This window comes from Ovis aries, chromosome 5 (genome assembly GCF_016772045.2).
Source record: "Ovis aries strain OAR_USU_Benz2616 breed Rambouillet chromosome 5, ARS-UI_Ramb_v3.0, whole genome shotgun sequence".
Classification (NCBI taxonomy): Eukaryota; Metazoa; Chordata; class Mammalia; order Artiodactyla; family Bovidae; genus Ovis; species Ovis aries.
The window spans coordinates 23,529,169-23,673,347 of NC_056058.1; the positions used below are offsets into that span (position 1 = coordinate 23,529,169).

Genomic DNA, 144,179 nt, shown 5'->3' on the forward strand with positions numbered 1-144,179 from the left:
GCTCCCAGCTAGGCTTTTGCCACTTCCTTTCCCAGTTCAGTCTGCCATAACAAAACGCCATGGGCTGGGTGGCTTAAACACAAAAATTTATTTCTCATGGTTCTAGAAGTTGGGAAGTCAAAGAGAAAAGCTTCGACAGACAGGATTCAGTTCCAAGCAAGGACTCTCTCCCTAACTTACAGATGGTCACTTCCTTCCAGGGTCCTCCCATGGCCTTTCCTTGGTGTGTGCATATGTTGGGGGTTTGGAGAAGAACACATTCTGATGTCTCTTCCTCTTCTCATAAGGACTCCAATCCTACAAGATTTGAGGTCCATCTCCTTTAAACTTAGTTACATTCCAAAAGGCCCAATCTCCAAACACATTAGAAGTTAGCACTTCATCATATGAAATTTGGGGGAGGCATAGGCATCCAGTCCATAAAAACTCCTTTTTTAAGCGCAGGTGAAAAGCACACTTTTTCCCCAAGGGGTTAGCAAACCCTATGGCTGCCTATCCTTGGCCCAATTTCAACCATAAGCTTGTTTTTGTAACTAACACTTTGATTAGGTAGGCCAGAGTCAGGCGTCCAACCCAAAAGCCTCAGGTGGGTTAGTCCCACCAAAACAAGATAAGAAGGAAATTATAAACTTTTATCAAAGAAAAGGGGCAGAGTGAGGCCAAATGCTAATGCCTACTCCACAGTGCAAGGCTACAAGCCAGGGAGCCTGCATGCCAGGCTTGGGTGGTGCAGAGACCACTTGTGTGAGCAAGAGTAAATCATTAAACCCCTCTATGGCCTTAACATCACCAGACCAGAGCACTGAAGACAAGGGGAGACAAGACATGAAAGCCCTTAATGATCAGAACCTTCAGAACTGGAGGGCTAGGAGGGAACTTGGTGATCCTCTTATTTGATACACTAAAAAAGAAAAAAAAAAAAAGATCTACTCTAAAAGAAGACAGCCTGCTATGAGAACCAAAATGACTTTCACATCACTAGACTTGAGAAAGAAATTTATTTGCTAATTGTAATAACTTTAAGCATACCACTTCATCTTCCTCAGTCTCATTTTATAAGTTAACTCTCAGTAATACTAATACTATTAATAACAGATGTATTAGTTAACTATGGGCTTCCTTGTTGGCTCAGATGGTAAAGAATACACCTGCAAGCGGGAGACCTGGGTTTGATCCCTGAGTTGAGAATATGCCCTGGAGGAGGGCACGGCAACTCACTCCAGTATTCTTGCCTGGAGACTCCTCATGGACAGAGGAGCCTGGTGGGCTACAGTCCACGGGGTTGCAAAGAGTGGGACATGACTGAGTGAGTAAGCACAGACAGCACAGCACAATTAACTAGTCAGGGAGAATTCCTTCACAGTGTTTATTATATCATCACAATCTAGTACACTTGAAATATCTTGCAATTTTAGTTGTCAATTATACATCAGTAAAACAAATTTTAAAAAATTTGATAACTATTCTTGAGACTAAATGTGCAAATGTAGCACACTTTACAAAAGCCAAAAGTGACATACTCAGATGTGAAGTTATTGGATTTGAAACATAAGGAAATTTCTGTGGAATGTAACATCTCTAGGGAGAGGAAATTGAATATAAAATTTTATCTTTTTGTAGGTGGTCTCATTACTGCAAAGCTCTGGACTTAGCTCTGGACAAAGTTCTTGGACAAACCCCCCGCCTCCCCCATTATACCAGTTTGAGACCCTGGACCTCTAATAACTTGTTTCCTCTTCTATAAAAAAGGGATGACAGTGCTAACATTGGTAGCACATATACTAAAACTGGACCAAAGCAGAGGTTAGCATGGCCCCTGTGCAAGGATGTCAGGAAAACACATTCTTTTATTTGGAAAATAGATAAGCAACAAGGATATATTGTACAGCACAGGGAATTGTAGCCATTATCTTGGAATAACTTTTAATGGGAGTATAATCTGTAAAAATACTTAATTACAACGCTGTACACCTGAAACTAAAATTGTAAATCAACTATACTTCAATTATAAAAGTGGGAATGGTAATTCCTACTTGAGATACTCTAAGATTAACTAAGGACATAAAATGCCTTAAATCTAGTGGGTATTTAGATGTCTCGGCGACTCCTTTCTCTCATCTATGTGACAAGAGCAGCGTTGGAGTATCCTGCAATAACTCTACCCCAAATTGTTTCCCAGGCAGTTCAATTACTCCGCCAGAGTCCACGTTAGTCTAAGAAAAACAAAGTTTTCTATTCTGAGGGAGAAAAAAATGTGCTTTAAAAATTAAAAAAAAAAAAAAAAAAAAAAGAGCATCATCTCCGCTCCTGAGGGCAAGATCCAAGACTTCTTCCCTTCTCTAAAGAGAATGAAGTAAACATTTAAGTCACAGCCGTCATTGTCGGCAGGAGCCACACGAGGGAGCCTCTGTCAGGGAAAACACATTCTACAGTTTCACACACCCTCTAGCGGGCAAGGCACGCACCGCTCAAATATAACTTCCGCCTTGGGGATAGGTGCTCGCTGCCTTGTGAGACAGGGTCTCCAAGTGAGACGAGTTAGGCACCAATTGCCCAGGGGGGCGGGGTCTCCACGTGAGGGAGAGGCGCGCGTTGCCTTCTGGGGCGGGGTCTCCACGTGAGGGAGAGGCGCGCGTTGCCTTCTGGGGCGGGGTCTCCACGTGAGGGAGAGGCGCGCGTTGCCTTCTGGGGCGGGGTCTCCACGTGAGGGAGAGGTGCGCGTTGCCTGGTGGGAGGGGGTTGCTTCGCGGCTAGGGGTGATCCACCTTGCTTCGCCCCTGAACACCAGAGAGCTGACGAGATCCTAGCCAGTTTTCGGTTCTCTCTAATTGGAGTTTGATAACACTGAAGTCAAAATAAGGATGGAAGATCTTTTTAAAACTATTAATAGAAAATACGTTCAAGTTACATTATTTTTTTTCCCAAGACACTCCCCACCAAATAATGGTGAAGTTGGAGCGCTGCCAAAAGGTAAGACCTGTCACGATGACAGTTGTATTGCCTGGACCAGAGGGGACCAGAAGAGAGGAAGGATGGAACAAGGAGAGGAAGGCAGGCGGGCAGAGTCAAGGTTTCTTCAGTTGGTTTGCACCTGAGTTTGGTGTGACCCAGGTTAAGCAGAAAAATCCCCTTCATTTAGGATCCTGGGATTATGTCAGCCCTCTGTTTTACGTCTTAGAAAAGAACCTCTGGAAAGACTACAGGTTTAACAACAAATGAGGATCTGCTTCCATTTGTGTATTTTGGGACACAGTTTTCTCAAAACAGCGGGCACCTGTGGGACCGAAATGTTCAGTAATCCTCAAAGAACAAAAGCCACCGGGAAACGTTTAAAGGGCAGTTAAGATAACAGCCGGTGTCTGGGCTTGGCCAAGGAGGTGACCGATTTCTTAAGCAAATACTTTGGCACCTAACTAAACACTGGCACCTTTTGCTTCTCAACTTGAGCTTTTCACCCCAACCCTATCACCCTCAATCAGGGTGGGCTGGAGCCCAGGGCTGCCCCTACCACGCTGACCCCCAAACTGGCTTCTCACACAGAGTTTGGGAGTTATATCACCTGGGATTGACATTTTAAAAATACTTTTAAGGAGGGTGCCTTTGCCCAGCTCCCCAGCCACAAGCATCCTCCCTTGCTGTTCTCTGCTTCCTCCCCTTGTTCATGAGTCTTCTTATTTATATTTGTTGTTGTTTAGTTGTTAAGTCATGTCCAACTCTTTTGTGCACCATGGACTGTAGCCTTCCAGGCTTCTCTGTCCTTGGGATTTCCCAGGTAAGAATACTGCAGTGGGTTCCCATTTCCTTCTCCAAGGGTACATTCCTGACTCAGGGATGGAACCTATGTCTGCTGCATTGCAGGTGAGTTCTTTACTGCTGAGCCATCAGGGAAGCCAAAGTATTATAGATATAATAACCAATAACCACTTATTAAATGACCCCTTCTTCAAATAATTATATCCTAGTGATTAGCATGAAGGAGACCAAGTTACTGACATGAAAGAGTGGTTATTGTAGGTTTGGCCTCAAGAATTTAAACATATAAGAAACATCTTATGCATATCATTACTATGTAGTTGTTACCAGTAGTTGTAGTTGTTACTGCTAAACCAAATCACCATTTCAGAAAGCTCTGGTCCTAACAAAGTTCTGTGCCTATAACTTCATCCATTCTCCTGTTGTCAGCAGACTTCCCCTTTATATAATTTTTTCATTAATTATTTCGTTCAAAAATCCTGTATTAAAACCTTCTATCTGCTCACAACTAAGATAAGCCACTGGAGATAACAAACTGATTACATCAGGTACTCAATCTAATTGAGAAATCAAATATATAACAATGCCATGGGCCAAGAAAAAAGATGGAATGGCTGCAGTGGTTTGGCAATGGGATGTCAGAGGAGTTTCACAAAGAAGCTGTCTTTTAAGCTGTGTTATAAAGGGCAAAATTTTTCCAGTTGGGAAGAATCATCTGTAATGTTTACATAATGTTTTCTCATTCATAAAGTTTGTATAAGAGCATGGGTTTGGGAGATACTTGGTCTTTAGATACTTGACAAGATAAGGCATTGATGGCAGATGCTTTTTCACAATGATGAACAAATTTGTTAATTTTTTAAATATTTCAGCACTCTCATTTAGTTCCAAAATGTACTGATACCATAGTATCAGTGCATAAGTCAGAATGAAGTAAAGTGGGAGAGAGAAAGGATGTGAAAATCCCTAAAACTTAGAATACCCACCATATATTCCTAATAGTACTTCACCTATCAGTCAAGGTTAAATGGAAAACAAATTACATGGTCCATAGGGTTCATAAGATAAAAAACAAATCAGTTCTCTTGCTCATCATTCACTTCATTTAATCAGACATTCAGCATCTTCAGTTCAGTTCAGTCGCTCAGTTGTCTCCGACTCTTTGTGACCCCATGAATCGCAGCATGCCAGGCCTCCCTGTCCATCACCAACTCCCGGAGTTCACTCAAACTCATGTCCATCGAGTCGGTGATGCCATCTAGCCATCTCATCCTCTGTCGTCCCCTTCTCCTCCTTCCCCTAATCCCTCCCAGCATCAGAGTCTTTTCCAATGAGTCAGCTCTTCGCATGAGGTGGCCACAGTATTGGAGTTTCAGCTTCAGCATCAGTCCCTCCAGTGAACACCCAGGACTGATCTCCTTTAGGATTGACTGGTTGCATCTCCTTGCAGTCCAAGGGACTCTCAAGAGTCTTCTCCAACACCACAGTTCAAAAGCATCAATCCTCTGGCGTTCAGCTTTCTTCACAGTCCAACTCTCACATCCATACATGACCACTGGAAAAACCATAGCCTTGACTATATGGACCTTAAGTGCCCATTAAATTGTAAGCCCTGCATAAGGTCACTGCAGTCAGGGCACTTCCACACTGGTGTGAAAAACACAGAGCAAAGAAAGCAACTCCAGTGCAGGCAATGAGGCTATGGCAGGGGCAAGTGGATTAGCATAGAGGGGCAGAGCAGAGGAGGGACCTCTAATGCAGCCTTATGGAATCAGAAAACTTCCCATAGCAGATGATTCTGAGCTTCATGTTGAGTAAGGTCAAGGACTGACCAGGCAGTTAAATTGGAATGTTCCAACTGCAATGAAACAAAAGCCCTGTGCAGATGGGTTAGTCTGGTGGGAATAGATAGCTCCCACTGGACAGATCCTAAAGAGAGGTTCATTTTCAGAATGATGTAATTAATATGGGAGGCAAAGAGACAAGTGAGAACTATATGATCTTTTTATATGATCTTTTTGGTCAGTCCACAAAGTTTGGGTCTAAATTAGAGGACTAGAAGAGAATAAAGATTTGGACTTAGTTTTAAGTGGGCTTTGCTTGGGTTTGCTGAAGAATTAGCACAGAAACAGTGCAAAAGATACAGAGTCAATGAATGCAGCTCTAAGGTGGCCCCTTAGTTCCTCAGGAATGTATCCCACATGTTCAGAGGATATGGAGGAAGAGAACCTTCAGTAGAGAGGAGCCCCCAAACTTGGCCCACATCAATATCCAAGGAAGTACACCTCCACCAGGTGTGGGAATTACTTCTCTGCCCTGGCTTTATAATCTTAAATGGTTTCTTCTCATCATGTTAGCGTTAGAACAAGCTTAACATTGTCTGGCTCCCAGTGTTGGAAAGCAGAACCGAAGTCAGAGCAAATCTATTGGTTGAACAGAGATAGAGATTTGAGTTGTTTAGAAAGAAAACATCAATAAGATCAGGTGATGGATTGTGCTAGGGGATGAGCAAGAAATAGTCACTTATGGTGCTGTGATTAACTGAGAATCATTTTATTTCTAATTTAGGAGAAATGAGGGAGAAAGAGCTTATATCAACTGAACACTGTTCATACGCCACCTGTTTACATAATTTATTTAAATCTCATAACCCCTCTCTGAAGTGGACAGTATTATCCTCATAGTAGAGTTAAAGAGCAAGACTTTAGAGGGGCTGTGATCACAGTAAATAACAGAGTCAGGACATGAATGGGGGTCAGGGTCAGTTTCTCTGGAAAGCCACGTCTACATTTTGATTTCTTCTCAAACGACAACCTTCCAGTATATCTATACTCAACTTCCCTGAAAAAAAAAATATGGCCTCTTGTAGTGACCAGAAAATAATGTTCCTTTCACTGTACTATACTGGTGACTGTATTTATTTTTTTAAGTTCAAGAGATAGCTCTTGTTTATCAGCTATTCCAGTATAACAAGTTCATCCAACAGAACATGTCAGCTCTCTCTCTGTGTAGCCTGAGCTAATGTGGAGCTTTCTGCCAAGGAGCTAGTTCTGTGCCATGGTTTTAGAAATAGAAGAGTATCTTTGATGTTTTGAAATAGTTAAGCATGTTGGAGATAGGAGTGTGGCTTTTCCTTTATCTCCATATTGCTATTTGCAAGATAGTGATACCTTTTGGAAAGTAATGAATATTTCCATAGATTTATATCTTAGAGTGTACTTTTCTGGGATTAAGAGAAAAAAAGACCTCATATTCCATGTGATTTAGGAAGGAGAGAATTAAATGTAGAGAGCATTGTTTCTCTTTTTGTTTCTTCAGCCATGACACCTGTGAAAATTAATGAAGGTGATAAGTAAGTCCAAGTGCGTTTCTTCTAAGGATCAGAAACAAATCCAATCAACACTTGAGAAAATATATAAAAAGGAAAGGAATATATAAAGTGAATAGAGTTTGAAATTATAAAATCATGCTCCAATTGCTAATAAATTTCAATACAAAGGAATTAACATTTAATGAAGGATTATTAAAATTGACACAGCAAGAAATAGAAAACCTAAGCAAACTGTAACTGTGAAACAAAACCAACATAATTTACCTGTTGCTTCTAAAGGTTCTAGTCTCAGTGATTTTTTTGGTTAATTATTTCAGTGGATAAATACCTAATTGTCATGTTGGGTTCCAGAGCCTGAATCTTATCTTTAACTCATGTTCTAAACAACCCCTTTATTCTCCTGCCACATGCATACCTTTCCCCAAACTTGCTCAGCTTCCTGTTTCAATATCAGATCCACCCAAGCCAGATGTCTTCGTCATCTCATCCCCCAGTCTCTCCACCTAACCTCATTACAATCCTATTGCCTTTAATTCTTTCTCGATATGGTTTCTGAATCTAAACTCTTTTAAATTCTTCCTGCTACTCAACTTGATTCAATCCCCCTTCATCCCTGACATCTCTCTTTAGAACTATTTGAACGACCTTCCATCTGATACTACCAGTGCCCAATGGCTCCCCTACTGTAGCCCAGAGGTAATGGATGTCTTCTAGAGAAGTTAATTCTGCGTTACACTTTTTAAAACTTTGGGGGGCTTACCATTGTCTGGGCATGGTTCAAGGGTAACAGAGTGATCTGCTGAGAATTTAGTGCAACATAGTTGGAAAAATCAACCAAACTTATTTCGATTAGAAAAAGTATAGTACTCCGTTTTGGTGAGGGAAGATTCTATTACCATTCTAAATGCATTTCTAAATGGCTATTCTATTTCTTGATATTGTGGGAAAAGCAGACTCTTCTGTGATGTGGACCCTACTAAAACAGGTTTTCTGCATTTTCCCACAAGCCACGAGGACCCATTGTCAGGGAAAGGGGAAGGGAAAGAAAGACTTGTTCTTGTTCTGGGTTGGGGGATTTTGCCCCCTGGAGTGGGCAGGGACTGGGGTTCTGGAGATACTAGCCTGAGGAGTAAGGACAAGAGGGGTGTGCAAATAGAGTTGTTGCAAACTAGGGAATCAGAAATCCTCTGCCAAATACCCTGTGAACAGAAAGTTTGAGGCTGGGATGGCTGTGGGACTGCTGGGCTAGGGTAGAAGGTGGGGAGTGGATGGATCAGGGATGAGGGTGGAAGGTAGGGGTGGGAGTGGAACGTGGGGAGCAGGGTGGAAAGCAAGGAATGGAGTGGATATTGAGCATTTGGCTGCAAAGCTTGAGGGCCTAGTCAAGGTGTCAGTGGCTTGGGTTTGGCCTACAGAGCTGTTCACCTCTGGAACTTGGGCAGACTAGCACCTGAAGTAGCCAGTCATCAGTGTAGATCAAAGAGCTGAAGCAGCCCTTCCTTAATTTTCTGAGCAACTGCATAAACCCAAGAAACCAAGGGCACTAGCTGCCAACACAGCAACCCCCCTGCCTTTTTTTTTTTTTTTTTTACTACAGTCATTGAACTACTGAGATTGATTCCCCCCCACCGCCCTCCCCCACTGCCCAGAAGCCATAGAGCACAATATGCCCTGACAGTCTTACCTGAAGAATCAAGTCAAGCCTAGAGAGGCAAACCAGAGAGAAGAAAAGGTAGACAGAATTCTGATGACACTGTTCTGAGTCCCTGATTACACAAACTTGAGTCCAGGGACTCATCTCAGTTGTCTTCCTGGGCTGCTTTTTCTGTTAGTATGTTTTGGGTTCTATTCCTACCACTAAAGATGATGATAAAACAGATAGAAAACACTCAGCAATGTGGAAGAATGGTCATTATCTGAATTCACAGCTGAGGGGAGATGGAAATAAGTGTACTCTCTAAGAAACTCGATAGGCATGGGTAAAGGATAAAGGGAACCATAAAGAAGGGAGGGTTATACTGAAAAGCTGTGTTTGTGAAGGGGAGGAATTTCACTCAGAACAGAGACTGGCAGGAACAATTATATTTTAACAAACGCTCAAGGTGATTCCAATACACACTGAAGTTTGATAACCACTGTTCTCAATACAATAATACACCTGTTATTCCCTACTGTCAAATCTCTGAAAAACATCGTGTGACGTTTACGTCAACAGCGTTAAGCTCACAGGTGCATAGACAGTAAACAAAGGATTATCTTTATTGATGGAACAGCCATAGAAAAAGACTTCCTGAAAGAGATAGGTCATACTTCTGAATTTAGCGGGGCTTCCCTGGTGGCTCAGGCTGTAAAGCATCTGCTTGGAATGCAGGAGACCCGGGTTCGATCCCTGGGTCAGGAAGATCCCCTGGAGAAGGAAATGGCAACCCACTCCAGTATTCTTGCCTGGAAAATCTCATGGATGGAGCCACGTAGGCTACAGTCCATGGGGTTGCAAAGAGTCGGACACGACTGAGCGACTTCACTTCACTTCTGAATTTAGTACCATGTAACTAATAGGAGATGCTTATTAACACATGTACACCCGTGGTGGATTCATGTCAATGTATGGCAAAACCAATACAGTATTGTAAAGTAAAATAAAGTAAAAAATAAATAAATAAATAAAAAGACAAAAAAAAAAACCCACCAGATTTTAAAATTCAGAAAAAAAAACCAAAAAACCACCCAACTTCCATTCTTCACAGTTCACTGTTTCCCAGAAGGAAGAGTGAATGCAAGACTTTCAGCCATAAAAGCAGTCTTTCACAATCCATGAACCTTTCTTGGAGGGTAACTTTCCATCCTACCTCTCTCCACCCCAATTCCCAAATAGTCATTGCCATCTTTTAAACGTCTTGACTAGTAACACTCCTAGGAAACTCAAAGGAGTTTTCATGTCTTAAGCAAAAATGTGTGCTTGAAATAAAAGTAACCTGTGTTATATTGGTCATACAGACAAATGCCTAAAACTTGCTCCCTTTCAAATTGTGAAGACCTCCTTTCAAAATGGCTTACTTGGGACTTAATTTTATTTAGAATGTAAAAGAGCAAATACAATCATACCTTATAGCAGTAGTTGTTATATGCCTTATGTGTACTATATATAAATCAAAATATGCTGCCTGCTTACTTTTAAAGTTTGTCTGTTATTAGATAGGAACTGGATATGAAATTATCTAGAAACTCAATTAACGTTTCTAGAATTAAACCTCCACAATTCTTGACCTTCAAAGCTTATTTAGCAGTATTCTAATGAAATTCTGACAAGTATTGAGTCTGAGGTGTCTGTTTTTGCATTTCACATGGATCAGAAAAGTAAATTTCTTTTTTATTTTTAGTTTTGGATGGAATATCTTGCTAACTGGCATTCATATGATAGAAAAGAGGAACAAAGAATATGTGTAAACTATTATTTGGGGGAATGAGCTCCTGATCTGAGGACCACAGCCACAAGTTAAGGCTGCAGAAGACAAAAAATTCAGACATATTCACATTTTCCTCTGAAATAGTAGTAACCTTGCCCAACACAAAATTCAGTGATAGTTCCAACAGGGAAAAAATGGGTTGCAGTTCTCCTTAATGCTGCCATTTAACAGCCTACCTTAAACTCCTATGCCATGGGTAAAATAGGTCTATGACCATTGCTTCCCTATAAAAAGCAATGAGACTGAGCTCTTCAGGTATTTTAGTAGTCCCCCTCAAAAAAGTATGTCTGATTGGTTAATCCACGAACACCTTTTATGTATGTATTATCTGAACTAGCTAAACAGTACTTTCTGATGAGTGTATTCTAAGACTTATGCTGTTTAAACCATTATTTTGATGTTTTAACTACTTGTTTACCCAAACAGTTAAACATCAAACTATCATCTATTTCCTCTAATCCTATAAACATCCTGTTGATACATACATATGCATCCTGCTGATGCATATCAAAGCATTTATCTTTTATTCCCCAAATAAAAACAAAAAACTCTGCTGGCTCAAAGACTTAATTACATTCCTGTTTTGAAAACCACTGGATGCTCTGATAGTAAATGTCACAATCATAGCTGCCTTTTAATTCTCTCTTAACCCTCCCTCCTATTCCACGAAGAAGTGAGTAAACTTGAATAGCAGCTTTATGAGGAATAAGCAAAAAGCAAAGATCATACAATGGACACTTATATTTGTTTCAGATCTATTAGGTAGCCTGTGGCCAGTATACACTTGTAACTGTAATTTGTATTACCTGAGCACAAACTTCCTGGGCAGGTAAGTATGAGTAGTTTGGAAATGACCATTCTAAACCAGTAACTAAGTTATGGATCAGGCAGCAGTGACTGCATAATGGTGATATGCGTGAAGATGAAAGAACTGTGTTCTAGACCAGTATCCTTTGTTGATTTATCACATGATCTTGGGAAACTCGCTACAATTCTCCAAGCTACTTTCTCAAGAGTAGAAGAGAAAGAAACGGCTGTCCTGCACATATAATACACCTACTGTAATGTTCAAATGGTAAACGGAAAATGCTTTGTAAAACTGTAAATTAGCTTTGCCAAAAATCTTAGCAAGAAATGAATCAGATTAAACTCAGGGACTGTGAATCCATTTCTACTTTCTTCACTCATAAACACATGATTTAACCAAAAGACAAATAAAGCAGAATTAGAAAAGTTAAATGATTTACAAAATATCAAAATGAGCTGTGTCTGATATAGCTCAATCTGTCAAGAAAATTAGTGATTACTCCAAAGGTTTAAGGATAGTGAACAACTTCAAACAACTTTTCCAAACAATGAATATTAGGGTAAAAGCCATTTTAAAAAACTCAAGACATCCATGAAATAAGTTGTATAAATGAGGTAAAAATCACAGAGTTGATATAGATTTATAAAATGGATAAAATAAATAGACATTAAATTGTTTTAATGAATCCACTTCCTTTATTGCAGTAACCTCTGTACAAAGCAGCAACTGCAATACTCAACGTTAAAACATTAGAAAAGCATTTGTGTGACAGTTATAGTACAGTATTATCAAAATATTACATTTTCAAACTAGTAAACATCCACCAGAGCTCAAATCTTTAAATTATTTTTCCATAGTCTTTAAAAATATGTAATGTCAGAAAGCATAAAAAAAGAATGTAAAAGGAAACCTAAAATACAAATGAAGTAATGTGACAAATAAATATGTGATTTAATTAACTGTTAATAATCAGCTTAACACCACCATTCTTTAAACCCACTGAATTTTTACCTAGAGAAATAATGAACGGTCATATGCCATTGCATAACTGTTTATTTCCATGTTATCACCAATGATTAGAACTTAAAATTTTTGGCATTAAAATAATCAAATTCAGCATAAATGAAATAGAGTAGAATAGCTTCAACATTAGCTAACATTTCTAGGAATTAATTGTTACAATTTATCAGAGCACAAAAACAACCTTGAAAAATTTGACCTGGTATCTAGTGTTAAGTAAAAGTAATGCATTTCCTTTTAAGTGAAAAGCTTCTTACGTTATTTCACAGACAATATTACCCTCCCCCATTATGTATATTTAGATATATTTAATGTACTTTATACACATATGTATGATGCATGACATTTGGTTCCTGCAGTACAGATCACAACGAGGTTTTCCTGAATGGGAAAAACTTAAAAAAAGAAAAAGTAAGTGTACCTGTGCACATTTCAAGATAGCAGCACTCAGTTATGCCCTATTATCCATTTAAAAAGTTGAGACATGACATTGTTTACTGAATCTGACATTTTCACTGTCTTTCCTCTTAAACAGTACAAAACCTCCAAAAAATGGTACAATGGTGTGAGTTATAACATAGGAAAAAGTTTTTAGGAAAACAATTACCTCATTCTCTTAGCATTCTGAATTTAAAATTACTATCAGATCTCTGTTATGATATTAACTTAGTTCATACTCATGCAGCAAAGATATTGCACTACTGAACAACAGTAGTAATTTTATAGATTTTTATCGAGATTCATGAACACCTACATAAATTCTTCACCAGTGAAACCTATACCAGTGAATACACTGAAGAGTACTTTAGGTGAAACATTCTCCATTTCCTAATCGAATGATAACTGTGTGAAGTTACATGCCCTTCCAGTGATCACATTTGTTCTCCATGAAACCTGTCTTTCAATCTGTGAACTCATAAACAAAAAATTTAATATGATAAATCTTAACACTTTAAAATACAAAAAACCATTGTGTCATTATAAATACACATATGCATATGTGTATGCATAAACATATATACACACACACATACAGATATGTAGACATACAATCCCTTGAAATGTTTCTAGGAAATCCTTCCTTGAATAAAAAACAAAAAACTTCACATTAATAATTGCATATAAAGCTTTTAGTAACAGTACATATGCACTGTCCAAATTGTACTAGTAGACTATGATGTCAAAACAGACTTTTCAAAAGCACAAACTGGCAGTTTTTCTTAACACAGAAGTTTTAAAGTATTAAGAATGGATTAAATTTAAATGTCCAGAATAATCTGTTCAAACCTGAGTATATTAATTAAGACTATTTACTTGACAGTTGAATGAATTAAGCCTAAAAACATTTCACTAAGAAACCAGTGGTCCATTTAACCATTTGATGAAACATTAAATATTTTAATGATTTAAAAAAGGATGATATAGTGATATTCCATATATTTATTGAAATATTCTATTAAATGACAATGCTTTGTCTAATTTTAACCAGGAAAATCTTTTAGCATTTTGTAAAAGTCCCTCAGATTTGAGGAAAACTCTAAATTAGGACAGATCTTTCTTCTAATAAATATAAATGGTCTTAAAGATTTTCTTTAAAGAATGACAATATGTGATTTTTCAGGATGGTGTATAGAAGTACTGGATAAATCTTCAACCTCCCCTAAGGATTCAAATAATAATAATCAAAAAAGATATAAATAACAGCCAATTAGAGGTTTTTAAAAAAAGGTTTATTGGGCTTTTTTCCCCCTAGATCTACATTTATACATCCTAATGCAAACCTAACCTTGGGGTCACTTTTCGATTCTCAGTTTTACCCTTGCATTTTCACTAACTAGCCCTAATTCTCGCCTTTAATAGCTAACAAACACATTTACAAAAGTAATAGAAAACATACAGTACTCAACACTAATTGGTCAATGGAAAAAGAAAAGCGGTGTCCATTTTAAGGTGGGAAAGATTAGAAATAAAAATAGTGGAAGGCAAAGTTTGACATTCTACAAATTTATAAAAGAGGATATATGGATGAAATTTGGTTAATTTCAGAAGGCACCTCAAGGCTAAAGGCTTTTTGTACTCCTTTCATCAATCAAAAAATAACATACTTTTATTGCTATTCAAGTAGCAAAGGAAAAACTTTACTTTCACAAGCTTCAGTCCAACAAGGAATCATCATTCACTAAGACTGAAATACGGAATTGACTAAAACTGAAGTCTCCACACATATATCAATGGAGCAACTTCCCTGTGTGCTTTCAAATCAATGAAATAGTGAAAAAAAGTCACAGTTCGCCATTGTGATGTTGAAGATTTCAGTGATAGTTACTTCACTAGGCACTGAAGTACCGTCTGGAGGGCTGTCCACTGTGCAGATAAAACACTTAAGAATAGAAGGTAAGGACACTCTGATGATTCCCACGGACTAGGAGAATTGGTGGCAGGTCCTTGGATAGAGCTTCTAACCATGCCATGTAGAGAGCACTAGACACAGCACCTTTTCTTGCAACTGGGAGACTCCTGGTATTAAAAAACAACAGGAAATTAAACAATGTATTTAAGCTAAGAATAAAATAATAAAAACAATAAGTCACAGTAATAGTAACTAAAAATTACTATAATTACAGTATATACTGTAACAACTATACTATACCATATATTCCTATTTTTTTTTTCAAGTTTGAACAAAGTATTTCTTACAGTATATCTTAAGAACAGCAAATTTTTGTTGTCCAGTCACTCAGTCGTGTCTGACTCCTTGTGACCCCATGTACTGCTTCCTTGTCCTTCACCAACTCCCGGAGCTTGCTCAAACTTGTATCCATTGAATCAAGGGATGCCATCCAACCATCTCATCCTGTCATCCCCTTCTCCTCCCACCTTCAATCTTTCCCAGTACCAAGGTCTTTTCTAATGAGTCAGTTCTTTGCATCAGGTGGCCAAAGTATCAGAGTTTCAGCTTCAACATCAGGCCTTCCAATGAATATTCCAGATTGATTTCCTTTAGGATGGACTGATTTGATCTTCTTGCAGTCCAAAGGACTCTCAAGAGTCTTCTCCAACACCACAGTTCAAAAGCATCAATTCTTCAGTGCTCAGCCTTCTTTATGGTCCAAACTCACATCCATACATGACTACTGGAAAAACCATAGCTTTGACTATATGGACCTTTGCCGGCAAAGTAATGTCTGCTTTTTAATATGCTGTGTAGGTTAGTCATAGCTTTTCTTCCAAAGAGCAAGCATCTTTTAATTTCATGGCTGCAGCCACCGTCTGCAGTGATTTTGGAGCCCAAGAAAATGATATCTGTCACGGTTACCATTGTTTCTCCATCTATTTCTCATGCAGTGATGGGATTGGATGCCATGATCTTAGTTTTTTGAATGTTGAGTTTTAAGCCAACTTTTTCACTCTCCTTTTCACTTTCATCAAGAGGCTCTTTAGTTCCTCTTCACTTTCTGCCATAAGGGTGGTATCATCTGCATATCTGATGTTATTGATATTTCTCCCAGCAATCTTGACTCCAGCTTGTGCTTCGTCCAGCCTGGCATTTCGCATGATGTATTCTGCATACAAGTTAAAACAGCAGGGTAACAGTATACAGCCTTGATGCACTCCTTTCCCAATTTGGAACCAGTCCGTTGTTCCATGTCTGGTTCTAACTGTTGATACTCAACCTGCATACAGGTTTCTCAGGAGGTAGATAAGGTGGTCTGGTATTCCCATCTCTTCAAAAATTTTCCAGTTTGTTGTGATCCACACAGTCAAATGCTTTAGCACAGTCCATGAAGCAGATGTTTCTCTGGAATTTTCTTGCTTTTTTATCATCCAGTAGATGCAGGCAATTTGATCTCTGGTTCCTCTGCCTTTTCTAAATCCAGCTTGAACACCTGGAAGTTTTTGGTTCACATACTGTTGAAGCCTAGCTTGGAGAATTTTGAGCATTCCTTTGCTAGCATGTGAAATGAGTGCAATTGTGTGGTAGTTTGAACATTGTTTGGCACTGCCTTTCTCTGGGATTGGCATGAAAACTGACCTCTTCCAGTCCTGTGGCCACTGCTGAGTTAGTATCTAAAATTAAACCTCAAATCTCCCCTTAAAATTGTTTTAGGAGAAAGGGATATTTCTATCTGAACTTTGGTAGTGGTAACTACATACAGATGAGTGAAATTCAAACATAATTGATTCTACATATTAATGTTCAATTTCTTGTACCTATCTCTGAGCTTTCATTTTCATTTATAGGTAGTGGAAGTATGTCCAGTTGCTCCCTAGAGTGTTTTTCTCTAGATTTCTATGTTTTAGTGACTTTCATTACAGATACTTGATTGCCATCAACAAAATTTGAAATTTCCTGGTGTAGTCAAATTTCCTGGCTGTTAGTCAAAAATAGCAATCTTTTGGTATTACTTAGTTTCATAATTTGACATGTTTTCAGAGATCTGAGCCTTTTTTACCTATATAAGGACCAGGCTCCAGGACTTAGAAAATTTGGGTTCAAGAAAGATCTAGGTAACCTGGTTTAGTGAAAGAAAAGCCAGAGTGAGCACAAGTATCTATATTCAATGCAAAGTCATTGTGTCTATATGACATTTTGTATGTGGGAACTTGGGAGTGGAAATTCAGATAGGAACCATGTTCTAAATTTAATTCTCAACCTAACTTGATATAATTATTTCTATGAAGAAACTGTCTAGGAACCAAATTTTAACTTGCAGCCCTGTTACCTGACAAATGTTGATGGTTACGCTGTGGTATTTCCAAAGTTAAGGAATTTTTTAAAAGTGGGAAAAAGCATAAAGAAAAAAATCCCAGAATATGCTATTATGATAAGGAATTATTTAGATTTATACAAGCTTAAGGTTAATATTTTTGTTTATCTTTCCTATCTTAAATGATTTCTTCATATGCTTAAAGCAAAGTGTATTAGAAAAGTTTGTTTTTCTCTCATAACCACTAAGTTATTATGGTTATAGATATATTTTTGGTAGAAGAAATGAATCCTAATTGAATTATCATAAAATGAATACCCAAGAAAATCTTAGTATAGGTATTACTTACATGACAATGATATTAGCTGTGTTTGAATGTTCCTTTAATAATTCATTTAACCTGATCTGCCGGTATGTCTGAAATGAAACATAACAGTCATTCTTAGTCCTTTCGAAAACTGGAATTTCCCCTGGCACATAAAACTATAGATAAAAAGAAACCAAAAGCAATTTTGGTATAATAAAAATATCCGTTCCCAAACTTAAAAAAAAAAAAAAAAGCAGTACTTGGCACTATCCAAACATAAGTACAACTTAAAGTACATTTAGTTTACACAACTAGTTCTTTTCATAACCAACTGTAGTTCTTGATATTTATTTTTAAGTATTTTCTAAAAAAAAAACACAAAGAAGATTAATGAAAAGGAAGCAGGAGAGAAAGAATACCTTGGTCTTATAAAGTTCAAGCTCATTATCTGTTATTCGCCATGGTTCATCTTCTTTCATTTTATCTGCAATATCTTGTTCTTTATCATCTTCATGAAGTCTGTATGGCTCAATCATTTCATCAAAAGCTACAATACTTAAATAAAAGAATACAGACAGTTAACCTATGTTGAATTACTTAACAGTAAGATCTTAAACATTAAATTATAACTTGAAAAGTTAATGTAATTATAACTTCAGAAGTTAGTGTTTTCCAGCTGTTGTGCTCCCTTCTGTAACCTAATTCTGGCGATTTATTTTGAAAATAGCAATCACAGTTTCTCTAACTGATGAGAAACTTAGAACCATAGTCATAATAAGAGAATTGAAATTTTAACTGCTAATGCAGATTTCCCTGTATCAGTATCTGTTCCTATGCCCACTTCCCTCAACCTAAATAAATTTCATCACATTAGCCAAAATGATACCCATGAAAGATAAGTCAAATTGTGTTACTCCTTTATTCAAAACACTCAATCACTTTCCCAGTTCCATTATCCCTGAATAGAAGCAGTGTAAGAAAAGGTACTAGAACATTTTGAAGGGAGGAAAAGGCAGATATTAAATATTTAAGAAGATGCAGAATTAAAGCTCTAGATCCGAAGATACTTAATAGGACAAAAGATGGTAAGAGAGCATGAACAGCATTCTAACCCCCTATGAATGTGAAAATGGTATTTTTCAATATCAGTCTCATACAAAGCTCCTAGTATATATAATTCTATAAGAGAAAAAACAGTCTCCATGACTACAACCTTACAAGGTATGTCTTACTGTTTTCTACTTAAAATGAATTCTTTTTTCCGACTTCATCATATACTCAACATAAAACTGAGAGTAACTGAAATTATGTACAGTAATATAAATACATATAATTATAACAACTTCCATATACCATTTTCAGTAGAATAGTCCATGAAATCTACTTTTGCTTAACTCTTGTAAATTCTGAATGCAGTATTTATAAGCAGATTCTTAGATTTTTCTTTCTCATTTTGGTAATAAAATAGTGGAAAGTAACACATGTGGAATAGGGACTGAGTGGTCATAATGAAAAACAATGGAAATTTAAAGAACCACTTCGAATTTCTGTGGCACTAACGATTTTCAGAAATTACTTGTAAATCAGTAATTGAATTTTTCTCTAATTATTGAAAACCCTTTGGACTTACTTCAATATCGGCAATGTCAGTCAGTTATCTGCTAGCTTAAGAAAAAGTTGACTTCACATGTAACTAAAATCAGGCAAAACCCCAGGTAATTAAGTTAAATAATCTATAACAGTGTCTGAGTAGGTCATCCATAAAAGAATCAGAAATTTATACAAGATAATTTATCTAATAACTTACTTTTCCTTCTTTGGTTTAGTGTTAATATCTCCTAAGACCATGATATCAGAGAAGTCTATCCGGAACTTGCTAAGCAAAGTAGCCATCCTAGAACAAAAGTGAACAGCACTGATATACATGAAGGCTGTATATAGAAATATTTTTATTCTAGTTAGGGCTGACTCCATATGATTTATAGGAAAGAATGATTTACAGGAAAAGTATGTCAGGTGCTGAGCAAAATCCATCGAATTAATTTATACTACTCATTCACAAAGTAGATGTCTAAATTCTCTAGAAACTTGTATTCTCTTACATTCTCTGAATTTTTCCCTAGTATCCAATGGACAGAGGAAGACAATAATTAAATTTGAATGGCACCTGGTTTTTTAAATTTTAATTTGTATTAGTAAGTACGTGGATTTCAATAAAAACTGGTAAACAGTTATTTGTAACAACTAGAGAACAGGGAAGGCTTATGAGGAAGGTGACAATAAGTACTAGGTTTTAAAGAATGGAGTTATTTTAACACAGAAGGGAGGCTAGTGAAGAACTATTTGTAGTAGAGAGACGAGAGCAGGCAAAGAAGTAAAAGTCTGAAACCATATGTATGTTTGGGGTGGTGCAGAAATGTAAACTGAAGTAGAAGGCATATTTGGGGGAACAGGAGATAAAGACAGAAAGGAAACAAGACTATAAAGGGCCCTGACTGCCACACAGGCTTTCTATGGTATGTAACAGAGAAGAAGGTAAAATTCCTTGGAGCAGAGGCATCACATGACCGAAACTTTTCTTTCCAAACGTGAAATTGGGAGCAATATGTACAATATATTATGAAATAGTCAGAAATGAGAGAGAGGGTACTTAGAGAAGCACTGAAACCAGAACTAGAACTGTGTGACAGGACAGACAGAAATGAGAATGGACAGTGCTAATGTCAACATATTAAAAATATTACATGTGAGTAAAACCAAGAATCTAAACTTGAACATTAAGACTAAATTAAAGAGAATGAAGTTTTATTTTAGACTCTTCAGCTTCACTACAGAACAGAGCAACATTACTGACATTTTCTGTACTGTCTAATTGTTACCCTACCAAACCGATATTGAAATAATGAAGTACTATTAGATAAAAGCTCATCAGTTTAAAACAGACTTACGCTCTTCGGTCATGGTCTATTCTATTTATTTTTCCACCAATGAATACTCTGATCTTACAATCTTTCCACTTTTTCTTGGTAGTCAGAAGATAAGGTATCAATAAAGTCAAACCTAAGTCATAAAAATATAACAGATCATTTACATTTAACATTGATTTCTCAATTAAAAACTTTTAATTCAAGCTAGCTGCTAAAAACTCCTTTACCACACTTCAATATACAACAAACATTTTCTTTCTGTCCTGCCTGTAATGATTCAGTCAAAAATCCACTTGGCAGACCTGAATAAGGAGGGAGGTCCAGTGAAGACAAGGCCCATGTCATGAAAGCAAAAAATGAGGTACTGGCCGTGTAGGGTAGGGAGATTTGTTATATCAGGACCGAGAAAAAGAATGTTCACTGAAGCTAATGGGAGTCATGTTTCAAAACATGAAAAGGGAGAAGCTGGAGCAAACCCTAAAGTGTTGGCAATGGAAGTGGTTTCAATCTACACATATACATACAAATAAGTGCTGTGTGTTTCCTACATCTGTCCACTGAGAGGGCATGGGAGCAGTGACACCCTAGTAGAAATGGGCATATCTAATGCTCTGACCTATGTTTCTAAATACTGTTCTTCACTGAAAGGAATCAAGGCTCTTTGGATAAAGGGTCATTCAAGTGCTGTTGCAGGTGAAGTACAAAATTGAGCCTGGAACATCATATTTTATCATAAAATAAAGAATGATCAGGACATAACAAATGGACACAGACGTTAGCCTAAAGAGGATACTGCTGGTCAAATCTGGAACATCAAAATAAATTATAAAAATGAAAAATGCTAACCCATTGAATAAAATTGGAGACTGTTAAGTCTACACACATAGAAGTGAAGAGAAAGCTCTTCTTTACAGTTAAACACCAGATAAAACTAATAAGGAAGAAATGATGGGATTGGAAAAATCATCATTTGGAAACCACATACACACCACAATAACAGCAAAAATAAATTCAGGCGGAAATATCAATGGATTCTCAAGATGGTGGCAAAAATCACAGCAACAACAGAATATTTACATGGTCTCAAAGAAATTGCCCATGCCCCAAATACCTGTAATTATAAAAGGTGGCAATAATAGCTTTTCAGTATATAAACATAGTGAAAGCCACCTTACTCAAAGGTCAAAGCTACTTTCACCAGTGATGAGACTAATCAACATCATGAGCCACCTGATGAGACGCAGACAGAAGGCACAGCATCACTCTTGTGATATTTCTACCCAAAATACGTAACTTGAAACTAATTATTATGAATCATTAAATAGCACTTCAAATCGAGTGACATTCTACAAAATGGTCTAATTTTTTTTTAAATTTTTAAAGTCATGAAGCTCAAAGAAGGGCTGAGCAACTTTCAAACCAAAGGATACTGAAAAGAGATGACAACTAAGTGCGACGCCTGATTCTGGAACTAATCCTAATGCTTTGGGGGATGTTGGCCTAATGGGAATGGGTCAGTGAGTAAAGAGTACATGCTATTTCCTAATACCGCCCTCACAACTTCAAAAAATTTAAACTTGTTAAAAAAAAAAGTAGGTTATCAACCTTACCTCCATCATCAAAAAGCCACCAGACGTCAATAGTATTCTTTCCCTGTTTTTTCTGAAATTGTGTACTAGCTTCAAGAAGCTTTTGGTCAGCTACGTTTAAAGGCACAGCAGGGCCTTTGGACTCTGAAGGATTAAGCAGAAAAATAAGATATAAGAGAGGTAAACGTTAAAGTATATCTTGCTAAATTTCCATAGTTTCCTAACTTTTGTATATTCAGATGTTTATAATGTAGACAATTGTATACATGGCATTTTTCACAACACAATTAATTGCTTGTAATTTAAACATACTTTTAAATGGTTATAGATAAATATATCTATACTCATCCAAACTACCTTGCCTAATTTCTAATATTTTGAAGCATTCTGAATGAAAGAGAATCACAAAACCAGTAAATAAAATTATAACTGCTAGATTTTGACTTTTGAAAAGCTGTTTTAGGCTGACTGGGCAAAGTAAATTTATGCCTGTTCCATGAACATATTTCTTTTGTAATTGGGTTTCTCAATAATTTAAAGCTCAAAAATATTTAAATGTTTATATCTGTAATATAAAAGACAGAAGGAAGTGGGAGACATATCAATACAATCATGCAGTTATCACAGTAAAACCTCTCACTGTCTCACTGAAGAAGGAAAAACTCCCTCATCTTTACCTAACTCTTGTCCCCTCAATATGTGAGGCCCAATTCTAAAGCCATATAAGCACAACATCTTTCTGTGAACCACAAAAAGAATATGGGAACTCCCAGGAAGAGCACCCATTTGCTGCAGGTCTAAACAACAATTTGTCAATGGAATTCTCATTTATATCGCTAGGAATTAAAAAGAAAGAAAAAAAATCAGCACTGACTGTGAGCAAGCAAATGACTACAATGAAATCCCTATGCCAGATTTTCAAAGCATAAATCCACAGAAAGAAATCTGGTCACTTCTGAAGAATGGCTTATCATCCACGTTTCATGCTGCCATGAGGTATGGAAACATGACGAAGGACTTTGCATGATGAAATAGCATGGCTACCAAACCACACTGCTCCATAACTCTCACCTCTATCTCCTTCTCATAAAATTCATGTACGTTGACATGACTGTATCTCCCAAACGCAGCAGGACTGTGAGAAATCTTGTGATTTTTGAAATGAGAAATATATTAGTATCAAAATTAAGGACTTGGCTGGGTACAACTGATGGTAAAGACTGCAAGTGACACTGTAAATAAACCTACTTCAGTGTCTCTACTTATCATCTAAACCATGCAGTTTAAATTATAAAATTAAAATACTGACTTTCAGGATTTGAATATTCCTGAAATGCTACTGTGATTTAAAAGAATTTGTTTTTGATATATCACCTTTTGCTGGGACGATTTAATGCTTTATTTGGACCAGTCATTATTTTTCTAATCTGCATTTAATAAATAACTGTAACATCACCTCACCATGAAAATAAAAACCAAGGTAAAGAAAGAAAATAATAAAATTGGAGTTAAAGAATTAACAGTATGAGAAAAGAGATTAAAATAAAATGATGAAAAATGCCTGCCTTTTTTCAACAGTGGTTGAGTTGGAGTCTTGCCATCCTCTTCCTCATCTAGATTATGTTTAAGAAACACAAAATATAAGTTAATTGCCTTTTTATTAATAAAATAATGAATATGTAACTAGAACACATTTATAAGCAAACACAGTATGAAGAAACAGTGTGAAAAATAATTAAGACTGAGGATATTTTCTAGACTGAGTGTTCAGGATTGAAAAAGCAAACATGTTAGATTCCTCCAACAAGGCTACTGAGTAACACCCACCCTGAAATTTTATTCCTGTAAAACTGGCAAAAACTTTAAACTGGCAAACTTGAAATCCGTTGTTATGGCTTATAGAGTAGAAACATGATATCAAAAAATTGATGTTGCAGTCAAATATGCCATCATATTTGCAAATGGCTGCCAAGTAATTTTAGGAGCAGATATTTTGTTTCTATAAAAATTAATTACCACTTGAAATATTAAGGAATTTGATCAAAGACAAGAGTCTTATGGTTTATATAAAATGCCAGGTTATACAGGAGTGATTTTTCAAATACATAAATTTGTATATACATATATGTGTGTGTGAGTATATGCATATATGTAGCATATACAGTCCATTTATATTTATATATCTATAAATATTTCGCAGGATTAATACTTTTCTTAACCTATATTTTTTTTCTTAATATAAGCTGTACTATTTGTTTAAGGCACATAAAACTCCCAATTTGGACAGGAAAGAGTACACTACAGTGACGGGCTCTTGAGTCAGACTCCCAGCATTTCAAGAGTACCTCTAAACCTTTTTCTAGTGGTGTCACCTTGAGCTAATTACTTAACGCCTCACTTTCCTCATTTGTTAAAAGGTTGAACAATACCTACCCTCTTAAGGTTTTTATAGTGCAAGCATTAATGCACTGAGCCCAGTGCCTATCATAAAACATGTATTTAAAGGGTACTCTTTTTGTCCCTCTGCATACTGCAGGCCTCAGTAAGATAGACATACGAGATATAAAAACAGTAACAGAATGTTTATAATTCTGCAGGCTTTTTCTATAAACTTTTCTATATTTTCTATAATTCTGAAAATCAGCTAAACAGAAAGCTAACAAAATGCATGCTATTTTTGAATGCTACTTTTTATGCATATTATGGAATAAGAAATTTAAATTATTACATCTGATTTTATACTATTAAATAAACTGTTCTTATAAAGCAGATGTTTGATATTATCTACCTTTAATAGTAATAAAAAACATAACTATGGACATTCTGTATTCGTTTCAAAGAGCTCAGAAATGTGAAGAAAATATGACACTTAAAAGTGATTTAAACTAATTTTAAGGGCATTTACATTTTTAAAAGAAAAAGATGAGTAGAAATATACTGACCTAGTTCCCTACTCTATGAAAATAATGCCTTGATAAGATTGTGACACACATAAGCTAATGTAAGGGTAACATCTACTACAGTGTGAGAGGAGCAGTAGATGACTGATAAACATTACTTCTCCTGTCATAGCTTTACCTATTAATTCCTAACGGATTCCTGTAAAGAAAAGATCTGTTTTGAGGCAAGAGAAAAGGGGAACAGTAACAAAAAAAGTAAGAGTAAATGAAAGAATGTATACCATAAACTAAAAGTAAATGCAGGGACGTTTAAGTGTTAGCAGAATCAGTTTATAGAATTTTGAGGTGAAATAGAAAAAAAAAAAAAAAGCCAGCAAAGAACTGATATGGAAAATGGGTCGCAACTGAACTTTCAACTGTCACTACTCTAAGCAAACAAATAAGGAGGAAAGAAAAAGCAGCATTAATGCTTCTAAATGATCTAGAAAAGATTTCAGAGTTAAGTTATCAAATTTCCATGATAATTTCAGAAAAAGAATGGTAATTATTTTATATGAATCAAAAGTATGACATGGTTTGATGATTTACAGTGCAGATTCTTCTCGTCGCATGTCAGCTGGGAGTAGGACAGACGGAGATACTGGACTGAACAGAGGTAGGAGAGTGAGGGTGGGAGAGTAAGATTTGGAAGTCATTCCTTTTTCCTTCTCATAGACATGACAGGGATTTATGGATGAAATTATTCTGAAGTCTCAGGAGGTTTGGAAGGTTTTTTGGTGGCTTAAATCCTGGCTTAGCCACCAGGGGTATTTATGTCTATAGTTATGACTCAAAGAGTTCAGCAACTAAACATAAATAGCTCATTTCTTGGGAGGAGATTAAGTTGATTTTTTATTACACTGTTTTACCTGAACAATACTAGGTACAGTAGATATATAAATATTCTGGGTATTTCAGTACATAAAACCTCTGGTATTAAAATATCTTGATTAACCAAAAAAATCAGATAAACTAATCTTATAAACCTCATTCCTTTCAGTGTTATCATATGCTATATACACATTACTCCAAAACTACCAAGTTTCTTTGCAAACTCAGCTTTAACCTATGTTTCTAATTAAAATTATGTATAAACAAAAACATACAAGAGCATATTAGTATTTAATTAACTAGCATGGTTTCTATTCTATGAGCTATTCAATACCTTAAAAATAATTGATTATTTGGAGCCATTTTTGAAAGGCATAACTTTGACCTGAGCAAGTAGAAATGAACAGTACATATTTGAAAACTAGTTACTTTGTAAGACATGCCATATAATAAAACCATTTCTTCTAAAACCATTAATAAAATTTCTTGTTTAATAAAAATTACCTTTATGTGTAATGGATTTCTCACTGGATGGTTTAGAAGTATCTAAATCTGATTTTTTACTATATTCCACACTTAGTACCACATCCTTTACACCAGGAGATTTCTCTTGTGATGACAGTAATTCTTCTGTAGACATAAAAGTATTCAAAATATTTTCTAAATCTTTCAATCAAAGAGGGCATCATGGTGTAACATCAATTTAATGACAATTTTAAGCACAGTTTATTATGAGATAATGGTGAGTTCATAATAAATTATTTCTTATATAAAGGAATGTGATAATCCATTTTGAAATGACCATTCAACTAAATTATATTCGGCCACAACTGTCAGACATTTTAATTAGGTGATGAGGGAGAAATCAGTAATGACTGAGTTTTACAGAACATAATATGGTAGACAAAAGAATGATGTATAAAATGTGAATCAACTCTAATTTCAAAGTCATTTACACATGTAAAAAAATATAGAATGTGACAAATGTTGATATACATATAGGATGATAGACAACAGTGAAAAAGTATACCCATGACTGTTGAACTAAATGGGATAGAGGGTTTTCCTTAGCTCATGGTAAATGTGTTACCTCCTTATTTTTAAAGTACTTTCTTCATTTTCTGCTTTTTAGGAAAGGTTTAGCAAACATTTAGCTTCCACGATGAAAGTATTTATCATAAAGACAAACAGGGTATGAAACTGATCCTCTATCCATAGTCCTTGTCACTGATATGTATGCATTAAGAGCAATAAACATAGGAAGTACATAAGCCTAGGTGCCAGCACTGTGCGAAGACGGTATCAGTCAGCATCTCCTATTTAATCTTCACAATAATCCTCTGAATAAAGATGAGAAAACTGAGGCTCAGAAGGCAGCACATTTGGCCTGGCTACAAAACTACTAAGAGAAAAGGCTGGAAATTACTAAAGCATATCTGACTCCACAGCCTGTGCTCTTAAGCCACGTGCTAAAGCAAATTCCTGTTTCCAGATCTTAATGATGAATAACAAGGGTTTCAAAACAATCCTCATAATGATTATTAACACTTGAATATATAATTTATTAGCCAAACTGATATTTTTGAGAGTGAAAGGGAACACTAGTAATAACTATGCAGAGTTAACAGGTATCCTAAACCAAAATTACTGTGAGAGCAAGAGGGAACGAAAATAGTATTTTGCAAGGCCTACTCCAGAGTAAGAAAATGCATTTTCAGCAGGCCATACTTTTGTGTTACATGGATAAAGACCTCAAAGCATTCCTTTCAGAACTGCACAATACCCTTAAAATGGTGGGGGGAGTGGGAGGATTAAAACAGTTTAAATACATAAACAGATGACAAAAGTTCATTACATGGCTCTCAGCTATTTAGGCTTAGCTAATTTTGATGACCTCATCAACTAATTGATAAGGGTAAATATTAGGTATGCAAATTTTCTTAAGCTTATAGTATTTTTTAAACTACCCAGGAAAGCATTAGAGGGTATGGAATTTACCCTAGTTTTTATAAAGTTGGTAAAAATGCTAAGTATACTTTAACAGGTTTTAAGTTTAATGAAAAAAATTTTTAATGCTTGAAAAATTATACAGCTTGAGAGGAGATTAGGATGTCAGGGGTTAAAGACTAGGGAAAGAATATGATAGAAGGTATAAAGCAGCTGTACAAGAGAGATCTTTCTGGTGATGGAACAGCTCTGTATCTTACATGAAACAAATGTGACAAGTGAGTGAAACCAGAACTACACATGTGCTCGTGTGCACACACATGTATGTAAAAATGGTGAAATCTGAGTAAGGTATGCAAATTGTCCCAATGTCAATATCCCGGTTTTGATGTTGAACTGAAGATAAAATGGAATATATAAGATGTTACCATTAGAGGAAAGTGGATGAAGTATACACACATTTTTGTGAATCTATAATTATTTCAAAATGAGAAAGTTTAAAAAATATTTATAGGGTCTTCTCTGAAGAAAGAGTCTTTCATTAATAATATGCCTCTATGTACAAAGTACACTTTTCATAAACATGAAAATGTCTAAAATGTTTTCCTCTGATTATTTTATTTATCATGTATTTTTATAAATCTGGCCAAACTACAATCATAGCTAACATTTGTTTCTCTTAAACTTACAATTTGAATTGTATTATATATTAATAATTACTAGCTTTTATCCAGATTGGTGCAATGAGAAAATACAAACTCCGATGGTGCCAAACAGATCTTTAAATGACATACAATAAGTATATGACACAGATTAGATGGTAAATATTAAAAGTATTGAAGGACATTTTTCTAACAAAGTAATTTATATTCTTAAGATATACTTAAGAATATATTAAGGTATACATATATCTTATCTCAAACAAGATTTACCTTGTCCTTGAAGATGAGATATATCCAGACCTTCTTGTAGGCGGATAACTACTACTCCATATTGTATATCAAAAGCATCACTGTAACATGAAAAAAATAGCAATTTTTTAAACCACAAAAAATTTCAGTCTCCTTCTCTATAAAATGAAGGCAATAGTTGACAATCTCTAAAATTACTTTCAGGTTTAAATATCTGATTTTTTCAAATATGCTTTGAAAATTATGGTGATATCATATGTTACTTTCAAAACCTATACCATTTCCCATCCCCTTTTTCTGTAATACCTCTAAAATCTACTTAAGTATAGTTCTTTATAGTATTGACATTTTACCTACAGTGGTGGTTTAAAGCAGTAACTATAGTTTTATCTATCAGAAACAAACTAAAATTATGGGGGAAAAAAAAAACCTTTCAGTAATCCCATCATATATAATTTAGGCTTATACATTTAAAGCCAAGAGAAATATGTGAAGGCAAAGAAGACAGGTTCTGAGAATGAGACCCGGTTGTATAGTATGAAGGGATCCCTTATCACTTATGAAAGGAGAAGAGTATTTTTCAAGTAATTTAAAAATTTTTACAAAACTGGTTAAAAAGTTAAATCTTGGTCCTAAGATTATATATTCATTTGCAGAAATGTATTGATATGCCCTTTTAATTTTTTTAAAAACAAAAACAGGAGCATCTTATATATAGGTAAAATACATTAAAACCTCGAAGACAACTCTAAAACCAGACTTAAATTCTGAAAACTTTGTTAACATCATAAATCATGCAGACCTAAGCTGTTAAAGCCAGCTTTAATAATTGCAAAATTGTTTCCAATTGCAATTAACAGTTTCCAATTGCAAAACTTATTGTTCCCTGGTAAAAGTCACTCAGTTGTGTCCGACTCTTTACGATTCTTTGCATGGAGTGGGTAGCCTTTGCGTGGAGTGGGTAGCCTTTCCCTTCTCCAGGGGATCTTCCCAACCCAGTGATCGAACCTAGGTCTCCCACATTGCGGGCGGATTTTTTTACCAGCAAGCTACAAGGGAAGCCCAAGAATTCTGGAGTGGGTAGCCTATCCATTCTCCAGGGCATCTTCCCAACCCAGGAATCAAACCGGGGTCTCCTGCATTGCAGGTAGATTCTTTACCAACTGAACTATGAGGGAAGCTCAATGGCAGCAGGCTTTTCTCTAGTTATTATCTTTAATTACACAAATGATATGGTAACCTATAGCTAGACATAACAAAAAGGAAACTAATAAATGATCAAATTTTTGTTCTTATTGATAAATATGCCATTGTAAAAGGTCTCTTGTCATTGTTTTAAATCACAGGGAGACAATTTCAACCTCATTTCTCCTTGGTTGAATTTTAAACAAGGTCAAAAGAGATTCACTGGAGAAAACATGAATAGACAATCTCAGCTCTACTGTCAAAGATCTAATTAATTATTAGAAAAGAAATAACTACAAGTATTTTTTTAAATAGTTAATAAAGTAATTGAGCCAAAATCAATGTCCTTTAAGAAAATTCAGGGAATATAGCTCTAAGTTTACTTCAGATTAAAACAGCTAAATATTTTTGCTATAACATATAGAAATTCCTATAATCTATATAATTATTTTAAGCTATAGAAATTGATTTGCAGTTTCAAACCCTCCATACTGTTAATACATACATAGTAAATAAAGTATACCTTAACTGTTCCAGGTATTTCAAATCACAGCCAAAACATAAGTGTCACAAGATAAAAGAGTAAGCAGTATCACTGCTTTCAAACAGCCATCAACTCCTATAGTTTCAGAAACCAGAGAGCAATATTTGACCTATTTTTAAACTGCTGCCTGACACACAATACTGGACTTTCAGAGCAAACATTCACTTCAGTTCCTGCAAGATCAGTGTCAGATAAGACTCCCTTCTTTCAGTGCTCCCATTATTACAAGCACAGCAAAAAACGAATGATTATTTGCAAAAATGTCCCTTTTTCTGTCTTCTAGGATAACTACTCCACCTCACTGGTCTTACATCTTCAAAGGAAAAAAGCATACTCCCTGGCTCAAGGCCCTCTTGATGCATTCTTTCTTTCATACTGTCCTCCTTTCCCTGATCCACATGTATACAAAGTACAGACCACAGAATAAGAAAGGGAGAATGAAATGCTGTTTATAAACAAGTAACAAACCCAAAGAGCAGTCACAACCTCTGACAAACCCAGCAGAGCTTGAATTTTACTAAAACCACTTAACAATTCCTTGGGAAATCTTATCTATGGCATGTTTTACTAATCAATACAAGGAGATTTATAAAAATAAAGTATAAGATCTGGGTACTTCCACAAAAATGTTTCAAGGCAGCTACAAAAACAAAAATATTACATGTGACACAGGCAAATAATTATATGGTTCTATCAATAGACACAATAGGGGCTCTGGGAAGGGAAACAGCTCCAGTTAGTTAAGGATAAACAGACAAAAATTCACAGAGAAATAGGATGTGAATCTGGTCTTAAAGAGTTATTTTGCTAGATATAAATTTTTCTTTAAAATGAAATTTTTTATGAAGAAATTATAAAGAGTGAACTGTTCTATTTCATCAGTAGCTATGACAAGAAGAAGCTACTCTTCAATCAGCTATGATGTAGGGAGAGGGAATCCTTATGCTCATGTGGACTAAACAAAGAGATTTGCTAAATAAATACCAGGAATACTGTTATAGAAAGAGAAAGTACTTTTCAAGCTTAAAAACAAAATCTGACAAAAAGAAATTTTATCTTTTATTAAAAAGTTCCGTTCCAAAACATATTTATATTAAACAGATATATATGCAAAAATTAATAACATGGATACAGTAATATCAGAAAAACAAAGTAACAAAAGCATAAGAACTCATTAGACAACCTGTAAATTGATGTAAATCAAAACTAAGCTATCTTATAAACTTCATTGGCAATACCACTGAAAAGTGAACAGTTAACTCAAAGGTGCAGAAAAGCAAACATATTAAGTGCATTTAAAAAAGGAAATGCAAATAATTTCCAAGTGATTATTTTCATTCTTATCCTTTTACTAGAAAAGACTATTTAAGAACAGACTTCAAAAACCAGTGCAAGCTTTCAAAATCAGTACTTTCTCAATCAACTAAATTACTGAATTAAAAGGATACTCACTGAAATAAGTTTATATACATATCTACATCCCTCATATCTGCTTGCAACCAGTCTTTCTTAAATCCAAGGACGAGTGTGTTTGGTTTCATACGCCCAAGACCAGCAGCCTAAAACACAGAAAAAATACAACTTTAAAGATACGCTATTCACAAAATGGTTTTTAAATGACAATATCCTAATGGACAGACTCCAGACATTTCAAAATTGTGTACTCTTATCAGTAAAAATTCTTCAGCAATACATGCATACTTATAATAAATTACATATACTATATAAATCATATTACTTATGATTAAACATAAAAATAGAAGATAAACAGCTGAAAAGTTCTAAATTTTTGTACTTTCATGACTTATTAAAATTTTTGACTGTAGTAAGAGAAAGATGATGGAATATACTTAACCCTTCATAAAAATCATAACAATACAGTGATACTCTCAATTATATATATATTTTGATAACAGCCATTAAAACCTGATCAGAAGTCCAAACTGAATGCATTGCTGGCCACAGTTTAAAATTCCATCAACTGTTCTCACAACTTTGTGCAGAGTTGCAATTCAATGTGCTTAACAAATATGCCCCCAAATCCAATTAATTTCTTTTATAATATTTTAAAAAAACACTGAAAATCCTATTCCCAAGGCTGGATACATATAAAAGATAAAATAGTTTGCCATTTTAAAATGCACAATTCAATGGCATTAATCACATTCACAGTGTTGTACAGCCAACCCCACTATCTATTTCGAAAAAACTTTCCTATCACCCTAAACAGAAATTCTCTAAACACGAATTCTTTCCTCCCTCCGGGCCCTGGCTTATTTCATTTAGTGTACTGTCTTCTAGGTTCATCCACGTTACAGCATCTATTAGAACTACTCTCCTTTTTATGGCTGAATAATAGTCCATTCTATGTATTTATAATATTTTGTTTATCCATTCATCTTTTGATACATAATTAGGTTGTTTCTACCTTTTGGCTACTGTAATGCTGAAACAAACACTGGCCTAAAAACATCTCTTTGACTCCTGGCTTTTAATTTCTTTGGGTATATGACTAGGAGTAATAAATTGTTGGATATACAGTAATTCCTTGTTTAACCTTTTGAAGAACCAAACTGTTTCCCACAGCAGCTGCATCATTTCACATTCTCACCAGCAATGCAAACGCTCCAGTTTCTCTACATCCTCAGCAACACTTGTTATTTCTTGTTTACCTAATTACATACAAGCTAGTAGTATAAAATGGTATCTCACACTATAGCTTTGATTTTGCATTGCCCAAATGAAGAACTAAAGAGCCTCTTGATGAAAGTGAAAGAGGAGAGTGAAAAAGTTGGCTTAAAGCTCAACATTCAGAAAACTAAGATTATGGCATCCAGTCCCATCACTTCATGGCAAATAGACAGGGAAACAATGGAAACAGTGGCAGACTTTATTTTCTTGGGCTCCAAAATCACTGCAGATGATGACTGCAGCCATGAAACTAAAAGATGCTTACTCCTTGGAAGAAAAGTTATGACCAATCTAGACAGCATATTAAAAAGCAGAGACATTACTCTGCCAACTAAGGTCTGTCTAGTGAAGGCTATGGTTTTTCCAGTGGTCATGTATGGACATGAGAGTTGAGTGCCGAAGAACTGATGCTTTGAACTGCGGTGTTGGAGAAGACTCTTTTGAGTCCCTTGGACTGCAAGGAGGTCAGTCCTGAGTGTTCACTGGAAGGACTGATGTCAAAGCCGAAACTTCAATACTTTGGCCACCTGATGCAAAGAACTGACTTATTTGAAAAGACCCTGATGCTGGGAAAGATTGAGGGCAGGAGGAGAAGGGGACACCAGAGGATGAGATGGTCAGATGGCATCACCGACTCAATGAACATGAGTTTTGGTAAACTCTAGGAGTTGGTGATGGACAGGGAGCCCTGGTGTGCTGCAGTCCATGGGGTCGCAAAGAGTTGGACACGACTGAGTGACTGAACTGAACTGAATGACTAATGATACTAAGCATTTTTTAATGTGCTCATTAGTTATCTTTATATCTTCTTTGGAGAAATGTTTATTCAAGTTCTTTGCCCCTTTTTAAATAGACTTGTCTTTTTGTTTCTTTGGAATTTTATATACATTTTGGATATTAGGACTTATCACATACATGATGTGAAAAGGTTTTCTTCCATCCTGTAGGTTGTCTTTCTACTTTCTTGATAATATCCTTGGATGTACAAAAGTTTTCAGCTGTGATGAGGTCAAACCTGTCTACTCTTTGGTTTTGCTGCTTGTGTCTCTGGTGCCATATCTAAGAATATGTTGTCAAATTCAAGATCATGAAGATTTACCTCTATGTTCTCCTCAGAGAGCTTTATGGTTTTACCCTTATCTGTGGATCTTAGATCCATTTTGAATTAAGTTTTTATGTGCTGTGAGGTCACACTTAAGTTTTTATAGGTGATATACGTAAAAAATTTTTGGTTAAAGATTAATTCAGGTACTTTTCAAGAGCTGACCATGTGCCACTGTCCTAAAGACTGGATAACTTGGGAACAAAAGCAATAAGCCTACCCATGTAAAGTTCACAGTCATTTCCAAAGTGTTCTATTCCTGCACAAATTTCAAAAAAGATTTTTTTAAACTCAGAATTATAAACAACCATTTACCTTTAGGAAACAGACAAAATTACTTATTTTTGTTTTGTAAAACTAAGTGTTAGGTAGCAAGGTGGCTACTAACTACAGAGCATAATTTTGTTTCACTTTTCTGGTAAGCAAAAACCAAGAAATATCTTCAAGTTTTACAGTTGTTTTTCTTTTAAAGAACTAAGCTACAAGATGACTGGTAACTTCTTGATAATACAAAATACTGTCAGAGTTATTCCTTTTCTTATCACAAACTTTTGCACAATCTTATTATAATTAAAAGGTTCTATTTGTATAACATTAAACATCCTGAGGTATTCTGTGCACTTCTGCTTTCAACTTCATTATCATAATAACTTTCTCTTGAATGACTGAGTAAAGGAATTTCACATCAGTCATCCTAAATCCTTTATAAATTATAATCAAAGTAGCTATTTAATTACGAGTAATATTTTATGTTTCTATAAAACATCCTGTATTTTAAAGAAATAACATTACTGAAAATGTCTTCTCTAGAACATATTTCTTTTGGCTCAGAGAAAATAAGTTTTTTGTGAACTTCCATAATTGAAACTGATTTAGCAAAGTGCAATCATCTGAGGCTTATTCCAAATATCTTTAGTTTCAATCAAGACATTCTCCCTGTCATTTGTTTGAATTGTTAGCAATGTTTTTTGCCTATCTTCCACCAGAATTTGCTGATAAGAAATGCTTTTAGTTTTTTATAATATTTTTCTTTGTATCATTGTAACTTTTTATTTATTTATGTTTTGGTAACTGTTTTTAGTGTGGCAGAAAGAATAGCTATTTCCTCAATAGTATGTCTTTGGCTATTAAGTGAAAACATTTCCAAATATCATGGTTATCCAGTTAAATACTGCCATGAGATTTGTATTAAGAATCACTGATAAAAATTATAGTTTTGGCTTCATGTTTTAGATGCTTTGTTTTTTAAAGGTTCAGTTAATAGTGATGGTTTTAAATTATGATTTAATTAATATTATGGCATTTTATGTATATAGAAAGGAGCTACAGGACATGGGTATAATTTAGTTTTAAATATTCTTATTGGCATTATTAAGTTATTTTGACCTACTTATTTTAGAAAAATTTTTTTTAAATTGCTTCTTACCTCAAAATGTAGCTGATGAAGAAGAGAAAAGGTTTCTGAAACACTCAGTATATATTATAGGATAATTCTAGGCTAGTTTTGCCCAGGAAAAAAGGTAATTATAGCTATACTAAGACTGGATGAGATCCATGTGGTTTAAAGATCATCATGATGTAATATGAATTTTCAGTAAAAACAAGAATTTTCTACTAATTTAAAATGACTATTTAAAATTCAGTTCACAATCAAGTGTCTCCTGCCTTTAAAGAAAAGTGGGGGAGGAAGAAAGAAGTTAGCACTGTTAATGTCTTACTGCCAAAGGGCCCCATAAGGAAGCTATTGGCAAGACTACCTCTTAAAATGATCCAGAGATGTTGGCAATTTGATCTCTGGGTCCTCTGCCTTTTCTAAAACCAGCTTGAACATCTGGAAGTTCATGGTTCACATATTGCTGAAGCCTGGCTTGGAGAATTTTGAGCATTACTTTACTAGCATGTGAGATGAGCATCTTTACTAGATGCTCAAACTGTGTAGTAGTTTGAGCATTCTTTGGCATTGCCTGTCTTTGGGATTGGAATGAAAACTGATCTTTTCCAGTCCTGTGGCTACTGCTGAGTTTTCCAGATTTGCTGGCATATTGAGTGAAGCACTTCCACAGCATCACCTTTTAGGATTTAAAATAGCTCAACTGGAATTCCATCACCTCCACTAGCTTTGTTCGTAGTGATGCTTTCTAAGGCCCACTTGACTTCACATTCCAGGATGTCTGGCTCTAAGTGAGTGATCACACCATCGTGATTATCTGGGTCATGAAGCTCTTGTTTGTACAGTTCTTCTGTATATTCTTGCGACCTCTTCTTAATATTTTCTGCTTTTCTTAGGTCCATACCATTTCTGTCCTTTATCAAGCCCATCTTTGCATGAAATGTTCCCTTGGTATCTCTAATTTTCTTGAAGAGGTATCTAGTCTTCCCCATTCTGTTGTTTTCCTCTATTTCTTTGCACTGATTGCTGAAGAAGGCTTTCTTATCTTTTCTTGCTATTAGTTGGAACTCTGCATTCAGATGCTTATATCTTTCCTTTTCTCCATTGCTTTTCGCTTCTCTTCTTTTCACAGCTATTTGTAAGGCCTCCCCAAACAGCCATTTTGCTTTTTTGCATTTCTTTTCATGGAAAAAGCAAGAGAGTTCCAGAAAAACATATATTTCTGCTTTATTGATGATGACAAAGCCTTTGAGTGTGTGGATCACAATAAACTGTGGAAAATTCTGAAAGAGATGGCAATACCAGACCACCTGACCTGCCTCTTGAGAAACCTATATGCAGTTAGAACTGGACACGGAACAACAGACTGGTTCCAAATAGGAAAAGGAGTACGTCAAGGCTGTTTATTGTCACCGTGCTTATTTAACTTATATGCAGAGTACATCATGAGAAACACTGGGCTGGAAGAAGCACAAGCTGGAATCAAGATTGCCGGGAGAAATATCAATAACCTCAGATATGCAGATGACACCACACTTATGGCAGAAAGTGAAGAGGAACTAAAAGCCTCTTGATGAAAGTGAAAGAGGAGTTGGCTTAAAGCTCAACATCAGAAAACTAAGATCATGGTCCCATCACTTCATAGGAAATAGATGGGGAGACAGTGGCAGACTTTATTTTGGGGGGCTCCAAAATCACTGCAGATGGTGATTGCAGCCATGAAATTAAAAGACGCTTACTCCTTGGAAGAAAAGTTATGACCAACCTAGACATCATATTAAAAAGCAGAGACATTACTTTGCCAACAAAAGTCTGTCTAGTCAAGGCTATGGTTTTTCCAGTGGTCATGTATGGATTTGAGAGTTCGACTGTGAAGAAAGCTGAGCACCGAAGAATTGATGCTTTTGAACTGTGGTGTTGGAGAAGACTCTTGAGAGTCCCTTGGACTGCAAGGAGATCCAATCAGTCCATTCTAAAGGAGATCAGCCCTGGGTGTTCTTTGGAAGGAATGATGCTAAAGCTGAAAATCCAGTACTTTGGCCACCTCATGCGAAGAGTTGACTCATTGGAAAAGACTCTGATGCTGGGAGGGATTGGGGGCAGGAGGAGAAGGGGACGACAGAGGATGAGATGGCTGCATGGCATCACCAACTCGATCAACGTGAGTTTGAGTGAACTCCGGGAATTGGTGATGGACAGGGAGGCCTGGCATGCTGCAATTCATGGGGTCGAAAAGAGTCGGACACGACTGAGCAACTGAACTGAACTGAACCTCTTAAAATAGTGAGTCTCTAAATAAATGCTTATGATTATAATTAGTACCCTGATAAATGAAGTGACAAAGAAATTAAAAAGATCAGAATGTGTAATAAAACAAACCCGTATAAAACAGCATCTCTAGAACTATAAGTTACTGTATAAAGAAATCAATGCACAAACTCCTTTGACAAAGATTATAAACCTCCAACAGACATGAAGGCATTTGCCACTTTATGTAATGGGTTTTGAGAAGGTATGAAGTAAAGAGAAATACTCAGTGGCAACTCATATTTCAGTGATTAGTTCTAAAGAGGCAATTTGTAAGGGTATTTTAAAACAGTTCCTCAGATACTCTGCCACTGCAATAAACCATCTCCTGAGCATCTTTGTAAGGGGAGCAGCATTTGTCAGGTTTATAAGGCAGTCTCAGAATGATACTGATGCTCCCTTTGCCCACACTGGTGAAACTGTCATGACCTGCGGGGATGAGCATGTTAGGTGGAAGAGAATGCTAAGCAGGATAGTTCCTCACTCTTGGCAAATTTACAATACTGTCATATATACTACAAAAACCCGAGGGTATGGTGCTCAAAGCATAGTACCTGGACTGGAATGGCAGCAGCATCACCAGAAAAGTTGTTAGAAATGCCAATTATTGGGCCTCACCCTAGACCTACTGAATCACTATAAAGACAGGGCCCAGAAGGCTGTGTTTTAGGAAGTCCAATAGGTAATTCTGATGCAGGCTAAAGTTAAGAAACATTGCTCTAAGTAAGTATTTTCCTTCATTTCCTTTATGCTGCTGCTGCTGCTGCTAAGTCGCATCAGTCGTGTCCGACTCTGTTCGACCGCATAGATGGAAGCCCACCAGATTCCCCCGTCCCTGGGATTCTCCAGGCAAGAACACTGGAGTGGGTTGCCATTTCCTTCTCCAATGCATGAAAGTGAAAAGTGAAAGGGAAGTCGCTCAGTCGTGTCCGACTCCTCGCAACCCCATGGACTGTAGCCCACCAGGCTCCTCCGTCCATGGAATTTTCCAGGCAACAGTACTGGAGTGGGGTGCCATTGCCTTCTCCGTCATTTCCTTTATAACACTTATTAAATATATAAAGTAATTATCAAAGTGTTCATATAAATTATACAAAAGTAACCAAGATTTAAGCACTAGAAACAACCTTATGATAGGGGTAGCATTCCGTTTAAAATATTTACATATTTCACATACAAAAAGTGAATAAAGTAATAATCACCACTCACTTTAATAAGCTTGATGCTTATTAAAAAGAAAATGCTTATTAAAGAAGAAAGCAGAGTGCCGAAGAATTGATGTTTTTGAACTGTGGTGTTGGAGAAGACTCTTGAGAGTCCCTTGGACTGCAAGGAGATCTAACCAGCACATCCTAAAAGAAATCAGTCCTGAATATTCACTGGAAGGACTGATGCTAAAGCTGAAACTCCAATACATTGGCCACCTGATGCGAAGAACTGACTCATTTGAAAAGACCCTTATGGCGGGAAAGATTGAAGGTGGGAGGAGAAGGCGATGACAGAGGATAAGATGGTTGGATGGCATCACCGACTCAATGCACGTGAGTTTGAATAAACTCTGGGAGATGGTGATGGACAGGGAGGCCTGGTGTCCATGGGGTCGCAAAGAGTTGGACACGACTGAGCGACTGAACTGAACTGAGCGAGACCACATACCTTTAGGCCCAGATAGTCAGATTTCTTCAGAAGTCTTTCTGTTTTCTTTAGATTTGGGAACTAGCTCCCCACAACTAAGTATCTGCATTTCAGCAAGTGGTTTGCTAGCTGCATCTGTTCTCTGGTTTTCTCTCTCACAACCTTTTGACCATAAATCACTTGCCTAAAAACAACATGATACCCATCTAAATGAGTTTATTTTGTTGTTATGAAGAACTGTGGGGCGTTTGTATCCTTCCCGTGGTTACACTGAAGGGAAATTCTTTATTGTGTTTAACAGCAAAACACTCATCTTCAAAAAATGCTCCTTAAATGGATACCCCCTCCTTGTCCATTTCCTTCACTGAAGTCACCACCTCGAACCATAAAATCTTTGACAACTCGGTGAAAGAGACAACTTTTATAATATAATAGCATCTGAGTTGACTTCCCAGTCCCCTTTTCACCTGTACAAAGACAACGAAAGTTCTTGCATGTTTTGGGGCACATATCAGAAAATAATTCAAAGACAACTCTTCCAGCAGGTTGCTTATTAGTGCGATGTCAAAGAAATCTTCCCATGGTGTCAATACTTTGATCTCTGAGTAAAATACAGTTTCAGGTGAATGCACTTTAAATAGGGAAAAATCAAGGACAAATTAATCCAATCATTTTGCTCCTGATTATCTTGTATCTTCTTAATAACTTGTGCAGGCCTTCTTAAATTCTTCCCAGGGTCTGGTCCTTTAAAGTGCTTCAAATCTACCGCCACTAGAAAAGGCGCTAAAGACTGTACTCTGGTTTTAGTTTCTACTTCTGTCATTTAGGTTTCCTCTTCTTTTATGTCTTTTACTTCTTTAAAAGAAAAATCTCTTATTGATTTACAGTATTTCTTTATATATTGTGGACCATATTCTTTTGCTAATAACATTTTCTCCCTTAGGTCTGTGGCTTCATTTTTCATTTTCATGCTTTCTTTAAGAAGCAGTTTTATATGTTAACTAAAAAAAAATTGGTTTCTTCTTCATAGTTTAACTTTTTGTGTCTCATTTAAAAACTTCTTCCCTAGTCCAAGATCAAAAATTTATTTTCTGTTTTCTTTTAAAAGCTTAAAAAATTTTCTGTTCTTGTGCAGGTCTTTCAACTCACCTGGAAATATTTTTCATCTTTATAAAGACCTGTTATTTTTTTCACATAATCAGTTTTCCCAGTTCATCCTTTCAATGTCACCTCTGTCATGTATTTAATTTCCTATATCAAAGATTCAGTTTCTACTCAGTTGAAATGTCTGTCCCTACTTCAACACCACGATTTCTTAATCACTAGTTTTATGATAAGGCTTTATGTCTGTCAAAGCAATCCTACTTCCACCTCTTATTATTCCAGAGGACTGCCTAGACTATTCTTAACCACATGCTTGTCAAGTTTTAAAAGACACAAAATAGAAAAAGGCCAGTGACAGTATTCTGAATCTCCCACTCTATTTTAACAAAGCAGCTCAAACAAAGCAAAGCAAAACAAGGGGCTTTTGCTTGAAGTTTTCTTTTGAAGAAAGAGGTTCCTATAAAAATAAGTTGGCCAACACTGTCTTCCTACAGCCATAAGAGGTGAGGAAACTGAGTTTCAGAGAAGGTAAATAATTTTTTTGTTTGGTCCAAAATCTATAATAAGGAAGTGGCAGTGCTAGCTAGCATTTAAACCTAGGATTGATTCCAAATCCCACATTCTGGTTACTATGCCAAACACAAAACCTATGACAAGTCTAAGTTTAGAACCAGTAAAATAATAGAAATACGGAATTAAAATTTCTTTAAAAATTCAATAAGGACTGCCATTACTTAACACTCTCTCCAAAAACCCCAGTGAATCTCAGCAGTGAGTGAATGGGAAATACCTTAGGAAAAGGACAGAAATAGGCTAAGATAATTCACAAAAAGGTTCTCTACTGTCAACTAACAGCATAGTATTTCTATAGTCCTTTTAACTCTCAAATTAAATAAACTGTAGTGGTATACGGTAATAAAGATATGTTGAAGGTTTATAATTTTTATTAATGTGAATATGAAACCTGGAATAAAAAAATTTTTGAACACTTAACACAGAATTAAAATGTTATCATTCAAAAGAGGTAAGAAATTTACCTGCATCAAATATTGTGCACCCTCTCTCAAATCATCTGCATGTACTGGAGCATAAAAAGCCTTCATTTTGTTTTTAATAAGCCACCGCTGATATTTAGCTTGATCAATGGACATCTCTTTCATAGCTTGTCTTCGAGGGCCCTTTAAGGTAAAAATATTAATAAGTCTTTAACTGAAAGGTAATCTATTCCATTTTCATAAAAAAGCTTCCTGTTATCTTGGCTTAAACAAGGCATCCACACATGGCAATGGGGGCAGAAGGGAAGTACAATATAATGCTAGCATTTTACTCTCAAACTGGTGAATTACATCCAATAAAGATTATGAAAAGACAGTGTTGATGGAACAGAGGCACAGAGAGAGAAAAGGAAACACAGACTTTGAAAAATAAATAAACATTGGTAGTAGTAAATAAGAGAAATTATAAATTACTGAAAATGAAGAATAGATTACACAGAGAAAAATAACAGCCTTCTATTTTTCTATGGAAAAGTTTCCCATCTTTTCATTTGTCTCAAATGTCTGAGTTATTAATTCTCAGAAACCTAGAAATATCATTAAAAGTCAAAGTTAGCTATATAAATTCATTTTTTCCTTTGTCCTTCTGTTGAACAATGACATAACATATGAAAGGAAATGAGTTTTTTCAAGTTGCAATTCTATTTTGATCCTTGTAAGCAACACATAAAATGTATTATATGTTTTACCTAAAATGTATTAAGAAAAAAATAATCTAAAAATAAGATTAAAAGTTCACTTTAATTATACATGAATAAGACAAGGAACTGGAAGGAACTGGCAACCTACTCCAGTATTCTTGTCTAGAAAATCCCATGGACAGAGGAGCCTGGTGGGCTACAGTCCATGGGGTCATATAGAGTCAGACATGACTTAGCAACTAAACAAGAAAAGGAGTAGTATAATTTATCATTATTAGTAGAAAAATTGCCTCTGTGCAATTTCTTATGCTCAAGACTCCAACCTGAATTGATCTACTTGGAGACAAACTGAAACTCCACAGGTCCCAAGTGGAGTCAGTGTCCCAGGGTGTTCTTCCACTACCCTACACACACATTTTACTACTATACAAGTAGAAGATTAACTCTAGCAGGGGCTGGGACATAGGGCATATAACATGCATTTCTAGCACCAAAATAAAATAAGCAATAGACCCTGGGAGGTAAGTTAATCTAGTAAATAATTTTTACCAAACTCCAATTTCTTATGCAGAAAAGATCCATCATCTAGTGATTTTAGCCAAGAGGCCAAAAATAAAACTACTTTTAGATTAACATTTACCCCTATTTTTAGTAATTTCCTTACTCATGAATAAAACTAAAATGAACAGGCAAGAATTCAGCTTTCACCCTACTCTTTACATACCAGATACTAAATATTTATCAGTACCATATTTGACAAGTAAATGTTCCTAGTGTTCTCAGGACTTTATTAGATTTATCAGTAAGAAAAAAACACATACCAAATTCCATTCAGGTTCCTTAGTTGTTTTTAGCTCCTTAGTAGGCTATTTTTCTTAGCTAAAGCAATATTGCTTCCTAAAAGCTACTCAAATTATTTCAAATCTAGAAAGATTCACAAATTACAAATGATATACACAGAGTGTAAAATGTTTTAATATAGAAGACAAAACTAGGACTTACCATATGCACATGACCACAGATCATCAAGCCAACATTTTTTGTGAAATCGTGAACAAGATGAAGTAAAGCTGGGCGTGAGTTTGGCGCACCTGTCATAACAAGACACTGAGGCCTAATTTAAGATTGAAAGGAGAAATGTAATTAGAGAAATTTAAGGTTTGATAACATGGACATGATTTCAAGTTGCTACTCTAACACTACATTGTACACTAGACTCTCCTTTACACAACTGTCCTCAAGACACAGGCTACACGATTCTCATAGAAGAGACATAACCAGGGTTCCTTGGTACATGAGAAATGCGGAAACAAAATCTTCTTTGAGCAAATATACCAAATATCCTAAATTAATAGGTAATATACATCAAGATCCTGGGAGATACTACAGAAAAAAAATGACCATAACCGATGTAACATGTAACAACTTTTCATCTTCTAAAGGTAATAAACATTACAATTCTTTCACAGAGTTCAGAAAACTTCATGAGAACATGGCCGTGTCTTCATGTAAAGAACAGCTCCCTTTCTTTCTTAGCCTGATCAAATCATACTCCTTTCTGCTTAGTAATATCAGTCTTCCCTAATCTAGCTTAATTTCAGTGAATGTTGTTCTATGAGTAAAATCACCTATGGTGAAGAAAGGTTTCTATTTGAACTAAAAGTTTTAATTCTAATTCATTACAATGAAAGCCAAAATTAATTCAACTGCCTTTCAAAAAATAAGACAGTCACATGATTTTTCATGTATTTTTAACTCTTGATTTTCACTGACTAGAAGTAAAAGTCAATCTTGTTTGAGGAAAAAATATTCACATATCCATTTTATAAATTCAAACAGATTCACATAAACTCATTAAAACAACAATGTGTATAGTTAAACTTTAACAAAAAGCAAATAGACTAAGAATTCTGACTTACCTACTAAATTAGTTAGTAGCTCCTAACTATACTCATAAAATAAGCAGGAAAAGCCGAATAAAGACTACAAACTAATTCAGAATTTTAGCAAGCCATCTGAAAATCCAGTTCTGTCTGGAGGAATAGATTTGAGGCAACCAAACATGAAGTCTTCTTTAGCAGCCCAGAGACTGCTAGTAGTCCAGTCTCTCCATCTGAGTGTTAGCAGGTTACATGGCTCCCCAGCTGCCTTTCTTAGCCTTCCTAAAAGTGGCCCTATGACTGATTTCCAGCCCGTATGATGTTCCTAATTCCTCATCCTATCCTTTAAAAGAAACCTGGGTCACCCCCCCATACTTTCTTTACCTTTTCTGTAATCTAGACTGTGGAGTTGGTGATGTCTTTGGCCACATGGACATAAAAACATATTCTAGGGAATGGCAGGCTGATGAGGTAAAAGGAAGAAATGTGGGACTTGAGTGACCAAGTGCAGCCAATCTATGTAGCAGCCATAAACTGTCCATCTACCTTTGGACCATCACAGAACACTGATATCCATCTTGTTCAGCCACTTTGTTTTTTCAGCTTTTTGTTATGGTAGTTTAACTTATCACTAATATAACCTAGTACTGTGGGAAATGAACTTATAGTCCCCATCTTTACTAAATAGTTAACATGTTAGTAAACATACCACAAAGGCATAATTTGGGTATAATATTATACCAAAAAAAGGTAAAGAACAAAATATATTAGGGATGTCTTCTAGTAACGAGAGAGTGTAAATATCTGTCTTCATCTTTACTCCCTCTTTTAAAATCTCCATAGTATGATAGGATTTTTTTAAGGCACCAAAATATAGAGAAGAGGATAGGACACAATTGCACTGAAATTTTGAAAGCCAGAGAGCAGATGCAAGAATAAAGGATTTGACAAATCAGGAAAAGGTTAAATTATAAATGAGCATTAAGAGAAAACTGTGAAGCCACCTGATTTTACACCTGCTGCTGCTGCTGCTAAGTCACTTCAGTCGTGTCCGACTCTGTGCGACCCCACAGATGGCAGCCCACCAGGCTCCCCCGTCCCTGGGATTCTCCAGGCAAGAATACTGGAGTGGGTTGCCATTTCCTTCTCCAATGCATGAAAGTGAAAAGTGAAAGTGAAGTCACTCAGCGACCCCATGGACTGCGGCCTACCAGGCTCCTCCGCCCATGGGATTTTCCAGGTAATAGTACTGGAGTGGGGTGCCACTGCCTTCTCCGGATTTCACACCTAAGAATCATCAAAATGCCTAGGACTAACAGGCAGTAGATGCCTCTGGAAGTGGCAGGGGCAATGTGTTAAAAAAAAACAAAAGTAAGGAGAACTAATTTAAAGTTTGCATAAGAAGCATCTAGATGAACCCAAGTCATTTCCATCACTATGGTGGGCAACTGTCCCTGCCTTTCTCCAACCCTATTAGGCTAGAGCTTATTTGCTAGAGAGGCCTGTGGTCTGGGAGCAATAGCTGAGGGCATAAGCAGCTACTTTAAGCAGGGAGTTAGGAGAACATTCGCTATATGCTGGAAACTGAAATCTCCAAGTTGCCTTCTCACTTAGCTCTCAGAACTGTGGCAGCCAGAACGTTATCAGTAAGGAAAGATTAAAAGATTCTTTTCTGATAAATCTAATCAAATTAAAAAAGAAAACTTTTAAGATGACTTAAACTTCTCAAAGAACCATCACATTAATCTCCATTAAGGGCTTGACTGAGAGCCCCACCCCCAGTGCAGAACTTCCCAAGCCCTAGATCACAGACATTTCAGACAAGGCTAAATCTAAGAACCCAAATTAAAGAGGAAGGAAATGATGAGAAAGACACTTCAAGGAAATAGAAACTATAAAGTGAAGAAAACAAAATCTTTCGGCAAATTTGGTGAAGGCTGAGATAGTGATAAATAGAAACTTAAATAGGAAAAACAATTTATTGGCTACATAGAAAACATAAAACCTGTACAGGAAAAGAAAGCAATCATAATTTACAAGGCTAAGCTCTGAATTATGCTTTAAAAGTCATAAAAATATAAACATCAAGTCTAACCTAATCAAAATAATGACATAAAAATATACTGGGAGGATAGGGTAAAGAGAAGGGTGTGTGTGTGTAGTGGGCATGCATGGATGAAAGAAATCAAGAGAGAATGCCTAAAATTTAAAATCAAACAATACAATAAGACAAACATGCTTTTGGGGACTATGAAGTAAATACTACACAATTCAGCTAAGAGTGGAAATTGGCTGCTGGTGGCATAAAAGAAACAGGGATTTGAGAAGTAGGATAACTAATTTTCACAACAAATGTAAGCTTTTCCTCTTTTAAATATGTTCATGTATAATTCTGATAAAAATTTAAAAATACTTGTTAAACTTTTTTTTTAAAGTTTTTAAGAAATTCCCATTTCTATTAATAAGCCAAAGATCAGTTTTTTATTGATGGCAAGTTAATTCTGATTGTTGATCACACTCTCACTTCTGGGACACAGCTTTTTATGCAAAGGAAGTATTTCTATTTTCTGCCATACTTTGCATTAACTATTAAAACATTAAAAATGTGCTGAAATTAGAGTTTTCCTCCCAGGGCTCTCACTTCTTTTCCCTATTTCTTTCTACTCCAAAACTGAAGATCTGTGGTCTATGGGAATCTTTCATTTGACAAAACAAATTGGTGGTAGTGGTGGTTGGTGGTGGGGGGAGGATATTCAAAGAGTGACAAAAAGAATATATTAATACTTGGTAGAGCACTTCTTTTCTGGCACTTATCCACTCTTGAAATTTTCTTTTAAAAAGATTCTGTCTTTTGTTTTACTGAAAACAGGAATTTATTCCTGTGATTACTGTGCAGAAGCCAATGAGAAGCAATTACTCATGACTGAAGAGTTGCCTGTTCAGAGCCAGGCTTACGTGAACAGTATGAGAATGACTGTCTAATGGTCTATTTTTTAAAAAATGACAAGCCTATTTTTAGCTACACTTAACAATAATCTATAATTTCTAAGAATCTATATAAATAAATTAATACTTTTGGATTTACAACAGTGCTTTAATAACTGAATCTCATCGACTATTAGAAACATGTTAAATTACGGAATAGCTTTTAAATTGATGACTGATAAACTATTTTAAGATAAAATAAAAAGGAAGGAAATAGTAAGAAATGCTCTTTACTCTGACATTGATTCTTTATCACAAAAACTGATTGCCAGTTCCACAGTGAGAGCAAAGCCACTAACATGAAAATATTTACCGCCTTAGTAAAATTATAATACAAGTATTTTTATGAATTTCATCCTTAATAGTTAGAAACTTGAGTGGCCACAGAGGGGGGAAAAGTTTACTTTAATGATATCTATTTAAAAGCCTTCAAAGAGAGACCTCCAAAACTTCTGTAACATTGTTATAAGGTAGATGATAATTTTTCTCTTTGTAAATTTTTGAGAACAAGCCTCAACCTTGTTTTTGAATAAACTGCTCAAATCAAACAAGAAACAACATTCTATGCTTTTAGATAATTTTTCATGAAATATCACCAAATGAAAATATTACTAAACAATAAATGAAGAACTGATTGCCATCTAAGACAAAATGTTTCTGTGTTACCTGATCACTTACCTGAAGTTTTTCACGTGGTCTTCCACTCCAGAAAGACGAATCGAATGCTGCAGTGCATTCAGATAAGTCAGAGCTTGTGTGGAGGATCCCCAGTTCACATCTGTAAGAGGACAGTGTTCATGCACCGTAATACTGGTGATCACAAATCATCAATAACCAATGCTTGCACATTTAAAAAGTCAGCTGCTAAAACAAACTGTTGTGCTCAGGAATTTCAATAGTTTACATCCACAGCATGAAATTAAGACAATGCTACTCTGAGCTATTAACATTTAAAAAAATGTACAACTTGGAAAAGACTCAGATGAAAGGGCTGCAGACATGCTGTGCATTCAACTCAAAATGAGTCTTGCAAACAAAGAAAACATTTAAAAATCATTGTTTATACAGCCAAAGGTCAAAAAGGAAAAAGGCAGATCTATGATTGTTATAAAGTACTATTTATAGTACTTCACCGTTTAAGTTATTTGAACATCAAGGCAAATTTTACTTCTTATTGAATAAACAGTCTAAACACAAATGATGATTTTAGACATTTGTTACTTTAGAGACTTAATAGGCGTATTAGAGAAATAATTGTTTCTAAAATATTTAAAACAATATCTTCTTTGTCCATTTCATTTCTAAAGCCACCATTCTAATCCAAAACCTCATTCTCTCATACTTGGATTACAAAATGTTTCCTCACTGTTTAAAATAACTACACTGCAACTACTTTGTCGTCTCTTTCTAATCTACTCAATTGGGCTGAAACTTTTCAAGTCTTTTTCAATAGATTTCCTTGTTCCAGGTTATCACACTAAATAACTGGACTAATCCTAACCTATCCCAGCATCTGCTTATGTGGAGATATACCCGGCAGTTATCAATGCTACACATTCTAGATAATCTTTAACTATTTCCCTCTTTATTTCCCAGTTAAGTATATCTGTCTAATTTTCCTTGCTATACAGTAAGCTAGAGGGAAGATACTATGTGTTCTAGTATTTTGTGATTCTGTGGTACAAAGTATAGTAGGTACTAAACCACATTAGGTAATACATATAATGCTTATCAGGCTAATAGAAACTACTGTACTGTAATAAAATCCTTTCAAAGATTAATTTTAAAACATATTGAGTGAAACAATGTTTATTACATGAATTTGTTATTTTTCTACAAATAGGATTAATTAAATTTAACTCATGGGTAAGAATGAAATTCCACAGAATAAAAAGTCTTATAGTAACTTTTTCATTAAAACTACATATATTTAGAAATAAAGCATTTTAGGTTTCATGCAAAGGGCCTTTCCAAAATACAAAAGTGGATGTTTAGATATGAAAAGGTACAAAGAACATATAAATATTTTTTAGCTTGAAATACTAAATATTAAGAGAGAAGACTGACCTGGTTTTTTGTAGGTAACATAAATGTAAAGTCCAAGAACTATCACATATGTTAGCAATGCAGCCCACCAGTTAATGACAAACATCACTATGCAACAGAGAATTGCTCCAAGAAGTGATATCCACATATTGTAGTATTTGAATGCAGGACGCCACCCTAACAGAAACAAGTAATATAGATAAATGAAAGTCACTCAGCTACCTCATCTGCTTTAGACAGTGGTACACATGCATGCACAAAATAAACTTCTCTGTTGCTGCTACACTGAGAAGTCTTCAAATGTGAACTGTAAAGCTAATTAAACATAAAGTCATAGACCATTACTGACCATAATGTCATGATTCTCGGTAGCCATGAAGTGGGCACATCTATTTACATCAACATTATCTTACTAGTTCCCAATTCAAAAAGTCCTTACTAAACAAATACAAATCAACCTAAACTCAGTGAATGCTAAAAACAGGAGAAGATGAAAAGATTAGGTTTCAAACTGAGTCCTTAATAGTGAGATTTTATTTTCTGGTTTTTAGCACAAGACACATCCATATGTTAATGAATATAGAAAACAATTCAAATAAATTGTTGTTTAGAATTGTTAAAAAAACATATCATTTGGGGAAGTATTTCAATAAAATTTATATTCTTTTTTAAAAATTAAGCTTTTAATTTTGAGATAACTACAGATTCACACAAAGTTTTAAGAAATAATATAGAGATTCTGGGGGCACTTTACCTAATTTCTCCCAGTGATAACATCTTGCAAAATGACACCAAAGTATCACAGCTAAAATATTGATATTAAAATAGTCAAGATAAAAGTTCAACACAAGAATCCCTTGTGTTGCCCTTTTATATAGCTATACCCACATCCATCTCTAAACTTTATATTCTTAAAAACTGAAGCTAAGATGTTTGTGTCCTAAGTTCCGATGTTTTATCTTTCTTGTTCTGAGAAACTTCTAGGCCCATAGAATCAATAGTGTTTTTGTTACTTCATTTCCTTCTCTGATGCCCAACTGTTGTCATGGTTTATAACAAAATACCCATAAAAACTGTATATGGAGTAATTTTTCAGTTGATAAAGACCCCTTATATTAGAATTCCACAGAACTCATTGTGTTAAAAATATTCCTGGATAGGGTACTATATCATAACAATGTTCTTAGAACTGATAAATACAGAAAAAAACAATTCTTTCATAGTTAGCCAGAATTTGAGATTAATGCTATTTTAAAGTATTTGAAGGAAGAAACAGACATTGTTTACCAATAAACTGCATGATAGAAGATCTCTGAAGACTCAATTTGACTCAACTATAAAGGCAGAATGAAGCATTAGTGAACTAATTCCACACATGCCATCTTTTGAAATGTATTAAAGTTTTATTTTCTCTAAAATCAAACATTGCCACATTTATGAAACTTTTAAAGAAAATGTAAAATCACCTGGAGATTTTGCAAGTGATGCATGAAATACTGAAAAATTGATCAGTGCATATGATGCAAGGAAGAAGTTAGAGATAATTGGAGCAATAACATTCAATTCAGCTGCAAAAAAAACATGACATATTAGACATTTTTTAACTTTTCAAAACTATGAATCATTTCAAAGCTTTAGATAATGCATAATGCTCCTAAATCCATAACCCAGATTTAATGAACTTTGCTATACATACTTCATATACTTTAAATCATATCCTACATACACAGTAGAAACCTCCTTTATGACTCACTCTCTCCAAGTTGAAATATTCTTTCCAGTGACGTTATACTGTTTTCCTACATACATATATGGTTCACAAGGATTATGGAGCACTGTTTTGGATGTTTTAAAAGTTACATAAATTACATCATACAATATTATCATTCAGTAATTTGATTTTTTTACATTCATTATTTTTGAGATTCATCCATATTAACATATGAAAACCAAGTTTATTCACATTTTTACTGCTAAATATTCTGCTGTTTCACTCAGGTTGTTTCCATTTTTCACTATTATAATTAATGACACTAAAAATATTCTTATATAAAAATGCAAGTTTCTGCAGGGTACAAAGCTCTAAGAACTGGTGGATCATAGGAAACTTTATTAAATATTGCCAACCTGTTCTCAAAAAGTAGCTATACCAGATACATTTTTAAGCATCAGATAAGAAAGTTTGTTTCCATGGTATAATCAAAAGTCCAAACGTTCTTTAAGACCCATTAGCTTCCTAATCAGAGGCAAAGGAACCAAAAAGATCAGCAGAGGTTCTAGCTTCATGGAAGACACCGTAATCCTTTACCCTATGCTATTATCATATTTGTTTTAAGGATAAGAACCTAGGAGCTCCCTTTAGCCTAAAAGGGAGTTAGTGAGGGTATGAGTTTGAGCAAATATTTAATGAATGCTATTATCTGCAGTATTTTCTAAACTTTTCCTTTGATCAAAAAGAAACTTAGTATAGCAGGCAAAGTAACATTTTATGACTTAATGACTCAATGTTGACAGTTAATACTATAAATACACCAAAATCTACATCAGCACACATGTATAGACTAACCAATTAAGATGAATCCAAGTGCAATTAAGAATGTTAAGATGTAGCCACGAAGAGGTTCATTATTTTTCCCATAACCTTTAGCAAACATCTGGAAAGCTGGGTAGATATTGTCCTTACATAGAGCCTAATAAAGAAATGTAAACATTAAAATGGAATACATCAAAATAAGACATACAGATCTGCTTACAGTTACAACAGGTTAATCAGGAAACGAACCCAAGTTTCTAATTCTTGGTCCTCTTTTTTTTCTTCTCATACTGCTTTATCAACAAATTGTAAAGAAGAGTCAAACATTTCCAGTATCAGAAAGGCAGGAGATTTAGAATACACTGTAGTGTTTATCTATTTTACCCCACACCAGGTTGACAGTCTTACACGAATAAAGAGTCAAAGAAGCAGGCATATATATAGAAGTGTGGAAGCTTGAGAAGTATGATAGACGTGTGACCTATTTTAAGAAAACCAAGTCTGAATCTAAGACTTAAAGCAAATAGAAATCCTAATTATAAAACTTAATCACTTTTCTTAAAACAATACTGAAAATAGTTTTAGGAAATACTCTATACCTCTACTGTATTAATTATAACAAGAAATTAAGAACAAAGCTGCAGAATCAATACTTCATTTCTTTTAGTAATAAAAAGTACTTTCTATGCAGTATCAGTTGTTTGTTTATTTGATGCTCACTAAAGGGAGATAATGTTTTATTTATCATTATATCCTGAGCACCTAACATAATGTATGGCACATACTAGACATTCAAAAATTCATAAAAATAAAACACTTATTTTGGCATTATGCTAACAGGAACAAGATAAAGTATCTTCTTTTGATTTATGGTACTTTTTATACTTGGTAAGACATGAAAATTTATGCTAACAGAGAATGTCAAAAAAGCAAAAATTCATTACCACTTCCAGAAAGACAACTCAAAAACTATACCCTGTGAGTGAATAAATGCACAACTGTTTATATACATATCCACATTCCTGTGCATAAAATTAAATATGCCACTCTTGATATATGTGTTGGCATGTATCATATAAATACACAGGGTTGACAGAAGTAAATAAATCATTTAAAAAATTAAAACCCCATTTGAAATATATTACCTTGCCTACCTCTATAATAAAATTTGCAATGTGAAATACTCACCTGAAATATTTTGGGTGCACTCACAAGAGATGCTAATGCAGAAGAAAGAGTGGCTGAGAAGATACCTGCAGAAATTAATGGTGCAAAGCCTGACACCATGCTCATTACCTTAAAAAGTGACAATGGAAAAGTAAGTCATACAACTCAAAAAAATCCACAACACTATACATCTTTACTATTCCTATGAAGAACACTGATAGTAATACTGGGGAGAATATGATAACAAAAGCAATAGTCCACAGTAATAATGGTTCTTACATGCATTACAAACTTCTGAAAATGATGTATCACCATCCCTTAATTAATGTAAAAAAAAAAAAAACCTTTTATTTTGTGCAACATCAAAGGCAAACACAATGGCAATGAGAAGAGCATGCTGAACTACAAAATATGTATCAGTTTCAACAGGCCAATATTTGCATTATTATAAGTCATTTCACACATAAATGTTCCAGATATCATTTCATGCATAAATGTTTCAGTGCGTACCTCTAATGGGTAAGAACTTTTAAAAACTGTAACTACAGTCACTGTCACATCTTAAAAACTGCTTAATTCTTTAACAGCATCAAATACTCAATTGCATCCACAATTCCCAAATTCTTTCTTTTCTTGTTTTTTAAAATAGTTCGTTCAAATCAGGATCCACAAAAGGATTACACTTTATATTTGGTGGTTTTGTTTCAATCCACAGATTCATCCTTTCTTTAAATTTTATTATTTTTATATTATTTCTCCTAGAGAAACCCTATGCTCTGGATTTTGCTGACAGTCTCCACTGCCTTGTTTAATTTGTTCCTCTCACCTCTATTTCTAGTCAACTGGTAGGTAGACCTAGACTGTTAATCAGACTAAGGAGCACAATAATACTCCAAACTGGTATGATACATTTCTGTTAGGAAGGTTGTTTCTTTTTCTTTTTTTTTTACATTAAGATAGTAGATTGGTATTGTGGTCATGTCTTTTGTTTGTTTTTAAATAATCCTTATTTTTTTTTAAGATAAAAGTTGAAATATCCAGTCAAAAAGATTTAAGTCTAGGAATTGCCTCTAAGTAATCTGTGACTTGGGGGTCATAAACAAAACACCACTAGCCATGCTTTAGTAACTGATGAAGCTAGAAAATGTGTATGTCAGGTACATTAGATTGCTTTCTCTCTCTTTGAACATGTTCAAATATTTCTCTATAAGGAGTTTAAAAAAAAGATCACTAACTTAGATGATGAGAAGGCAATAAAATAAACAAACTGAGGAGCATAATGCAAAGTGATTTGCCTTACCCCTTCAAAATGCCAACATTTTGAAAGGTTAAAAACAAGCAAGCTGTGAACTCCTCTAGGCTAAAGCATTTTAAAATAACACAACTAAAGGCCACGTGTGACAACAGACTGAATCCTGGATCAGGAAAAAATGATCTGGGGCATTACTGGAAGAAGTGAGAACTATGAATACGGAATATATATTTAGACAACAGTATTTCATCAACACTGGGATTACTTGGGTGGGATAATTCAACCACACTTGTAAAGAATGTTCTAAATACTTTAATTTGTCATGTTGTAATGTCTATAATTCATTCTCATTGGTTTGAAAAGAAAAATACTATACCTATAAAGATAAACAACTAATAAATACAAATGAAGGGTAAGTAGGTAGGGTAGGTTTTCATAGCACTGTTCCTTGTGTACCTTTAAAATCTGTCAAAATATAAAGTCGATTTGCAAGAACTGTTTAATGGATTTAGGTACTGTTAATTTGATCTATCCACTATAAATTTTACTAGTAGTGAATGATCATCACTTTGTTTATTAAACAATGGTGAGTGAAAGGTTTCTGAGGGCATTAAAATATAGAAATATAATAAACATAAAACTAAATAAAATTAAACATTTAAGATAAGGTGACTCAACTATATGTACATATATTTATCAGTTATATGCAAAATAGCATTATATAGTTGTGCCTTTGTATAGATTTCATGATGGAGTCTCCATTTATATGCTCCTCAGTAATGTTCTATTCACCATTCTTCATTCTCCAAGTGACAAGCAATTAATAATTTGACAGAATTTTCTTTCCATTCTCTATCACTTTACAAAGTACTTTTAAAAATTTTACTTAAATTAGAAAAGCAGATTTACATATACCAAACTCCTACACTTTGATTGAGTAAGTCCATACTTTCCATACTTAGACTTAATAAAGACAACATACTTTTGTAGTTTAAGGCAGCAACACAGAAATCTGATTGGCATTTTCAGTCACTGGGCAGAGACCAACATTTGTGTCTTTCATACACAATATCAATGTCAGAATTGGCCTGAATAATTAGCTGGACATGAATACTTTCTTTCATTCTACGATTTTGCCTAGTCTTGTGACTAGAAAAAAACAAAACATCTATTACATAATTGAGTCCAATATTTTTAACCACTGAAAGTGCAGCCAATTGTTTGAAACTATACAAAAGAAAATATACATAATGCCATTAAAAATCTTCATGTAAACCACACAGATTCTACATAAAATGTCTACATAATATTTCTATATAATGTTCTGAAATACATTAAATCCTCAACTATTCTGTTTATTAGGTTTGTCTTACTAGAAAAACATGAGGAAGCAGAATTTTCATTTTCCACTTTGAATTTGTAGACCTATAACTTTACCACAAAATATCTTGTTTTAATCTCCCGAATCTATCTATACCTTTGAGTTTTTTCTTTCTAGCATCCTGAGAATTATCAAGCAACTCTCAAAATATCCTCCATATTTTAGTAGTTCCTCTTCATCTTATAAATCTTATCTAAAACTCATCAATTTTACAAAAATAGAATAAATAAAAAGCAGGACTGATAGTCTGCAAATACTAGAGCAGTAGTACTAATCTTTATTGGGGCTTCCTTTGTAGATCAGTTGGTAAAGAATCTGCCTGCAATGCAGGAAACTCAGGTTCGATTCCTAGGTCAGGAAGATCCCCTGGAGAAGGAAATGGCAACCCACTCCAGTATTCTTGCCTGGAGAATCCCATGGACAGAGAAGACTAGCAAGCTACAGTCTATGGGGTCACAAGAGTCGGACATGACTTAGCGACTAAACTACTACTACTACTAATCTTTACAGAGTTCATATGTTTACTAGTTCACAAACTTTTAAGCATTCATTAATAATTTAATTCTGCTGTTCAATGGTGGTTAACACAGCATCACTATATTAGCCATATTTAATTAAATAAGACTGCTGATACTGATCAATACTTAAAAGGGCATTTATATATAGAGGAATTAGGGAGAAATCTCAAATCAGAAAGCTGAATTCATTTCAGTTAGTATGGATTTAAATTGCTCAAAAATAAAAACAAAATACTTAGGTGTAAATCTAACAAAAAATATACAGGACTGATATTCTGAAAACTACCTAATAATGATGAAGGAAGTCAAAGAAGATCTAAATAAAGGGTAGAATTTATGTGTTCATGGACTGGAACAGTGTAAAGCTATCAGTTCTCCCCAAATTGATGTACAAGTTTAATGCATTTCCTACCAAAATTCCAGCAAGACTTTTTTGTAGATTAACATAGATTATTCTAAAATGTATCTGAAAAAGCAAAAGAACTAAAATAGCTAAAATAATTTAGAAAAAAGAATAAAGCAGGAGGAATCAAGCTACCTGATTTTAATACTGACAGTCTAATTACAGTACTCAAGAAACTATGGCATTGTTGGGAGGATAGACACAAAGATCAATGGAACACAACAGAGAAGCCAGAAATAGGCCCAGCACATATGACTATGTGTGAGATGCTTGCTTACTTTCTCAAACAGTATACTATATATAATAACTATTTATTATACCTTATTATAGAAGTGTTACCCTCTGGGGCCCTTTTGCCCCTGAACAGGCTCAGGTTTCATTTATATTTTTGTTTGCCCAATTATTTACATGGGGCTTCCCAGATGGCACAGTGGTAAAGAATCCACCTATCAATGCAGCAGACACTGGTTCAATCCCTGGGTGGGGAAGGTGTCCTGGAGGGGGAAATGGCAACCCACTCGAGTATTCTTTCCTGGAAAATGCCATGGACAGGCAAGTGTGGCAGGCTGAAATCCATAGGGTTGCATAGAGTTGGACGTGCCTGAGTGACTGAGCATGCACTATTAGCTGCATACTGTCTTCACTGATATCTGAGTATAAAGCAATAGCAAAAACTTTTTGCTATACTCTGAATGGTAGAATTGACAGCAGTTTGACCTCTAGATGAACACAGAATGCTTGTATAATATAAATTTGATGCTCACCTGGAAGTTGTTCATTAGGCCATAGGAACAAGGATTGGTTTCACAAGATGAAAAATCAAAGTTTAATTTGCAGGCTGCAGAAGTACAGTTTGTTAGCTCTGTTACAATGGTGTCATTAACGTTCCCAGTAGCATCCCGAACAACACACGAACCTGAAGCACAAGTGACAATGAGGACAAATAATCAAGCCAACATTTACCTTCATTTCAAAATTATATATACCCATAAAGAAATTTATGGTACTGACTGTATGTACTTGCTTATAATAGTAATAGAATACAGTGTATTACAGTTAAGAAATTCTTTACCTGGGACAGAATCTGGAAAGCATCATGGTCCCCAGTACTGAGTCAGTGAAATGAAACCTTATAAAGTATGTATATGTATATACTTAAAAATCTTCTAAACATCACTGTGAAAATGATATATTAGCAAAATCATTTCCTGTACTACTTGATTAAAATGTCCTAAAGCAAATACAGAAACACTATGTTGAAAGAGTTCCAAATGGCAGAAACAGTTTCACATACTCTGAATACTTTATATTTAAAATGTGCCAAAGATCAGACTTGAGTTAACATCAATCTTCTGTGAGGAAAAGTAATTTAAACATGAATGAATTATATAATTCTATTTAAACCTTTGTATCAAGTAAGTCCACCCTGATAATACGAAAATATAAGGTGGGAGGAGTTGGGGAGGGATAGTCTGGGACTCTGGGGTAAGCAGATGTAAGCTATTACACATAGAATGAATAAAAAACAAAGTTCTACTATATAGCACAGGGAACTATATTCAATATCCTAGTAAAACTATAATGGAAAAGATTAGTAAAAATAATGTATATCCACATATAACTGAGTCACTTTGCTGTAAAGCACGAATTAACACAACACTGTAAATCAACTCTACTGCAATAAAAAATAAATGAAAAAATTTAAAAAAGAAAACATATAGTATCTGAGATTTGCAGCAGACTAAATAATCAAATACTATGAAAATATATTCTATAGTTAATTAATTTGGAGTTTGTGATTCTTTTGATTAGTACTAGACTATGATTTATTCTTCTAGTATGCTTAAAATTTTTAACTGTAAAACCTGAATTTTAGAATTTAGACATTAAACACAGTGCTTATACTTTAGGAATATGATTTCTGGATGAAGTATTTAATTTCATGAATGTATAATAAATTCAAGACAACAGCATCTATAGTCAGTGTATGCAAATTATATGTAAAATCAGTAGTTATTAAATTTTTCCTAGACTAGAATGTTTCAGTTATAGAACCTATCTTAAATTAGTCTTTCAAAATTATTTACTTACTTACTTATAAATAAAAACACCAAAACCCTCTTTGTCATGAAAATAATTTTTAAAGGCAGTGCTATTATCTTATTTTTGGCAGCAAAACTGGCTTCCTCACACATAAAAGATTTAGAGACTGGCTGACCTCTTAAGTCCTTTCTTCAAGTACTATGATTACATCAATGTATTAAAATAGCTTAAAATCATTTTCATTAATTTAGTAATACTTTTCATTCAATGTAGTATCTCTTATTAATTGAAATCAAATTTTTATGGTAAAAAATGTCAGGTTCTGTATAATGGCCTTGAAACAATATTAACAGAGTAAGATTACATAAAAATATAAAAAGTAACCACCATAAACAAAAATATGCTAAAATTCGTGAAGATCAGAAAGTAAAATTCATTTACTTCTACACATGAATTATATTTTCTGTAAATATGTCTCAGTGAAATTTAAGAATCTGCAGATGAGACTTTACATAACTTTCTAACTTACTATATAATTAAATAAAAACCCCAGACAAGAAACAATAGAGTATTTGGTGGCTTAGACAACATGTATTAAGCCACCACTAGCTTTTGCCTGGAGAATCCCAGGGACGGGGAGCCTGCTGGGCTGCCATCCATGGAGTTGCACAGAGTCGGACATGACTGAAGCGATTTAGCAGCAGCAGCCTACTTAAGTACTTTTGAAGTAAAATACTATAAACTCCATGTCTTTTTATTGAAATAGTTATTAATTTAAAAGTTAGAAATATCATGAAAATGAATACTTATAGTATATACATCATTAAATGACTGAAACACATAGAGAAATGTAAGGTTATTTACCTACAGATACTGCAATTCCTATGTAAACCAGCGTAGTAATTAAAATGGCTAAGAGTGTTCCTTTGGGTATGGCTGACTGAGGATCCTAGAAGACAAAAACATTTTTTAAAGTCTACCTTTAAAAATAAATATATGTATATCATTTTTATATGAAATCAGTAAAGTACTTTATAATACTTACTGCAAGATCACCTGAGATATTTGCTCCGGCCAGAATGCCAGTTGCAGCAGGAAAAAAGATGGCAAATACAGAAAAAAAGGTCTCTTCATCTCGAAAATCTGGCCCAAAGTTCTCATTAAATATTTCGGCTATAGAGAATAAAATAGTTTTGGCAATTAATGGATAGCAGATTAGGCCATAAAATTTTAGGTTAAGAGTAAGTGGTGATTTATGATCCCTAACTTTTCTTCAGTTCCAGTAACTGGTAAATTCTTGAATATTTTCTAATTCAAGTATAGGTGTTCCCCTTTTCTTATATGAGGAAAACAGTTTACAGCCAAAATGGTGGTTTGATCTGGTTCATGCACTATTATTTTGTATACCTTACTAATTATGTTTGAAATACCTCTAACTTGACTCTTAAGACAGGCCAAGAGGTTAAAGAAACAAGAAAGCAGGAAGAACAAAAAAAATGACATCACACTAACCTGGAACTGTTTGTTTCCCTTACATACAACTTATCCATACTGTCTTCTCTATTTCCTAGGGGTGAACTGTTTGAATTTTGAGGCCATCCATCAGGCATCTAGATAATTTTTAGCTAAGACAAACTAGGTAAAGGTCCTTTCCATTTCAATAATAATGAAAGTGTCAACGAGTTCCTACTATTTCCATCTATTCTAATAGGTCCTCAAATTGAAACAAACAATAAACTGTCATCCATCCATCCATCCGGTATCTGAGTATACATCATGTGCCAATACTGGAGCCATCTGGTATCTCAAGGTACTGAGGAAGTCCAATAGCAACAAGCTACCTTCATGGAACTTAAAAGTATCAATAACAGTAGTAGTTGTAGTTTAGTCACTAAGTTGTGTCCAACTCTTGCGAGCCCATAGCCCGCCACGAATCTGTCCATGGGATTCTCCAGGCGAGAATACTGGAGTGGGTTGCCATTTCCTTCTCCAGGGGATATTCCTGACCCAGGCATCGAACCCAAGTCTCCTGCATCGCAGGTAGATTCTTTACCAACTGAACTACAAGGGAAGCCCTCGTGGTATCAATAGGGTGCTACCAAATAAGTAAAAAAAAACAAAAGGCTACTGCAAACAGCAGTAAAAGTACTCAATGGAAACAGGGTGTTGTGACAAATAATCAGAGAGAGATAATCTAATTCAATGTGTTTATTACACAAAGCTAAAGTGATGCTTTAGAGAGACTAGAGATCACTTCAAGAAAATTAGAGATACCAAGGGAACATTTCATGCAAAGATGGGCTTGATAAAGGACAGAAATGGTATGGACCTAACAGAAGCAGAAGATATTAAGAAGAGGTGGCAAGAATACACAGAAGAACTGTACAAAAAAGATCTTCATGACGCAGATAATCACAATGGTGTGATCACTCACCTAGAGCCAGACATCCTGGAATGTGAAGTCAAGTGGGCCTTAGAAAGCATCACTACGAACAAAGCTAGTAGAGGTGATGGAATTCCAATTGAGCTATTTCAAATGCTGAAAGATGATGCTGTGAAAGTGCTGCACTCAATATGCCAGAAAATTGGGAAAACTCAGCAGTGGCCACAGGACTGGAAAAGGTCAGCTTTCATTCCAATCCCAAAGAAAGGCAATGTCAAAGAATGCTCAAACTACTGCACAATTGCACTCATCTCACACACTAGTAAAGTAATGCTCAAAATTCTCCAAGCCAGGCTTTAGCAATACATGAACCGTGAACTTCCAGATGTTCAAGCTGGTTTTAGAAAAGGCAGAGGAACCAGAGATCAAATTGCCAACATCCACTTGATCATCGAAAAAGCAAGAGAGTTTCAGAAAAACATGTATTTCTGCTTTATTGACTATGCCAAAACCTTTGACTGTGTGGATCACAATAAACGATGGAAAATTCTGAAAGAGATGGGAATACCAGACCACCTGATCTGCCTCTTGAGAAATCCGTATGCAGGTCAGGAAGTAACAGTTAGAACTGGACATGGAACAACAGACTGGTTCCAAATAGGAAAAGGAGTATGTCAAGGCTGAATATTGTCACCCTGCTTATTTAACTTCTGTGCAGAGTACATCATGAGAAACGCTGGGCTGGAAGAAGCACAAGCTGAAATCAAGATTGCCGGGAGAAATATCAATAACCTCAGATATGCAGACGACAACACCCTTAAGGCAGAAAGTGAAGAGGAACTAATTAATAAGCCTCTTGATGAACGTGAAAGTGGAGAGTGAAAAAGTTGGCTTAAAGCTCAACATTCAGAAAACGAAGATCATGGCATCTGGTCCCATCACTTCATGGCAAATAGATGGGGAAATAGTGGAAACAGTGTCAGACTTTATTTCTGGGGACTCCAAAATCACTGCAGATGGTGACTGCAGCCATGAAATTAAAAAACGCTTACTCCTTGGAAGAAAAGTTATGACCAACCTAGATAGCATATAGCATATTCAAAAGCAGAGACATTACTTTGGCAACAAAGGTCCATCTAGTCAAGGCTATGGTTTTTCCAGTGGTCATGTATGGGTGTGAGAGTTGGACTGTGAAGAAGGCTGAGCGCCAAAGAATTGATGCTGTTGAACTGTGGTGTTGGAGGAGACTCTTGAGAGTCCCTTGGACTGCAAGGAGATCCAACCAGTCCATTCTGAAGGAGATCAGCCCTGGGATTTCTTTGGAAGGAATGATGCTGAAACTGAAACTCCAGTACTTTGGCCACCTCATGCGAAGAGTTGACTTATTGGAAAAGACTCTGATGCTGGGAGGGATTGGGGGCAGGAGGAGAAGGGGACGACCGAGGATGAGATGGCTGGATGGCATCACGGACTCGATGGACGTGAGTCTGAGTGAACTCTGGGAGTTGGTGATGGACAGGGAGGCCTGGCGTGCTGCGATTCATGGGGTCACAAAGAGTCGGACACGACTGAGTGACTGAACTGAACTGAACTGAAAGTGATGCAACTAAGGAGTTAACACTTAAGTTGAGACTTTACGGAGCAGGAATCACCATGTGATGTTCCAGGGAAAGAGTACACCAGGAATAACCAACAACATATAGAAAGGCCCTGAGGCAGGAAGAAGGTTTAGCTCTTTTGAAGAACTAAAAGAAGGCAAAGCTCTCACAGTTCGGGTGAGATGAAATGAAATAGAAGGGATCAGCAGGGGTGAGATCATGCAAAATTTTATTCTATAAGAGTGTAGGTTTTGTCCTCAATAGAATGAAAAGCCGAGGTGGGCACAGAGTCATGGAAATGACATGGGATGATCAATGCTTATGTGGATGCTGCAGAGACAATGGACTGAAGGATCAGCATCTGAAGCAGGGAACCAATTAGAAGGTGACTGTAGTGGTTCAATCTACTGATAGGAGAATAATGTACTGATGAGAGAAGGATTAGAAAGAGAGCAAGTAGAAAACACTGAGATCCTGATTTCTTTCATGTATCAGGATGGAGAAGTTCAAGAAGGGTTAGTTAGGAGGGACATCAAATAAGCAGTTGAATATATACTTATATCTGGAGTTTAAAGGAGAGACCCAGGAGTAGAAATATGTCAGTCTCTTGAAAGTATTTTGAGCCATGAGAATAGATATTGCCAAAGGAAAGAATACAGTTAGAAAGCCCAGGACAACACTGTACAACTCTGACATTTAGAGCATGAAGGACGAGAAGGGGAAACAGGAGTAAAAGACATAGCGACCAGAGAATTAGGTAGGAAAGAACTCACTAGAATACAGTGTCTGACATCAAAGGAGAATGGGACAGCTAAACAGAATGTTGCCGAGAGTCAGGAGACTAAAAAAACAAGGAGTTTTTGTCAGTTTAACACAGGCAGACCCTTTACCCTAAGGGAAAGCAACTCTGATGCTACTGCAACTCTTCTATCTGGCTTTCATTCTGCCTTGAAGAGACAGGTGCACGGCAGCTCAGTGGAGGGAGCGGGGCAGAGATACAGAAAGATACTTTATAAAACAATAAATGACACGTAAATTACACCTGTAGTGAAAGTTAAGAGGCAGAATGAAAAGGGTTATGGAAGATGAAAACTGGAAAATTCTCACACAATTAATAATGTAAACTGTAGAATTACATCAAGAAACTATTTCTAGTTGCTTTCACAGTCTCAGGCACTTTTAGACTATTGTGTTTAAATACAAGTAAAAGAATGGAAAAGCAACATTAGAACAGAAGTTACAATTTCAGTAACAAATTCCCCAAATGAGAACAAAAGTACTTTTCCTCAGTAGCACTGATTTCTCTATGTTTTATCACCTTTCATTTTGCTAATGATGAAAAATGAAAATTATAAATAAAAGTGATTTTTTTTACTCCAATTATACAAAAAAGAAACCAAACTAAACTGGACTGTCAATTACTGTTAGTCACTACACCAAACTCAATTAGATTACAAAATATGAAAAATGTACTAAATTTATTTAACACTAGAATGATATAATGTACACCTTAAAAAAAACATTCTTTCTTACTTACACTTATAACCAAAGAAACCTTTGGGCTTCTTGCTCTCCAATGGGATAAATGTTCCTATGACGAAATCAGCTATTGCAAGTAGTAGAATCACCAAAAGAACAATCTGAGCCTGAAATTTTAAATGTTAAAAATCAAAATCAAACATACTGTGTTGATATACCAATTCAGTGCCACTGGAATATCACTCCCGTTAAGGGAAAAGATTTCTGTCTTGTTTTCCCAGAACCTCACACAGTGCTAAGCACAAAGCAGGTGCTTAATAAATTTTTGTTAAAGGAACAATCTCAGAATATTCAACACATTGGGGGAAAATGGAGAGCAAAAGTAGGGTCATGCCAACTATTTCCATAGTGAGTTAAAGATGTGCATGTTAGATGCACTAACAACACAAATGTTAAAATATAGAAAAAAATTATAGTACTGGTACTACCTTTAGTAACTCCCTCTGACATACCCCATAATTCATTTTTTCTTACATACTCTTTGATTACCTCTTTAAATGACTATTATTTCCAAATACTCCCACCTTGCCAAATAGAAATGACCTTATATGTAAACGTCTTTGAAAATGGCCACTTAGGAACCCTCAAAATCTACAGGTATCACCGCACCTTAGAAAATACCTAAAATATAAGCTCTAAAAGTTTGCACATTCAACGCTTACAGAGGCCCCAATGATACCATTACTTACTTTTGCCTCCCACTCCATTCCAGCTACTGAGATACCTAGGAGGATCACTACTGTAATGGCTCCAATAATCCGGATATCGTTGATTTCATCTATCATAAGTATGGAATGTTCCTACAAAAAGAAAACAATAGAATGAACAATATTATTTACTTCAGCTACATTCTTCCATTCTTTTTGAAGCATTTTAGAGATATCACAGTTCTTCACAGATAGAAGTTGAATACATTCCTATTTAAGGAATGAACAGGGAGATCTAGCAAAAAAAGAATGAATTACTGTTTACTATTGAGATGTCACTCAAACATCTGAAGACATCAAAAATATGATCAAATATTAATACTGCTATATTTGTAAAGACTCAAATTTAAAAAATGGATTGCTAACAAGCAAAAAAAAAGTCATAATATGACTAAGTAGTACTAATAGGATTTTTTTAAAGTTACAAAGCAGAAATATATTTTGTATTCATTGTGGTTAGTGAATTCAGCTTTCAACAGTCTCTTCTGTTGTATAAGGAAAAGAGATGAACACACTTTCATGCAGCTGTCCAAAGTCACACTGTTCCATTCTAAGAACAAAATTATTTGTGGCTAAAATAATGATATTAAAAACATATACTAAATTAAACAATGAAAGACTATGAATTCTTAATGATTATACTGTTTGCTTACTTCCTTTCCTCTGTCCCTTTGGCCTAGGCAGCTAAGGTCAATGCCAATGCAAGTATCAGTCCTTTTCAGATGTTACACTTCCTAATATACCATATACCACCTCTATAAGAAGTTACAACCTAACATGAACAACTACAGCTGTCATTCAAGATTCTTCTCAGTTAATAAAATTGAATCCTATTTCTACTGCTTTAACTACACACATACTAATTACTCTTTTCAACTAAGTTCTCTTCTCAACTCCAGGGCAGTATCATCAACCACTTCCTGGCCAGCTTGACTTACATATGCCAAATCAGACATCCCAAACTGAAATGCTCTGTGTTCTCTATCTCATAGTAAATGGCATTACCATCCATCTAAATCAGTCCTCTTTTCTTGTTCTCTAATTTCCCACATCCCATCAATCAAGTCTACTTACTCAACCTATTAAAAACCACTCAAATACATCTCTCCAGCTCCACTCGTCACTGGTTTAATACTCACCAACATCTCTTCTCCCAGGATAGCTACAACCTTTTAAATTGTCTCCATGTCCAACTGTGACTCCTCACAATTCTCTACACTATAATCATGTATTTCTTGAGGCACCTAATCTGATCATCATGGATCTCAATTCCAGAGAAGATACAATCCAGGTTTAACAGCAAACAAGACCCTTCTTGACTTGATCCTTCTTTCTTCCCTCTTATCTTGAACCTCGTGCCACTTTGTGCTTCAGCCATACTGAAATATTTCCAGTTTTGTGGTTTTTTTTTTTTAATAACACACCACACTCTACCCCTTCTAGGTCTTTCTTTTCTTTCCTATTTCCCTCATACCATATCTCACCTCTCCTATCTGGGTGCTAATGTCTTGACTCCCTTCCTTTGAAAATCCTGTCTTGACACTTCTCTGCCACCCTACTCCTGGATGGTAAATTAAGTGATCCTCCTAGTTTGTCAAGACCTCCTGCAGTTACCCATTTCTGACATTTGTTTGTCTATGTCCCACACTAAACTTCTTGAAGGACGAGTTTTATGTTCCTTGCTGCTTTCCTGGCATCTTACATGGTGAATGGCACGTAAATCCTCAGTAAAGATCCAGAAAACAAATGACTGGAAAAAGGTGAATTACCTTCAGCAACTCCACCACAGTTTCTGCAAATCCAACCACATACATGGCGACTGCGACAGCATTGGCAAAAGCGAAGATCAGGCCAATTGCACCACCAAATTCTGGCCCTAGACTTCTAGATATTAAATAATATGCTCCTCCTAAAGAAAAGGAAAAAACACAAGTACTAATGTTAGAATTTTAAATGTCAAATAACCCTTTCAATTACACAAGAGTTCACAAACACATGCCACCAGTGAACATAGCAGTTAAAGTAATAGGCGAGTGGGTGAGCATATTTTTAGGAAGAAACACCCAGAAAGAATTCTTTACAACCCACTTCATTCATAACAGTTCTGAACATGCAGAAAATTTTCCTCACATTAAATATAAAAAATCATCCTGCTATTTAAATCCCTACTTTCTTTTCTAAAGCTTAGATTAAAATGGCAACAGCCTCCTCCTCATATTCGGAGACATCAAGATCACTTCCCAATGATTTCCTAAGTAACATTTTTAATCTTAAATAACATTTAAAATGATAATTGACATGATTTCAGTTACTTAGTGTGGTAGTTCGCTCAATGTGAATACCAAAGAAAACTGAAGGTAGCACAAGAAATTTAATGAACAGCACATACTGACATCCTGAAGAGACATAGTTTTATTATGTGAGTGAGTGAAAGTCACTCAGTCGTGTCCGACTCTTTGTGACCCCATGTACTATACAGTTCACGGAATTCTCCAGGCTAGAATACTGGAGTGGGTAGCCTTTCCCTTCTTCAAGGGATCTTCCCAACCCAGGAATCGAACCCAGGTCTCCCCCATTGCAGGTGGATTCTTTACCAGCTGAGCCACAAGGGAAGCCCAGTTTTATTATAATACAACTTAATTTAAATTTATTAATAAATTTATATATTTAACATTGTTTATATTATAAATTTATATATTATAAATCCTGCCTAAATGGCAGAGCAGACAAAGACATTAAATGAGCTGTTATCATGAAGCAAGTATTTTTCTAACTTAAATCAGTATTTTGATTCTGAGTCAGAGTAATACTTATCTAAAGTCTCTAAAAGCTCCCCTAAATTTCTAATTTATTTTTGGTTTCTAGGTCATAATCAACTTAGTTTTAACAGTACTGAAGTTACATTAAGTTATATACATTTTTCTAGACACTGATGAAATATTCTGTTCTTTTTGTTGATCGGTCGCTCAGTTGTATCTGACTCTTTGCGACCCCGTGGACTGCAGCACATCAGGCTTCCCTGTCTTTTAGAATCTTCTGGAACTTCCTCAAACTCATGTCCACTGAGTCAGTGAGGCCATCCAACCATCTCATTCTGTGTTGTCCCCTTCTCCTCCTGCCTTCAACCTTTCCCAGCATCAGGGTCTTTTCTAATGAGTCAGCTCTTCACATCAGGTGGTCAAAGTATTGGAGCTTCAGCATAGTCCTTCCAATGAATATTCAAAATCGACTTCCTTTAGGATTGACTGGTTTGATCTCCTTGTTGTCCAAGGGATTTTCAAGAGTCTTCTCCAACACCACAGTTCAAAAGCATCAATTCTTTGGCGCTTAGCCTTCTTTATGGTCCAACTCTCACATCTATACATGACTACTGGAAAAACCATAGCTTTGACTAGATGGACCTTTGTAGGCAAAGTAAAGTCTCTGCTCTTTAATATGCTGTCTAGCTTTGTCATAGCTTTTCTTCCAAGGAGCAAGCGTCTTTTAATTTTATGGCTGCAGTCACTATCTGCAGTGATTTTGGAACCCAAGAAAATAAAGTCTGTCATTGCTTCCATTGTTTCCCCATCTATTTGCCATGAAGTGATGGGACCAGATGCCATGATCTTAGTTTTCTGAATGTTGAGTTTTAAGCCAGCTTTTTCACTCTCTCACTTTCAATAAAGAGGCTCTTTAGTTTCTCTTCACTTTCTGCCTTAAGGAAGTCTTAAAACAACATAATGAGGAAGTCTTAAAATCATATAATGAAGACAAATGCAACAACAGATTCTACAATTTAATAAATTACTAAATATGCAAACTTTATTTTCAAAATACCTGTAACAGGTTTTAGGGTTAATTTTATCAAGTTTCTCAAAATATTCTATACTTTAAACCTACCCACCAAAACTTCCTCATTACAGTACAGTAGGCACAGATACAACACTGTAAAATAACTATGCTGCTGCTGCTGCTAAGTCCCTTCAGTCGTGTCCGACTTGGTGCAACCCCACAGACAGCAGCTCACCAGGCTCCCCCGTCCCTGGGATTCTTCAGGCAAGAACACTGGAGTGGGTTGCCATTTCCTTCTCTAATGCATGAGAGTGAAAAGTGAAAGTGAAGTTGCTCAGTCAACCCCATGGACTTCAGCCTACTAGGCCAATTAAAAAAAAAACTTTCTTAGTAATTCACTTTACCAATTAATAATTTTTATCATCTTTAAAATTCTGAAGAAAAAGAATTTGAAATGACAAAAATTTTCCCCCAATACTTTTGAACACTAAAAATTCTAATGGACTTACATATAATGACAATTTTTATGTCAAAGAGCTAAAGTTAAAGATATTAAATCACATAATTAATCACACAGAAAATCCCTAGAATATCATTGAGTGAACTCCGGGAGTTGGTGATGGACAGGGAGGCCTGGTGTGCTGTGATTCATGGGGTCGCAAAGAGTCAGACATGACTGAGCGACTGAACTGAACTGAACTGAAAGTTTATGAACATGTCATTTAATCTCAATATCAATAATGAATTAAGACAAGTATTATTTACCCTGGCTTAACAGATAGGACAATTAAGTCACAATAAAAGGTTAACTGAAATCAGTCAGCCACTCATGTATTTCAATAGTTGATAATATTCTTTAGAAGGAGAAATACACCAAGAGAACCTATAAAAGCATAGAATTCAGTTGTTATGTGTTTAAACTTTTGATTTTCTGAAATTTCAAGGCTTTGTATTACTAATAAGAAAAAATATATATCTTAAGATGTATTTAACATTGGTAAAGATAACTGGAAGGTAAATAATGAATGTAAGTAACAAATTCTGACATTTCAGAACTATTTAAAAACCTTCCACTAATTGGGATACCTAAACTTAAAACCTAGGACCTACCTAGTTTCACTACTTTTTAAAATATTTTATTTTTAGTGAAAATAAAAAGTTACACACGAAGAATATTTTAAAATCATCTGCTCATCTTCCTATAAATTCCTGATGAAAAGCAACAGTACTCCACACTATTTATTCTCATTTCTATTCCTGTGTCCTTGAGGCAACCAGTTTTAAGAGCTTTCTCCCCTCCCTTTTTTCCCTTAGCAACAAATAGTATAAAAGATCTACTGCTCTGAAAGGCTGGTCTATTTACTAATCAACACAGAGTGATACATACCTTAAAATAAAATGTTTATTTTGTAATTAAGTAAAATTACACATTTTTTTTAATTCTAGCAAGTACAATTGACTTTTGAACAACACAGGTGTGAAATGCACAGGTCCACTTATATGTGGATTTTTTTCAATAAATACATTGAAAATTTTTTTGGAGATTTGTGATAATTTGAAAAAACTCACAGATGAATCACATGGTATAGAAATACAGAAAAAAATTAAGAACAAGTTAGGTATGTCATGAACACATAAAAAGTATGTGGATACTAGTCTATCTTTACATAGGCTTAAGGTAAATGATACCTAATACGAAATTAATGTTAATTTTCTTTCTAATACATTAACTTTGCTCAGAGAATTAACATACAAAACAAGCTGTGCTCCGTCCCTCCCTCTCTGGTAATTAGAGAAACTGCGCATCATTGCAGGTAAGTGGTTTTTAAAAAACGTAACAGTGTTTATAATACTATACTATGAATATGACTATAATACTGTATGACATAAAAACTGTACAAGGATTCATTCATTAGTGTAGAGGCTAGGCTACCATGATACAATCATATTATACTAGGCTACAATAAAGCAATCATATTGCTGCCTCTTTGTTTTCAAGTGTGAATTGCTATACCTGTAAAGAAATATAAATTCCATTTTTCACATTCTCTTTTCATTTGTTAAATGTTTTTTTTAATTTCTCACATTTTAAAAAAACTTCCGTTGGAACATAGTTGATTTGCATGATGTCTTACTTTCAGGTGTACAACAAAGTGACTCTTTTCATTTTATCTCTAGTGTTAGTAATACATGTAACATATATAGTGTTTTGTAGCATATAAGACAATATTAATGCAGGTATTAACAAATGATTCAGCTTGTAAAAAGATGATGTAAAACTTATGGCATCAGTATAGCATAGTACTATAAATGTACTTTTTCCTCACTAGAATTTTCTTGATAACATTTTATTCTCTCTGGCTTACTTTACTGTAAGAATACATATATGTATGTATATATATAATACATATACACAAAATATGTGTTAATTGATGGTTTATGTTACCTACAAGGCTTCTGGTCAACAGTAATCTATAGTTAAGTTTCGGGGAACTCAAAAGTTATACAAGGATTTTCAACTGCATAGGGGTCATCAGCATCTCTAACCTATGTGTTATTCAAGGGACAACTGTACGATTATCATTCCCATTTTACATATGTGAAAATTCAGGCTTACAGAGGTCAAGTAACTTGACCACAGTCACACATATAGTAAAGGAAGAAATGGGCTTAAACTCAAGTCTCTCTGAGTGCTTATTCAGTACAGTATGTGAAATTAAACAACTTTTTATTATCATTGAATAAGCTGAAGAGTATAAAAATTATGATGCATTAGAAGGCAGCAACAGAAAACATAACTATTTATTTACAAAAAAAATCTGTTGTTCAAGCAAACACAGAAAGTCGATAAGAAAAGATCCTCATGAACTCTCAAAATTTGGCAGTAAAATGCCGTGTCTTCTGAGTGTAGAAGATACCAATGAAGCCCACACGAGAGATGTTAAGTAATGACAATACTATATACTGGGTTCCATTATTACTATATATTGATTTGGGGATACATGTCCCTGCAGCTCTCAGTAGATTTCACATCAATAAACAAAACTCTGACTAGGTTAATCAACAGCTATATGATTACTGGCCATAAACAAGTCACTATATATTTCGAAGAACTGAAATGACATAGCATTACTGACAGTAGTGCTGAATTGAATGTATGGACTTCCCCTAAATATGTTTTAAATTATGCAACATATTTTAAAGTAACCCACTAGTAACAGAACAAATCACAAGGGAAATTAAAAAGTATTTTAAACTGAACAATAATGAAAAGAGAACCTGTCAAAATCAGTGGGATAAACCTTAAGCAGGAATTACAGCTTTAAGTGCTAATATTAAAAAAAAAAAAAATGACACTTCTATTGAAAGTAAATAATATGAAATCAATGAGCTAAGCTTCTACCTTAAGAAAACAGAAAAAAAGGAAAGCCTAATGTAGAAAAAAAAAGTTGAAACCACAGGTGCAGAAAACAATAAAGAAAAATCAATTAAGGTGAAAATTGGCAAACGCTTTGAAAAAGTTGCCAGAACTATGACAAGAACAGTAAATTGAAATACTCCTAAGAAATTAAATTTGTAATACACACACACACATATACAAAACCACAGGCCCAGGAAGAAATAAGATCAATTTTACAAAAACTCTTAGAAAATTGAGGAAGAACCAATACTAACCAACACCCCTTATGAGTTGAGCTTAATCCTAATACCAAAACCTGACACAGATTATTACAAAAAAAGAAAAATTTAGACAAATATTTCTCATGATCATAGATTCAAAAGTCATTAACAAAATGTTAGCAAGTAAAAAGTAACAGAAACCATAATATTTTTTGACCAAATATATCTTTGATCTTTGTGGGGTTTATGCCACGAATGCTAGGTTACTGAGATTCAAAATACCATATAATTTTGATAATAACAGAATAAGAGAAAAAACCATATAACCACTTCAACAGATACAGAAAAAGTGTAACAAAATCCAACATTCATTCATGATAAATACTACCAGCAATCTAGAAATAGAACTGTCTCAACCTGACAAATTACATCTTCCAGAACTACTCAGTTAACATCTTAATAGTGATAAATTCAACTCAGTCCCCGTAAAACTGGCAACACTACAAGGATGTTTATTCTCACCGCTTCTTCACCATGGTACTGAAGGTCCTATCTATTTCAACAGATTGACAAAACAGAAGGAGAGGGAAAAAGAGAGGGAGAGAAGAAAACACTAAAGACTGAAGAGAGTATAAACCATGTCTGTTCACAGATGATGACTCTATGTTTTGCAAAGTCACAGAACTAAGACACACAAGTCTACTGCATTTCTACACACAGTCATTAAAAAACTTGGAAAATGAAATTTACAATTACCATTTACCAGATGAAAAACATGACTGAGGGATAAATTGAACAAAACATGCAAGATCTCTATACTGAAAAATATACAACAGTGCTGACAGAAACAAGATCTAAATAAACAGGAAGACACCCGATGTTTAGAGACTGGAAGATTCAGTATTGTTAACATGACCATTCTTCCCCCACCAAAAAATTTGAAGAGTGAAATCCCAAAGTCCCAGCGAGGTTTTCTGTGTTTAGAGAAATTGAACTGCCAATTCAAAAATTTTATATGGCAATACAAAGAACCTAGAAGAGTCAAAACAATTTTGAAAAAGAACAGAGTTTAAAGACTTAGAACTTATAAAGCTAAGCACTCAAAACAGGGTAGTCTTGGAATAACTGGTATCAGAATAAACTAATCAATGGAACAGGATACAATAAAGACAATACACAGAAAATTCGGTTTTCAATGACAGCACCAAAACTAATTCAATATGGATTAGATAGTTTGTTGACAAATGGTGCTAGACAAGTGGCTATCTATGGCGGGGTGGACGGGAGTGACAGTAGCAGGGAGAAACACAATCTCTGTCTCACATAATGTGAGCCTGTTCATAGTTAAAAATCTAAAACCCATATTCAACAATTATCTGTTGATGAACTGAAATACAAGGAATATAAAAATTTGATCTTAGTCACATAGGTAGGTTTCTACTGATTTTAGATTCTCAAAACTACCTATTAGAAATTTGATGTAGTGTGGGCTTTTATTTGAAAGTGTACAGACCTCTGTTTTCAATGCTCCAAACCATAAAGTGGTTGAAGAACTGTTCCCTTCTATTGCTCAGTTCATATAATACACTATAAATCAAAAATCAGAATTTATATCTCCATATTATAAAAGGCTGCCTGTGGTTGTCCTCTATTTCATAAATGAGTTGATATTCAGCGATTAATGGTTTGTGAACAGAAGAAACTCTGGCCTGTGAAATCTAGGAAACATAGATCTGAGTGACAGTGGAAGCTGGCCAGCACCATCTGAGTTGCAGAACCTGTAAATTCTATAAAACAGGAGCTTTCAAGAACACTGGCAGGATTTGCAGGACGGGAAACAGTTCTGGGCTGCATGTGTATATGGCTAGGGCAGGGAGGATGCCAGAGGAGAAGGAAGAGGGGACTCCATCAGCTAGCTGGCGGTGCTAGTTCTACTCCGTGGAAATAGAGGACTGAGGCAATGGTTCTCTAACTTGCCACTAATAGCTTCAAATAGTAGCCTATCCAATTAAGACTGAAACTAAAAACCTTGCGTTTTCTAAGTTTTAACTCTTTTTCTTTCCCTGAATGTTTCCGTATTATTTTTATCCTAGACTTCATAATCAGACACCGTTATACCTCTTTACAGGGCTTCCCTGGTACCTCAGCTGGTAAAGAATTCCTGGGTCGAGAAGATGCCCTAGAGAAGGGATAGGCTATACACTCCAGTATTCTTGGGCTTCCCTGGTGGGTCACTCGGTAAAGAATCTGCCTGCAATGCGGGAGACCTGGGTTGGATCCCTAGGTTGAGAAGATGCCCTGGTGGAGGGCATGGCAACCCACTCCAGTATTCTTGCCCAGAGAATTCCCACGGACAAGAAGAGCCTGGCTGTCTGCAGTCCATGGGGTCACAAAGAGTTGAACACAACTGAGTGACTAAGCAACAGAACAGCACATTTCTTTACAAGTTGACAGTTAATTTCTATTTTTTAGAAAACTATACTTCTCTAGATTCTACCTGTTTAAATCTCTAAAAGGTACTGTTAAAGTCAATGTAAAGGCTACTCAGTAACATGAAATCTTTCCTATGGCATAAAGAACACATTTCACACACTTCCATGGAGTTGGAAGCACACACCTTATAAAATGAGAATAAAATATTATTCAGTATTAATGCAGAAAAATATATAATTCAGTTAAGAATCAAGATAAAACAAATTAAACTGTCAAACACTACCTCAAAATAGTTTATATTAATTACTACATGCTTAAGTTTAAAAGAGGACTCTTGAAAATGAAATTCTTAAGCAGAACAACCACAATCAGCAATATTTTGAGTAAAATATTTTCTTGTTAATTCCCTTAATAGTCAACTTTCAATCCTCAGTGACTGGGCTAGAGGGCATCCCATGCAGATATTGCTATTCCCATTGCATCTCTACCTAACTCTTTGCACCCTGACCTTCTAGATAATTCCAACTCTCCTGATCTCCTCTTATGCAGCCCTTTCAAGGAAGAAGTCAAAATTAAGTCCTCAGTGATTGGGAGAGAGGGCATTCAATGTAGGCACCCCTGGTCCCACAATACTGAAAGATAACTCCATCTATACATGAACCAAGTCTGAAAGTTTGTTCTAAACCATAACCCCCTCTCTATCTTTTTGCTCCCTGCAAAATGATATTGAACAAGGATTCCTTGTTCCAGAGAGATTCCCAGTCTGGCATTTGCTGCTGTCATCCTCTAGTCTCATTTGTAAGTTCCTCTTTTCCCTGCCTATTCTCTGCTTCCTGGAACTATAGGCACAAGGTGATTCACATTCAGTACTTCACAGGTGCTCTTATTAAGTAAAGCGTTTACAGAATTGGGATACTCCAATTTCTTTTTCTTCTTTACTTATCTTGTAGAATAATTACCGAAAGGATAAATCTCTTATTAATTTCTTTCTTATACTGAGTTGAGGTAAGGAAATTTTCATCCAGAAAACTTGATTCACACTAGATTCTTTACCAGTTTTCAAAATAAGTTAGTTCTCTAGCATTCTACAAAGGTAAAAATGAGGTTTTATGCATCTGTGTAATGTCTGTGAAGCTAGGTATTTTATCTTGTATTATGCTTTCATTTAAATCAGTTATAATTAGTAGTAGTACTCCTGTTCAAACTATCCGAAGTGTGAGCTTTTTCACGTTGGCTCCTCAGTCCTTTTAACATGAAACAATAGCCTTTGTTATCTTATTTACTTACTGATGAGAAAAGATGTCTAGACTTGTCTAGTACATTTCCTACCCGGATATGGAATCAATAATTTCTCCAAGGTCCCCCGGTTCCTTTGAATGAAAATACACAACGTGGCCACTAGGGGTGCTCACTGGTACTGGGCTGACCATCTGTGACAGGTGATTTTTGTGGAGAGAGCTAAGAAATACATTCTTTGGGATATGACTCATACTGGTGTTTTTAATTTAGAATCATGAATACAGAATAAAATGTAATCTCACCAGTTTTATACCTATATCTACTTTTTCCCATGTGGAAATACTGTTTTACTAAGAAACCAAAATAAATGCTTTTAGGGATCTCAAAGTCTATGAAGTATATATAAAGGAGACAGGAATTTACATTCATTGCAAGAATCTATAGGAACTTTCACTGTAGATAATGCAGCTCACTTATATTCTATAAAAGATCAGCTAGGTTTCTAACATCACTGACTGATCTAAATGAAAAATGAATGCCTTCTAGCAAAGCTTCAAAGTATTTGGTCATTTCTTTAAATTAATGGCTTCTCTTTTCCTATAGGTTTCATTATCTCTGCAAACATATTTACTTTGTCATTTAAGAATAAGTGGTAACATACGAACTTCAGATTATATAATTCCATATATTTATGTTTGTGTGTGTGTATATATATATATATATATATATATTTTTTTTTTTTTCCCTATAGTTAGTTTACTGTGTAAATTGACTTGACATTTTGAGGGAACTCAGACAAAACTGCAACATGGTACTTTGTTGGGACACAGCTTCACGCATTCCACATTCTCATACTTTGTCCGTGTCCCAGGACAGAAGATTAGATACAAGTCTCTGAAGTATTTGTAAAAATATATGAAAACTACGGGCCTGGAGCGCTGCGATTCATGGGGTCGCAAAGAGTCAGACACGACTGAGCGACTGAACTGAACTGAACTGGTAGTAGTGCATGAAGTGGCTTTTCAGTCACAATGCAGGAAAATCTATACTTTCCAGAAGTTTGAACTCACAGAGAGAACAGCCTGGGGTTTGTGCTGACCGTGGGTCCATGCCTCACTCCCCTTGAGGCTCACAACCTAGATTTGAAGGGCTGAAGACAAGGAGAAAGTCGACGATGGTTTGCTGATCCTCTCAAATAACTAATACTGCACCAATTTCTCCTTCTACTTCCATTCCCTAATAGTAGCAGAATGAAATGAAGCATGGGGCACCTAGTACACAAGCAACCAAGAATCTCTCAGCATTGCCTGATTAACTCTTGGGCATACCCACATCTTAGACCCCAACTTCATGTACACAGAAAACAGCCAACACATAGTCGTAACTGTACTGATATGAGCTACCAGCCTCCCCTAGAGCCACAGTGGTCTGAATCCTGTGGTACATAAGATATATGAAGACGACTGGGGAAAAATGAGAAGCTGAATCTGGTTCTTTCTCCAAGTACTAATACAGATAAAGCAGAAATTGTATGTATTTAACGTTAAATACACATCTGCAAAATAGTTGAGGCAGATGGAACAGGCAGATGCCTTCCTCAGTTGATCTGCTATGATGAATTTATAGGAGCTGGTACACATCTTCTCTCCTTTCTCTCAGCATCTTCCCCTCCAGCTGAATGACGAGTTCTGCTTTGGAAAATGGATTTCTTTTTTTCTTGTTCTCAGGGGTCCCAAAGCCATTCTCCTGCTGTCTTGGGTATTCTTCCTGCGAAGAGTAAAACCTCACAAGGCAGATCTTGTGGGCTCCAATATAACAGGCCTCAGGGTACCCTCAGGAGAGAGCTGGAGTTGAGGGTATGGATTCAGAGCCCCAGGTTTAACTTACACAAGCTGTTAAGACCATGAGGAAAGAACTCTGTCTACATTTCCTTCAGTGGGGAGGAACGAGGTGACACCTGTATAATACTGACCAAATGCAGGCTGCAGAACACTAATCCAAGGGCGAAATCCTGGGAGGAGGTAACAAATGGTGCCTCAGTGGAGAAGAAACCCAGTTAGAAGCTACCAGACACCTGAACACCTGAACAATTTGAAGCATACATGTTTATGTACAGATCAATTTAAAATTTATATTCAGAATCTACTTCAGAAGTGCTCAACAGCAACTTTCCTGCCTATATAGAACCTAAAATGTTGTTTTTAAGGTAAAAAAATAGAAACATTTTAAAATCTGTTTATTTAGTGCCAGTAATCCAATGATGATGATGTGAAAAGACTGAATTTACCTCCTCGTACAAACCCATTAGTAGCTATTGCTGATGTAGACAATCCTGTGATAGTTGTCACAACAGTGGCCATTGCTATTACAATGACTGACAGACCTTTAGGGAAAAAGAAAAGAAAACCTGAGAATACTTTTAGTCTCATTTAAATCTGCCACATCTACAACTGATGAGTCTAAGTATACTGAATTAACATTAAAACTTACAAATTATCTTATTTTTAACCCATTTTAGATCAAATCTAGAATTAGAAAAAGGGACATGAAGACAACTGTCTGACACAAAGGAGAACGTAGCTTAGAATGATTCCAATGGATTGAATTTCATGAATTTTAGAGCCTACAGATGCACTCAGTTACTTTGCCTACTCATTCTCAAATGAATCAACAGTATGTAACTTGACTCACCTATTCCAGCTTGACCCACAATCCATGACAATCTAATAAAGAGCATCACTCCCCAAATGTTTAACATACAACGTACCTAGAAGAGGAAGAGCCAAGTCACAGATGAAAAGTAATTAAATACAATACACAGTAAATGCTCAACTAGCCAATAGCTGGATAACATACTTTTAAAACTACAGAAAGTCATTTCAAATCTCTTATCTGAAGATTTTCTTTAACAGATTTTTTTAAAAAGAGCTTTAGTGAGAGCTTCAATGTGAGCTAACTAAAGTATAAGTATGAGGTAATATATGAGTGTGCATATATTTTACACACACACACACAAATTATCTGAAGCAGCAGAAGCAAATGAACAAGAAAGATACAAGGAATATTTTAAGATTTCAGCCCTAAAGAAGAGCAGTGTATGTTCCCCCCTTTTCAATCCAAGTAAGTTTAATTTTTAACTTACTCCTTAATAACATCCTCATTTCATAATTTCTAAGTAGCCTTAAATATTCTGTAATATTTGTCAACTCAAATGCTAACTATTCACACGTTTCAGAAACCAAAACTCTTCGTAAAGACAGTATCCCCAATTTATTTTTACTTTTATTTATTATGCTCATACATAGTATATAGCCTTCTGAAATGCTAAAATCTAAGACTAGGTAAACAATACAACCCAGAGCATAAAATGCATTCTACCAATTAGGCAATAAAACTATGTCTAGACCTGGAACTTTCCCTCTACTCCCCTAAATGTCACTACAACTCTAATTTAGCGCTTCCAAAGTCTCAATCAGCCTGTCTACCTACTCTAGTTAGATCCTCAGAGCCTATTCAAACACAGGGAAAAAAAAAAACAAAGTAAATCTGAACTCTAGTTACCTAAACCTGTCTACTGATGTGATCTCAACATAAACATTTCTCCTATATTCTGCTGCTTAACTTCTACACTTTTCTCTTCAAAAGACAATCTGGTAGCAGGAAAGGAAGCAGGCACATTTCAGCTATGCTGCCTGCCCGGCTTCCTTGATCCTGCTGCTCCCATCAATGTAATAGCTTCATACTTAATTTCTGAGAAGTGACAACATGTGAGATTCATAAGAGGTTATAAAATATAATTCAGAGGTAACCAAGTATAGTTCAATTAAATGAATAAGCGTATTTCCTTTGCCCAATTTAATACCTAGAAGAAAAGGAGGTATAAGTTATTAATTTGGTTCTCCTTAAAAAACAGAACAGTTTTAGGAAGAGAAAACATTATTTGAGAATTAATGATAATACTAGGAAGACTTTCTAATAAACAGAAATATGTGACTCTAAAATTAAGTCTACAGGTACATACTAGTACACCCTTAATCCAGCCAAACTTCACGACTCCTTTACTTTCCGCAGTGTATGTGACCACAGCCTCTCTGGTTGGCGTGCTTTCTTCTCCATTTGCAAAGCCATCCTCAAAAGGTTCCTGGTCATAAGAGGAAATGTGAATTATGCTTAAGAATTATTTAACATTTAAAACCACTTGATAAACATCACTAAATACACTTAACCATGTTTAAGGAGGGCACAGTACAGAATTCCAAGAATCAAGTTTCTAAATATTTTACCTGAAAGTCACTCAGTTGTGTCCGACTCTTTGTGACCCCATGGACTATACAGTCCATGAATTCTCCAGGTCAGAATACTGGAGTGGGTAGCCTTTCCCTTCTCCAGGGGAATCTTCCCAACCCAGGGATCAAAAATGTAAATCAATAAAGTGGAAGAAAACCTTAATCACTGAGTTTTAAATCTGTGAATCTTATTGTGACAGCAAATCCATTTTAATAATTTCAAATTTTAATTGCATTTTGGTGTTATCCAGAGAACACAAAGAATACTATTTGCTAAGTACAGGCTAGCCAGGTGGATCAATTCAGACCTTGTCTCTCTAGCCACAACTTCATATTGCCTGGATGCATCCAACCCATATCTGAAATGTCAGTGTTAACACTGTCAAACTCCTCTTTGGAACCAATGAACAGTTTTCTCTGTACAGCTGCTGATAGAATGACTCTGTTGACCCCAACGTTCACTCCTAACTCCTGTCTTTACTCAGTACTTCATTCAGTGCTCTTCACTCTTTCCTAACTTTTCTCAGATTCACACATGAACTGGTTGACAAGTGCATTTTCACAAGTGTTCCCCTCTAAGGCTTTCATGTATGCTTCATGTCTGATCCTATAATTCTGAGTTTCTGTTCTTTACATTCTCTTTTCCTGTCCATAGTCCCTTTTAAACAATCATTTTCAGTGGTTACACCCTCTACTGAATTCTGAATATAATTTTTCTCACAAAAATGAGCTGAAGCAAGTTTTGTGTTACAACAGAGTGAAATGTATGTAATAAAACAAACTTCCTTTTTTTCTTTGACTTCTGTTAGCCAAGTAGGTTCAAATGCATTGTTGCTGATGGTTTTTCAAAGTGCTGTCAACAAAGACCTGCTGTTGTTTAGTCGCTAAGTTCTGTCCAACTCTTTTGCGACCCCGTGGACTATAGCCTGCCAGGCTTCTCTGTGCACGGGATTTCCCCGGCAGAGACACTGGAGTGGGTTGCCGTTTCCTTCTCCAGGGGATCTTCCCGACTAAGGGGTTGAACCTGCATCTCTTACGCTGGCAGGCAGATTCTTAACTACTGAGCTACATGTGTTTTTCATCTATCCTGGGTATACACACAGGAGAATTGCTGGGCCATGCAGTACCTGTTGCAGTGACTACATCTTTTCATCTTTCTCATCTCTTCTCTATCAGACTGCAGACTGTCACTCCTCATTTCAGTCAATGTATCTACCTATTTTTAGTCCTCTTTCTCACATAGAATTTGACATAAACCAGTAACAGATAAACATGTTAGAAACATGTACAAACAGGGAAAATATCATCAGGGACCTGGTAGCTCAGCACCCCGCTTTGGCTTTACCTCCACTGTCGTTTACGTCCTAGACAGTAGGACACAACTGGCGAGTTCCCCAAGCCTGGCCCCCAAAAGAGAACTGACGACTCAACTGTTCCATTACCCAAGTAAAGCTGCCTCTTAACTCAATTAATTTCAAAATAGTCAGAAGTTCCTTAGATTTCACTCTAGAATATTTAATGCTCTTCAGTTACAAAATAACACTTTAAATTATTATATAACCTGCAAGTATTACAAAGAAAATTCAATATCTATAATAATAAAGAGAGACTTTCTATTCCCATTTCTATTAGAAGAAAACTAAAGATGTGTGTACCTAATAGGCTACTTTCTCCAAGGCTAAGTACTAATGTGGGTGTCTTTAATAATTCAGAAGCAAGATGGCATCTCAAAATTTTTGCTGTGGGTGTTTATTAGAATTCCACCTCAAAGTTGAAGATCTAGCAATAATTACACTACTTTCCACTATGAACTATATTTAAAACACAAAATAAGGTTTTTCTGCATGAATGTATTTTAAAACAAAGATGAATCCAAATAAACTTTTAACTTCCTTATCATGTTACAACACTTTAAAAAGTGTTATTAATCTTTAAAATATAATTCAAAAATTAAAATCAATTATGTCATTTATATTTAAATCAATAGATTTAAGTTAATGAAATTGGGTTTATAATTATATTAATTTCCAAAATAATAAGAAACCAACGTACAATACATATTTTGTTTCTATAAATACATTAGTTTCAGAGAAATACGGAAACTGTTGAGTATGGCATTTTATCTACACACACACACAGACTATTATATACAAATCTTATTACCAGAAGAATTTCACATGTACGATTATGGACTATATATTATACTGACAGAAGGTACATAAATAAAATCTTTTATCTACCATTTTTAGACAAAAGATTTTTTTGTTTTTTACTGTTTTTCATATAATTAATACAATGTCAAAAATAAATGATTTTTTGGATAATACCATATTGAATGAGATGGACCAAATTAATTTAAATATATTTGGGGAAATAATCTTTCAAAATGTAGCACTGTGAACCTGAACCTACAAAGCAGGGATTGAGACTGGGAGCAAGAACGGGGTGGGGAAGAGAGGAAGAGGCAAGGGAAACAATGGAAGACCCTCTCTGGAAGGCCCTCGGTGACAGGAAGGATTTCTCAATGAAACACAGAGAGATACTGATCAATTCCGTCAGTCTGAAAAGAAAATGATTAATTCAATTGGACATACTGAATTTGAGGAGCCACGAAACAAAGAGTTCTACCAGGCTATTAAAAAATTCATGACTGAAACTTAGGAGAGGGGCCAGGGATAAAGAGCTAGTGGGAGAAGCCATGGGGAAAAAATGCAAAGAGAAACTTTGGGAGAGAAGACCTGAGTAACTGACCGTGTCTCTGGGACTACAAAAAACATAAGAATGAAAGGGAACTCTGATTTCCATGGTCAACATTTCTTTGCAGGGACCAGAGAAAAGTAGAATTTTTACACTATGGATACTCTCCCTTGTATATTCAAATTTCTACCTCAACTTGATCATTCTTTTCTCCTCTAATCATGGTTATCTTTTTGCTATACACTGCACATCCCACCTCCACATGCCCAGCCAAACTTGCTGAAATACTATACAGTATATTCATCAGTGCTCACCGATCTGGCTTCACCATGCTACAACACTGAAATGTTTCAAGACATTCAAAGACTTCTCTGCTGCCAAATATAATAAGTCTAATGTACATTTTTTAGTCTGTGTCTCAAAGGTCTTTTGAAGTAGCTCATGATACTGTTGACAAACCCCTCTTTCTTCAAACATTTTTTGAAATACCATACTCTCTCAGCCTCTTTCCCCCAGCATTTAAATGGTAGAAGTCAATTCAACACTTGGTCTTAGCCCCATCTCTTTTTTTCACCCTATTTCTTCCCTGTGGTCATCTCACCAGACCTGTAGCTTTAACCACCATCTATATGTGACGAGTAATAAGTGATGGCTCCCATACATTTCCAGATCAGGTCTCCCCTCTGAATTTCAGCCCGCTATGTGAATACTGATGTTGTCACTTGAACAGTTCATTATGTTTACTACTCCAGCTCTTACCATATAAGAAAAAAAGAAACTGTCAATGTATCACAAACAACAGCTTTTTTCCAAATGAAAAGGAGAGGAAAGTAGTTTCTCTGTTTTGGAATAGTTTTTAACTGTTAAAGGTTTCAGTGAACACTTAAATATCAAAAAAGGTATTTGATCAGAAAGACAGTAAGTTCTTAATAATTAACATTGTTTATAATATAAATTAATTTAGATTTATTCTGCAATGCATGTCTTTAAGAATTTACAGTTCTTCAGTTTCTAATATCCAAAAGTTAACGTGTCTTTTAATTCACTGGTTTAAAGTATCTTTTACATACCAGAATTCATAGTTCATATTCTGCATGACCTAAGAGAAAATACTACTTCAATACAAGGGGTTGGTTTAATGATGATTCCTCAGTTAAAAAAAAAAAAAAAAAATTCTTGCCAAATTTACCTGTTGTTTCTTCCCTAACGTTTAAGAATTTTCCTGAGTATTTTAGAGACAACCTAGGATGAAGCCAGGTTTCTTTTTACAATAATGGACAAAAACAAAGCTTTAGGAAAAAATACTTATCCAAGGATTTTTTAATTACAGTTAAAAACGTCTCACTGGCTCTGTAACCTAGAGTGGAGTAATATCTTCTGTGTATATCCTCACCATGGGAACGCCAATGAACTTTTCATTGACAAATGCTTTAAGTACATATTACATTAAAAATGTCACAGTTGTTCTCTTTCTTTGGACATCCCAGTTATTTAAGTCCACAAAATTTTCATCTCAAGTGTACAAAGTAGTATAGATGGTGTTTGTGACATCACTAGACAAGGATGTGAATACCCATGAAAGATGATTGTACAGGGATCAGAATGATTTATGACCACATGCTTTCTCCAAAGTTGAATAAAGGGGCTTATTATTGTGCAAAGGAAAATCAAGACTGTCTAGACAGTGCAACTTCTGAATACAGTTAAAAAATACTAATAACACATTTGGGCAAAGCCTATTCGCTATCTATTCATTTTTATACAAATTCATTCTGTTTTTACCATTAAACTGGTAAAAGCTTGGTAAAAAGTATCTCAGCTCAGCTATTTTAGATCATAGCAGGCAAAAGACAGTAAGCTACACACTTTTTTTAAAATTTGGGAGGAGGGGAAAATGTTCGGGTTTTTATTGTTTTACTGATATTTTAAAGAACTGAGCAAAGCTGTATCAAACTATCTCTTGAGGTCTATGGCTACTAAAATATTGTTTCCAGACAGACTTAAGGCTGCTGAAATATGGACACCCTTTGAAGAGGGAAATGTTCCAATCCCTTAAGATAGCTCCTGATAATTCTTTTATTTGAAGATTCTACAGTTGCAAAAAGCAGTTTCTGGGCATAAACTACAACCACATCTTTCTATTCATTCATTAAACAAATATTTGCTAATTGATTTTATTAAGAACCATGCTAGGGACTTTCCAGCCCTCCCAGAATTTGTATTTTTATAGTAGAGACTAAAAATGAAAGGTAGGTTTTCTATCTTTTATCCAGGGCATTTTCTACTATACCAATAAGTCTCAGCCAATCAAAGAAACGGTTGGGTGCTTCTTTTCAAGTCACAGCCTCTTTAAGTTTGTCTCCTATGTAAAATGGGATAATAATCCCTGCCTATGTGTACCATCTCCTTGGAGTCTCAAAACTATAAATAAAGATCAATGTGTTATAGCCACAAATAGCAGTAGGGCCTTCTTAGAGCTTGACTATCAAGTCAGCTGATATGACTTGATTGTAGTACAGCAATTTAACTTTGAGTGCCATGTGAGAAATGTGAGCGTGTGACTCACAGTTAATACATTTCAAAAGGATTAGCAGAAAACTTATTCCTAGGTGGCCTGGCTTTTCAATGCCTGGCCATTTCTCAACAAGGACAAGATTACACACTCAGTTGACCCCATCAGAGTAAAGGCAGCAGTTTCCCTGGGGCTGCACATGTCTCAGCGCCCACACAATGCTGCTCTCAACGGCACCTGCCGGGAAGCTCAAACCCACCATGTTACGTGGAGGACCCAAGTGCATGCCAGTGAGCATTCCTTAACTCTCTTACAACTAGGGACCCTTCTCCTTCTGTCCCCACACTGTATCTCTCATATATATGTTGCATTACTCAATCATGCTTTATAGTCTCATGAAGGCAAGAGGACGACAGAAGACGAGATGGTTGGATGGCATCACCGACTCAATGGACATGGGTTTGGGTGGACTCCAGGAGTTGGTGATGGACAGGGAGGCCTGGCGTGCTGTGGTTCATGGGTTCACAAAGAGTCAGACACGACTGAGCGACTGAACTGAACTGAATGCATGCTTCTGTGTAAACGTCCACTTATTCAGAGGAAAAAAATTTTCTATTAGTGTTACCTCGGCAACTAGAAAGTAGTTATTAAACTAATACACCAACTTACAGAGTTAATGTGAGGGTTGTATAAGATAGGGTATTCATTTACATAGAAACACAAAGTTAAAATTATTGAAGATGAAAATTACAAAAAAAACCACCACAACAACAGGAAACAATATTAGATAGCTTTAGTTTTTCAACATGACAAAATTATATGTACTGGCTAATCACTTTCTGGCTGCCACAAAATATGGGTTAATGAATCATTTACCCTGCCAAATGAAGACTAGGGAACTACACTGCATTACAGCACTTTGCACTATGAAGTAACATTTGGATTCTAAACACAACTGATGTGACTTTTTAGACAGTAAATCAACCTTACCAAATCATCTTAAGCCACAGGGCAAAAAAAAACATGAACAGGAATACAATGTTGGGGGCAGATATAAAGCTATAAAGTTCAAATGCATTTAACAACTACTTATTTAGAAGATTGAAGAAGGAAATGGTAACCCACTCCAGTATTCTTATCTGGAAAATTCCATGAACAGAGAAGCCTGGCAGGCTACAGTCCATTGCTGGTCACAAAGAGTCACACACGACTGAGCATGACCAACCTAGATACCATATTCAAAAGCAGACACATTACTTTGCCGACTAAGGTCCGTCTAGTCAAGGCTATGGTTTTTCCTGTGGTCATGTATGGATGTGAGAGTTGGACTGTGAAGAAGGCTGAGCACCGAAGAATTGATGCTTTTAAACTGTGGTGTTGGAGAAGACTCTTGAGAGTCCCTTGGACTGCAAGGAGATCCAACCAGTCCATTCTGAAGGAGATCAGCCCTGGGATTTCTTTGGAAGAAATGATGCTAAAGCTGAAACTCCAGTACTTTGGCCTCCTCATGAGAAGAGTTGACTCATTGGAAAAGACTCTGATGCTGGGAGGGATTGGGGGCAGGAGGAGAAGGGGACGACAGAGAATGAGATGGCTGGATGGCATCACTGACTTGATGGACGTGAGTCTGAGTGAACTCCGGGAATTGGTGATGGACAAGGAGGCCTGGCATGCTGCGATTCATGGGGTCGCAAAGAGTCGGACACGACTGAGCGACTGAACTGAACTGATGCATAGGGTGGTAGCTACTCTCTACCAGAGAACAGAGAAATTTTTAAATATACAAAAATGCTTATCCTTATTCAGGTTATCAAGTTATCTATTCATTGATGTGTCTGTGGCTGCTGCTGCTGCTGCTGCTAAGTCACTTCAGTCGTGTCCGACTCTGTGCAACTCCATAGACGGCAGCCCACCAGGCTCCCCCATTCCTGGGATTTTCCAGGCAAGATACTAGAGTGGGTTGCCATTTCCTTCTCCAATGCATGAAAGTGAAAAGTGAAAGTGAAGTTGCTCAGTCTTGTCCAACTCTTAGCGACCCCAGGGACTGCAGCCCACCAGGCTCCTCCGTCCACAGGATTTTCCAGGCAAGAGTACTGGGGTGGGGTGCCATTACCTTCTCCAGTGGTTGTAGCAGACAATGCTAAAAGTTTCTGTTAACTACAACCACCAAAAAGGTCAAAAGTCCAGCATAAGGGTGATCACATATAAGTAGAACTGAAACATTAATCCATTCCAGAAGTTTCAAATTATTCCAAATTAATATTTGTAGTAAATGAAAAACAAGTAGGAAAAGCCTATTTAACAGTGCAACAATCTGCCTGAGGTGTTAAATACACAGTAGTTTCATCTGTTTCTGAGCAATTATCTTATTATTTCCTATAACTACATACACACATGGAAAATATCACAGAGAAAAGGATGATTTTTTTTCCCCCATGACTCTCAAAGAGTTTGACTCTGGATATGAATTGTTTTGTAGGTTAGGCAATAATTTGGTTTTATATATTTGGACTCCTATTATCTGTCTGGCTTCCTTTCATAACAGCCAGCATTTACTGAAAGCCTACTGTGTGCCAGACACTTCTCTAAACGTTTACACATACTCTTTCCCTGAACTGCAACATCTTTGAGAGATAGATATAATCTCCACCTAACAAAGGTGGTAACAGTCTTTTGATAGGCTAACTTACCCAAGCCATGCAGCTGTTAACGTGGCAATGCAGAGAATCTTCTAAACGGGAGAATTCCACACATTACAGTGAGTGAGCCAAAGTGAATTATTTTAAGCTGTCTATTTTGAGTAAGAGGACTATAGACAAATTGCCCAACTTAAGAAACTGTCCTGCTTCTACTTCCCAATTCCTCAGCTATTTTCACTCTTACCTTGCTTCATCCTTCCTTCCTCTGCTTTCCAATCTAGAGAAGCTAAGGGTCTCTGACATAATCCTCGTAAAAAATGACAGAAGTAGTTCTGCACTGCATGACAGCAGAGGGGATATTTTAAAAATCTCTTTGCGCTTTGCAGAAACTCCCCCAGGGTCTACAGTGTATACGAGACTGCCGCAGACAGCTGCATGAGACCACCTATGAGAAAGAAGTGCTAGTGTACAGACAGAACCCACCTGGAAGGCATGTCAAATGGTTAAACATGAAATTGTCCAAGATAGTTACATTAGTTATTTAACTTTGGAAGCTTTTTTGGATGCTGTGGTGGTAGACAGGGTAGTTAAGGCAGACCAATCAATCATTTGGTTTCTATGTTACCTAGGATATTCTTTTTCCAATTACAAACCATGTTAGCTGCTCAAGTTAGCAACCTCTTTTGATCAAATGCTCTAGGTCAGGGCTTCCCTGGAGGCCCTGTGATAAAGAATCCACCTGTCAATGCAGAAGACATGGGTTCAATCCCTGATCCAGGAAGATCCTACTTGCCTCGGAACAGCTAAGCCTGTGCACCACAACTGTTAAGCCTGTGCTCTAGAGCTTGGGAGCCGCAAACACTGAAGCCCACTCACCCTGGAGCCCGTTCTCCACAACTACAGAAGCCACTGCAATGAGCAGCTCGAGCACTGCTAGCAGACCAGCCCCCACTCACCACAACTAAAGAAAACCCTGCACACAGCAATAAAGACCCAAAGCAGCCAAAAATAAGCAAAACAATTACAAAGTATTTTTTTAAATGCTATTTAGAAAAGGCAGAGGAACCAGAGATCAAACTGCCAACATCCACTGGATCGCTGAAAAAGCAAGAGAGCTCCAGAAAAACATCTACTTTTGCTTTATTGACTATGCCAAAACCTTTGACTGTGTGTAGATCACAACAAACTGTGGAAAATTCTTCAAGAGATGGGACTACCAGATCACCTGACATGCCTCCTGAGAAATCTGCATAGAGGTCAGGAAGCAACAGTTAGAACTGGACATGGAACAACACACTGGTTCCAAATCGGGAAAGGAGTACGTCAAGACTGTATATTGTCACCCTGCTATTTAACTTCTATGCAGAGTACATCATGCAAAATGCCAGGCTGGATGAAGCACAAACTGGAATCAAGATTGCCGGGAGAAATATCAATAACCTCAGATATGCAGAAGACACCACCCTTATGGCAGAAAGCGAAGAAGAATTAAAGAGCCTCTTGATGAAAGTGAAAGAGAAGAGTGAAAGAGTTGGCTTAAAACTCAGCATTCAGAAAACTAAGATCATGGGATCTGGTCCCATCACTTCATGGCAAATAGATGGGGAAGCAATGGAAACGGTGACAGACTTCATTTTTTGAGGCTACAAAATCACTGCAGATGGTGACTGCAGCCATGAAATTAAACGATGCTTATTCCTTGGAAGAAAAGTTATGACCAACATAGACAGCATATTAAAAAGCAGAGACATTACTTTATCAACAAGGGTCCCTCTAGTTAAAGCTATGGTTTTTCCAGTGGTCATGTATGGATGTGAGAGTTGGACTATAAAGAAAGCTGAGCGCTGAAGAATTGATGCTTTTGAAATGTGGTGTTGAAGAAGACTCTTTTAGAGTCCTTTGGACTGCAAGGAGATCCAACCTGTCAGTCCTAGAGGAAATCAGTCCTGAATATTCATTGGAAGGACTGATGCTAAAGCTGAAACTTCAATACTTTGGCCACATGATGCAACAAACCGACTCACTGGACAAAACCCTGATGCTGGAAAAGACTGAAGCCAGGAGGAGAAAGGGACGACAGAGGATGAGATGGTTGGATGGCATCACAGACATGATGGACATGATTTGAGTAGGCCCCAGGAGTTGGTGATGGACAGGGAAGCCTGGCGTGCTGAAGTCCATGGGGTGGCAAAGAGTCGGACACGACTGAGTGACTGAACTGAACTAAGGTGATTCTAGATTCTCTCCTCCCATATATAGTTTATCATTGCAACCTCTTGACCCCTGGGAATCCACCTATACATCCATGCCCTTTCTGGAAGGCTTGAAAAATAAAATTACCCACACAGAATTCTTGAAGTTTATCATTAGCGGTTTGTGTCCACGCATAGCAAGATTTGACATAATTGAAGAAAAAGTAATTATTAGTCTGTTTTAGAAGTAAAGTTTCTGGGGAGGAAGGTGGGAAGGGGGTTCAGGATGGGGAACACGTGTACACCCATGGCAGATTCATGTTCACGTATGGCAAAACCAATACAATACTGTAAAGTAGCCTCCAATTTAAATAAATTTATTTTTAAAAATAGAAGTTAAGTTTCTGTATTTTTACAATTATAGACTTTACTATTCCTAATAATTTTTCTTTAACTTTTTTGTACATCCTCAAAATCCTATCCTTTAAAGTTAGGAAATTACTGAAAGACTTCTAACTAAAATATTTAATTTGATATAACACTGCTTTATTGCAGAAATGTTGGTTTTAAAGTATTTCCTCCTGGGGAACTTTTTGCTTGCTATTCCCTCTGTTTTTAACACACTTTGAAAATGGCTGGCTCCTTCTCAACCTTTAGGTCCTCGCTCAAATGCAGCCTCCTTCCCAGATCACCCAACATATAGTTTCTTCTCAACGGTGCCCCTTTTATTTCCTTCATAGCATATATCACACTTGGTAATTTATTTATTCAGCTCTTGTTATCTAAGCATCTACCTCTACTCCTTCAAAACAAATTAAAATGGCCTTCCCTGACATTTTTAATCAAAGACACAGAGAATAAATATTGAGCCTCTATGGGCTTTTATGAGCAATCCCTGTTTTCCAAATAATGTCCTGAAATAGTAACAAGTAAAATTGTATGTCCTGAGTCAGATCCAGGTTCAAAACCCAGCTCTGCTACTCACTAGCTATGTGAAACTCTGGCAAGCTAACACCTCTGGCTCTCAGTTTCCCCATCTGTAAAATGGAGACTGTATTACCAATCCCACAATGTTTGAGAAGATAAAGTGAGAAAACGTGACTGTACAGAACACAAAAAACTCTCACATACTGCTAGTGGGAATATAAAGTGGTACACAACTTTGGAAACAGTTTGGGCATTACCTTTGTAAGCTGAAAAAAATGCACACCTTTTTATCCAGCAAATCTACTCCTAGAAACATCCGTATAGATAAACAACACTTAAATGAAGCAGGACACATATTAAAATGTTCATGTCAGCATTGTTAACAAGTGCCAAGGACCAGAAACAATCTCAAACATCCACAGCTACAGAACAGCAGCATGTCATATAACGAGGGATCATCAGGAGTACAAGCGAATGAATTATAAATACACACAGTGAGCAAAAGAGGACAGATAGAAAAGAACCATAGGATTCCACATAGAGTTTTAAAGCAGGCAAAGCTAGACTAATGGTCTCCAGGAATACATAAAGGTGACAAAAGACATAAAAAAAAAAAAAAAAAAGACCCAGACCCAGACCCAAAGAAATAATCACCGTTAAGTTAGGACAGTGATTACTTTTGGCACAGGAAGATTAGAGCGGGGTACACAGAGGGTTTCTGGGGTGCTAGCAATGGTCTATCCTTTGATTAAATTACATACAAGCTTTATGTTTTTTCTTTGCTATATTTCATAATTTTTAAAAGACCTTTAAAAGGTTAAAAAAGAAAATATATTAATTACTTGGTACATTGTCTGACATTAAAAGTAAGCAGTTAATAAATTTTGGCTATTATTATGGACAACAAACAAGCGATATATTATTGCAACTGCCCATGGGTGAGTTTAAATAACTAGATGTTGAACAAATACATAAAAATAAATGCTGCAAAACATTATTAATCTAGACTCCACTACATTGCTTCTTATAATATTGACAGTTTAAGATTACCTTTGGAAGAATAAACAAAAACATGACCTATACGTACAAGTATGGCACCTCCATGCTGAATCGTGCTAAAGGATGATAGCCTCTACCATCAGCACGTCGACAGGGTAGAGCGTGAAGAACCGGCTCTGAAGTGACCCAGCTACTAGAAATGCTTTGTATTGTCCCTGCTGTTTAAAATGCCTTTAATAAATGAGGACTTCCTCCCTGTGTTGCTTTCTTTAGTGGCAACTGATAAGCACTTTAGAGCAGGGCTGCTGCCGCTGCTGCTAAGTCGCTTCAGTCGTGACCGACTCTGTGCGACCCCACAGATGGCAGCCCACCAGGCTCCACAATCCCTGGGATTCTTCAGGCAAGAACACTGGAGTGGGTTGCCATTTCCTTCTCCAATTCATGAAAGTGAAAAGTGAAAGTGAAGTCACTCATAAGTGTCCGACTTTTCGTGACCCCATGGACTACAGCCTACCAGGCTCCTCCATCCATGGGATTTTCCAGGCAAGAGTACTGGAGTAGGTTGCCACTGCCTTCTCCGTTAGAGCAGGGCTAGCAAGGGTTAATATTACACTGCACAGTAAGAGAACAGAAACAAGACTTCTGGGCCCAGCTTTATTTAAGCAAATTAAATCATTGTTAATGACAGAAAGAGGAGTGGGAAATCTTCATTTCAGGGTACAGTTAGTATAAGAGAATTCACTACTTTCTTTACAAGCAGCTTATTACTGATTTAAAAAATTATACTTCAAGAAAGTTAAAATTCACAAAAAGAATGCTATTTAAATTGTAAAAACAAACTTTTGAACTAAAGCATTCATAAAGATACTTTAGATTAAAATTTCTCATACACTTCAATAGCATCTGCTTAATACTAATGTAAGCTAAAGTGTTAATAGCATGAACCAAAGCCAAATCAGTATCTATAAATGGATGCATACATATGCAAATACAGATGTCAAAGTGGCTGGGCTTATTCTAACCATTTCTTCATCAAGCACTAGCCAATGATATCATCCCAAAGCTACCAACATTTCCTATCCGTGCTGTCGGTGATTGGTGTATTCAGTGTAATGCCCCCCATACAGACTATGCTCTCAAAACAAAGTATTGTTTTACAGGAATCCAATCTGCTCTGGCTAACAATGGTCTATTAATATCCAGCGGCATTAATGCAGAGCTCAAAACTCAAGTGCCACAGATAAAAGTGGATGCTGTGACCATGTGACTTTACAATGAACCAAGTCAGAACTGCTGATTACAGTCAAAGAATTCAGTCCTCCACCTAGCCCATCTTGTTCAAGACTGAGTTACAACAAAATGCATTAAGAATACTTTAATTTATATATCATTTCAAATTCCATACAACCTGCTAATGTCAACAAACTATAGCTTAAAAGAACATTTTAATTGACGGTACCAGAAAACTTACTGAGTGATACTGGAAGATATAACTGTATCATTTACATTTCAAATTGTTCTATTTTTAAAATAAGGAGAACCAGAAGTTGTCAAGGATATAAACATGCGACTTAGCGACATTCTAAATACGTAGTATTAGAAATGCAATAAACATGGAGAAACACGTGGTAGCAAGACTTCATTTGGTGCACAGTATGCACTTAGTAGCTCACATATTTCTTACATGAATATACGCTATTTCTCACTATGAATTAACGTCTTTCCCATTTTCTAGAGAAGAAAATTGAGGACCTGAGGTGGCAAGTACTCTTTCTAAAGATCATCCAAGTATTAAATGGAAAAGGCAGGATTTAAATCCCTGACTGACAGTCAACTAACTACGTATGGAAAAAAAACTAGGAGAAATTGAAAACAAGATCAGATGACAGAAAGAGAAGAGGAACTAAAGAGCATCTTGATGAAGGTGAAAGGGGAGAGTGAAAAAGCTGGCTTAAAACTCAACATTCAAAAAACTAAGATCATGGCATCCAGTCCCATCATTTCATGGCAAACAGATGGGGGAAGAAATGGAAACAGTGACAAGCTTTACTTCCTTGGACTCCAAAGTCACTGCAGATGGTGACTGCAGCCATGGAATTAAAAGATGCTTGCTCCTTGGAAGAAAAGCCATGACCAACCTAGACAGCGCATTAAAAAGCAGAGACATCACTTTGCCTACAAAGGTCTGTACAGTCAAAGCTATTTTTCCAGTAGTCATGTACGGATATGAGAGTTGGGACCATAAAGAAGGCTGAGCACTGACGAACTGATGCTTTTGAACTGTGGTGTTGGAGAAGATTCTTGAGAGTCCCTTGGAGAGCAAGGATATCAAACCAGTCAATCCTAAAGGAAATCAATCCTGAACATTCATTGGAAGGACTGATGCTGAAGCTCCAGTACTTTGGCCACCTGATGTGAAGGGCTGACTCACTGGAAAGACCCTGATGCTAGAAAAGATTGAGGGCAGGAGGAGAAGGGGCAACAGAGGATGAAATGGTTGGATGGCATCACCAACTCAATGGACATGACTTTGAGCAAGCTCTGGGAGATGGGAAGGACAGGGAAGCCTGGCATGCTGCAATCTATGGGGTCACAGAGTCGGACACAACTAAGCAACTGAAAAACAATACACCTATCTAAGAGTTTAATCCAGATCTTTGATAGTTAGATTTCTATATTAGGATGTTTCAAAATTGACACTCAGCATATCAATTAAAAAAAAAAAAAAAACCACAACAATGTACTACTGTCACAATGATAACCAAAATCTGTCTAAGACATATTCTTTGGGAGGGAGGAGTAATTTTTTTCCAGGTAAGTCTTTTAAAATTTGGGAATCATTGGTCCAAACAAAAGGAAAGGGAGATAGAAAGCTAGTTTCAAGAGATGCAGCCTCACCAAATGTTAGTTAAGTGCTTAGGAAAACCACAACCTTGCAAAATATAACTGCTACTCCAAGACCTTCTGAAAACCCACCTCCTCCAAAGACAGACTGGAAGACCAAATGCAGAAATGTGAGTTAAAAAGTGCTTTGGAAATGTAACACTTTATACAATATTAACAGATTCTTCACAGACTTTCCAATATTAAAGATGAGGAACTCATCTTTAACAACAAATATTTCATTGAGGGCCTGATATGTTTAGACAACTTTATTTAAGGAAGGATCTCACGCAAAATCAGAAAATAAAAAAGTGACTGTTTAACAATTTTAAACTAGTGGTGACTATTTGAGTGGAAGCACAGGCTAATAGGTTCTCTGTGATGAGGGAAACGCTCTATATCTTCACTGTCCAGTATGGTAGCCACCAGCCAACATGTGGGTACTGAGCACTCAAAATATGGCTCAAGTAAGCATATTTTTAACTTTAGTTTAAACTCAGCTTAACAGCCAAATGTGACTAGTGGTTATAGTATTGAAAAGTGAAAGCCCAGATCATAAAAATTACATCCCACTTTTGGGGAATACAGAGAAGAAAGGCAGAAGAAATGGGAAAAAACAACAACAACTTACTGAGTCCTTTTATAAGAAACTTTCTTTAAATTTTTTGAAAAGAATTTTCTATTGGGAAAAGATCTATCCACACTGTGAAACTGAGGAGTCCAAACCTTTTCTACTTTATTTTCAATGAACTAAAAAACAACTGCCATGGGTATTTTAAAAAGAAACAAACCACCGAAATAGCAAGACTTGTATAGTATTAAACTGTGGGACACTGGAATTAACTGGTAGTTAAAACGGTTGTGGCAAGTTCCAGCCTTGTCTCTGCCAGTTATGGGTCTTATGATTTTGGACAGGTAGGTCACCTAGCTCTTTCATGTGCCAACTGGGGCCACATGGCTGTCAAATGTCCTTTAGAAATTCTAGATGACAATATAAGGAACATGAAAGTTTAAGATTCTTCTGCAACATTAATTTATTAAAAAAAAAAACAGTTCTATTATTCAACACGTATTAACAGGATCTGCTATGTAGTAGGGACATAATGATAAACAGCCACAGACATAGTCTGCTTCTCATGGAGCTTGAAGTCAACTCAAGTTGACTCAAATAACCATCTTAACACACGCACACTCCCTCTAATTGAAGTCAGTGCTCCAAGAGAAAAGAGATTTGTCCTAGACTGGAGGTTAAAGGCTTCCTCTCCCAGGAAATAAGGACTGAAGTGAAACTTTAAGACTGAAAAGGTTTATCAGTATGGCATGGAGGAGAAAGGAGGAAGATTTCCTGGGCCCTATTACATACTACAAAGGCCCAATGGCCAAAGAAAATACTGTGCTGTTAAGAACTGAAACATCTAAGGATGTAGCCCAGAGCTAGACAATGCAGGGCTAGTTTTAAGCCAAGGAATAACATGGTTAAGTTTGTTTTAAAAGGATCACTCTGGGCACAATACCGACACGGCACAGTGAGTAAGAGGAAGCCGTAAAAGGCTGCTGGAGAGGGACATGCTGCAGTTGTCTAGGATGGCAGCAGCGAGGATGAAAATCATATTTAGGAAATAAAGATGCGGCAAAGAACTTGGTGGTGACCTGGATATACAGAGAAAGAAGTGTCAGGGATGACTCAGTCTTCTCGTGCAATGTGATGAGTGGTAGTACCATTCAGAAACACAGGACACACTGCAAGAGGGCCTGGGTGGTTTTGTTTTGGGAGGCAGAGAGAGAGATATAAGTTTGTGAGTGTGGGGTGTCTTTAGACAGGAGGCAAAAGTGTCTAGCAGGCACTGGATACCAGGACTCAGAAAGCGCGTATTAATTAGTAAGAGACAAAATCCGGGGAGTAATTAGCCTTCAGGTGATACTGAAAGGTGATATACAGAGAGAAGATGACAAAGCAAGCAAGCAAGCCAGAAGCAAGCCTAGAGTATGGCCAGTTTAGAGACAAAGGAGACTGCAGGAGACTCTGGGTTGAAAAAGCCAGAGAGGGAGAAGGAAAAGTAAGAGAGTGGTGTTACAGAAGCCAAGAAGTGTCAAGAAGACTTCAAAAGAGTATCAAATGCTGCTGGAAGGCTGACTGCTACTGAGAAAAAGGGTTTGTTGGAATTAGTGATAAGGATGAAGGAGCTCACCGGTGACTTTTAACAAGAACTATTTAGGTGAAATGATGGGGTAAAAGTCATGTTACAGCAGATGGCCAGGATCCTCATAGTTCCTTTAAGTCTCGCTCTAATGGACCATCGTCAAGCTTGTCTTCCAAGCCACCTGCCTGCAATACGGGTCCAAAATGACTCACACACTAAACTGTTAGAAACTACGTCACTGAAGGAACCAATTCACACCGACCCAACAGAGAACCACCCAGAGGTTCCTAGTATGCTTACTCTAGATAAATAGCCAGTTTGTCAGTGCTCAGGAACTGCATAGTGAAAATTTCATACAGAGAAATTTCTGAGTGCAAGGGTACCATGACTACATCAGCCACAACCAGCTTCTACATTGAGATGAGATTCCACCAGCTATGTTTGCTTTTCAGACTTCCCTCTTCTTCTAATCAGAAGTCCCCAAGCTATGGGCTTTAAGTTTTTCAAAACAGCTTTGTGCTAAGTTGCTTCAATCATGTCTGACTCTGTGCAATCCTACGGACTATAGCCCGCCAGGCTCCTCTGTCCATGGGATTTTCTAATTTCCTCTGTCCATCCCCTTCTCCAGGGGATCTCCCTGACCCGGGCATCGAACCCATGTCTCTCATGTCTCCTGCCTCGGCAGGCAGGTTCTTTACCATAATAGCTTTGTTGTTGTTATCAGTCGCTCAGTTGTGTCTGACTCTTCGCCACCCCGTGGACAGCAGTACCCCAGGCTTCGCTGTCCTTCACCATCTCCTGAAGCTTGCTCAAACTCATGTCCGTTGAGTCAGTGATGCCATCCAACCATTTCATCCTCTGTCGGTCGTCCCCTTCTCCTCCTGCCTTCAATCTTTCCCAGCATCAGCGTCTTTTCTAATGAGTCAGCTCTTTGCATCAGGTGGCCAAAGTACTGGAGCTTCAGCATCAGTCCTTCCAATGAATATTCAAGGGATAGACTGGTTTGATCTCCTTGCAGTCCAAGGGACTCTCAAGAGCCTTCTCCAACACCAAGGGTCAAAAACAGTCAATTCTTTGGGCCCACCCTTCTTTATGGTCCAACTCTCACATCCATACATGTCTACTGGAAAAACCATAGCTTTGACTATACAGATCTTCTTAATAGCTTTAGGAAAGCACTATTACAGGTTCTAGTGAAAAATGGAAGGATAATAAAGCCAATGGCAGATGATAAATTTAATATTTAATGGGAAACCATTGATATGTTTTAACTTCGGTAACTAGTTTTCCTTGTCCATCCCTTACTCCTTCACTTTGCAGAGTCAACTCACTATTTCCCCACGTATACTCTTTGAAAAACTACCAGTTCTCATAAAAACACATTTTTATGCTAGAAATTAAAACCCATTTTCTTAGGTTCTATTACTTCACAAACGATTAGCTGCAATTTTATAACTGTTTGCCCCATTATAGAACTAACTTGTAGGCTGAAACCCAACTCTTGAGTCCACTTACCAAACTGGCTCCTCCCAGTCTCTCACCTCTTCATAAACATTGATTCTGTTCTCAACAAGGGAAAACTCCTCACTCAAACAGTTGCTAATCTCAACAATTTCACCTTTTAAATATAATCAGCATTTAAACACCTGTCATCATATCAAACACTATCACCTTCATAATGGTCATCAACATCATAACTAAAACAGTGCCAACTGGTTTCCCAGCTTCCACTCTTACGTGCTGATGGGATACTCCCCACACAGCAACGAGAGTGATGTTTTACAAATGCAAGTCAGATCATGTCAAGTCTGTGCTCAGAGCTTTCCATGACTCCCTACATCACTCAGGGTAAAATTCTAAGTCTTCATCACGATCTACCAGGTTTTACATTGTTGCTCTTCACTACTGTTCCAGCCTCCCCTATCACTGTCCTGCTAGTCACCCCAGTCTTGTTGGTCCCCTTGTTTCTCAGTCATGTCAAGCACACCCCAGGCACACTCCTATCTCAAGGTCCTGGTGTTTGCAGTCCTCTGTCGATTCTTCTCCCAAGGTATTTGCACGGGCTGATCTTTAGTTCCTGTCTAGTGACTGCTCGTGGAGAAGGAACTAGCCACCCACTCCAGTGCTCTTGCCTGGAAAATCCCATGGATGAAGGAGCCTGGTGGGCTGCAGTCCATGGGGTCACTAAGAGTCGGACACGACTGAGCGACTTCACTTTCACTTTTCACTTTCATGCATTGGAGAAGGAAATGGCAACCCACTCCAGTGCTCTTGCCTGGAGAATCCCAGGGACGGGGGAGCCTGGTGGGCTGCTGTCTATAGGGTCACAGAGTCGGACACGACTGAAGTGACCTAGCAGCAGCAGCGACTGCTCGAGTCAGAGAGGGCTTCTCTAACTTACCTAAAACAGCACCACCCCAGCCATTACCATCTACCTACCTTTCAGTTTCTTCACAGCAGTTATATCACACTTACTGGCTCACTTCTCCTACCACTAAGATAAATGCTCTACAGTTCCTTTCTGCTCACTGCTGTATCCTCAGCACTCAGAACAGGGCTATTACTGGTGCTCAATCAAGACTTTTTGAAAAACTAAAAAATTCATATTCATTTCACTTCAGCATGGAGCCAATCTGATTAGTATCACAGACTTTACAAACACATATGAAACATGTAATAAATAAATTAGTGAAAATGAACACACTCTATACATAAGAACCAAGAAACTCTCTTTTGGTCCTTTAAACTCTGGTCTAACAAGATTGGGAATGTAAGTGTGAACACAAACACATGAAGACATTGATTACAAAAGCAGTACACAGATTTTTTGCCACATTTTAAACCTCAAATTTATCTTTCCTTCTTCCCAGGCAGTCAGTTGGTATATACTTGGAGAATGTGTACAGTCTTATGGGTAAACCAGACTTCAGCTCTGGTGGATCTGGTTTAGAGGGTGGTAAAAGTCCATCCTAAAGGAGATCAGTCCTGGGTGTTCATTGGAAGGACTGATGCTAAAGCTGAAACTCCAGTACTTTGGCCACCTCATGCAAAGAGTTGACTCAATGGAAAAGACCCTGACGCTGGGAGGGGTTGGGAGCAGGAGAAGGGGACAACAGAGGATGAGTGGCTGGATGGCATCACCAACTCGACGGACGTGAGTTTGGGTGAACTCCGGGAGTTGGTGATGGACAGGGAGGCCTGGTGTGCTGCGATTCATGGGGTCGCAAAGAGCAGGACACGACTGAGCGACTGAACTGAACTGAACTGAAACGTCACTCAGTTGAATTCTCCAGGCCAGAATACTAGAGTGGGTAGCCTTTCCTTTCTTCAGGGGATCTTCCCAACCCAGGGATCTAACCCAAGTCTCCCACATTGCAGGCGGATTCTTTACCAGCTGAGGCACAAGGGAAGCCCTTAGAGGGTGGGGCCCCGGCAAAACTGTGAAACAGTCCAAGTTTGTGCCACACACACATATTTCTGATCAAGGTCCCACCTCTACTCAACCTGGACCTACTCTACTCCCTATCCCCAGGGATTTGACCCATTCTTCTTCTTCCTGGGTGACCTTCCAAAACTCAAGCTCTGTACTGATATGATTAGCAGTGTGTGGAATTTTTTGTCCAAGACTCAACACAACCCACTTAGAGCGGTAGCTACACTTGATTAAAGTCCTTGTTAAGTGGGAGGAACTTATCACCCCGATACACTCAACAAACAAATCTTTATTAACTACCTATTCTCTCTCCAGAGATGAATGAGATACCGGCTCAGGTCCTAGTGAAAGAGACAGTCGCATTAGTTAATAACTCCTGCTCTCTTCTTTCGGTTATGTAACCATTCCACTCTCAAGTCAAGATAGAAGAGTGATGCTGGCAACCCCCAACATGTCCCCCTCAACATCCCTGCCATCTCAGAGCAGGCCCAGGGAATACAGAGGAAGAAGAAACAATAAGAAAGAGGAGCTACGTCCTGGCAACAGTAAAAAAAAAAAGAAACATCTGGGTGTGAATTTCATCTGTACCACTTTCTATGACAGTGGTATTAAGGATTTCTTCAGGTTCTATGAGCCCATTTTATCATGAGTAAAATGTGTCTAAGACTTCTTAGGAATTAAATGAAAAAACCAACATGCTTAGTGAAACATGAGACATTTTTCCACATCTGATGTTTTCTATCATACACGTTGAAATTGTCTATCAGATACTTATTTCTTTATTTACCATCTACTTTTAAATTTCTTCTTATAGGGGCAGGAATCACTATGTCAGTTTTATTCTTTAAAAAAAAATCAATTATTGGCATCAGCTTTGAAGACTTCCTGTCCTTTTTAAAATTATTTTCTCTCAGCTTCTCTGACACTGCTCTCCTGGCTATTTCTCACCAGCCTAAGAGCTCCTTCTTTATTTCCTTTGCCTGTGTCTCCACAATCCCAGTAGACCTCTAGGCATTCCCCAAGTCGGAGCCCAGACCGTGTTTCGTTCTCTTATCTACCCACTTTCCCAAGTAACTTCACGCCTGACTTTAGACCATCAGTACATATACACATATGTATATACACATACACACATATATTTCATATACATATATATCCTGCCCCTTCTCCCTCAAAATGACTCTTGGACTAAGATGTCTTACAAGCTACTCAAAAAGCACTCTTTCTTTCCTCCCCAAATCAATGTTCCTTCTCTAGTCTTTCCCATCTTAAGCAAAGTACCATGTATTCAGCTGCTCAGGTCCAAAATCTAGGAGTCAGCTTCTCTTTCATGCCCATATCCAGTCCACGTACATCCCACTCATTCTGCCCCCCAAGCCTTATCATTTATAATGAGACCACAGCAAAAGCTGCTTCTGTTCTCCCTCCTGCCAATCCCTTCATCCAGCAATCAAAAGATGTTAAAACAGTTCACGTTGCTGCGTCACACAAAATCAATCACTTTTCACTACCTTTATAAACAAACCTTATATTGGCCTCCTTATAGTTCTTTGAACACACCACTCTCACTATCTTCACAGATTTTGTTCCTTTGACCCGGCATGTTGTTCTGCTCTATCATCAGCTTAGCCTGTAAGTTTCAGCTTCAGTGTCACACTTTGCGAAAAAGGCCTCCCCAAACCTAACTAAAATTAGGACCTATTATATCGTCATCAACATTCAATACTCCTCTTTCACAGCACCAGCGGAGGTGGCATTTAATTACATTATTTGTTTGGTTAATGTATGCTTACTACTTACTAGAGTATGACAGAAGTGAAGTGAAGTCGCTCAGTCGTGTCTGACTCTTTGTGACCCCATGGACTGTAGCCTACTGGGCTCCTCCATCCTTGGGATTCTCCAGGCAAGAGCACTGGAGTGGGGTGCCATTTAGTCAGTATCGATTTTGCTAATCACTGCATCGCTCCATAGTGCCACAGTCATGTGACCTACACCTACGAAACTCTTCTCCCTAATAAATATTTGGTAAATGGAGGACTCATGAGTCCTGGCCCTAGAATGGCTGTGTAATACAGCAAGATGCACCTTGATTATTTAACTCCTCTTCAGCTGGATTTTTGGGCAAAATGCTTTACAACGTCACAGTGCTAGGCAAAGAAAGGAACTCAAGTATAGGAAGACAGTGTAGTCCTTTCCCCCAACAAGTTCCTGGAGTGCTTTTCTTTTACTTTTTTTATTCTTCCATAGTTCCCAGCACAGACTTAGACCCATGGTAGATAATGAAGAACTCAGTGACCTGAGCAGGCTCTATGACAGTCAATCAAGAGCTAGGATTAAACGCTATAGAATTCTGAGCGCTATGATTTCATCTAGGGCTACAAGCAGTAGAAAAGATTTTAATGAGTAAAAGTCAATCTAAAAAGTGAGGAACAACATTTGGGAATCTTGCCAACCTGCACTATCAGCCTCACCCTGCCCTCCTTCAATAGCGGTTTATCTATGGCCAGATTGGTACTCCTTAACATGACACGTTTTTTTAATCTGTTTGCTAATTTCTAAACAAAAGTTTCTTCAAGATGAGGTTCTGTACTTACCTAACCTAATAAACCTTTTCACTGCCCATAAAGGACCTGAATGCTGCTGCTGTTGCTGCTAAGTCACTTCAGTCGTATCTGACTCTGTGCGACCCCATAGACAGCAGCCCACCAGGCTCCCCCATCCCTGGGATTCTCCAGGCAAGAACACTGGAGTGGGTTGCCATTTAGTAGAAGGTAAAAAACTAAAAAGAACTTATTATACCACATGCTGCAAAAATGAAACTCTGAACGTAACGTTTTAGTTACTACATTCATTGAAAATTGTAGAGATTAAGAGAATCTTAAAAGTGAAGTCCTAAAGCTTAACTATGTACTTAAAATTTTTTTTTTTCCTTTTCCTGCAGCATACAACATACGAGATCTTAGGTCCCTGACCAGGTAATGAAGTCCTGCGCCCTGCATTGGAAGTCCAGAGTCCTAATCACTGGACCACCAGGGAAGTTCCTAACTATTTACTCTATGAAGGACCAATATAAGACTGAAATGGTAACTACACTGGCCATTATTTTGCTGGTACTTAACAAGGGCCTTTGTGTACATTTTTTTTCTCTAATCTTCAAAAGAACTCTGAAAGATGAGGAAGCTGAGGCTGACAGGCCAGGTGACTTCTTCAACAACTGCGCATCTAAACCATGCCGGTGTTCTTTCTCATACATTGTGAGCGGACCAAAACCACCAAACAAAACCCTGAAATTTGGGGAGAACTAGAAGTGATTTGCTATTTAGAGAATGTAATTTAAAATAACAAAAACTTTCCCAGGAAGCATACAAGATCAAGGTATATAATAATATCCTTCAATAAAAAAAGCCTTTAAGACTTATGCATAATACAGACTGTTTTACTACTCAACTAAGGGCTTTGATGAAATAAATCTGAAAATATCTATACAGTATTTTCAATAATAAAAATGCTCTAAGAAAAGGGAAATTACCAGCTACATAAACCAGCTACATAATCTACTTTATAAGGACTATATAAGGAATTTTGGAAAAAAAAGAATAGATTTGAGAGGAACAACAGAAATATGAATAAAATGTTTTTTAAAAAATGTTTTCTTCTGAAATGACAAAATACCATAACGGAATGAAAGGAGTAGTATTATCCTTAAATGATGCCAGGCTTTTAAACAATCGATACACTGTAAGGGTTGGGATCTCAGTAATTATCTCAATGAATATTATGTCACATTTTCAAACACTGGGGCAGGTGTAATCTTGTATAAAATGACTGTATGAGATCAAATAATCATATCCAAAAGAAATTACATACTTTCTGTATTTCTATTTCAACTTTTCGACACTATGATCACATCAATCTACATGGTACTACTAACTCTTAGCATTCACAAATTCCATCAATGTAGTCATTATACACTTGTAAAGGCAGACTTCAAGCAATCCAAGTTATAAAAGAAGTTAATTATTAATCAAATCTCAAAGGCATCAATGTCATCTCAAAAGAACGATTTTGTACCCTGAAGAAATAAAAAGTCTTATGGGGTCATAAAAAATAGAATTACAGAAATCAATAGTTTATAGGGATGGCTTTCTGATCACAAAGTGTAACTACTTACGCAAGACCCCAAAAGGTCTTTTCTAGATAGACATCCTCCACAGAAAAAACAAGTCTCCTGTTTTTCTCTCCCTCTCCCTCTTTTAGACTCTGCCCACTCCACCCCCCCTTTTGATGTGACCCTCTTCCAAAAGGTTACATTATAAAAGGTGGATTTATGCTATTATCAGGAACAACTTGTCCCAAGATTTAAGATTTCTATGATCTTTGGACATTCAAGATTGCAGGTACAGAGCTTTAATAATTCATAGACCACAAACACGCTGCTAAGGCTTTCCCTTCAAACACTAACGTTCCCACTCTTGGGAGCCCTAATGGGTATACAGAAGCCATACAATACAACCTTTAAAAAAAGGCACGGATGGCAGGTTCTCTCCAATCCCTCCTGAGAGATGTCCTCAACTAAACCTTCCGCACATTCCCTTGTCCGGACCTAAAAGCACAACTGTCATTCAGAGGGATGGTAATTGGTAAGCGTGGGTAAGAAAAAAAAAAAAAAAGGCATAACTAAATATACAACTGGATGGGGAAGGTTGTTAAAAGCAGCCTCTCCTGTATCACGTAACTAGCCTAACCCGCTGCAAACTTTCAAGATATTAAGTTACATTCCTCTGCAATTCCACCCTTGACAGCTGAATCCAGAGATGCCAGCGAGTCATGCACGTCCATTCCCGCCGCCTTACCCGTGGAGAGCCGGCGGCTGTGTCCCGCGGTCAGCGTGAACCAGAGGCTGGGGAGGAGGGGAGGGCTGCAGGGAGAGGGCCGGGAGAGCTCACCTTTTCCAACTCATCGTGGAGCTCCGCCAGGCTGGGCCGGAGCAGCTTCTCGCCTAGCTGCGCTGCCGTGTGCCGATAGTGGTCGATCCTGGGCACGGCGTCCATAGTGTTGTGGCCGAAGGTGCGCAGGTAGTAGGTGTTGGTGTGGGTGTCATAGTAGTAGTGCTGGTGGTGCCCGCTGCCGCCGCCGCCCGAGTGCAGGCTGCTCCCCTCGCTCAGCACCGTGTCCCCGCCGTTGTGGAAGCTCACGTTGGGCCCGTCGCCTCCGATCCCTGCCGCATCAGACACGCTCTCGTCCGCCGACGAAGAGGCAGCCGGGTCCACGAAGTTCACGCGGAAGCGGCCCTTGGCTTCCTCGCTGGCCTTAGCCTGCCCGCTTTCGACGCTGGCTTTCCCGTCCGCGGGGGTCTCCTTGCCTCCCGCTCCAGCGCTAGCCGCCGCCGCCGCCGCCCGCCCGGCATTCTCGGAAACCAGATCCACCTGGAAGCGGCTCTGGCTCGGGGTGGGCCCCAGGGGTCTGCCCAGCCCGTCGCCGCCCGCCGCGGCGCCCTCCCCGCGGACCCCACCACCGCCACGGCTCACAGCTGCAGCATCCTCCGGCGCTGAGGGCACGGCTGTGCCGGGCAGGTCCATCCCGGCGGCGGCCAGCGGGGCGGCTGGAGGCGTCTCCCCAACCCCGGCCAGCCTAGGGGCGCCGGAGGAGGGCGCCGTGGGCCCCGGTTCCATCGCCGCCCGACCCCCGGCGGACCCGGAGAACCTGGCGGACCTCGAGGGCTGCACGCCCTCCGCGCCCCCGGCCGGCGGTGGTAGCGGCCGCAACACCAGGTGGGGGAGTCGCACTCACAGCCGCGCGCTCGCCGCCGCTAGCCCGAGCCGGCACGAACGCCTCCGGCGGCCGAGTCTGCGCGCGAGTGTGGCGGGCGCGGGGCGGGCCCCGCTGTTTAAAGCCTCGGCGGTGCCGCGGCGGTGGCGGCTCCGGCAGCAGCACGCGGGAGGCGGGGCCCGCGGCTCCTCCGCCCCTCAGCCCGCCCACCCGCGGACCGGCAGAGGCGCGCGGCAGAGGTTCCCTCGGTTCCCGGTGGGTCCAGGCTTCTGCGCGGTTCCACGCAGGAATCGCGTCCGGCCAGTCCGAGCCGGGCCTCCGGCAGCACGAGCTGCGTGATCGGGGAGCGGCCGCCAGCCGCCGTCGCCGGGAAGATCTCTGCGCGGCTACCTCCTCTTCCGTCGCCCTCCTCCCACCCTTCCACCTCCTTCCCCCGCCCCACTCTGCGGCGGAGAGGAGCTGGCCCCCGGCCTCCTCCCTTCCTCCCCGCCCCTAGGGCCGCGCGTCAGTGGGCCGGCACCCAGGCCACGGCGGACCAGCTGCGGACGGCGCCCAGCCCGAGCAGGCTGGAGAAGGGGCGCACGGGCCGTGCCTCGGCGCACGCCGATCGCTGATGCTCAGGCGCCAACTGCCACCACGGCGGCGGCTCCGAGGGATGTCGCCCGCTTGCCTTTTTTTTTTTTTTTTAAGCTCTGAGCTCGCAGTACGGGGCTCAGACGGCGAGATCTCGCGAGATGCTGCAGGGCTACTGGGCTGATTACCCTGCGGCGCTTGGTACCCGAGGCGATGCTGGAGCCGCTGACCGCCCAGCGCGCCTGCGGGTGATGCGGCCGGTTTTCTCGTCCATCCCGCAGGTGCTTCCGGAGTTTTAGGCAAGATGCGCCCGGGGCGAGGCCTGCGCGGAGATCTGGCTCGCCGCTACTCCCCCCACTCACTCCAGGCCTGCGCCTTTGGGGAGGAAGGATTTCCTCTGTACTGTCTTTGAGGCGTTTACCCCCAGGCAGCGTTAATTTGCATAATCTGTTACTAATTCTTGTGGTGATGCAGTGGGTGTGTTCACTCTTACAATGACACCTTCATTTTAAAAGCTGTGATGTTTGAAGACGAGAACGGAGCCTAGTTGTGATAGATAACTTATTGTATCAAGACGATTTTTAACTTGAAGTTGTTTTTTTTTTTTTAATGAATATATTGAGAGCAAAAACTAACAGTGGAGCACTTGCTTGGAAGTTTCGACGTGGTTTAGGTTATGAAGAATTCTATTTCAAGTAAAATAGTAAGGTACCTCTCTCCTGTCCAGGCCTATTTTTTCTTCTGTCAAAAATAGGGGAACTTTGTAACTTTCTTAGCAGTAGAGAAAATCCATTTTTAACATAAATTCTACCCACAGCCCTACATAAAAACAGATAACCATGAATGACTTCTTCCCTCATGTGTCTTTTTGTATTGTTAGTGTAATTTAAAATTTTTTTATGCAAATGAAAACCATTCTTTGCTGAATCCTGGAAGCATGATCAGAGAGGCAGAGTTTGTGGAACTGTTTGGAAATACTGAGAAAAATTCTGCAAGCAGGCAATTTTCAAAAAATTGCCCTATCCATGATTTTATTTGACATTCACTTTTCATCTTAGTTTATCTTTATTGTAAAGATGGAAGAGAGGAAGGAACCACTTTGGGATCATGTAGCCACAGTTTAAGTCCATCATGAACTTTAGTTATATTGGCAGAAAACTGCAGGTCCAGCTCTGTAACTCTATGGACTGTAACACATCAGGCTCTTCTGTCCATGGGATCCTCCAGGCAAGAATACTGGAGTGGATTGCCATGTCCTTCTCCAGGGGATCTTCGTGACCCAGGGCTCGAACCCGTGCCTCTTACGTCTTGGATTGGCAGGCAGGTTCTTTACCACTAGTGTCACCTATGTGAAACTGAAGCTGAAAATCCCTCAGTCGTGTCCAGCTCTTTGTGACCTCATGGACTGTACAGTCCATGGAATTCTCCAGGCCAGAATACTAGAGTGGGTAGCCTTTCCCTTCTCCAGGGGATCTTCACAACCCGGGGATTGAACCCAGGTCTCCCACATTGCAGGCAGATTCTTTACCAGCTGAGCCACAGGGAAGCCCAGAAAACTAGAAGAGGCCAGAGCAATCAACTGGCAGTACAGTTTCCACGACAGGACTGCTGCCTTAGTAGCTGGTGTTTGTGGTATCTTTTAGCGACAGAGCTAATTTGATGGCTATGGGAATTCAGCATTTATTGATTTAAGCAAATAGTAAGCACCTACTATGTGCTTATTATGATGCTGAAGCTGAAACTCTACTTTGGCCACCTGATGTGGCCAACTGACTCACTGGAAAAGCCCCTGATGCTGGGAAAGATTGAAGGCAGGACGAGAAGAGGACGACAGAGGATGAAATGGTCGGATGGCATCATTGACTCAATGGATGTGAGTTTGAGCAAGCTCCGGGAGTTGGTGATGGACAAGGAAGCCTGGTATGCTGCAGTCCACGGGGTGGCAAAGAGTCCGACACGACTGAGCGAGTGAACTGAACTGAAGTAGAGGGTAGGATATATGTGTGAGATGGAGGTACCAAATTTTTCATAGGATGGCCCCAGTGAGAAGGTGGCATTTGACTGTGGAAATGAATGATGCAAACATTTGAGAAAAGAGTGTTCCAGGCAGAGGAGAAGCAAAGGTCAGAAGGTGAGAGCATGCCCAAAATGTTGATGGAATTGTATGTAGGTGGATGTGGCTGAAGCCGTTTAAGGGTTAAGGAGAATTAAAGGAGATTTAAATCAGAATTTAGGGATTGGGGACATGAAGACCAGATTGTGTAGTACCTTTTTGTCTTTTAGTTTGAGTGGAATGGTATGTTAGTTTGGGCTGCCTTTTCACTATGTCCTTAGTGAAGACATAGGAAGAGGAAGAGAACTCTGGTGTTGCTTCTTCTATAGGGCACCATTTCTATCTGATCAGAGCTCCACCCTTATGACTCATTTTAACATTAATTACCTCCTTAATGCAGTATCTTCAATATGGTCAAATGTGGGTGGCACTAGTGGTTAAAAAACCCACCTGCCAATGCAGGAGATGTAAGAGAGTTGAGTTTGATCCCTTGGTCAGGAAGATCCCCTAGAGGAGGAAATGGCAACCCACTCCAATATTCTTGCTTGGAGAATCCCATGGACAGAGGAGCCTGGTGGGTTACAGTCCATGGGGATCACAGAGTCGGACACAACTGAGTGAGCAGTAAGCAAGTGTTAAGAGAGATTGCTACAATCCAGAAAGTTATATTGTGGGTTTTGGCCACTGTGTGGAGCAGTGGAAATGAGAGGAAAGTGGTCAGACTGTGTGGAAGCAATAGAAAATGCTGATGGATATGGAATATTGACTTCCCTGGTGGCTCAGACGGTTAAGCGTCTGTCTACAATGTGGGAGACTGGGGTTCGATCCCTGGGTCGGGAAGATTCCCTGGAGAAGGAAATGGCAATCCACTCCAGTACTATTGCCTGGAGAATCCCATGAACAGAGGAGCCTGGTAGGCTACAGTCCATGGGGTCGCAAAGAGTCGGACACGACTGAGCGACTTAACTTACTTACGTACTTATGGAATATTGAAGAGAGTTCAAGACTTTTGGCCTGGGCAACTAGAAAAATGGTGTTGCAATTTTCTGAGATGAAGAAGATGGTGAATGTAGCAGACTTGAGTTGGAGGAATATCAGAAGTTCAGTATAACATGTCTGTTGAAGGAAACAAAGAAATGTATAGTAATAATAAATAGTAGCCACTCATATAAATGTGTGATTGCAAACCGAGAAGTTTTGGGACAGAGGGGAATATGGTATAATGAGAATGCAAAAAAGAGGGACGAAACTTAGGTAGGAGTGACTGTTCATTGAAGTCTGAAGGATGATTAGAATAAAATTTTAACTTTCATGGGGGTTTTAGAAAAGGGAAATATCATGAGCAAAAGCCTTCTTAGAGTGAATATGACCACTTTGGTTAAAGCACAGGGATTAAGGGACAAGTGTGATAAAAGAGGTCTATTCCAAAAGACCTATAAAACCTATAAACTGGGTTTCCAGGGAGATTGAGGGGGCAAATGATCAGGTTTACATTTACTAAAAGTCTCTCGTTATATTGCAGGCAGAAGACTGGAGAGGAGCAAAAATAAGTATGGAAAGACAGGATACAATTTCAGTAATCTAGGCACGAGATGATAGTAATTATAGGAGCTAATATTTAGAGAATTTATGTCTTATACACGATGCTAAGCTCTACATTTATAATCTTATTCAATCCTTACAACAACACTATGAAGAATATCATAGTATTATCCCTATTTTTACAGATGGAGAACTTGGTTAAGGAGGAGTCTAAGAAATTTGCCTGAGGTCACTCAGTCAAAAGTTAAATTCAGAAAAATTTCTCCACTAGTCAAGCTATAGGAGTATGGATTATGGGGGTTGCAGAAAAACGAGGAAGGGGAAATTTTGAGAAATATGGTACTTAAGAGATAATGCAGAGGACTTGGAAATGGATTGAACGAATGAGGAAAAATAGAGGATAGCTTGAGTTTTCAAACTAGTTCACCTGGAATTAGATGGCAGTGACATTAGGAAGAATATTCTAAAACTAGTTTTGGAGATGAACTTGAGAAATCTGGTCTGGGGCATTTTGGGCTTTGAGATATCCAAGTGGAAAATTAAGGAAGTGTTTGGCCACGCTGGTCTTTTGCTCAAAAAAGAAGTTTTTACAAGAGTATAAATGTGAAGATTTTTCTGCAAATAGATGATAATTGAGAACATGGGCATAAAGACAGTCACTCAGGGAGATGGTATAGAGCAACACTGTGTAATAGAATGTCGGAAATATTCTATTTCAGTGTTGCCCAATACCATGAGCCACTTGTGGTTTTTGAGCCCTTGAAATGCCTAGGGCAATTAAAGAATTGAATTTTTGTTTTATTAACTTTAGTTTATTAAATAGTCCCATGGCCTAGTGCCTTCCATATAAAACAGCATAGATATAGAGTTTAAAAAAGACCCAAGGCCCAGACTTGTGTGATTCCAACATTTGATGACTAACTTAAAGGAGAAGTGGCCTAAGATATGAGAAGAAAACCAGATTTTCAAAGTAGGTTCAGCTGTGTTAAATGGGCCACGAGGTGGAGAACGGTTAAAGGTGAATATACATTGAATTTAGTGGTGTGTTAGCCAACACGATGAGGGGGTAATGAGAGAGGGAGCAAGGACTCCGGGAGATAGAATCAAAGTATGCATGTGAAACAGGTAGAGACATTGTCAGGAAAGGTCTTCTGTAAGTTGGTGTTCACAAACGTTTATCAGATATACTGGTTGCCGATTTAGAGACTAACTTTGCGAACAGACTCGTTGCAAGGGCCATGATGGAGGAGTAACCCAGGCATTTTGCTCATCTTCCCCTTTCACCAGGAAGTCAGTCTGGCCAAGGTATGTATTAATGTCTTTAGAACTATATATTGAATGTACTTTGAATTTTAGGACTAGAAGGGACTTAGGATGTTGTTCCAAGCCTCTTATTTCACAACTGCTAAAATGTCCTGGAAGGAGATAAAAATTATGTTAGACCTACAACTCTTCATATCTTACAGCAACAGAAGATGTAAGGTATAAAACCATGTAGAGCCTTTAAAGTCACCGTTTTACTTATCTTTTTTTTTTTTCACAGTGAGTTTTAGTTCGCTGTGTTCACGTTTTGCCTGGTTATGATTTCCCTTTTTTACTAGCTAGCAATTAACATACAGGTTAGGTCAATGGTATTTTTCTTGAGAAATAAAGTGATTATTATGGAAAAAGGCTTCCTAGAGAAGCTTGTGTATGCTGTGTTACAATTTTCATTTCTTATATAAGTCCAATCATATTCTTTTTTAAAAATATAGAGTTTTAAAAAAATCGTATTTGTTTATTTTTGGCTGTGCTGTGTTTTCGTTGCTTTCTCTAGTTGCTGTGAGAGGCGGCTTCTCTTGGTTGTGGTGACTGCCTCTTGTTTCAGTGGCTTGTCTTGCTGTGGGGCACTGGCTCTGGACACGTGGGCTTCCGTAGTTGCAGGACGTGTATTCAGTAGTTACGGCACATGAGCTTAGTGGCCTCAAGGCATGTGCTATCTTCTCAAAGCAAGGATCTAACCTGTTTCCCCTGCTTTGGCATGTATATTCCTAATCCACTGGACCACCAGGGAATCCAAATATATATTAAGATTTTAAAGGCAGTGATAGAATTAAACAGCAATCAAAATCTGACTGTGCTTTTTATCTCAATAACATTTAAATTAGTATTTGTAAATTATATCTTTCAAAAAAGGTAGCCCAAGATTTTATTGAATTGAAATATTTTATGTTTTTTCTTATCCAAACAGTAAATTCCTGATAAATACATTTAAAATAAACATAATCTGTCTTTTCTCCTTACTTCCACCTACACATGTGTTTGTCATAAGACTAATCAAGGATTTCACCTTCACTCAGATTTTCAGTTGAAAAGCTGTTTGTCTGCAGTGATTTACCTCGAATTCTGCAGGCAGTGAACATTTGCAAAAGAGTACAAGATTGTTATCAAATATTAATATTTCTCCAATAAATACTTTTACAAAATAGCCAAGTGATTACAGTAATGGTCTCCAAAGCCAGACTACCTGGATTTGAGTCTCATCTTCACTAGTTACTAGTCCTATAGCTAGTGGGATGTCTGTGCCTCAGTTTCTTCATCTGTAAAATATGGATAATAATGGTACCTAACTCATAGAGTTATGAGGATTATGTGAATGACGATCTAGAAGGTTTTTAGGACAGTGCCTGATACATGGTAAGTCCTAATGTATATAAACATTAAATATTTGAAACATTTAATGTTTTATTGAAATTTAAAAAATGGTTCCAAGGCTAAACTTTTCAACTGTTATCTTTTTTGGAGGGTGTGTCCTACTTCAGTTTTTAAATTTTGCTTTTTGTTTTGATTTTGAGAGGCTTTTAAATAATTTTTGACTGACATGTAAGCTGTCTTTTTCTGTTACAGATTTGGGAAATAGTACCTGTAATGCCATCAGACTAAAATAGCATTTACCTTTTGGTTTTTGATATTACAAGAAGATTTATTATGTATTCTGTAATTTTTAAAACTTACGGTAACATGACCATCTCTCTGTATATGTAATTATCTCGCGACCAATTGATTCCTAATGGCTTCATCATATTGCATCATCTGGATTTTCCATAATTTACTGACTCTACAACCTCTTTTAAATGTTTAGTTTACTTCCTTCCTTTATAAATATCGCAAACAAGGCTGTGTTAAATATCTTTCTGTGCATTTAACTTTTTAAATAATTGGTTATTTCCTTAGGCTAAATTCCTAGACGTGCAATTGCAGAATGGGTGTATTTTTAAAACTTTTGGCATACATTGCAAATTTGATGTTCAGGAAGGTTATGCAGTTTTATTCTTCTGTTAGCATTGTATTTGTGGAGAAGGAAATGGCAACTCACTCCAGTGTTCTTGCCTGGAGAATCCCAGGGATGGTGGAGCCTGGCGGGCTGCTGTCTACGGGGTTGCACAGAATCGGACACGACTGAAGCGACTTAGCAGCATTGTATTTGAGTGCCTGTCTCCCACCACCCTTGGAAATTCTGAGAAAGATCCTTCTTAATCTTTGTCACTCTCATTGTGCTAAGTTGCTTCGGTCGTGTCCAACTCTGTGACCCCATGGACTGTAGCCTGCCAGGCGCCTCTGTCCGTGGAATTCTCCAGGCAAGAATACTGGAGTCAGTTGCCATGCCCTCCTGCAGTGGCTCTTCCCAACCCAGGAATCGAACCTGCATCTCTTATGTCTTCTGCACTGGCTGGCAGGTTCTTTACCAATAAAGCCACCTGGGAAGCCCTGTCACTCTCATTTGCAAGGCGTAATTTTCAGATCATCAGTTGCTAATGAGGGTGAACTTTTGAAAACCTACCAATCATTTATATATCAGTATTCCTGAATTGCCCATTGATATCTATAATAGACAGTGGCTGTATCCTGGGAGTCTGGCTTCCACTCTGCCTTGTTTTGGTACGAGCATACAAATGGGTTTTTTGGTGGTGGGGGCTGGTGTATGGCCTCTCTGTGCAGTTTTAGAAGGACAGAATATTAGAGGACCTGGACCGCTCCAGTCAAACTCTGAGCACATGACCAAGTGTGCTGGTCTGTTTCTTCTAAGAGTTTTAAATTTTCTGTGGTCTGGTGCAAAGTCAGAAAATAAGTCCACCGCTGTGTCTATTAGCTGCTCATACTTCACTGCCCCTTTAACTATAGACAACTGCCTTACCTGTGGACAGCCCAAGGCAGGACTGGAGAAAAGCACCAAACAAAGGCCCTTGCCTCTACTTGGGGCTACTCTCAGGAGCACCCTGTGGGGTTGGCTGAGGCTTCAGCTGCATCTGCAGCTTGAGTTGGCTTCTCCTTCTGCCCAGTCTCACCTCATTTCCTTTCAGGTGTTATCTCATGAAAGCAGTCACCAGGAAACCATCATCTTCCACCTCAAAATATCTCCAGGGAGCTGTCCTTTTATTCCAGTGATAGCACTCAGAGAAGACTGTATTGTAGTTCCTCTGGAACTACTTCTCTTGTCCTTTCTGCATCCAATTCTCTTTCCTTTTAGCTTTCCAATGTCCTCCCAGTGATTAACTCTTTTAAGTTAACCAGTGTTGGTTCCCATGGCTTGCAAACAAGAATCAGTATTAATACAACGTTCCTTCCCATTTTCCCAATGTCTTTTACTTACCGATTTTAGGAGTTTTTAAATATCACAGACACAAACCTTAAACTAAATTGGTTCTCTTCAGTTTATCAGTTGCATTGCAATTTTGTTCGACCTAGTGTTGATGTGCAATTATTTTCAAAATTGGCTGGAGTCAAGTATCTCAATTTTTTCCTCTGTGATTTTTACCTTTTTTATAATGCTTAGAGAGAAACTTGCCATTACCAGACCATGTACATAAAATTAATATGTATATATGTTTCAGGTTAAAGTTTTATGTTTGCTCTCCTTATCACATTTACTTTTGTTTGATGTAAGGCAGTGATTTAATTTATACTGCCTATTTTTTTATTATTCTTACCAGTTAGCATATTGCCAGATGTGTCTAAAGTAAAACTCATATTCATTTAGTCTGTGCAGGCTCAGTTGTGTCTGACTCTTTCAACCCCATGGACTATAGCCCACCAGGCTCCTCTGTCCATGGAATTCTCCTGGCAAGAATATGGCAGTGGGTTGCCATGCCCTTCTCCAGGGGATCATCCCAACCCAGGAATTGAACCTTTGTCTCCTACACTGTAGGCAGATGCTTTACCCTGCACCACTACAAATAATTTATTTTGGCTTTTATATTTAAAATCTACTTTAACAGTATCCTCAAATTACAGTGCAGAAATAAGATAAACATTTAGCTTTTACTCAGACAACACTCCAGAAATGTGTCTCAAATGATCAGGTAGCTCTGCCGTTCTCATCAGGAACTGTCATCTCTGGGTCAGAGGCAGTTACTTCTCTTGCTTTTTTCTGTTCAGTGTGAAGAGGGAACAAGAGAGTGGAAAACAAGCAACTTCCTTAAACACACACACACTCTAACACACACATACTCTAACACACACATACTCACATGCTTACATCTTATTGGCCAAGATTTAGACACTTGGCTCTGCACAGCAGTTTAGAAAATGTCGCCATTTACTGGGTAATTGATGTGGTCAGCTAAAAACCCATCGAGCTGGAATTCCCTGTGATGATGAGTCCTGCCAGTGGGTAGAAATCTGCCTTTTGCAGGCTTGTAAAACATCCTATTAGAATAGTAATTATGTTGAACATGGAACTGACAATGTACCAACAAATATTAAGTGAAAATAAACTATACTGCTAACATTTTGCGGGGGGTTCCCCATACAAAATGGTGGTGTATGTGAGACTGTGTGTGTGTGTGTGTGTGTGTGTGTGTGTGTGTGTACGATAGCAATTCAAAGCTTACCTTCCTGTTCCTTCACCATCACCCATCACCACCAACAGGTGTTTTGATGTGGAGCTTAAGTAGAAAAGAGATTTTCTTTTAGTTAGATGACTTTAAGCCTCTTGACATGCCTCATATACTTCTTTTGTTTAGCTGTCAGATTCCTTTTTTGCAGGGTAGGTAGATATGAGCAATAACGATGGGAAGAATATATTAATAGTATTATTTAAGAGGACTTGAAATTTATGTAGTAAATTCTTCAAGAAGTACTATATTCTTGAAAAGTAATGGTCTGTATAGATAGGAATAACTATTAAAGATCTAACAATGAAAAATAGTCTGAAGTTCCAGCTTCTCATCTATTCTAAATATACTCAGTACTGGGGCTGATTTTTACTATGATGGTTTGGACACAGTTTGATATCCTGTTTCTCTGTACTTTATTTTGGAGTTATAAATGCCCAAATCTTAGGATTCATCCTGCAAGCCCAAAATATGACTCCTTGGAAACTAGCATAATGTACCGTCTGGTATCATAGATAGAATATTGGTTTGTGTAAACTATGGTTTAGACGCAGAATGGTATCAGGTGCTTTGTTTAATTTTTGTAGTTTTTATTATGATATGTAACATAGATACAGGGAAGCATTTAAACATATGTGTAAGTTTTGATAAAAGTTACGAAGCAAATATCTGTATAAATCACAGTCTAGGTCACATACATTGTCAGGTCTCCAGAAGCCCCCAAGTGTGCCCCTTCCAGCTTACAATGCTTTTGTCTCACTCCCAGATAGTTTGTGATAGTCACTGCCTTGGTTTTCCTATCTGTGTATACACCCTAAGCATAGTATAAATGGATTCATACTACATGTTTCTTTTGTATCTCGCTCCTTTTCATCCTTTGTTTGTACAGTTGATCCATGCTGATGGGTTGTGGTGCATTTATTTTCACAACATTATAGCTTTGCCTTAAGTGACTGTATCACAGTTGATGTAACCATTCCACTGGTAATGAATATTTTGGTGGTTTCTAGGTCAGTTTCTGTTTTTGCTATTGAAAACATTTTTCTAGTGAACATCTTAGTACATGTGTTTTGGTGAATGTATGTATATATTTCTGTAGAGTCTGTATTTAGGAGACTATCGGTCATTCAAAGGGTGTGTCCTTCATCTTCAATCAGTTCAGTTTAGTTCAGTTGCTCAGTCGTGTCTGACTCTTTGCGACCCCATGAATCGCAGCACGCCAGGCCTCCCTGTCCATCACCATCTCCCAGAGTTCACTCAAACTCATGTCCATCGAGTTGGTGATGCCATCCAGCCATCTCATCCTCTGTCATCCCCTTTTCCTCCTGCCCCCAATCCCTCCCAGCATCAGAGTCTTTTCCAATGAGTCAGCTCTTTGCATGAGGTGGCCAAAGTACTGGAGTTTCAGCTTCAGCATCATTCCTTCCAAAGAAATCCCAGGACTGATCTCCTTTAGGATGGACTGGTTGGATCTCCTTGCAGTCCAAGGGACTCTCAAGAGTCTTCTCCAACACCACAGTTCAAAAGCATCAATTCTTCAGCACTCAGCTGTCTTCACAGTCCAATTCTCACATCCATACATGACCACTGGAAAAACCATAGCCTTGACCAGACGAACCTTTGTTGGCAAAGTAATGTCTCTGCTTTTCAATATGCTATCTAGGTTGGTCATGACTTTCCTTCCAAGGAGTAAGCGTCTTTTAATTTCATGGCTGCAGTCACCATCTGCAGTGATTTTGGAGCCCCCCAAAATAAAGTCTGATACTGTTTCCACTGTTTCCCCATCTATTTCCCATGAAGTGATGGGACCAGATGCCATGATATTCGTTTTCTGAGTGTTGAGCTTTAAGCCAACTTTTTCACTCTCTTTCACTTTCATCAAGAGGCTTTTTAGTTCCTCTTCACTTTCTGCCATAAGGGTGGTGTCATCTGCATATCTGAGGTTATTTATATTTCTCCTGGAAATCTTGATTCCAGCTTGTGCTGCTTCTTCAGATAGATGGTGACAAACCATAGATGGCAAACTGTTTCCCAAGTGCTTGTACAAAGAATGGTATTATTTTTAAGATTCTTTACTGTATCTTCAAATGTTTGCTCAAAGTTTCTTGAGAGACGAAAACAAGCTGACTATGGTATTGTATTTTACTATAAAATAAATTTTAAAATACCATCTAGGAAGGATGGAAACCTATCCTTTCTCAGTCATGATTTTGAAAGGTATCTCAATATGGATAATATATAAAATATTTTATATTATGAATTATCTAGTATTAATATATAAAACATATAATTCATCGATGATAAATCCATATAATGTATACTATAATGTATAAATAAATATCAAATACACTATATAATATATCATAAATATATAATATAGGTTCATATATATGGTAAAATAAAAGTTTAAATTAAGCAAGTCATAAAATAAAAAAGTCTCTACTAAGTCCTCTCCCTCAAGTTCTGCCTAACTGACTGCCTAACTAACAGTTTCTTTTGTATGCTTCCTGGGAAAATGTTTGAATATATTTCCCTTTATACATATAGATGATAATGCATATGGTATTCTTTGTTTTTGTTCACTTTAACAGCATGCATGATTCCATTCTTTTAACAGCACGTATTATATAATTCTTAATTTGCAGTACTAAATAATGTTGAACTGATTGGGTATATAATAATTTATTTAACCAGGCAGACTAATTGATGGGTATTTAGGTCATGTGCAGGTTTTTTTTTTTTTTTTCTTTTGGCCATGCGGTGTGGCATGAGGAATCTTAGTTCCCTGACCAGTGATTGAACTAGAGTCCCCTGAGCTGAAAGCAGAGTGTTAACCTCTGGACCACCAGGGAAGTCCCCAGGTTTTCGTTCTTACCAGTGATGGATCAGTAAACATATGGAAACATATGCCTTGTAATTTTTGAGAGTTTGCTCACTGGATGAAATCCTAGCTATAGACTTACACTTCACAGTGTTCAAGCATTATAAATTCTGATAGGTGTTGCAAAATTGCCTTCCAAAAGTTGTATCAATTTACATGTCCATCACCTGTTATTTGCCAGCCTTGTGCATTAGCAGAATAATTTATGATTGTTTTTCTGGTCATTGAAAAGCATAATTTGTTTTGGTGTGCATTTACTTAATTATGAGTGAAGTTAAGCACATGATTCTATTTGTTTTTATTTCAACTGCCTGTTAATATCCTTTGCCTGTTTTTGTATTAGATAGCTGCATTTCTTTTTCTCTTAGTATTGCTGAGCACAAGTTCCTGTGCCCAATGCATTGTGAGGCCAAAAAATGGAAATGTTGTCATTTAGAGCAGAGAAAGGTTTATTAAGTACTCCTTCCCGATTTATAACCAATCTGTTGTTCCATGCAGAGTTCTAATAGTTGCTTTTTGACCTGCCTACAGATTTCTCAGGAGGCAGGTCAGGTGGTCTGGTATTCCCATCTCTTGAAGAATTTTCCGCACTTTGTTGTGATCCACACAAAGGCTTTGGCATGGTCAGTAAAGCAGAAGTAGATGTTTTTCTGGAACTTTCTCGCTTTTTCAATGATCCAATGGATGTTGGCAATTGATCTCTTGTTCTTCTACCTTTTCTAAATCCAGCTTGAACATCTACAAGTTAATGGTTCATGTACTGTTGACGCCTGGCTTGGAGAATTTTGAATATTACTTTACTAGCGTGTGAGATGAGCTATGATCAGTGCATTCTCTTGGCAAAACTTGATTAGACTTTGCCCTGCTTCATTCTGTACTCCAGGGCCAAATTTGCCTGTTACTCCAGGTGTTTCTTGACTTCCTACTTTTGCATTCCAGTCCCCTATAATGAAAAGGACTTCTTTTTAGGGTGTTAGTTTCAAAAGGTCATAGAACCTTCTGTGAAGAAGCTTCATAGAACTGTTCAACTTTAGCTTCTTCAGCATTACTGGTCAGGGCAGACTTGGATTACTGTGATATTGAATGGTTTGCCTTGGAAATGAACAGAGATCATTCTGTCGTTTTTGAGATTGCATCCAAGTACTGCATTTCAGACTCTTGCTGACTGTGATGGCTACTCCATTTCTTCTAAGGGATTCTTGCTCACAGTAGTAGATATAATGGTCATCTGAGTTAAATTCACCCATTCCAGTCCATTTTAGTTCACTGATTCCTAAAATGTCGACGTTCACTCTTGCCATCTCCTGTTTGACCACTTCCAATTTGCCTTGATTCGTAGACCTAACATTCCAGGTTCCTATGCAATATTGCTCTTACTTTGTTTCTATCACCAGTCACATCGACAGCTGGGTGTTGTTTTTGCTTTGGCTCCATCTCTTCATCCTTTCTGGAGTTATTTCTCCACTGATCTGCAGTAGCATATTGGGTACCTACGAACCTGGGGTGTTCATCTTTCAGTGCCATATCTTTTTGCCTTTTCATGCAGTTCATGGGGTTCTCAAGGCGAGAATACTGAAGTGGTTTGCCATTCCCTTCTTCATTGGATCACATTTTGTCAGAACAGTCCACCATGACCCGTCCGTCTTGGGTGACCCTACATGGCATGGCTCATAGTTCCATTGAGTCAGACAAGCCTGTGGTCCATGTGATCAGTTTGATTCATTTTCTGTGATTGTGGTTTTCAGTCTGTCTGCCCTCTGATGGAGAAGGATAAGAGGCTTATGGAAGCTTCCTGGTGGGAGAGACTGACTGAGGGGGAAACTGGGTCTTGTTCTGCTAGGCCAGGCCATGCTCAGAAAATCTTTAATCCAATTTTCTGTTGATGGGTGGAGCTGTGTTCCCTCCCTGTTATTTACTTGGGGCCAAACTATGGTGGAGATAATGAAGATAATGGCAACCTCCTTCAAAAGGTCCCATGCATGCACTGCTATATTCAGTGCCCCCAGCCCTGCCGTGGGCCACCACCAACCCACACCTCCACTGGAGACTGCTGGACACTCCCAGGCAAGTCTGGGTCAGTCTCTTGTGGGGTCGCTGCTTCTTTCTCCTGGGTCCTGGTGCACACAAGGTTCTGTTTGTGCCCTCCAAGAGTCCATTTCCCAGTCCTGTGTAAGTTCTGGCAGCTCTGTGGTGGGGTTAACAGTGACCTCCTCACAAAGGGCTTATGCCATACCCAGGTCTGCTGCACCCAGAGCCCCTGGCCCTGTGGCAGTCCACTGCTGACCCGTACCTCCACAGGAGACACTCAAATGCAGTTCTGTCTCAGTCTCTGTGGGGTCTCTGGGTCCTGGTGTGCACAAGATTTGTCTGAGCCCTCTGAGCATCTCTGGTGGGAATGGGGTGTGATTCTAAATGTGAATTTGCTCCTCCTATCGTCTTGCTGGGGCTTCTCCTTTGACCTTGGACGTGGGGTATCTCCTCACAGCAGCTCCAGCACCACGCAGCTGCCACTCCAGTGCTGTGCAGCTGCCACTGAAGCTTCTATTGAAACCTAGCTTGAAGGATTTTGAGCATGACCTTCCTAGCATGTGAAATGAGTGCAATTGTGTGGTAGTTTGAGCATCCTTTGGGATTGGAATGAAAACTTACCTTTTCCAGTCCTGTGGCCACTGCTGAGTTTTCCAAATTTGCTGGGATATTGAGTGCAGCAGTTTCACAGCATCATCTTAGAATTTGAAGTAACTCAGCTGGAATTCCATCACCTCCACTAGGTTTGTTCATAGTGATGTTTCCTAAGGCCTACTTGACTTCACATTCCAGGATGTCTGGCTCTAGGTGGTTATCTGGGTCATCAAGATCTTTTCTGTATAGTTCTTCTCTGTATTCTTGCCACCTCTTCTTAGTATCTTCTGCTTCTGTTAGGTCCATACCATTTCTGTCCTTTATCGAGCCCATCTTTGCATGAAATGTTCCCTTGGTATCTCTAATTTTCTTGAAGAGATCTCTAGTCTTTCCCATTCTATTGTTTTCTTCCATTTCTTTGTATTGTTCCCCTTAGGAGGGCTTTCTATTCTCTCCTTGCTATTCTTTGGAACTTTGCTTTCAGATGAGTATGTCTTTCTTTTTCTCCTTTGCCTTTCACTTCTCTTCTCTCCTCAGCTATTGTAAGCCCTCCTCAGACAACCATTTTGCCTTTGTGCATTTTCCTTGGGGGTGGTTTTGCTCGTCACCTCCTATGCAATGTTACAAATCTCTCTGTCTATCAGATCTAATCCCTTGAATCTATTTGTAACTTCCAATGATAATCATAAGGGATTTGATTTAGGTCATATCTGAACAGCCTAGTGGTTTTCTCTACTTTCTTTAAGTCTGAATTTTGCAGTAAGGAATTCATAATATGAGCCATAGTCAGTTCAGATCTTTTTTTCCTACAAGTAAGAAAAAGAGGAACAAGGAAAGGCTTTTGTGTCCAGGCAGTCCCCATATGATCATGCTTGATTTCATTAGTGATTTGTAAAACTAATTATGTTAAAGAAATTAACTTTTTTGTCTATTACGTGTTACAAATATTTTCCTATTCTTAAAGGCCCTAGGGTTTTCAGGATGGTCAATGAGCCCTGGCTCCCACTTAGGTCACAAGTGTATTAGCCCCTGGCAGCAGTCAGCCTATCCTTTGAAACTTTGAAGTCAGGTATTGACTTCCCCTCTCTGGCTATAAGAGCCCTAGATGGCATTCTGCAATGAAAACCTGTTGTGGAGTGTAGCCAAGTGTAGTTATCTTAGCTAGATCTTCTGGTTAACTTACTGCAGCTTCTGTTAATACACCTGCACTTGTTGCTTCACCTTGCACTTTAATGTTATGGAGACAGCTTCTAAGTTTAACCCCCATGAACCAACCTCTGCTAGCTTCAAACTTTTTTTCTGCAGCAGCTTTCTCACCTTTTTCAGCCTTTATGGATTTGAAGAGAGTTAGGGCATTGCTCTGGATTAGGCTTTGGCTCAAGGGAATGTTATTATTATGACTGATTGGATCTTCTATCCAGAGCACTAAAACTTTCTACAGTCAGCAATAAGGCTGTTCTATATCACACAGAAAAAGACTTTAAAACCATGATTGGAAGTGAGGAGAAGGGAGTCCTCTATTCCATAACTTCAAAAAATGGTTCTGATGTTGCAAAAATGTTAACTGCATATTATATTGGGGGGGGGCAGTTTTGGTTTCAAGCAATAGACTGTCAACTCAAATTGGCATGAAATAGCTTAAGCTAATTCTACAGAACATCTAATAGAAACTCTAATGATGAATCCAGGGGCTTATCATCAGTCACCTACCCCTGTAATCAGAAGTGGAGTCTGGCTGCTTGCTTTTCAAAAGGCAATAAAGAGGCAAGGTTGGTGGAAAGGAAAGTTTTCTTTATTTTGGAATCCAGCAACTGGCAGGGAGGGTAGACTCCTGTCCAAAGGTGGACTCCTCACCACTGACAAACAACAGGCAAGAGCTTTTATAGACAGAGGGAGGGGTCTATTGCAGAAACAGCATCATCAGCTTTGATAGTCATCTTTTCTTTTGGCCATTCCATGCTGCATATTGGATTTTAGTTCCCTGACCAGGGATCCAACCCATGCCCTCTGCATTAGGAATGTGGAGTCTTAACTACTGGACCCCCAGGGAAGTCCCTGACACTCATCTTAAAATTAGTCATCAGTGGTCTGACCCCTGTCATGTTGATTGTTTTAAGTATAATTAATCTTTAGTTCCAAAGTCAGTTTTTTTCCCATTTCCTTGAGGCCAGTTCCTGGAATTGTGGCAGCTAATATCATGGCTAGTCTGGTCATCATGTAGTTAATATCTTCCACTTGGTGGGGGTTTTAGTATCCACAAAACAGCTCACAGGATATGGCTCAGAATATTATTTGTAGCCCTTGAGAAGAAACTAAAGATCATTAACTGCTTAATGACTGTGCTGTGCTATGCTTAGTCGCTCAGTCATGTCCAACTCTTTGTGACCCCGTGGACTGTACCTCGCCAGGCTCCTCTGTCCATGGAGATTCTCCAGGCAAGAATACTGGAGTGAGTTGCCATGCCCTCCTCCAGGGGATCTTTCCAATCTAGGGATCGAACCCAGGTCTCCTGCCTTGCAGGCGTATTCTTTACCATCTGAGCCACCAGGGAAACCCAAAAATACTGGAGTGAGTGGCCTATCCCTTTTCCAGGGGAACTTCTCAACTCAGGAATGGAACCAAGAACTCCTACATTGTAGGATGACTCTCTACCGGCTGAGCTACCCGGGAAGCCCATGCTTGATAACTAAAGTATTATAATTTAATCCTCCTGAACTGTTTCCCTCTGTCGCTTCCTTTTCTCACTTCTCTGATTAAACTTACTCACTGGTTAAAGTTTGTCCACAGACAAAAGGCAGATGGAGGACATGGGAAGCAAGGACCTTGGGGTCCTTGCTCATTTTCACAACCAGCCGACAGCATAATAAGTAAATATTTACTAAAAGAAAATCAAAGTGCTTTCTCCACCTCTATATTTTTTTTCCTTTGTATGTTAGCGTCACTTCTCTTCTACTGGTGAATGATTACTTCCATGCAGTAATAAAGATGGTATGAGTCATACCTGATGTTGTCCTTACAGCTATAGTCCCAGAAGAGGATTTCTGAAAGGGTTCAGAGTGTACCACCCTAAAATATGCCACTCTGGCATGTGGCTTATTTTGAGCTGAAGGCAATTGAGAAAAAACAGACACATGGCTCCTGGTCTATACCACAAAGGGCAAAACAATTCTTAGTCATGGGAGATAGCTCTAGACTCCAATCGGCACTGGGATGGCACCAGAGGAACCTACATAACGTTCCTTACCAACTGGCCCTTATCTTCCATTAGTGTTGCCAAAATCTTGGTCCTCTCTGCACCGGTGTTGAACAGAAATATGGAGACCATTATGGAGGAGAAGGGAAGAGTGGCTTTATTACTTTGCCAGTCAAAGGGGAAACACAGTAGGCTAGGGCCTCAAGAACTCTGTCCCTACTCCCTGGTGAGTAGAGAAAGGTTGTAACAGACAGGAGTATGGCAGGAAGACTCTCTGCAAAGTTTCATAAGGGTGGTGTTGCTGACAATATTAGGGTGTGTGCAGGGGCTTATGTGGTCCAGTTTCCTAATTTTGATGAGCCTCTCTGGTTCTTTAATCTTTTGGTTTTGTTGCTGTTCATCCTTTGATTAGCAACTGTACTGCCATTTGGAACTGAGAGAGGGTCATGGAGGTTTAGAAATGGGGGACAAAAAGGCTGCTGTGCCCAGGAGTCCCTCAGGGACCTGCTTGGCAGCATTAGTTTCCTCCTAATATTAATACTTATCTTTCAACAATTTGTTCCCTTTAGAAGCTGAAAACCCTTTCCTTTATCGGTCATTTCTCTACAAAATTTTTTTTCTTCTATTAAGGAGATATATAAGCCCCACTTTTAAACACCCCTCTGAGGTCATTTTTTTCATCACTGAACTCTCCTGGAAATATGTGCAATGCATGTGTTAGTAAACTTCTGTTTGTTTTTCTCCCGTTAATCTCTCTTTTGTCAATTAAACTCTAGCCATTACACCTAAGGTGAGTAGAGGAAAAACACCTTTCCCTTGTTGTTTTTGTTCAGTCTCTAGGTTGTGTTTGACTCTGAGACCCCATGGACTGCAGAACACCAGGCTTCCCTGTCCTTCACTGTCTCCTGGAGTTTGCTCAAACCCATGTTCATTGAGTTGGTGATGGCATCAAACCGTCTATCTTCTCTGTCACCCCTTACTCTTCCTGCCATCGATCTTTCACAGCATCAGGGTCTTCTCCAATCAGTTGGCTCTTTGAATCAGGTGGCCAAAGTATTGGAGCTTCAGTTTCAGGGTTGATTTCCTTTAGGATTAACTGGTTTGATTTCCTTGCAATCCAACGACTCTCAAGAGTCTTCTCCAGCACCACAGTTCAAAAGCATTAGCTCTTCAGCACTCAACCTTTTCTGTGGTTCAGCTCTCACATTTGTACATGGCTACAGGAAGAACCATAGCTTTGACTATATGGACCTTTGTAAGCAAAGTGATGTCTCTGCTTTTTAATACTCTGTCTCAGTTTGTCATAGCTTTTCTTCCAAGGAGCAAGTGTTTTAATTTTATGACTGCAGTCACTCTCTGCAGTGATTTTAGAGCCCAAGAAAATAAAATCTGCCATTGTTTCCATTTTTCCCCACCCATTTTCCATGAATTGATGGGATCGGATGCCATAGTCTTTTTTGAATGTTGAGTTTTAAGCCAGCTTTTTCACTTCTCTTTCATTTTCATCAAGATCCTCTTTGCTGCTTCTTCACTTTCTGCCATTTAAGTCAGCCTTTTTACTCTCCTCTTTCACCTTCATCAAGAGGCACTTTAGTTCTCCTCTTTCTGCCATTTGAGTGGTGTCATCTGCATATCTGAGGTTGTTGATATTTCTCTTTACAATCTTGATTCCAGCTTGTGATTCATCCAGCTCAGCATTTTGCATGATGTAATTTGCATAGTAGTTAAGTAAGCAGTGTAACTTAGAAAAGGCAGAGGAACCAGAGATCAGATTGCCAACATCTGTTGGATCATAGAAAGAGCAAGAGAATTCCAGAAAAAAAATCTATTTCTGCTTTATTGACTATGCCAAAGCTTTTGACTGTATGGATGACAGCAAAGTGTGGAAAATTCTTCAAGAGATGGGAATACCAGACCAGCTGACCTGCCTCCTGAGAAATCTGCCTGCAGGTCAGGAAGCAACAGTTAGAACTCGACATGGAACAATAGACTGCTTCCAGATTGGGAAAGGAATATGTCTAGGCTGTATATTGTCACCCTGCTTAACTAACATATGCAGAGTACATCATGCAAAATGCCAGGCTGGATGAAGCACAAGCTGGAATCGAGATTGCCTGGAGAAACATCAATAACTTCAGATATACAGGTGATATCACTCTTGTGGCAGAAGGCGAAGAGGAACTAAAGAGCCTCTTAATGAAAGTGAAAGAGAAGAGTGAAAAAGCTGGCTTAGAACTCAACATTCAAAAAACTAAGATTGTGGCATCTGGTCCCATCACTTCCTGGTAGATAGATGGGGAAACAATGGAAACAGTGAGAGACTTTATTTTCTTGGTCTCCAAAATCACTGCAGATGGTGACTGCAGCCATGAAATTAAAAGATGTTTGCTCCTTGAGAGAAAAGCTATGAGAAACATTACTTTGCCAACAAAGGTCTGTCTAGTCAAAGCTATAGTTTTTCCAGTAGTCATGTATGGATGTGAGAGTTGGACCATAAAGAAAGCTGAGTGTCAAAGAATTGATGCTTTTGAACTGTGTGAACTGTGGTGCTGGAGAAAACTCTTGAGAGTCCCTTGGACTGCAAGGATATCAAACTAGTCAATACTAAAGGAAATCAATCCTAAATATTCATTGGAAGGACTGATGCCCTAGCTGAAGCTCCAATACTTTGGCCACTTGATGAGACAAACTGACTCATTGGAAAAGACCCTGATGCTGGGAAAGATTGAAGGCAGGAGGAGAAAGGGATGACAGAGGATGAGGTGGCTGTATGGCATCACCAACTCAATGGGCATGAGTTTGAGTAAACTCCAGGAGTTGGTGATGGACAGGGAGGCCTGGCATGCTGTAGTCCATGAGGTTGCAAAGAGTCAGACACAACTGAGTGAATGAACTGAACTGAATGAAGCAGGCTGACAATATACAGCCTTGACATACTCCCTTTCCAATTTTGACATTTCCCACCTACTGACATTAACTTTTTAGGGAGGTCTCTGCCATGGTCTGGATCACTTTGAACTGGGTTCTATGCACATCACTAGGACTGCCGTGGATAGGGGTAAAGTCAAACTTGCTAGGCCCTCATATCAGAGGAGACTATCATTCCCCAAAGGGATGGATGCTGACAAACACACTGTACAACTGCATCATGAAATCCTATGCATTACAACTGTCTTGGTCTTACTGACCTAAAACAAACTGCCAGTTACTTCTCCAGCAACAGTGGCTTTATTTGGGATCAACAAGAGAATTTCAATTTGAGGTCTATGACCTTGGTATGCTTTAAGCAAGTCCACAAGTGCAAGGAGAGGGGAATTCTTTTAAGCGGAGAGGGAAAGTTGGAAGGGTTATTGTGAACAAAGGGTCTGCTAGAGGAACTGAGAGTTGAAAGTATAGTGACTTTTTAATGGCTGAGTTGTGGCAGTCTCTCATTGGCTGGGCTCCTGCCAGGCGGGAAGAGTTGGTCTCTGCTAGCTTCCTAGGGCATGAGAGCTCCCTCTTCTGGCCTCCTGACTATTTTAATTATGTTTTCTATTTATTAATTTTCACAGTCTATAGTAGTGCTTTTCAGCTCATGCTGCAGGTTAGAACTGCTTGTTGAGTTTTTAAAAAACAGCTATGCAGATACTCTGAGGTAAAGTGCTGGTTGCTCAGTCATGTCCAATTCTTTGCGATCCCAAGGACTGTAGCCATCCAGGCTACCAATTCAATCAGAATTTCTTGGGTAAGAGGTGGTGATGGAGAGGAGCGAGGCAGTGATGTTGTTTTTTAAGCTCTTCAGATGATTGTAATGTGCTTTTCAGTGTAAAACTACTAGATTATTGTGTAAATCATTGAAGTAACATTCAAGGCAGAAAAATAGCAAAAACTTACACATCTGTAGTCTCATGTGAGAACTATAGTTACTTGATATAAAAATTACTTTAAAAATTCATAGGTCATCATAACCTGTGATCCCAATAAGATTTAAAGGAAAAGAAGTGTTCAGTTTAGTTTGCGCCCCTTGTGTGCCCAGTCACATGCAAGAACACTGGAGTGGGTTGCTGTTTCCTCCTCCAGGGGATCTTCCCAACTCAGGGAATGAACCTGCATCTCCCGTGTCTCCGGCACTGCACGCAGATTCTTTACGTGCTGAACCACCGAAGAAGCCCTTGGCACTCCTTCAGCCAGAGGTAAATATAAGACATTTATAAGTATAAGCTCTAAATCAACTCGATGAAGTTAGGTTAGCTACATTAGCACTGAAAAACAGTCAGCTGGTTCACATTCTGCTTTACACCTACAGCAAGTAGAATCATTAGCATCTCCTAGAGGAGAAATTGGCACATGCCGTTTTATCAGCAATAGAGGTGATAAGTTTTGCTCTGGATGGAATTCTCTGAAGATATAAAAGGTTCCATACTATCCCATCCTATATTTTCTCTAGTTATAACTGCATTTTAGATGCTATGTCTTTCAAAGGCCAAAGCTACCTTTCTGGAAATACAAAGGACCAGACTTATATTAATTCATTCAGGACTGTTATATGATAGGCTTATAAATTCAATTTAAAAAGAATAGCAATAATTTCTGAGTTTTAATATCATATTGGTAGACAGAGTCTAATATACTCATAGATGCTAATATTGTGTTAATCCAACACGTCTTATGCTTACCCTTTCTAGCTGGTATAAATAACCATCCTCTCTTTTAATGATAGAATAACTATACTTTCATAAGCAGCAGCATGGCAGCATGGCATAATGGAAAGTAGCTTTTAGGATCAGATATATGTGGAGTTAAATTCTGCTGTTTATCAACTGTATGATCTTGGGCAAATTAACTTCCTAGTGCCTCAGTATTCTCAACAGTACAATAATAGGCTCCATCTCGCCCTGTTGTTGCTCAGTCGCTCAGTAGTCTCCGACTTTGTGACCCTGTGGATGGCAGCACGCCAGGATTCTCTGCCCTTTACTATCTCCTGGAGTTTGTTCAGACTCATGTCCACTGAGTTGGTGATGCCATCCAACTGTCTCATCCTCTATTGCCCCTTCCTCCTCTTGCCCTCAATCTTTCCCAGCATCAGTCTTTTCCAATGAGTCAGTTCTTTGCATCAGGTGGCCAAAGTATTGGAGCTTCAGCTTCACCATCAGTCCTTCCAATGAATATTCAGGACTGATTTCCTTTAGTAAAGACTGGTTTGATCTCCTTGCAGACCCAAGGACTCTCAAGAGTCTTCTCCAACACCACACTTCAAAAGCATCAATCCTTCGATGCTGTTGCAAACATTAGAAATGACAACTACATCCTTCTTCCATTTTGCTTCAGAATTTTAAAAAATTATACAGATAAAAATAAGTAATTTTTTAAATAAAAAAGTAAAAATTACAGATAGGGAATTTAGTCTTTGATGACCATACCCCTTCCCACCTTGCTAATGGTCACCGGAAACATCAGTTTAGTGCATAATGAGGGACTGAATATACGAATGAACAAGAGCCAGACTATGTATATCAACAGAACACTAACACACACTCTCTCTAGCACCCAGGCGGGTAAACCAAACCACAAGCTCAGCAAGTTTGCTCAATGACTGCCAGTTTCCAACTCAGGACCATCCAGAGAGAGTAAAACATGCTCCCTAAACCAATCACTTAAGATACCCCTGCTTCTAGCCAGCCAGTCTCTAGCTTTCCATGCCAACAATTTCCAATCACAGAATACCCAAAGCCTTCCTGTTTCCCACTATAGCACTTCTTTTTCCCACTCCCCTGCCTGTCTTTCAGCCTCTGCCAAACATTAGTGATGGTGCCTGACCTCCTCAATATAGCAAGTGCTGCATGAATATCCTTTGATTGCTCTCATTTGTTTATTTCCACAGTAGTTTTCCAGTCTTTTTATTATGCCTTTACAGATGGATATTCATATGCATCCTTGGGAAATATATACCACTTTATAGATTTTTAAAATTGAAGTATGGTTCATTTGTTGTGCCAATCTCTGTCATACAGCAAAGTGACTCAGTTATACATACTCCCACACACACATATTTACATATATATATACATATGTATGTGTATATATATATTCTTTCTTATATTCCTTTCCATTATGGTTTATCCCAGGAGATTGGATATAGTTCTCTGTGGTAAAGAGTAGGACCTTGTTTATCCATTCTCAATGTAATAGTTTGCACCTACCAACCCCAAACTGTCAGTCCACCCCTCCCTCTCCTCCCAGCCCCCTTGGCAACCGCAAGTCTGATCGCTACGTCTGTGAGTGTGTTTTGTAGACTGGTTCATTTGTGCCATATTTTAGATTCCACATGTAAGTGATGTCAAATGGCATTTGTCTTTCTCTTCCTGACTGACTTTACTTAGTATGATAATCTCTAATCCATGTTGCTGAAAATACATTATTTTGTTCTTTTTATGGCTGAATAATATTCCATTGTATATATGTGCCACATTGCCTTTATCCATTCATCTGTTGATGGGCTTTTAGTTTTCCATGTTTTGGCTATTGTGAATAGCACTGCTATGAAAATAGGAATGCATGTATCTTTTCAAGTTAAAGTTTTGTCTGGATACATGCCCAGGAGTGGGATTGCTGGATCATATGGTAATTCCATTTTTAGTTTTCTGAGGAACCCCATACTGTTTTCCATAGTGGCTGCACCAACTTACATTCCAACCAACAGAGTGGGAGGGTCCCCTTTTCTCCACATCTTTAACATTTGCTATTTTTAGACATTTTGACTGGTGTAAGGTGGTACAGTTGCAGTTTTGATTTGTATTTCTCTGCTAACTAGTGTTGTTGAGCATCTTGTCGTGTGTCTATTGGGCATCTATATGTCTTCTTTGGATGCTTTATGGATTTTTAAAAACAGAAAACAGTGTCATATTGTACATAGTGTTTTGTTACTTGATTTTTTTTTTCTTAAAAATATCCTGGAACTCTATCCATGTTCATCCCAATTGTTTTCACTGGAGGAAGGTAGTGATATTTATTCTGGCTTGTTGTAACATAGTTAGCTCTGTGGTGCTACCTGCTTCAATGTTTTGCAGGCTACTTGCTTTTCTGTGTCCATCGCAGGAGCTTTCTTTCTGCCTTTGCACCTCTGAGATAATAGCATTGACACATATACATTACCATATGTAAAATAGACAATGGGAATTTGCTGTATAATGCAGGGCTTCCTACTTCCTTTTGACTCCCATCCCCAGGTTTGTTACTGTTTAGTTACTAAGTATTTGCAACTCTGTGGACTATAGCCTGCCAGGTTTCTGTCTGTGTGGGTTTTTCCAGGCAAGAGTATACTGGAGTGGGTTGCCATTTCCTTTTCCAGGGGATCTTCCCAACCCAGGGACATCCCCAAGGCATCCTCCTTTAATCTTCTTTCTCTGAGCCACTGTTTATTCTCTGCGATCAGGCTCGCTGCCTTTCTTTGTGGCTGTTAGTAATGGCTGCCCTAGGGCAGATTCCTCATCTATGCAAAGCTGGGGCATGTCTAGGGCCTCACAGACGCTGGTCTCTGACTGCTCTAGGTCCTGTGTATTGTCCGTTCAAGTCCCTCCTTGCAACGTATCACCGATGGAGTCTTGCTCTTGCTAGATTTTTTCACCTTGAGTCAGTTTTCCAATTGTATGTAAGGAATTTCTTCCCGTGAATTAAGCATACCAATTTTAGAAACTTGTGAAGGAAGTAAAATTAAGATAATTGCTGTATGTACTTTGTTTTTACCACATGATTTGAATAAATTTGCAGTCATCCAAATAATGTCCCTCCTGGTAAATACTAAAACGTTCAGAATTAAGACATCAATGGTAGGGTCTTGGAAGAATTGTTTTTAAGTTTTGACAGTTTGTTTAGGCTGGTAGAGCCTTTGGACCCAATATGAATAATTAAATGAAATGATAACTAACATATGGTCTCTGAAGCAATAATCTTGTACTTAAAATCTTGATTCCTTTAGTTCAGTGAACTTCAACAAGTTTCCTGCTTTCCCTGAGCCTTAAGTTTTTTGATGTCTACAGTGAAGATGAAATTACTTACATTGCAGGATGTGTTGGAGGAAACTGTTTCCTCTAGCCTCCTGGGTTTGATAACTGGGGACATGTGAATTAAAGTGACAAAAGTCAGATTACCAAGGGAAAAGACAGCTTTTAATCAACTATGCACATGGGAGCATAGGGAAAAACGAGATTTTCACAGCAGGTGATAAGGATGGGGAGGGGGAGAAGAGGCTTTATGGGAAGAACAAATGGGCTTTCAGGGGGACAAATGGGAAGTAAGGAAGTTTGTGGTAAAGTTTGTTGATGCAGATGCAGGTGGTCTTCTCCATCTTTTTTCTGGGCAGTAAAGCTCCCCATGGACAGGGGATTTATGGCTACCTCTCTTCCAGAAATTTCTGCCTTTATTTCAATAAGAGAAGCTCTGAACAGGCTTCTTTCTGTATCTGTTAAATCTCAAATGTCTTTAGTTTAAAATTATCTTCTTACTAACTCCAGGGGTCTGAATAGATCTCAATAGGTTGCTGTGAGAATAACTGAGGTTAATCTGCTGAAGCTCTTTGCACAGTACTCCAAAAATATTTGTTGTTATTATTGACATTTGAAAATTAGTGTTTCTATCTTGACAACAGCAGCAGATGAGAAATTATGGGAAGACAGAATCATTGAATAGGTTTCAGATAGTTTGCTTACTTCCTGGATAAGCATTTCTTATATAGATGTTTAGGTACGGATTCATTCATTTGTGCTCGTATTCAGTTAAACTCGCAACCTACCTTTTCCAAATCAGTTTCTTCTCGAGTGTTAAGCTTGCCTTGGAATTAATTGCAATTGTCCTAAAAAATTGGATAACTAGAAAACATCTGCTAAAATCTGTCCCTATCTTTCCTACCTTCTACCTGGTTTCCCATGGATATTCTGGGATGTCACTCAAGGTGGAGTGTTTTGAGGGTTTTGTTTTTGACCTGTATCTTTCTCATTTCATTTTGCTTTTTGGCCCTCAGAGGAGAAACAGAAAAATGTTATCTTTGTTTTTGTAATCTTCTCATGTCATCGATTATTTATAAATGCTTAGCATTTATAGCACCCCATGAGTTAGTTGGAAAAATGCATCTTAAAATGCATAGTATAGAATCATTTCTTTGCCATTTGATAATGTTATGAACTTTCACACAAGGTCTCTGAAACAAAGGTTCTCATTAAGTTTAGGATAGGTTTGGAAGATTTGGATATTAGGTTGTATTGCTTGAAGGAGGTATGTAATTTCTCCTCAAATTGGCTTGAAACATATAAATTGCAAATGTTTTCTTCTGCTACCTAAATTCACCAAATAAATATTTGGTTCACTTTGCCTGGGAAAGCATTATGATGATAGAAACATGTTAGGTGTTCTCTATACAAATGCAATGGAATATAAACAAGCTTATTAACTTACTTATAAATTGATAATTGCTATTTTATTTGTCAATAAAAATTTTATTTATTGTTATATTAAACAGTTGGTATAAGTATACCACAATTCCCTTGTGGCTCACAATTCCCTTGTGAATATACACGATTCCCTTGTGGCTCAGCTGGTAAAGAATCTGCCTCTAATGTGAGAGACCTGGGTTTGATCCCTGGGTTGGGAAGATCCCCTGGAGAAGGGATAGGCTACCCACTCCAGTATTCTGGCCTGGAGAATTTCACGGACTGTAGAGTCTATGGGATCACAAAGAGTCGGACACAAGTAAGCAACTTTCACTTCATTTCACTTCATAAGTATATTAATTAGAATTATTTACTAGTTTCTAAAAATAAATATTGTATCTCATTTATGAAAATGCATTTAAATTAACTATAGTTGGTCATTTGACATGAAAGTATTATTTAGATTTGTGTTCGTAGTTGTCAAGGAGAAAGTATATAATGCCATTCCTTGAAGGCTGGTAAGTTTACAATTTGTTGGACCACCAGGGGGAGTGAATTCTAGAGTTAAGAACCCCTCAGTGAGTCCATGCCTGTGTGCTCAGTCACCCAGTTGTGTTTGACTCTTTGCACCCTGTGAACTGAACCTGCCAGGCTCCTCTGTCTGTGGGATTCTCCAGGCAAGAAGACGGGATTGGGTTGCCATTTCCTCCTCTAGGGGATCTTCCCGACCCAGGGATCAAACCTGGGTTTCTCATATTTCCTGCCTTGGCAGGCAGGTTCTTTACCACTAGTGCTACCTGGAAAGCCCTACATCCATTTAGTTGACTAAACAGCCTGACAAACTTCATAAGAAAAAGGCTAGTTTGGCAGTGCTGGGAAATTTGGTTATAAACAAATAATTTCAGCCTTTTCACTTAAATGAATCATTAACTTCTTTTAAAATCAATTATGTTTGCATTTGATTAGATCTTTTCATACTAGAAAATTAGAAGTTTGTCTATAAAATGTCAGAATAAACTCAACTTTAGACTCAGTCTTTGTGGTTGTGGAATTTATTTATTTATTTATTAGCAACTATTACAAAGCAAGGGATTTAAAAAGTTCTCTTTCTTAAGTTTTCTTTCTCCTAATAAAGAGGTTAAGCCTTAAAATGTCACTTAAAAAATTGCCAATCCAAACCAGAATGTTACTTACAATAAAAAGACAATAGTTCAGGTCAATAACCATACTTATTTGGGTAAATCAGGATAGGAAGCACTAATTTTTCTAAATTACCAAGATAATTGAGGCATTTTACCATCAATTAGACAATTTTCCCAATGATTTACAATACAATTCAAATAACTTGGTAACTCTAACTCCCTAATTTTAAGGTATTTTGAAAAAGTCAACTTAAAACAGAGGTGCCTCTAATTGAAAACTACTACTAATTAGTGATTGAAGCTATTTTGCATATATTTTTCCTTCTTGATGGGATCTTAAAGATATTGATTATGCTTAGTTTCTTATATTATGCTATTGACTATTCATCCCATATCATATTATTTTCTCCAGCTAACCAATGGGTAGTCTGAAAACCTGTCCTGTTAACTGAACAATTTGGCCTCTCAGGACTGGGATAAAACAGATTATTCAGAAGACAGAGAAGTTAGAGAGAGGCCTGACTTCTCGGTGACTGATGATCCGCCGTCTTGGTACAGAGGACTTGATGTAAAAACTGTTCAACATGGGTTCTAGGTAAAGCAGCGAGCTGGCCTTGGGAGACAAACAAGAAATGCTATCTGCATGGTTTGTCCCTCAATAACGGGCTTCCTTTTTGACCTGCCATTTTTAAGGGAAGCTGCTGCTGCTGCTGCTAAGTCGCGTCAGTCGTGTCCGACTCTGTGTGACCCCCGTAGGTGGCAGCCCACCAGGCTCCCCTGTCCCTGGGATTCTTCAGGCAAGAACACTGGGGTGGGTTGCCATTTCCTTCTCCGATGCATGAAAGTGAAAAGTGAAGTCACTCAGTCGTGCCCAACTCTTAGCGACCCCATGGACTGTAGCCTACTAGGCTCCTCCATCCATGGGATTTCCCAGGCAAGAGTGCTGGGGTGGGGTGCCATTGCCTTCTCCGTTTTAAGGGAAGAGGTGATACCAAACCTCAGTAAAGGGGCCAGGCACAGGCTGGACATGATTCTTATTTCTCTTGGGGGTATTGGAGCAGAATGAGAACCAGGACCAAGGCAAAATTTCAGCTAAACAAACTAGTGCCAGGGGACCTAGGACCAAGGTTGAATTCTGTTATCACAAGCATCAGGTTGTCACACAGAACTAATTCTAATGGTACCATTATCCATTCCCTCCTGGCCTCCTGTGTCAGACTTATTACTTTTTTTTTTGAAGTCTCAACTCAAAGGATATCCTCTCTCCTTTCATAAAAAATCTTGATTGCATAGTAAAACTATGAGCTTAATAACCTCAGCAAAACTATAGAAAAACTATTATCAGAAAACAAGCTAGTTTCATTTCCTTAAGGTCCAAAAGAATTTGGTTTTACAAACATGGGACTCATCTTCACTTAAAAAAAATACTTATCTAAAAAATATGTATTTTTAAAATACATATTTATTTGGCTGTATCTGGTCTTAGCTGCAGCACACAGGATCTTTGTTAAGTCATGAGGACCCCTCATTACAGCACTCAGGCTCAGTAGTTGTGGCACAGGCTTAGTTGCTCTGCAGCATGTGGGATCTTAGTTCCCCAATCAGGGGTCACACCTGCACCCCCTGCACTGCAAGGCAGATTCTCAATCGCTGGACCACCAGGGAAGTTCCTCATCTCCACCTTTTGGAAGAGATTGGAAATACTTATTTTCTCTCCTGAGGGTACAAAGATGATTTCTTTTCTCCATAGATGTATCAGAATCTTCCTTTTAAAACTAGAGTAGAAGAGAAAATATTCCATATAAAAAAGACTAATTGTTCATATCCAGCCTACGAATAACTGCTGGAAAGCAAATTTTTCTGAAGTCAAGTACTATCTAATTCCCAAACAAAAGGAAAATAATGGGCTTTGTTTTCAGTCTTCTGGCATAAATATTAAAATGATAATTTTACCAGTATATTCACCTTTTATCCTGTGTGAAAATGAGTCCCTGATGTGATAAATCAATCTTTGTCTTATTCCTCCTGTTGAGGTGATATGAAGGAGTGTCGAGACAAGGTCACCATCCCCACATGTGCTTCAGTTGTACCACTCTCCCGATTTTCAACGACTAGCTAAGTGTAGATTTTTCTTGCCTGTGCCACCAAATTCCATTCCTAATTAAAATCCAAAACTTACCATCTTTTGGTGAATATAGAGAAACTCTGTTTAAAGTTCATGAATATCCCTTTATGATCAGAAGGAGTTAATGTGATTCAGCCTTCTAAATGTCTCACTTAACAGCAGACACTCTGGGGAAATGAGCTTATTAATATGTTTTGTTTTGGTTTAGTTTTTAATGAGACTCAGGAACTGCCCCTAAACAATTTTATTAGTGCATAGCCTGTGTCAGCCCTTGGGGTAGCTACCATGGAGAGTAGGACATAATCCTGGTGACTGGAAAACATGGAGTCTACTTGAACAGAGATTCTTGCATTTGCATATTTTAACCTTCAATTTGTTCCCATGAGAGCATTTTAAACAGGACTCTAACACGGAAGCACTAGAGATATCCGTAAGAGGTTAGCAGTGTTTATCTTTGAGTGGTATGATTATAGGTACTGTACTGTTTCTGTGTTTTTTGTTTATTTTGCAGAGAGTGTATGTAATTTCTTATAAGTAGAGCAGTAAACACTAGTTTTTGAAGTGATAAACATGATCTTATACAATATTCCCCCTTATCCATAGGAGGCATGGCCAATATGTTCCAAGACCCCCTGTGGAAGCCTGACACCACAGACAGTGCCACACCCTACCTATGATACCAGGCTGCTTTTCTATACATACATACCTGTGATAAACTTTGATTTATGGATCAGGCAAAGTGAGGGAATATCTGAATTGTCAGCATTGTCTTGCTCTTTGGGGACCATCATTAAGTAAAATGAGAGTTACTAGAACACAAACCCTTCGGGACTGCTACCCAGAAGGTCTCTAAGTGACTAATGGGTGGGATGTGCTACACAAAGGGATGATTCACATCCCAGATGCAGCAGAGAAGGATCGCTTGAGATTTCATCATGCCACTTTGAATGGCGCATAATTTATAATGTATACATTATTTATTTCTGGAATTTTCCATTTATTATTTTCAGGTGATGGTTGCCTGCAGGTAACTGGAACTGTGAGAAGCAAAGTGGTGGATAAGAGGGGGACTGCTGTAGTGCTTTTTTACAATAGCGTGCTCAATGAATATTGTTAAGTGAATGTATGTATTTTTCAAATTCTTGAACTTTTCTCCCTTAAAAACGTTAAGGATTTTATTTCAGGTCCAAAGAACTCGCCAGACTTCCTCTAGGAGAGGTATTCTGCTAACTTTTATCTTCAACATTTGAAGACCTCTGACAAGTAACTAAAGACGTTGATAAATGCTGTGGATGTTATATTGTACTCAGAGGATAAAGAAGGTGAATTTGTTTTCTCACTGGAACGTTTTATGAATCAACACTATTGATGTGTAGGAATAAGCACAGTTCGAGATCATTATAACTCGGTCTTATACACCGCTGCTGAAGTCTTCCAACCCATCTTGATGGAATAGATTAGAGAATGCAAAAAAAAAAAAATATATATCTCTCTAAGCTGTAGGATGTAAAAATAAGATATTACAAAAACTAACCTTAAATTACTAGGCTAATTGGCTGGACTGTGAGGGTTAATGAATCCAGTGTTTCAACGTTAGATAGCCTTCTTTAGCCAGTGGCTATGTTGCTAAACTAGCCAGACTTCCTACATAAATGTGCAATGATCTTAAGAAAACCAGATGATAGGAACATATTAACATTGTTAAAAAAACAATTCAAAATACTAACTTTAAAAACAGTGTTATGTGCGTGTGAAAGTCCTTTGGCATCAATACTGGGGGTAAAGCCTGGATGGAGTGGTAGTAGTTGTTGGTAAATGGATATATGCCATTGAGACAGAGTCCTGTTGAAGAGACAAGAGACACACACAGCAAATTAAATGATAAGATACATCATACCCCTTTTAGAAGCCACTCAGTCCCCTTTGTGCCACGTCTTACAGGTGCAACTGGACAAAACTCATGTAAGCTAAAAACATTTACTTATTGCTTCCTGCCCAGAGCTTCTCAAAGGCCAATAGAAGTGCAGTCTCATGTACGTGCAATCAGGAAGTGCAGAGGAGGCATTGCCAGTAAGCCATCTTTAATCAATGGGAGACAGGATCTTATAAGTAAATATTTCCTCCTTTCATCTCCCAGGTGGGTTTTCAGAGAAACACTTCGTAAGGCTCATTAGAAGATCTTGGTGAGATCTGACATCAGTTACCCAGAGTGGTGGCCAATTCAGTAAGGAATCTTTGGACCGGCCTTCCCTCCTTTACTGTCCCACTCCGTCAGCCTCTAAATCATGCTTCTTGGTATCACTGCCCATGTAAGCTACCAATATACAAGCCTATCTTAGCTATTCTTCTGAGAGATACCAGGTAGGGAGAAACCAGTGTCATAAGGCCATACCCTAAGAAAGGTAACTGCAAAGTGAAATGGAGAGATGGATTTTGGAGACTCTATGAAAGAACTGTTAGAACTCAGTAATGAAATAATGAAGAAGGAGAATAGTCAACTTAGAGAGCAAGATGATGGGTTCTATTCTAGACGAGGCCATAACATAATAGTAACACCCAGCTGGCAGCGGGGACTAAAACTGAGGAACTGAAATCTTGAGAGTGAAAGAATGCTCTGAAAAAAGACTGTGGAGAGATGACCAATGGCTATAGACTGAATTTCAGATAATGATCAGATTTCAGGGTTCAAGAGGAAAAAGAAAAAATGAATGAAAAATAGAAACATAGGAAAATCAATGTTTAGGGTTATAAATGATGGGAGAGAACATGGAGATCAATTCTACCACCAGATCAGGGACCAGACTGAGGATGCTCAAGATGAAAATAGGTAACATACAGTTAAGAGAGGGAGACAGTGATGGACATGGCTTACCACACAGACAATATAGGTGGAGATAGTTCACTCCTGACATGCAGCAAGCTTGCTATGGGTAAACTGAAGGAGAGATATTAGAATCTTGCAGATCCAGATAAATTTTTTTTCAGGATTTAATAAATGGATAAAAGGTAGTAGAAAGAACTTTAAAAAAGTCTGAGCTTATTTTATTTCTATATAAACTTTATTGAAATTAGTCATTAATTACATTAAAATCTGAGATTTATCTTGCTCTCACACTTTTGTGCCTTTTTATTCTTAAGAAACTCATTTGAGGAAAAGAAGCATACTCATAAGCACTTTCTCTAAGATGTTGGTCTACAGAATGGCATTATTGAAAAGTACCTCTCTTCCAGAAAATATTGGAAGAATTCCACTTGAATAAATATTGCATAACTCACTGCCTACTTTTACATACCCATATTTGTGTTAAGCTAATCCTAGTTTCCAAAAAAAGGATTTTGTACTGTTGAATAGCATTTCTGAAATACTGCCAACCACGTCTTGTGATTGAAGTTCTTTGGTATAAAACAGGTTAGAAAGGGTGAGATGCCATGCAGGTATTTAGAGAGAGTTTGATTGTGATGTTTTGTATTTGAATAAATCATGGTTTAGTTTAACCTCTTTCTGCAAAAATATGTTTAATATGCAATCTGATCATTTTCTGCTTTTTCAGTGAATTTTTTCTTTTTGGTCCTTTTCTACCATCTGCTTTAAATATAAATGACAGTTTATCATTGTATGCTTAGATTTTTGCATACTTCATCCCTCTAGGGTGTGTTTATTATCTGTTGGATTTATACTCTGAATTAAGTTATTACTGTATGAGTGAGATTAGAGACAGTGGCTAGTTGCCCACAGAGAATGACTGAGCTTTACAAACCACATATTGCTTATCCAACTAGTTGTTATAAACCTCTTGCTTATCTATACACTATAATTATGGGAATCAAGTTGTAATGTACTTGGAGGAGGTTTTTGTTTTTTTTTTTTTTCATCTTGTTTCACATTCTCATGATCACAGTGTTATCTCATTTCTGATATTAACCTATTCCTGAGCTCTCACTCTTTTTAAACTTTTATAGCTTTTAGTTCTATTTGTGGACTGACAAACTTCTCACATATTATTTTAATTCTTCTTTTGGTATAAAGTTTTCTTTGTTCTTACTACACAAGAAATGTAAGTTCCTTACTAATAATGAGATTTTTAGAAAGGAGGGAATATAAAAATTTTGCAATTCTACCATAGAGAACCACTACTGACAGTTTATACAATGCCGTAATTTCTTGTATGCCTATGTAAGAATACTTAAAAAAATGTGACTAATTAGGACATAACTCCTTCAAACTTACATTTTTCATTAGCATGTATCATAAACACATCAGTTCAGTTCAGTTCAGTCGCTCAGTCGTGTCCGACTCTTTGCGACGCCATGAATTGCAGCACGCCAGGCCTCCCTGTCTGTCACCAACTCCTGGAGTTCACTCAGACTCACATCCATCGAGTCAGTGATGCCATCCAACCATCTCATCCTCTGTCATCCTCTTCTCCTCCTGCCCCCAATCCCTCCCAGCATCAAGGTCTTTTCCAATGAGTCAACTCTTCGCATGAGGTGGCCAAAGTACTGGAGTTTCAGCTTTAGCATCATTCCTTCCAAAGAAATCCCAGGGCAGATCTCCTTCAGAATGGACTGGTTGGCTCTCCTTGCAGCTCAAGGGACTCTCAAGAGTCTTCTCCAACACCGCAGTTCAAACGCATCAATTCTTTGGCACTCAGCCTTCTTCACAGTCCAACTCTCACATCCATACATGACCACAGGAAAAACCATAGCCTTGACTAGACGGACCTTAGTCGGCAAAGTAATATGTCTGCTTTTGAATATGCTATCTAGGTTGGTCATAACTTTTCTTATATTTTATCCTAATATTATCCTAAAACATGATTTATATATATTGGATACATTCAGTTCAGTTCAGTCGCTCAGTTGTGTCTGACTCTTTGAGACCCCATGAATCTCAGCATGCCAGGCCTCCCTGTCTATCACCATCTCCCGGAGTTCACTCAAACTCATGTCCATCGAGTCAGTGATGCCATCTAGCCATCTCATCCTCTGTCGTCCCCTTCTTCTCCTGCCCCCAATCCCTCCCAGCATCAGAGTCTTTTCCAATAAGTCAACTCTTCGCATGAGGTGACCAAAGTACTGGAGTTTCAGCTTTAGCATCATTCCTTCCAAAGAAATCCCAGGGCTGATCTCCTTTAGAATGGACTGGTTGGATCTCCTTGCAGTCCAAGCGACTCTCAAGAGTCTTCTCCAACACCACACTTCAAAAGCATCAATTCTTCGGTGCTCAGCTTTCTTCACAGTCCAACTCACACATCCATACATGACCACTGGAAAAACCATAGCCTTGACTAGATGGACCTTTGTTGGCACAGTAATGTCTCTGCTTTTTAATATGCTATCTAGGTTGGTCATAACTTTCCTTCCAAGGAGTAAGCATCTTTTAATTTCATGGTTGCACTCACCATCTGTAGTGATTTTGGAGCCCCCAAAAATAAAGTTTGACACTGTTTCTACTGTTTCCCCATCTATTTCCCATGAAGTGGTGGGACCAGGTGCCATGATCTCAGTTTTCTGAATGTTGAGCTTTAAGCCAACTTTTTCACTCTCCTCTTTCACTTTCATCAAGAGGTACTAATCTGTTTCTGTTAAATATTTAATGTTTTCAATGCTGTGATAAACAGCTGCGAGGTTAAATCTTTCCTGATTTCCTTAATTAATCCTGAGAATATATCACTACAATATTTCCATTTTAGACCTCTTATTTTCAAGTAATGGAAACCCACCTCATTTGAACAAAAAAGAGGAATGTGTTAGAAGAACATCAGGGGTATCTTGAGGAGCTAGGCACAAGGAAACAGAGCTGGAACGGTTCTCTGGGCTCCTATGTATACTTGTCTCTGTACTTCAAATTCATTACCTCCCTCTCAGCCAACAGTCTTCCTCTGCTTCATGCTACATGGGTAGAAACATCACACAGACAGCAGCGAGGTTATATGTCACAGATTCAGCCATTCTTAAAAAAACTAAATCAATCCCGTCCCTATCTCATTCTCCCCACCTTATTCACCATTCCAGATTTCCAGGATAAGCAGATGTTCACCTCAGCATTATCAGCTTGGGTCAAGGGCATTTTTTGTTGAACATAGTTGCCAGAAGTCACCCAATAGCCATATAAATGGTGGGGAGGAAAAGGGGCTGGGGAGACAATCTATGCTACCATCAAATTCCTATCACTCATCATACTCACTTTCTTATTTGGAGATATTCATGGTAATAAAGTGGCATTGTTAGACCAGCAGAAGAAAGTAAATTCTATTTTTCTTTCTTTAATAAGAATATCTTTCTCTAAGTCTGAGCTCATTTTATCTGACGCTGGACAGCAACACCTCTACATGCTTTTCAGCTATACATCTACAAAAGGGATAGCATCCTCTACATTCTAGTTTGACTCAAATGCAAAATTACCTATTGTCAAAAGCGTAATAAGAATAAGAAAATTCTAGTTTGGGGTGGACAGATACACACTGCTGCTGCTACTGCTGCTAAGTCGCTTCAGTCGTGTCCGACTCTGTGCGACCCCATAAACGGCAGCCCACCAGGCTCCCCCATCCCTGGGATTCTCCAGGCAAGAACACTGGAGTGGGTTGCCATTTCCTTCTCCAAG

At 37.8% G+C, this 144,179-nt stretch overlaps 1 protein-coding gene and 1 pseudogene across 2 annotated transcripts; one reads left to right on the forward strand and one right to left on the reverse strand.

Moving 5' to 3' along the window:
* Positions 1-1,757: 1,757 nt before the first annotated feature.
* Positions 1,758-1,852, forward strand: LOC114115067 (U6 spliceosomal RNA; annotated as a pseudogene).
* Positions 1,853-12,031: 10,179 nt separating this feature from the next.
* SLC12A2 (solute carrier family 12 member 2) lies at positions 12,032-106,263 on the reverse strand. Of its 2 annotated transcripts, XM_012178176.4 has the most exons (27): positions 105,348-106,263; positions 79,714-79,833; positions 78,384-78,459; positions 77,980-78,075; positions 66,398-66,537; positions 64,611-64,721; positions 63,920-64,028; positions 59,447-59,574; positions 59,266-59,350; positions 57,123-57,274; positions 52,826-52,933; positions 51,671-51,794; positions 50,571-50,672; positions 49,126-49,281; positions 47,737-47,836; positions 43,196-43,307; positions 41,535-41,675; positions 31,721-31,827; positions 28,561-28,640; positions 26,186-26,311; positions 23,477-23,524; positions 21,933-22,055; positions 20,344-20,455; positions 19,203-19,289; positions 17,815-17,950; positions 17,438-17,505; positions 12,032-14,896 (listed from the first exon to the last, which is right to left on the reverse strand). In XM_012178176.4, exons 1-27 carry the CDS (start codon positions 106,071-106,073, stop codon positions 14,761-14,763), a joined length of 3,609 nt encoding a protein of 1,202 aa, XP_012033566.1. In that variant the 5' UTR covers positions 106,074-106,263; the 3' UTR covers positions 12,032-14,760. The 2 variants fall into 2 exon arrangements, with proteins under 2 accessions (XP_012033566.1, XP_014951424.1); XM_015095938.3 differs by lacking the exon at positions 23,477-23,524.
* Positions 106,264-144,179: the final 37,916 nt, after the last annotated feature.

Excerpts from the sequence above, each read along its gene's own strand:
- SLC12A2 (XM_012178176.4), bottom strand. The coding sequence starts at position 106,073 with ATGGAACCGGGGCCCACGGCGCCCTCCTCCGGCGCCCCTAGGCTGGCC. Across the intron at positions 78,076-78,383 it reads TGTGGGTCAAGCTGGAATAG|GTCTGTCAGTCATTGTAATA; the intron begins GTGAGTCAAGTT and ends TTTTCCCTAAAG. Across the intron at positions 28,641-31,720 it reads ATGTATATAAACTTATTTCA|TGATGCTTTTGATATACAAT; the intron begins GTGAGTATCCTT and ends TTCATGTTACAG.